A 144179-nucleotide genomic window follows, 5' to 3' on the forward strand; every position below is an offset into this window, starting at 1 on the left:
CTAATACCGACTATCATCTTAAACATTTCTATATATTCTACATTGCAATAAAAGAAATGGTGAAATACATAAGCATGCATATATTCGTGAATTGCTGAAGGAACATAAACATCCACATAATTCTGTGTTATCAGTCCAAACTGATTTTTTGGGGCATAAGCACACTATTAGAGCCAGATGGTCCGGATGGTGAGTGCAGAGCCGTGTATCTAGACTTTTTGGTGCCTTGTGCCAGACAGAACATTGGCGCGCCCCCCCCTTCCCCCTATTTTTAAATATGGCATAAGGTAGTGCATCTGAAAAAGGGCCATGGCCTCATGGGGAAGGGCCAGGGAAGATATAGGGGAGGGCAGAAGATGCTGGGGATAAAAGAAGAGGAAGCTACAAGTGAGAATGATAATAAACAGGAAAAATGACAGGCCCAAACAGCGCCCCCTGCCATGCGGTATTGAACTGGTCGCACTACCCTAGTTATGGCCCTGGGTGAGTGTCTCCTGTTAGCAGCAGCGGGGAGCGTTCCACTTGCCAGTGGAGTCACTGTCCAATAGATGCCGAAAGGCTGGTGCACGAAAGCCGTGTGAATCCACAGTTAGCAAAGGGAAAGGACGGAGGCCATCACTGGAGTGGGGTGGAGCAGACACATTCACTGCTATAGACTTAGAATAGTTCACCTTAAAGTTGGATAGGTAGCCAAACTTCTAGACCTCAATCATCAGGTTAGGGATCGAAACAACCGAGTTAGACATGACAGCCAACAGGTCATCCGCAAATAGTCCTAGTTTATATTGAGGCCAGTAATGTTTGGATTAAATCTAGTAGTACTTTCAAGGGCTTCCATATAGAATATAAAAATAAGGGGGGAGAAGGGGTAGCACTGCCAAGTACCATTGTTTATTATCAAATTTTTAGAGGGAATAGTGAGACAGAATTGCAGTCACCAGAGACTTATTTATATATAAAAAAAATAAAATAAAAACAACAATGCCAATAGTGGCTAAACCCATCTAAAGTCCTGGTTAGGGCACGCAAACCACATAATTTCCGCACATTTCTTCTCTCCTTCGCAGGATGGTGCGTGCAGAAATGCCGGGGCTGGCAGCTGTACGCGTCCGAATGAAACTTTTCAATTGCCTAGTCAGGCGCACAGTACTGGCAGCCGCCGGCACTAACAATTAAATTGATCTCCTAGTGTCTAACATCAAATTACATTTTAATAGAGCTAGAGATGGCTGCCAGTAGACCAGAGGTTTTCAATCTCCGTGCCTGGAGGCTAGAGCCGCCGGTCACGTTATAGACCGGACCGGGCAGCACTGCCGCTGTGCTCCTCTAGGAGGCTCAGATGGATCCGGGCCATGCCTAGACGCAGCGGCGTGACATCACAGGTCACACACACCGAAATGCCTGTGCCCGGGCGCCCCCAGTCACCCAGCCCTGCGAAGATCAGCAGAGGTGCTCTGACCGTGAAGGAGGAGCAGAGAAGAGGTTAGTAAAGAGGGTGGGGGAGACACAATAACGGACACTGTTGGGTACAAGTGTGTGTGTGTGGGGGGGGGAGAGTGCAGAATAACAGACGATGATGGGGGGGTAGAGCAGAACAGACACAAATGAGGAGGAGGGGGTGGGGGCGTGAACAAGAACACAGATGAGGAGAAGGAGCACAACAACACAGATGGGGAGAAGTGGGGACACAATAACAGATGAGGAAGGGTGGGTAGCACAATAACAGATGAAAAGAAGGGGGACACACAACAGGTGGGGAGGAGTGGGGACACTAACACAGAGGAGGAGGGGGGGCACAATCACACAGATGGGGAAAAGGGGGGGGGGCAGAACACAGACAGGGAAGCGAACCAGAGCAGGGACTGTACGGCTGCACCCAGGGACCCCTTCCCCTTCACATAGTGTAATTATTCTGAAAATATTGGGGGAGGTCGATCTTTCTTTGCCAGGGGTGCTCGGACCCCTAGAGGCAATGTATGTGTGTTTTACTTGTCTGGGGCCAATGTAGTGTGTGTTATTCCTGTGGAGGCCATTGTAGTGTGTTTTATTCCTGTGGAGGCCAATGTAGTGTGTTTTATTCCCGTGGAGGCCAGTGGGTGTGTTTTTTTATGTGGGAGCCAATGTGTATGTTTTTTCATAGGTTGCGCACGCCGTATCGCTGAATGGTGTACCATGGCCATTTTAAATTCTTGCTTAGTGTGCCTCGAGTTTAAAAAGGTTGAAAATCAATGCAGTAGACTATAACAAAAATAAATTGGGAACACAGCTTTTTCACATACTGAAACCAATGATCCAATTAGAACTTGTGGGTTCCTACATTTGTCTCTGTTGCCGTATTAACAGAGGTAAAGGTGCCCACACACTGGACTCCTCGCATAAGATGCAATGTCATCAACGATTTCTAATAAACTCCCCGGGCAACTCACCGGCACTCCTGGACAGACGATATCTTGCTAAACTGTGCAATGTGACTAACGACCTATGGTGCGTCCTTAATGATTTCCAGTGCATCGTTAAGGAGATTGCCAGATCTTACTTGCAATAGGTAAGATTGTAAGATACAACAAACGACCCACGGGATATTTTTAAACGATGTATCGTTCTGATGCATCGTTTTCGTGCAAATGGTACCTAAAATCATCCAGTGTATGGGCACCTTTAGAGATATCCGAATCAGAGTTATTGATCCCCATATAAAATGGAAAATACTCACTGATGATCAGAGACATATCAACTCTGGACGCAAACTCTTTTTGTTGTACATTGTCAGACGTCAGAGGCTAAGCGTAATACATTCTACATAGGGATCAAAGCTGCATACTACACATTTGATAAAGATGGACAGATGTGTAAATGGCTGAATACAAGCCAATAGGTTTGGGTAAGCAGGAACATGTCACATAGAAAGTGGCTGTAGGTTTCGGTTACTTGCCAATTTAAGACAATGTATCAAATTTAAATATTTAGGAACATTAGAAGTCAAAGATAGATAAGCTCTTGCCAAATATATATTTAATCAACTTCCATTTAGCACCTTTTCATAAAGGACATCACATAACCTCACTGTGGTGAATCATTCAATCTGTCCTGTCTCTTCAATAAATGCTGTATTGTACTGTAAAACATGCAGCAAAAATGTACAGATAGTGGTGCGATCCAGGAAAGGTTCAGGGGGAGAAGTTAATGACCTTACCATACAAAGCACAATAAAGAAAAACGAACTATGTTAAGAAATCAATGTCTTTATTTGAGCAGATTGCAATGTATTGGAATTGTTAATTTTATTCAGTTTACAGTGACCTGTAAAAGGTACCTATCAACTAGAAGACAGGCAAATGACTGCACGATTATGACATTGTAATCATAATCGTGCAGTTGTTTGTCAGTCTGTGATGAGCCTGCATTGAACAAACAGTCGTTCAGTGTAGGCACAATAAATCATCTGCAAACATGCTGAACCTGATGTTATCGTCAGGCTGACCAGCATATTTGCACAATGATATATGTCTAAACTACCTATTTTTTTAAACAATCTGCAAGCGATTATCGAACGATATCGATATTGTTCAATCGCTCATTTTAATCGTCTAGCAGATAGGCACCATAAGGCTGGTGTCCCTAGTGCTCGCTTTATTTTTACATTTCTTGTTTTGTTAAAGATAACTGATTTTCAAGCTAGATAAAGAAGCTGTTTGACACAAAGTGGGAGATTCTGTTTGAACCTCTAGAGATGCAAACAGTGAGATTTCCGTACAGTAATGGGCAAAAATCTGCACTAAATTAAAAGGAATCGGTATGAGATCCCGGCTGTTGAAATCCCGACGCCGGCATCTCGAAAGGGTTAACATACCGACACTTGTTGGTCTGTATGCTAACCCTTCCGCTCTCCCTACCCTAACCACCCGTTTGAACCCAATGTCCCCCTCCCTAACCCAAACCCTCCCCACTTAGTGCTTAACCCTAACCCTCCTCCTAGTACCTAAACCTGCAACCTAAACCTGACTCCCACTAACACCTTGATACTTAGCTTCGGTATCCCGGTGCCAGGCTTCTGTCCGGCATTGGAATTTCAGCGCTGGTAATAGGAGTGTCGGCATCCAGACCGCTGGGATGCCGAACACATGCCAAATTAATATTGTCTCATGTTTCCCATGGGGGTGCACAACACCTAGCCTTTTCAGCATTTATTTGCCAGATGGACAGTCCCAGCCTTGCCATTGGGTAACATCAAAGGATCTGCACACCTCTCATGCAGTGCAAGAGTCCACCATCAACCACTGAAAGAGTTGTATGCATGGGAAGATAGCAAAGAGGAAGTCAACACTCTCCAAGAAGAATGTTGCTGCCCATTTAAAGATTGCTAAAGAAGTGCAAGAAGACTACTTGAAGAATATTCTGTGGATGATTGAATCTGAAATAGAACTGTTGGCTTAAATTACAAACATTATGTTTGGAGAAGACAAAATAATGTGTTCCACAGTAAAAGCCTTATCCGAACATTGGTGAAAGCATCATGGTTTGGAGCCACAGACACATTAATAGAACTATGAATTCTGGATTGTGCCAACAAATGACAAGGTGAAATGAAGCTCAATTGAGATCGAGTCTTGCAGCAAGACAATACTAAACACATAAATCAGTTCTAAAAACAATTGTTGAAGTAGAAGAAGAAGTTGCGTTCTGGAATGTGAGAGATTAGACTTTAATCCAACAGAAATGTTGTGGCAGGATCTGAAGCAGGGTGTTCATGCAAGAAGTCTACCATCATACATCAGAAGAAACAGCTCTGTAAGTAGTAATGGGCTAATATGACTCCATGATAATTTGCGTGGCTGACCAACAATTACCATACATTTTTAATTTAGGTCATTGCTGCTCAAGGGAGTCTCACCAGCTACTGAAAGCATAGGTACACAACTATATAATAAACATTTCAGACAAAGAAACATAATGCTGGATAATATAGATCAATAAATAATTGAAAAAGTATGTATTTGTGTGTTATGTGATTTAGTGTGTTCTCTTCTTATCTAGTTTTATGACTTCAATGAGGATCTGTACACATTTAAGATCACATTTATGCAAAACTACAAAGTAGTCAGAAAATGTCTAGTACCACTGTTAATTTCCTTTATACACCAATGAGCAAAGCAGTTATTAAAATAATTGTTCCTTAACAAGCATATGCTTTTTTTTTTGTCTACCAATGGACCCAGGTTTATATTCTAAATTATAGAGCAAAGCAACTATTCCTAGTAAGATATAATATTTGCCTATGTTGGACAACACATTGTGGCAGCTACAAATTGGCAACCAACGAAAACATATTTGTCACCAATGAGTAAACCTTAAGAGATATGATTGCAGTGATCAGTACTCTTGGGAAAACAACTAGGGAATAAACTCCGATCTTCGTGGTTTTGACTGATCATTTTAAAACGGCAACAGGAATCAATGCTAAACCAGGCCAGGTTAGCATCAATTACAACTGCTATTTCAAAATGATCGGTCAAAGTCATGAAGAACGGCGGCTTTGAAAAAAGGATGTTTAGTAAATCTACTCCAAAGAGTCATGTGAAATTAAAAGGCACTTTGTTGGAAATACTACCACTAATTATAATACAATTATCATATCACACAGTACTACAAGGGAGTATAATGTGTGAATTGTGCAGAGCATTACCATAGTTAGTCACATTCTGCTATTGGTAATAAGTTGTACAGTGTACATATCAATGCTTCACACAGCACCGATTGTCGATACGTATTACATTACAAACAAAAATTTCCTTTAGGCAAAGTGCAAAACAAATACTAATGTAAATTAAAATTTATAATCACAATATTAATTGGTCATGTTTTATTTCAGGTAATCTCTGAATAACATTTTAACTGCCTCAAACAAAATTGAGAAATGCATGCTAAAACAGTACTTTTATGACATTTAGGTAGTGAATTTTAAAACAAACTTCATAGGAAATCTACAGCGATTCTATTTACACTATCTTCACATTTGCCAAGAAAGCTGAGGTATATAATTATTTTATTGCCAGGGTGTTGGTTAGAGGAGATCCTACAAAAGGAAAGCGATCCCTCTCTTCAATACAGTAAATACCTGTGTCCTTACCTTTCACTTCTGAGAATACTGCCTCCCCTAACACATGCAGACTATAGTGGCATGCGCTCAGACAGACTAGCTCTACAAATTCTAATGCCTGCAGCTGTGTTAATGGATCAAGGTGCTTAAATATGGTTATTTAAATAATGACTCAAGTAAACAGAACAAGCAAATCAATAAAAACATTCCTTAATGGTCTCTCACAGATCACTTTGTACTAGTGCTAAATTTACATTCAGAATAAACAGGCAATCAACATAATCTAAGCTTGCTAAGACACTGCCCAGAGAGATTCACACAAACAGAACATACACTGGGGACGCTAATGGAAAAGGACTAGCAGGAAAATGTACTGCTACTAATAGTAACTAGGTGTTTGCTTTCATTTTGTAAACTACACTGTATACTTTCACATATGATAGGGCAACAGTACATTATTCCTCTGCATTGGTTTTTCATAAAGAATCCCAACTGTATTTTCATCTATATAAAATGGGGACAGCAAATGGAACAACACGAAAAGGCCCATTCCTCTATCTTACTTCAAGTACGTTATAAACAGACCACGTACCCACTAAATAAAAAGGTTTAATCAATGTTCACATATATTCTTTGGTTTATAATAGAATATGTACCATGATATAGATCATAAATTATTCTATACGTTTTTGTTTTATATTTTCTTTAGGAATGTGAGAACAAAACACAAATATTTACTGAAAATTAAAGTAAATGGAACATTTCTTTCTTCCATGCAGATGTACTATAAATGTTACCTTGGTGAAGAAAGAATATAGGGGGAGATGTATTATTCGGCAGCTAACGGACGTTATTTGTGTGGACCCACTTCACCTCCGGATCATGGTGAAGTGTGTCCGGATAACAGCCGCATTTGTTTTTTGAATGCACCATCGGAAGCTGTCAAATCGATAGCTGCAGCTGTTGGAACGGTCATTGCCACTGACCATCCATACATTTGCCTGCACATTGCTCACTCTATGTGGAAGATAGGAGCGCCGATTATGACAGGGGCGCGTAGCATCCCTGTATTACTATATGCAAGGAAGTGGTAACTGCAGCACTCAACTTGCGCAGTTACCGTTTTCCCCCTTATCACCCCTTCATACATTTCCCCCCCTTGTACATTAATGAAAGCATGATACAGTATCAATAATAACTCTTTTGTGCAGAATTCCTTCAATATTTCAATCCTCATAGCTAAGTAGGCACTCTGAAATGTCTCAATTGAAAAGATAACTGGGAGACTCCAGCTTTATAACCAAAACAATATATTGATATAGTAAAACATACAAATTATTTGGGACAAATAAAAGTTCAACATACAAAACATTTGTTAAACTTGATAGTGCAAATCTTAAATGATTAGTTTCTTTGTGCTGTTAGTGTCCTCAGTACTATCGGAGTCCCGACCAGCTGTGGAGGTAGGAGGCCCAGCCAGCAGGCTGCGAAGCAGATTCTTCCTCACCTTAATTAGAAAAGACATAGGGAAAACATTAGGTAAGCATTTATACACTGTGCGACCCACAAGCTAATGATGAGACAAGAACTGGGGCTGCACATCCCCTAATGGCATGGATTAGTTTCATTGTTATTATGCCTCACATTATATGACCTACCCTGAGCAATGGCAAACAGCTTTCCTTTCTCTTCAGGACTAAGTTGCAGCATTGTGTCTATGACGGGAAGGAGACGTTGCCTCTCGCTGCCTGCCTTGAGGAAAATGAACTGAAGCAGAACGTTTTTCAGATATTCCAAATTTGCCACCGACTTTTCTCTTTCCTGATTCCTTTCAAGACGTCGAATTTCATTCTTGAGGAGCTAATAGAGAGGAGTTGATTAAAGAAAGGCACAGAATGTCTAGCACTGGTGTAATGAAATGTCTTCTTTCAATTGGTATTATACACAATGAGCCCTCCCGAGAACAGGGTTTTAAAATCTAGTAAATTGAATTCCTGTTCCCAATGTGTGCCAGAGTGACTCACGGTTATTTGTTCCATCAGCATGGCGTTGGTTGCCTCTGTGTCATGCAGGAGACCACTCAGATGATCAACGCGCTTTGATGTTGTATTGAGTTTCTCCACCAGTTCTTCTTCAGAAAGTTCTGGCTGCCACTGGGGAGGCTCTACAACTGGAATCAGAGGAGGCAATTCATTAAAAATATATAAATTTTAAATCAAATAAATAATACAAAATAAGTATACATACAGGCAGTCATATGAAAAGAAAAAGCACATCCTTCCATTTCAATGAAGAATCATTAGAGCCAAGTGTTTGGGCAGCAAAGACGGTGTAATGGTTAGCATTACTACCTCACAGCACTTAGGTCATGGGTTCGATTCCCACCACGTCCCTACCTGTGTGGAGTTTGTATATTCTCCCTGTGCTTGCGTGGGTTTCCTCCCACACTCCAAAAATATACTGGTTGGTTAATTGGCTCCCAACACAAATTAACCTGTGTGTATGTATGTGTGAGCATGTGATAGGGAATATAGAGTGTAAGCTCCACTGAGGCAGGGACTGATGTGATTGGTTAAATATTCTCTGTAAATGCGCTGCGGAATGTGTGCATGCTATATAAATAACTGGTAATACATAAATAAGGGCATTTCAGTATTTGATCACCAGGAACTTGTGCCACCTTTCAGTAAAAGCAGACACTCTGGCAGTTCACTCTTATGTTAGCACCATGCCAAGAAGAAAATACATTATGCCAAGGAAACAGCTGTTGATGCTCATTAGTCTGCAAAGTGTTATATATAGGGAGATAGATTATTTGCATATGATAAGATATATCGTAGCAACATTCCCCAACAGTTAGACAGTATGATGATCCAAGAAAATCACAATCACCTGTGTCATTACAGTATATGTTTAATGCGGCGTATCCACTACGCGTTTAAACAGAGCAATAACGACAGTTAACGTTCAATCGCTTTTTAATCGTCCGCAAATAGGGCAGTTTAATGTAAAAAGCCACCAGCAATGCGTGCGCCCGCTGGTCATTTTTGACATCTCTCATCGCCCGAACATGCTGGTCAACCTGACGACATCTTCAGGTTGCCCATGTTCGGTGATGATTGATGTGCCTACACTGAACGCTCAGTGTAGGCACATCACAGACTGTGAAACAACTGCACGATTACAATGTCACAATCGTTTCTATGTCTGCTAGTGGATGTGCCCCATAAGACTCTACCATCACAAGATGACTGAACACTGCTGAATATAATGTCTTAAAAACGGTAGAGGCGCGGAATTCCCTTCTCCAAAAAGTGCAGTATAGCTTAAGGTGCATACACGGAATCGGTATGATTTACCGTCGGACCCATGCCTGGCGGTTGGAATCCCGACAGCGGCATCCCGACAGAGGAGGAAATCCCGATCGTCCAGGGTAAGTATTGTCTAATCTAATTCTACCCCCTAACCATCCCTTATGGGAGCCTAACCCTAACCTTCCCCCCCAGTGCCTAACCCTAATCCCCCCTCTAAGTGCCTAAACCTAACCCCATTTCCCCGCTCCTAAACCTAAACCCGGGGGGGGGGGGGGGGTGCCTAACCCTACCCCCCCCCCGGGGGTGCCTAACCCTAACACCCCCTTCCACTAGCCTAACCCTAAGTCTCCCCGGGAGCCCTAAACCTAACCTTGTAATGCCATTATGGATATACAGCACCAGGAAAAAAATAAAATATTGGCAAACTCACACATTGGGATTTGCAGGGCATTTTTAATTGGGATCAATAAGGCCTAAAACGAACTGCAGCCTGTAGTCCAATAAAATAATCAACAATCCTGATTAATTTTTTTTCTTTGTCCAAACAATATTGGGACCGCTTGAAAGTTCGTTTGCATATGACCGTAATCTGCCAGTGTAGTCATCTATTGACCATATTAAACAAACTACAATTAAACAAACTTGATCACACACAGGTGGCCATCGGTCAGCTTGCCCAGGTCTGTGGCTTCAACTGGCTTTACCAAGTTTTGGGCAGCGACATGAAGAATGATGGGGGCATTTGAATGCATAATTATAGGTGGATCACCTTGAACAAGCAGGAGTTAAATATATACCAAATGCATGAAACCTATGCAAACACCATTCTAAACACCTCTGAACAAATAAGCTTTTCTCTAAGAGTGACAATCCAAAAAGAGTTATTACAAAAGGTTGCAATATATGTAGGAGTGTAACTAGATACAAGCTTAGCCCGTGTTAAGCATTCTAAGGCTGGGTACACATTAGATGATATATCGTTTCGAGGTTGATCAGAACGATATATTGGGCACTTTGTCTAATGTGTACCCGCGATTGCATACTCCCGCAGGTTCCACGACCAATCATGATATTGTATGTAGGACTGTACAGTGTAATGAAGGACGGAACGAGGTTTCGTTCCGTCATTCATTACATTGGGTAATGTGTAACGCAATCTTACATGGTCCGGGGCGAAGGGAAATTGCCCTGACCATCGGAATGATTGCTGGGTGGTCTAATGTGTACCCTGTCTGTTATTCTGTAAAATGCTCATCGGCATATCTGCACTAAATAGTATGAGTGTTACCAGACTAACTGCTCTATTGAGAAGTATGAAAGATGTCACATCATTTACTAGTTTCAAACCCATTAATAAAACACTGAACACCAGCATATCTCAGACATGTCCACAGCCATGTTTCCACAATATAACAAGCTACAAATATGCAGTTTTCAGATAATCTGTTTTCCATTTAATGGTCTTTCTAATAAAAATTCCAAAGAGAAATGAAATCTTTACCAGTTTTGGAATCAGGTGAACTGAGGAGCTGCTCTAGTGTAGCTATGTGGGTGCTGGCAGAAGACACAGATTCAGTATCCATGGTTTCCATTCCTTCCCCTTCCTCTCTGGCAGAGTACAAGTCCAGGATAGGAAGGTCAGCCGGTCTTCTCTCCCGTGAACCCTTAGGGGGCTGCAGGGTGCCTGAAGGGTCTGCAAAAAGATGAGATATATACAGTGCCTTGCAAAAGTATTCACCCCCTTGGCTTTTTACCTTTTTTCTTACATTACAACCGGTAATTTATTTATTTTTTTAATCTGAATTTTATGTGATGGATCTGCACAAAATAGTCTAATTTGGTGAAGTGAAATGAGAAAAATATATTTAAAAGGAGAATCTTTATAAACAAAACGCTGAAAATTGGTATGTGCATATGTAATCCCCCTTTGCTATGAAGCCCCTCAAAAATTCTGGTGCAACCAATTACCTTCAGAAGTCACATAATTAGTGAAATGAAGTCCACCTGTGTGAAATCTATGTGTCACATGATCTGTCAGTATAAACACACCTTTTCTGAAAGGCCCCAGAGGCTGCAACACCACTAAGCAAGAGGCATCACACCATGAAGACCTAGGAGCTGTCCAAACAAGTCAGGAAAAAAAAAAGTTGTTGAGAACTACAATTCTGGGTTGGGTTATAAAAAAATATATATCCAAATCTTTGATGATTCCCCGGAGCACCATCAAATCCATCATCATCAAATGGAAAGAACATGGGGCCTGATTCAGACCAGGACAGTATCTGCAGTCCGTTCGCAATTGCCGATGGTTGCTAATCGGCGCATGCATCGCAGTGGGCATGCGCGAAGTACACTGTGCGATCGCAGTTCCCTCGCTCGCCCAACAAAACCAGCCCAGCAGAGTGAGTGACAGGAGAGGCCATTTGTGGGTGGTGACAGGGGCAGTCCAGTAAAAACGGGGGTTGGAGATGCGAATGCAGGCGTGCCCGAGTGTTTCAATGCCGTTTTTAGAGGCGTGCATAATTAACAGGCAGCATCATAGTACACGTCACCAGCCATTTTTTCCCACAGATTTCCTCGCAATGCTTGCGGTAAAAAAAAAGAAGCTACCACAAGCACTGCGATCACATCAGATAATGGTCGATGTACCAATGTTTTCATAAACCAGGAGATGACATGGGGCAGTGGGCGTCTCTGCATACGCTAAGGGGAGTCCGCATACACAAAGTGAACGCTCGTACAGGTACGATGGGCGTGCTTATGCCTTGGCGAGCGATCGCTCCCCTCTGCTTCACTTTCAAATATTTGCATACGCATCATGCGAGCGTACGGTCATAGCGACTGGGTCTGAATCAGGCCCATGGTACCACAACAAACCTGCCAAGAGAGGGCCGCCCACCAAAACTCACAGCCCGAGCATGGAGGGCATTAATCAGAGAGGCAGCTGCAGAGTTCCACAGCAGAGACTGGTATATCTGTGCATGTGACCACAATAAGTCGTACAATCCATAGAGCTGGGCTTCATGGAAGAGTAGCCATAAAAAAAAGCCATTGCTTAGTGATAAAAATAAGAAGACATGATTTGAGTTTGCCAAAAGGCATGTGGGCGACTCCCCAAATGTATGGAGGAAGGTGCTCTGGTCAATTTAACTTTTCAGGCCACCAAGGAAAGTGCCATGTCTGGCGCAAACCCAACACATACCATCACCCCAAGAACACCATCCCCACAGTGAAACATGGTGGTGGCAGCATCATGCTGTGGGGATGTTTTTCAGCAGCAGGGACTGGGAAAGTGATTCGAGTCGAGGGAAAGATGGATGGCGCTAAATACAGGGATATTCTTTAGCAAAACCTGTTTCAGTCTGCCTGTGATTTGAGACTGGGACAGAGGTTCAGCTTCCAGCAGGACAATGACCCGAAGCATACTGCTACAGCAACACTCGAGTGGCTTAAGGGGAAACATTTATATGTGTTGGAATGGCCTAGTCAAAGCCCAGATCTCAATCCAATTGAGAATCTGTGGTCAGACTTGAAGATTGCTGTTCACAAGCGGAAACCATCCAACATGAAGGAGCTGGAGCAGTGTTGCCTTGAGGAATGGGCAAAAATCCCAGAGGCAAGATGTGGAAAGCTCATAGAGACTTATCCAAAGCGACTTGCAGCTGTAATTGCCGCAAAAGGTGGCTCGATAAAGTATTGACTTTAGGGGGGTGAATAGTTATGCACTCTGAAGTTTTCTGTTACGTTGTCCTAAATGTTGTTTGATTCACAATATAAAAAAACACAACTTCACAGTTGTAGGCATGTTCTGTGAATGAAATGATGCACACCTTCAAACAATCCATTTTAATTCCAGGTTGTGAGGCAACAAAACATGAAAAATGCAAAGGGGATGAATACTTTTGCAAGGCTCTGCATGCAGCTGTGCATAGCTAATCACTTAGAGAAGAGGCTCCCAAACATTACAGTCCACGTTTTAAGGATATCCATGCTTGAGCACAGGTGACTTAAGTACCTCAATGAAAATCATATAACCATTTGGACGCAAGCATGGGTATACTTAAAATGTGGACTGTAATGGCAGAGTTCGGGAACCTCTGACCTAGACAGTGACAGTGCACCAGGTCGGTCTGTGAACTCTAAAAGGAGGCTATCCAGACTGTAATGCTTTTGTAAACAGCCAATGCTGAGGAGAGGGGGGAAGGGAAAAAAAAAGTTTAAGGGCACAACTGATATGTTCGAAAGGGCAGGTATGATTTGCGGGGCATTTGGAGGCATGTGCTTTATTTGTGTTAGAGCTGTGCAAGTAAGACAAAAAAATGAAGGAAAGAAAAACTATTTAGGAACTTGTAGTGTTTGGAAGTGTGACATTATTGTATATAACAGTCTGTGTCTCTGATATTTGTTTTTTTCGGTAACGATAATAAAACCCAAGGGGTAAATTTACTAAAGTGAGTTCTTACAAGTGGAGATGTTGCTGCCCACAGCAACCAATCAGATTCTAATCATTATCTTCTAGAAGGTGCTAGTTAAATGTCAAGTAGAATCTAATTGGTTGCTACGGGCAACATCTCCAATTCTAAGAACTCTCACTTTAGTAAATTTACCCCTTGGGCTTTATTATGTAAAACATTTATTATTGTTACCGACAAAACCGAATATCAGAGACATAGACAGTTATATACAATAATGTCACACTTTCAAACACTACACGCTCCTAAATAGTTTTTCTTTTCTTCATTTTTTTGTCTTACTTGCACAGCTCTAACACAAATAATGCACATGCCTCCTAAAACATGTAGAACCTTAGTGCAGGCAATGTGAAAATATTTGCACTGAATGAGTAATATAGAATTTGATCCCTAATGAATGATTGGTCACATAAGGATTGATAAATACTCATGAATATTTAAAAATACAGCAAATGTAAACAAAAAGGTATAGGTTTGGGGGTCGGGAGTAGAGGGTGGGGTTAAATAGTATGTTCGTATTTTCTTTGTAAGTAGGATTTATTTTTTGAGCTTCCACAAATTTTTTTTTTTTAAATAGAAAGGGTTCAATTAAATATTTATTTGATGCTTACTTGTAACAGTGACTTCATTCTTCAGTTGGAAAAGTTGAGCTTCCACTTTGGACAGTTGCTGTTGCAAAGTCTCAACAGTCTTCCTGTGACCATCTTGCAAATGTCTCACTTGGTCTCTGAAACTGTTGCGCTGCACTTCATTTTGGGCACTCAACTGGCTGATCACCTGAGCATTCTCTGTCTTTAGGACCATGTTCTCTGACTGCACCATGCACAGCCTGAAAGTCAAAACATTTTAAAATACAAAGACTGTGTATAGAGTAAGATTACAGCAAACTCCTAATGTTCATTAGACAAACTGCTTTCCATCAGACCACAATACTTACATCTACCATCACAATATGTGTATTAGAATAGGAGGACACCTAAATAATAAAAATGAAATGCGTGCTTAAAAAGTTACTTGCTTTTTTTTTTTAAACCTTTTGTGTGTAATTACTGTATTAAATACCTTAATGTATAAAATACAACATATTGCTTTGTTAAAAAACAAAAACAACTATATAGATGAAAACTGATAGAGTATTAAAGTATTGGTTTTCACAAAGTTTGCTGCTTCAGAGTTTAAAGACCTTTTGTCAGATGTTACTATGGTATACTGAAGTAAAATTACGAGCATTTCATAAGTGTCAAAGGCTTTTATTGACAATTACATTAAGTTTATGCAAAGAGTCAATATTTGCATTGTTGACCCTTCTTTTTCAAGACCTCTGCAATTCCCCCTGGCATGCTGTCAATCAACTTCTGGGCCACATACTGACTGATGGCTGCCCATTCTTGCCTAATCAATGCTTGGAGTTTGTCAGAATTTGTGGGGTTTTGTTTGACCACCCGCCTCTTGAGGATTGACCACAGGTTCTCAATAGGATTAAGGTTTGAGGAGTTTCCTGGCCATGGACCCAAAATTTCGATGTTTTGTTTCCCTGAGCCACTTAGTTATCACTTTTGCCTTATGGCAAGGTGCTCCATCATGCTGGAAAAGGCATTGTTCGTCACCAAACTGTTCTTGGATGGTTGGGAGAAGTTGTTCTTGGAGGATGTTTTGGTACCATTCTTTATTCATGGCTGTGTTCTTAGGCAATATTGTAAGTGATCCCACTCCCTTGGCATGACACAGGACGAATACTTTTGGAGGATGGCCTGGTGTCAAGAAGGGCAGCAAAGAAGCCACTTCTCTCCAGGAAAAACCATCAGGGACAGACTGATATTCTGGAAAAGGAACAGGGATTGGACAGCTGAGGACTGGGGTAAAGTTATTTTCTCTGATGAATCCCCTTTCAGATTGTTTGGGGGTATTTGGAAAAACACTTGTCCGGAGAAGGAAAGGTACCATCAGTCGTGTCATGCCAACAGTAAAGCATCCAGAGACCATTCATGTGTAGGGTTACTTCTCAGCCAAGGGAGTGGGCTCACTCACAATTTTGTCTAAGAACACAGTCATGAATAAAGAACAGTTTGGTGCCGAACAATGCCTTTTCCAGCATGATTGAGCACCTTGCCATAAGGCAAAAGCAATAACTAAGTGGCTTGCGGAACAAAACATCTAAATTTTGGGTCCATGGCCAGGAAACTCCCCAGACCTTAATCCCATTGAGAACTTGTGGTTAATCCTCAAGAGGCAGGTGGATAAACAAAAACCCACAAATTCTGACAAACTCCAAGAATTGATTAGGGAAGAATGGGCGGCTGTAAGTCAGTATGTGGCCCAGAAGTTGATTGACAGCATGCCAAGGTGACTTGCAGAGGTCTTGAAAAAGAAGGGTCAACACTGCACATATTGACTCTTTGCATAAACTTAATGTAATTGTCAATAAAAGTCTTTGACACTTATGAAATGCTTGTAATTGTACTTCAGTGTACCATAGTAACATCTGACAAAAAGGTCTTTAAACACTGAAGCAGCAGACTTTGTGAAAACCCGATACTTGTGTCAATCTCAAAACTTTTGGCCATGGCTGTACTGAGATTTTCATGTCTGTCTACTATAGACCTAGAATTAACCAATAGACTGAACACTTCTCTTCATGCAAATTGATGTTTATCTTAATATAAAAATGAAGATCTCATACATGATCTATTTATTATATGGAAATTATTATCCATTATTTATATGGCACCTCAAGGGGTCCGCAGCACCTAACAAGGTACATAAAAAGAGCAAACACAACAAGAAAAATTTGCAAAAGGCTTACAAACATTGCAGAACAGACAGCATGTAATAAAACACTGCAGAATCCCTGCCCTGCAAATGAGGGTATACACTATATCCTAACATTCTGTAGCTCACTTACAGAACAGCAAGTTGCACTGCAAAAAGGTCTCCATCTCAACATGCCCAACTTGATTTGCTACAACACTGAATAGAAAACCTAGGAGCAAATAATCACCATGATCCCTGGCAGAATGCACAAAAGGAGCAATTCTGAGAACTCACAACAGTGAATAAATACAAGTAGGGAAAATTGCACAGTATAATAGCCACCCCCTTTTATTATTAGTAGAAGATATTATTTAAAGAGATTTGAAGATTTACTCACTTTTCTCTTATCTCAGCCTCTTTTGCAACAGTCTCCTGCAGCATCTTATTATGTCTCTCCAGCAGCATGTCATGTTCAGACTGCAAAGCCTGGAGCTCTGCCATGTTCATCTGCACACTGTGCTGAGTTTCTAGCAGTTTGGTTTTCACTTGATCCAACATGGTCTGTAGGTGCTCCCTGAAGTCAACACAAACAAGAATTGCTATAAGTACTGCAGTACATACAGCAGCAAAGGTGACTGTCAAAATAAAAGGTTTGTATGGAGTTACAGTTATCATACATTTAACTATGCAGTAGATTTGTTAGGACTTGTCAGTTACAGTAGAGATAAAGGAATTTCTTAGATTCCTTTGGGTGGACACTAGACACCAGCATTTTCTTCAAGAAGTTGGCACCCTAAATATTTCTAAATTGTGAACTGCTCCCTCTTCCAAATGCCTATCCTGCTAGACACACTGTTATTTTTCTAACCAAGCCCCCCGCAGGCAAATGGAGGCTGTGCCTTGGATTTATTATATAATGCCGTGGCTAAATTGTTAGCAGTTTATGTGGAAGGGGCATTCATCGTGACCGGTGACTTTAACGGTGTGGACCTAAAGGTTCCATATTCCATAAGAATATTGGGGTGCCGACCCGTGGTGGAAATATCCTGGACCAGGTTTACACAAAATTTAAACTTGGATACGAGACTATTGTTTGTGCACATATAGTGAAATCTGATCATGTGTCACTTTTTTTGGTCCCTATGTATGTTCCTATTGTAGGGCGTACTAGATGAGCTAGGAAAAGCTGATCTGGATCTGTTGACGCCTATGGTCATACGCTATATAAATTGCTGTGTGGAGAGTGTAACGATTAAAGAGAGTTTTAAGGTGTTTGCAATTGAAAAGCCGTGGCTAAACGGTGAAGTCCGCTCCCTTTTGAGGGCACGAGATAGGTATTTTAGGTCTGGGGATAAGGTCAAGTATTGTGCTGCTAGGGCAGATCTCCGTAGGGGCATTAAATGGGCTAATGTGGCTTATGCCGCTAAAATGGATGGAAAGATTAACAAGAGTGGTGACCCCAGGAGTTTGTGGAAATGCCTGCAGAGGCTCACTGATTATAAAGCTAAAACATTAGAGATCGGGAGTGCAGACAGTTCTTCAGCAGAGGATTTAAATGAGTTTTATTCTCGATTTGATGGGTGTAGTAACCTTGACGTTCCCGTATTGGATCTAAGGGTAGGGGAGTTGCCCTTGGTGCTGCACGAGCCGGCCGTCCGTCAATGTCTGCGTTCTGTAGACCCTAGGAATGCGGCGGGTCGGGATGGCATCTTGGGCAAAGTCCTGAGGGAATGTAGTGACCAGTTAGCTGGGAATTTTATGGTTATTTTTAATCTTTCCCTGTCTACTTGCTTTGTCCCTAAGTGGCTGAAACAAACTACAATTGTCCCGATTCCTAAAAATGGTCCCCCGAAATGTTTAAATGATTACCGCCCGATAGCCTTAACTTCACTTGTGATGAAAAGCTTTGAAAGGCTGGCGCTGAATCATGTAAAGTCTCATTTCGCAGTTGACCCGTGGCAGTTTGCTTTTAGGGCGAATCGATCAACGGAGGATGCAATCCTAACTGTTTTACATCAGGTGCAAGCCCACGTAGAAACTAGGGATACCTATGCAACAATTGAATGTGTAGATTTTAGCTCAGCATTTAACACTATTGTACTTAGTGCTTTGATTACCAAGTTGTTTGGCTTAGGCCTAAATGGGTTTACTTGTAGATGGTTGCTAAGTTTCTTATCTGACAGACCCCACGTGGTTAAGTTGGGGAAAACTAGCTCCAAGGAGTTGGTGTTGAATGTTGGAGTCCCGCAGGGATTTTGAGCCCTGCTCTGTATTCTTTGTTCACCCACGATTGTGTCCCCCAGACTCTGTCCGTTAAGATCGTGAAATTTGCGGACGATATCACTATCGTTGGTCTAATAACCAACGGGGATGAACTTGCTTATAGAGCTGAGGTGGATAATATGTTTGAGTGGAGCAGGGGAAACTGTCTCCTTCTAAATACGACGAAAACAAAAGAAATGATTATCGACTTTAGGAAGTGTGGTACTCCTATAAGCACCCCGGTGTGTCTAGGCAGTTTGACCATTGAGGTAGTACCCTCCCTTAAGTTGTTGGGGTTTTATGTCTCGAACACTTTGTCATGGTCCTTAAACTCAGCCTTCTTGGTTAAGAGGGCTTACCAACGTTTGTTTTTTCTGCGCCGCTTGCGATCTGCGTGTGTGAGTAGGGGAATCCTTTTAATTTTTTACCGTAGCATTGTGGAAAGTGTTTTGACTTATGGTATTGTTGCTTGGTACGGGAACTGTACTGCGGCTGAGCGGAGTCCGTTGAATAGGGTGGTTGGAACAGCTAGTATAATCATTGGAGTGGTGCTACAGAGTACATAAGAGATATATGAAAAAAGGCTCCGGAAGAAAACTAGTTCTATCTTAGCAGATTCCAGCCATCCTAATCACGTTATTTTAGAGAAATTGCCATCAAATAGGCGTTTTAGAGCGTTGCATACTCGCACAAAGCGCTTGCACAATAGTTTTTTTTCCTGCAGCCGTGCGTATGTTAAACGGTTAGCTTAAATAGTTTTATGGTGTTGTATTACAGTGTAATTTTGCTGCCTGTTCTATTATATGGTATGTGTTGTACTTTTTCGTTGGCATCACTCGTGCTGTCAATGACAAATAAAGAAGAATTTATTTACTGCTAAGGTTGCCATTTCTAATCCAGGCCTCCATGACTACAAGAAGTTGCTTTGCCTACTTCTCAATAGCCTTGACACAAGTGGAGTCTAAGATAGGCCCCAAGAAGGAACTATCTAATACGTATATGGACTTGAAATAGTTGTGACCTTTTGCAAACACACTACAGAAGTCCATGCCTCACCAATAAAGGTATCCAATTGTGAAGAGGAGAGAGGAAATCATCTGCTCTTTCTTCCACTTAAAACAGCATACTGTCAGGTTCCCATGACTATGGAATCCGCTCCATATTGTTTAGCAGAATCGGTCATAACCAGGGAACTGCTCAATGTCTGATTCTTGTGTTACCTCCACTTGATGAGAACACTCAGATCAGATTCGCACCAGGACTGGACAAAAGGTCAAACTCTGACTCTTCCATGATTGCTTGGAAGAGGTCTCTATAATCCTCTCAAAGGAAGAGGAACTTCACCCGACTTTGAGCCAATATGGCCAAGCATTGCATACAAATTGTTTCCTCTTTTGTTACTGCTATGGATCTGGTTGACCCCCTGGCTGCAAAAACAGAGATGTATGGCATCACTTGCTGAAGATTAAGCAGTAGCAACAGAGGTGGAGGGACGCATACTTTCATCTACAACCACGGGACATGTGGTGAGATGAATGAGCTCAGAAAAGACTGGGCTAAGGATTTATTTCAAGCTGATTCTAACAGATCAGCAGCAACCCATACAGGGATATACAATAGATTATAGTCCACCTCACAAGTTGTGCACAAAGTCTTCACATCAATCGTCCACTGGTGTAAAAACATCACAGATGGATGAAAAATCGCCAGTAGACCAGGAATAACTCCCATTTGTGTGCCAAAATTGAGAAAAAGGGAGGGGAAAGGGGGGGGGAATAAGATTAGATACATAAAAAGAAAGAAATGTGCATAAAAAGGAAGATAAGAAACAATGACTGTATTAAACATAAAAAGAACATTGAAATGCCATAGTGTCCTTTGGGCACTTTAAAATAACTGACCATCCAGCAGAGTGGAGAAGTAAGTGAGATGAGTCAACACTTTAGTAAATTTAAATTTCTCTCAATTTTATATTTAACCACTTAACTGACGAATTCTCTCTCCAAAAACCGCTCCGAAATTGTCGTTTTTTTTTTATGATTGAATTAGGTCAGGAACAGCTTTTTAAAACTTATCAAACACGATTTTCTAAAAGAAATTTTTTTTTTTTTAAGCGCTGTATACCATAAAAATGGGAATTTTTATGCTATATAGTACTGTTGGCCATCGATAGAAACATCGATTGTGACCACAGCTACCGATGTGAGGGAAGGACAGCGCTGACAGCGGTACCTTCCCTGCCCGGCGGCTGCTGCTAGCCGGAGTTGGAGGGAGAGAAGGACAGCGCTGTTAGCGCTGCCTTCCCTGCCCTGTCAGCAGCCCCGGGCTGCGGCTAGCCGGCAAGGAGGGAGAGAAGGACTTCTCCACCCTGTCTTCTCCACCCTGTCATCTCGGCCCACGGGGAGGGGCATAGTGTGCAGAGGGACCAGGAGGTCCCTTTGTGATTGGCGGCTGCTAGAAAATTATTTTCCAGGAGCCGCCCATAGAGCTTTTCTGACTGGTCGTATCTGATACGACCATGTCAGGGAAAGCCCAGTCTGGTATGGTCGTATCTGATACGACCATGCCAGGCAAGTGGTTAACAGTGTTTGGGTAAAAACAGTACAAAATAAAGTAACATTATGAAAGCAAGGATTCCTAACTTACATGTCTGAGAAAGTAATCAAACCCAATTTATAATGGGAATATATAAAAAAAAAAAAGATACCTTTCCTGTTTGAAGGCTTCTTGTTCAGCTTGAGATGCAGATTTATTCTTTTGTTGTTTTAACACATTATGGACACGGACTTTGTAGCTCTCAAATTCAGCAGTCACTGCAGCCTGTTCTGCCTATGACAAAAAATAATTAACCTGTTCATTTATTCCTTGAAACACTATAAGTCATGTTTTGTGAACTTTTTTTTTAATCATGCACAGATAGAATCTATGCTGCTGGGTCAGTAATTCTCCTACTGTATCCAAAAACAGAAATCCCCAAAACATAGCCTGTTGGGGAAGCTTGAGTGTTGAGGTTGAGAACCACTGCCCTAGCTGAAAGCTCCATTGCATCAACAGAGATTTATTCCCTATGTGTCTCTGTAACAGAAATAGAACAGGCAGTCAAAACATCTGTACTAGTAGTTAAAAAACCGTCAGATAACCTGCTATCCTGTTGTCTGTGCATGTTACGTGCAACGCATAGTAGGATATAACATTTTCTTCTGCCCATGACATAACTTTCAATGCTGTTTATGAAAGCAATCATTGTTGATTGTTGGAAAATATCTTGAGATGTTTGTGTCAAAAAGAATTTGAAAAGTGATGATCAGCATACCATATTGCCCTATATTCACACAATGGCCCTCATTCAGAGGCGCTAGCAAAATGCGAGTGGTCGCTCTGAATGTGGGCGGCCGCTTGGGTTTTGAAGTGCGGCCTCCTGGTCGCCAGCTAAGCTGTGGGTTACCACACACAGCTTTAGCGACCGACCAGATTGACGGTCGCGATGGTCAAGACCATCGCGACCATCGGGGCTTGCGACGAGACCCTAAGGCTGGATCTCGGCAACCGCAAGCCCCAGGGAGCTTCCTGCTCTGATCAAGCAGGAAGCTCCCCCACTGACACCGCTGCTGTCAGTGCGGCCGCCACAAAACGGCAGGCGTTCCTTAAGGAACGCCTCAGTTTGTGAAACCACCCCCCCCCAACCACACCTACAAAACGGGGGAAGCCATCGATCAACATCGACAGCCGCCCCTTTTGTAGTGAGCTCCGGAGCGAGCCTAAACATCGACCCGCTTGCGAGCAGGTCTGAATGAGGTCCAATGTTTGCATGCAGGCATCTTTCACTCTGTACCACATCTCTAAATACATGAGCGCAGAACGGGTCTGGTGCCTGCGCAGAATCCCAAACATCGGGAATCTGAGTTCAGCAGTGCGATGAATCAGGCCCAAAGCTCCTTAAAACATCTTTCCATTTTATTATTCGGAGGACACAGCCGGTTTCAATCTTCTACAGCAATAGTGGTCCTAGCAGAAAAGCTGTCTACAGAAATATCAATTTTAGGCACAACTACCACTCAGAAGCTTCTTCATGATGAAAAGCATACATTTTCCCCTATTTAAGCAAATCTAAAAGGCGTTGCCCAAAAAAGAGGATTTTGGGGCACTTACTGTTGAATACTCTCTGATTCATGCTGGGGGACAATGGACCATGGGGTCCACTTAACTAAACCTGTAGCTTTAACCCTAATCTCCTCCTCTCTACAACCCCATCCTGCCAGTACAACTTTAAAAGTGCCCGGTATGGAGAAGCAGTAACCCACTGAAACTGTTATAACAAGAACACAGAACCGCAGGGGCCAACCAGTCAAAACACACAACGCAACACGAATGAGCATGAGGGAGGGCACGCAGTGCCCCCAGCATGAATCGGATAAAAGGATTCAATGGTAAGTACCCAAAAATAATCTCCTCTCTTCTATGCTGGGAGACACTGTACCATGGGAAGTTCAAACCTGCCTCCAAGGGAGGAAACACTCAGGCTGCCTGATTGGAGAACTGTACCCCAAAACTGGGCGTTGCCGGAGGCAAAAACATGAAACCTGTAAAACCAAGCAAACGTGGGGATAGCGGACCAGATAGCTGCATGGCAGACCTGTTCAGCGGAGGCCCCAAAGCGTGCCACCCAAGAGGTTTGCCGCCGCTCGAATAGAATGTGCAGACACTTTGTCAGGTGCCGTCTCCCAGCATCAGAATAGGCCGGAGATATTACTGAGCGGATCCAACGTGCAATGGTGTACTTCGTAGTTGACCAGCCACGTTTATGAGCTTCATACAGAACGAGCAAGGAATCCACATGACGAACGGAAGAAGTACTGTCCAAGTAGAGTCGCAGGACCCAGACGACATCCAACAGAGCAAGATCGTCCCGGGACATCGTTGAAGGATGAAACACAGGAAAGACAATTTCCTTGTTCAGGTGGAAAGCCGAAAGCACTTTCGGTTGGAATGAAGGAACTGTTCAGAGAACCGCCCAATCGTCATGGAATTTGAGGAACAGCAGCTAGCAAGACAAGGACCCAACTCGAAAACCCGCCGAGCTGAGGCAACGGACATAAAAAAACAATATCCACGTGAAAAATTTAAAGGTCTACGGAATCCAAAGGCTTAAAGGGAGCCTCCTTAAGAGCTGAGAGGACTAAGTTGTGATCCCATGGAGCCACCGGCGGCTGAAACTGTGGTTGAACCCCCAAACCCCTTGCAAAAGGTCCGAACTTCTGAGAGAAGGGTCAGACGCGGTTGAAAATGGACAGAGTGGAAATTTTTATTTTCAAGGACCCACGCCGCAAATCAATCTCCAAACCTCCTCGAAGAAAGCCTAAAAACAGAGGAAGGTAAAACCTGCATGTGTGCACCTTGCGCCGTTCACAACACAAGATTTAGACCTTACAGACGCTGTTGTAGTTGTGTGACTAAATCGGTCTCTGGGCATGCAACATAGTACGTACAACGGAAAGTGAAAACCCTTAGCCTTCAAGAAACTGGCCTCAAAAGCTAGGCAGTTAAAGCCAAAATCGAAGAAGGTCCTCGTGCCGAAACGGACCGTGCAGAAGCAGATCTGGTCGCAGTGGAAGCAGCCAGCCGGGACCTACCACCAACTTGAGGTCAGCTGTGTACCACGACCTGCATGGCCACTTTGGAACCACTAGGATCACCGGTACCCATTGCTCTTTGATCTATCAGAGTAACCGAGTTAACATGGGAATTGGGGCATGTCAGATGAAAAGTCTAAGGAATGGTCATGGCATCTACTGCGAAGGCCAGTGAGCATCTGGACCTTGCACAAATTTGAGGAACCTTGCAGTTGTGATGGACCACCTTTAGAAAGCGTCACGTCCGAACTAATTGCTGGAAGACCTCCGGATGGAGAGACCACTCCCCTGCCTCCCAATTTTCCATGCCCCGAATGAACACAATCAAGAGTGCTGGAACAAAGATTTCTGCCCAAGGATAGAATGCAGGATGCCTCCCCATTGCCCTCACACTCTTGGTGCCGCCCTGATGATTCACTGTACGTCACCAGCTGTGGTGTTGTCCGACTGAATCTTCACCGGCCGGCTAGGACGGACTGGGCCCCCAACAGAGCCAGACAGATGGTGCGAAGCTCAAGCACATTGATCGATAGGGCAGCCTTCGATGGCGATTAAAGACCCTGAAGACAGACTCTAAGTCACCGCGCTTCAACCGATGAGACTGGCGTCCGTGGTCACATTAACCCAAGTCGGAGTTGACCAAGGATTGACCTAGGAGCAACTGGTGGGAAACCAGCCACCAACAGAGGGATTGCAGAGTGCTGTCTGACAGAACCAGAAGCTGAGATGAGAGGTCATCTATGCACCCCAACCAATTTCGGAGTATTTCCCACGAGTGGAAGCGGGCGTACTGGATGGTCTCGAAAGTGGAGACCATCGTACCCAACACTTCATGCACAGCCAAAAGAACAGGCTAGGTACCAACAGCCAGGGCCAAAGCCCAGGAGGGCCAGGGCTTTGGACTCTGGTAGGACGACTCGCTGGAGGGAAGTGTTGAAGATCACCCTCAGGAAAAGGAGGTGCTGGCAAGGTGTCAGGTGAGAGTTAAGGATCCAGCCGTGATTCTGAAGTACCTGCGACGTGCAGTCCAGGTGGACCTGCAACTGGGAAGCCGTATCTGCCTTCATGAGCAGATTGTCTAAATAAGGAGTGACCAAGATACCATCCCTGTACAGTTGGCTCACCATCGCCACCATGATCTTTGTGAAGACGTGTGGAGCTATGGCCAAGCCGAATGGCAGGTCCTGGAACGGATAGTGAGCAGAGCTGACCGTGAACAAGAGGCGATAGTGATGATCTGCCCAAATAGGAGAGTGTAAGTACGCATCCCTGATGTCGAGAGAGGCCAAAAATTTGTTGGCTTCAATGCCTTGATCACCGGATTGGATAGATTAGATCCGGAAATGGTCCACCCAAAGTCTGGTGTTCAAGGCCCATAGATTCAAATTCGGGCGATAGGTGCCGTTGGGTTTCCGAACAAGGAAGAGGTTGGAGTAGAATTGCCACCTCTGTTCAGACACTGGAAAATAATAACTCCTTCCGAAAGTAGAGAACAGATTGCCTGGTCCAAGGCCACCCTATTCTCCGCGTCCCGGGGATAGAGCAGTTGTGAAAAAAACATTTCACCGGTGGACCCCTGAGGCTGATTATAACACCTCGGGGAACAATGCCCCTCCTCACTTAGCCTTGGATCCCGAGCACCTGTAGCCAACAGCAAACCTGCCCCGAGGAGCCGAACCCCTCGGGGCGAAAAAACAGTCTCGGGCAGATTGACCTCTAGGAAACACTCCCCCCACAAAAAGAGGAGCAAAAGACATGAAAATGCGGTCTCCACTGCTTTTCCTCCCCGGTAGCCTGGGCAATAATGGTATCAAATTTGGTGCCAAACAGCACTCCCATGCCAAAGTGAAGAGATTCCAAGGAACGTTTGCATTCGGCATCTGCGTCCCAGAAGCGGAGCCAGAGTGCTCTCCAAGCCGTGACTTATGTAGCTGAAACACTGGAGGCTACCTGAGCTCTGTCCAAGACGGCCTCACACACATTCAGTCGCCCCGCAAAGCTGTTCTGCCAAGTCCATTAAAGCATCTCTGGACAAGTCAACCTGAAGTCCAGCCACGAGTTTGTCAGTCCATGTATCCATGGCCAGAGCCACCCACTCTGCGGCCAGCAAAGGGTGAATAATGACCCAGGACTTAAGGCAACCTTCCAATTTCTTATCCAGTGAATCCTTAAAGGACATGGAACCCTGAACCGGGAGAGCAGTGTGCTTAGCCAAACGCGCTAGTGCCACATCAACCTTGGCAGGTTGCTCCCAAATGGTGACATCGTCTGCTGGAAGAGGCTAAAGGAATGCAAACTTGTGGGGAACAGAGAACTTCTTATCTGGGGCCTTCCATGCCTCCTCGATGAGCTAAGAGAGATCCGAGGAAGCAGGGAAAGTAACAATTCTCTTGCGCCTACGCTTTAACGCTCCCACCGCTTGTGCCTCCAGATCCACCCCCACGGGGAGAACCTACGCCTCTAGTAAATCACCCTCCTTCTCCTCCTCTGAATCCAAAACGTCCAAAGGCCCCCTGGAAGAAGGAAGACACTTTTGTGCCTAACGCAGCTTTGACTCTCAAAGTACTGTTCCTTCTTAGCGGAAACTTTCTTGAATTTTGCGGCTGGGGGACCACACCGGCCACTGCTGGCAACACAGCCCCCTCTATAGCAGAGACAGTCGTGGCAGCCGCTGGAGTCTGTCCCTCCTGCTGCAGTGCCAGAAGCTGCACCAAGACGGAGAGCGACAACCCAAAGCCTGTGCCCAGGCCGGCTCAACCAGGAGAAGACGAAGTGCTTCCCCGATGCCTGTGCGCAACTAGGCCCCACCTGACAGTCTGTGCACACAGCCCTGGAGTCCAACTGTCTACATGGCAATTTCACATGACACTGGGCACATATAAAAACAGCGCCGTAGTAGCGCTTTGCATTGACGAGCTTCAGTTTGTCAGCCACCGCTGCCACGCTTTTCTGATTACAGCGGACGAGGCAGATAAAAGTAAACAGATCACTGGAGAACTGCACTCCAAATACTCTAAAAGGGCAAGGGCTCGCTCTGTCCCTGGGCCCAGGCGGTCTCTGTTGAGACCGGATTGCTGTGGGGGGGTGCCGTAGGTGAGCACACATCTCCACCTCCGTGGCCGTCACCGTCAAGCTGCACTCCCTTCAGCTGCTCAACTCTGTGCGCGGTTATAGGCAGCGCACAGGCAGTTTACTAGAAAGGAAACACGAATATTAGAAATAAATGAGAAAAAAAAAAAAATAATTCGACAGCTCGCCCCATTTTGTAGGTGGGTCGGGGGGGTTGCTGCACAAATGGAGGCATTCCCGAAGGCTTTGCTCGTCCTTGCACTGCAGGCCAAAATGTAGTTTTCCCAGCTGCAGTGCTCCACACTCCTCTTGAATATATATCCTATACATATTTACATGTTCATATAGATTTAGTAAAAACATATACACACTGCCACTATAAAGCCCTTTAGCGTTGTGGGTAGTGAAGCTTATATTTTCATGGTCCCCAGTAGCCTGCAAAGTACATTCACTCTTCGTGGGGGTTATCTTGCTAATTGCCGCAGTCCAAGGCTGCATCACCACTACACACGTCATTTAAATTTAAATGTCTTAGTCCCGGCGTGCTCCAACACCCCCCCCCCCCCTTCCTGCATCAAGCTGGGACCTGACCTGTGAAGAGCAGAGTGTCAGTAGAATACTCAAGCCCTGGCTCCTTGTGCTCCTGGTCACTCAATATTTCTTTACACAGTGTCGCAGCTACCAGATACCTTGGGTACAGTGCCAGGCAGCGATTAAAGTGGGTCGAATTGGGGTGGTACTGCATTCTGTCAGTTCTATTTGAAAACGGAACCAGTTCTGTCTCCTCCAGCCAATCCAACCCGGCCTGTCAGGGAGTTGCCGGGCGCCCGCTGAGATTTTGTTACCAGCGGGCACCCGGCTCCTTCTCTACAGCGGCAGCCGGAGTTCACTCCTGAGCTCCGGCTTCCACAGTGGGCACTATGGGAGAGACGTCATGAAGTCTCTCCCATAGTTCCGAGGAGCGGGCGGCCAGACGGACGGCAGCAGACGCAGGAGCGGGGCTCAAGCTAAGTATTGTTACTGGGTTTTTTTGTGTAAGGGGCACTACTACTGGGGGCATTACTACAGGGGACACTGTCAATCGGGGCACTACATAAGAGGCACTACATAAGGGGGACCACTACAGTGGGCATTGCATAAGGGGCACCAATATAGTGGGCACTGCAGAAGAAGCTCTACTACTGTGGGCATTGTGTATAAGGGGCACTAATGCGGGCATTGTGTATAAGGGGCACTAATAAGGGTATTGTGTATAAGGGGCACTGATGCGGGCATTGTGTATAAGGGGCACTCCTGTGTCATAACATGAATAAGGGACACTACTATGTGGTGTAATGTGAATCGAGGGCACTGCGTGGCGTAATTTGAAATGGAGATACTATTGTGTGACCACGCCCCTTTCTTTTGAGTCTAGGCCCTTTTTGCGGCTCGCGCCTACGCCGCACGCTGTCCCTTTAATAAGCGCAGAGGGGGTTAATTCCACCATGTCTCTAAGACAACTTTAAGCCCTGGTGCTTTGAATTCAAAAAGCCACTGGCCACTGAGGTGCATCATTGCATTACTGAACAATAAAATACATTGGTATCAACATTTCTATTGGACACTTTGCACCGATTAGTCCTTTCAAATTGTGTTGCCACATGGGAATTAACCACTCAGTGCTGCAAGAGCCATTTTTGCAATGTGCAGGAGGTCCCTGGTTACTCCATTCTTGGCATTTTTTTTATTTTTACATTATGCTTATAGCACATGTATTGCTTTTATATACAAGAGAGGTGACTAAATATTTTATCGAATAGAAATTATTTTCTTTGCAAATACTTTGGGTACAAATAACGCAAATAAGTTGCCAAGTGTTAAAAGGTTTAGAAAAGCAGACTGATGCCTCTGGTGACAGTTATAAGAGTCTCAGATTAATGGCATTATTCAACTGAAATGATTCTAACAGCCATTCTATGTAATGCTAGCTGAGGGGAATTTACCCAAATTTAACATATAAAATGCAGGAATTGGCCACTTAACAGAAGCCGAATCATTTGGATAGGGGTTTTATTTAGCTGCTTAGAGCACGATCAAGAGCTTTACATAAAGATGCACAATTTTTGTTTATGATCTGAAACAATAATGATCATCATGAAAAATTGCAACTAGTTTATGTCGTTGCAAAATGTATATCTTACGTCAAGATCTGTGGCATGCATACTATGGAATTCAATTAGCAGTGATGGACGTGAGGTGCTGTTATTCCGACCATTTCTCAAGCATCTTGCTGCAATAGCTGCCAATTAAATGTGGGAGATGCACAGGAAATTCTGCGACATTGTTGAACAGTAATTATCAGGATGAACGCATCTGACATGGTTGCTCAGCCCTAGGAACTGAATAGGACTGCAGACACAAAAGGAGCAGCTCCATGCCCTTACTGTACTGCACATCCTGCTAATCCTTTTATACTTGGGTCTTAAATCTGTAATATGTTGCAGAGTAATCTCTTGGTGGGCCACATTCCGTGGTACATTTATAAGCTACAGGGAGCACACTTCGTGGTAGTTGACCAGCCTTTTTTTTTTCCTTTTGTGCTTATAAAATGTCAGAAAAATGTTAGACATTAAGGCACCAAGAAGCTATTTTATCATAAATGTATGATATGTACAAAACAAAAGGGGATGTATCTACAGTATGAGGACAAAAAAAAAAAATTACAGACCTGTTCTGAAGATAGGAATAGGTACTCATAGAACATGGAACCTGCTTGAAATGCATTAGGATTGTGGAGTATACTAGGGAGATTACTACTGCCTTCTGGAGAGTCTTAAAAAGTTTTACTACTTTCTCTCGAATGCCACTCACTGAGTCATTGACTTGGATGTTACATAGGATTTCAGCATTTATTATGGGAGGGCACTCAGGTAAGCAATGCAGGTGCTAATGTGTGGCAGTAAATTACCCTTCCCTTTGTGGCACTTACTTCACCTGGTATTGTCAGCTCTGAGTTCTTTGCAGACAGGGAATCTGGATTAGCTGGAAACACTATCCCGCCAAATCACACCTCCCCATTTCCCCCTTTCTAAACACCCAACTTGATCCATAGTCATCTAGATGAAATAATGATGACTCTTGCTGACGTTGTGACATTCAGATGCTAGTTTAATTAGATGTTCCTAGATTTAGAGCAGTCTATTGAAATTAAATAGCATTTTATCAACTCCTAGAATGCTGGCAGGCAGGCAAAACATCACATGTGGGAGGGGAAAATATACTGATAGACCTATCTGTTGGGAATGAATAATATATTCATGTACATATTTGCTAATATCATTTCTTAATTGGACTTCTTGACACAAAACACTAACAATTTAACATAAAAATTACAAATGAATAGGTTTCCAAGAAAGTGTTCAACCCATCCTATCAACTTTCAGAAACATGTACCTAAACTCCAGGTTTATTGTATACTAAAAATTTCCACTGGGATATAGGATTCTAAATAAAAAAGAAAACACTGAACAACAGGCTTTAGTAAAATTAAGTGCTAAACCTTTTGAAAATGGGATTCTTGGAGCAAGGCAACATCAATTATCTTAGCCTTGGCAGCTATAGCAAAGACTTACAGCCAATATTCTGTGGTTCGGCATTCAGTCCATTGTTCTTTAAACATGTGAGCTGTGGTTTGGTTTGAGATGAGGAGACAGCTGAAACATGTTTAAAAGAGACATGGATGCACAATGACAGGCAATCATTTACTAGGAGTCAGACAATTGCAAAAAGAAAAAAGGGGGTAGTTTTGATTAGGAGCACAAATACAAATTATAAAATGATCACTTATTAATTCATATTAAAAAGACCTATTCCATATCACATTGGTTAAGTTAAATCCACAGCGAAATATATTGTTTAAAACATAGAAAATAGACATTATAAGAGCTCAAGAAAATTAATTGTGTTTTAAAAGAGAACAAGATGTCTGTTTTATTGTGTCTAATTATTTGTCAAATATATATAATTGACTGCCAGCAAATTACTTGCTCTGCTCAAGTCCTATATTATTATGTACCAATTGTTAAATATTCCCACAATAAAATGTATTTAATAGCGTAACATAAGATTTCAAACCAGTCAATATGACATCATTATAAAAATATGTATCTTAGGTCAGGCTAATATTCCATGAGCAGTGATACCCACATATGAGTTGGTGTCCCAAGTAATAATTGCCTCCTATTAGTTTATCACTGTGAAATTCATAAAAAGGCAATATTTCCAATATTCTAGGGTCTCTATTATGTTGTTGTTGTGGGTTGTCACATAGAGGCTTCACAAATGGCCGATAATGCCGTTATAAAGAAAAGCGCATAATGTCTCCCAGGTTGCTACTGTACATATCACCCGTTAATTACCTATAATAAATAGGATAATTCATCACAGGAACAGAAGTGACCTATATCTGGAGACTCAGAAGCTGGATTTATTAGCTCATTTTAATATTTATGCAAAAACATCTAGTACTTCAAGATAGAGTAACATACTAATACTTGGGAATGGTAGAGAAAATTGATCTAAATGTAACTCGGATATCCAAAATATTGTTATTCAAATCAGAGATACACATTGAACATAAGACTCCTTTCCATAAAGCTAATAGATAGTATTATTAGTCCACCTTAAAAACTATTAGCATGCGTAGATCCTCATGCAGCGATGTATTCAAAGTGTTAGCTGTAAATGTATTTTCAAATGTTAGCTTATTTAATGGTATGAGAAAAAAAAAAATAATATATATATATATATTTTTTTTTTATATTTATTAGTAAGCTCCTAGGAACAGGGTCCTGCTCCCTACTGTCTCACAGCCCTCTAATCAAGCACTTCAATGACAGCCTTCACCTTCCCAGCTGTACTGTGTATGGATAATTGTGTTGCTAATTGTTACTTGTGCTCTGTTTATATTTTGGTTACTGTATTGTAAAGTAATTTTAGTTGTGGCGCCCTATATATAAAATGTAATAATATTAAGTATAGTAAAAGACAATATAAAACATTTAACTTACAATCTTAAGTATAACCAAAATAATTAAATACATAAATATTATATATATATTTTTGCATCTGTTTTCACTGATGGGAAATGCAGCCTAAAATAACAGGCTACTCCATCTTCTCTAATCAAACTATGGGTTGAGCTACACTATTCAATTAATACTTCCAGTTCTAGAGCTTTCATGCTGGAATAATTAGCTGCTTCCAGAACAGAGTCCATTCATCCAGACTAGGGTCTCTAGGGGTGGTGCAATGTAATCTGATATACATAAACGCATGAAAATCTCCCATCCCTATGTACCAACATATTTCAGGTGATTCCTCTGCAACACACAATGTGATACTGCATGAGAAACTCAGTTAGTGGTTTCAGTAAACTCCTTTGCTGTGAAGTGGAACAGCCTACATCTAGATTGATCTGAAGCTGCCGATCTGGGCCTCACAGTTATGTTTACTGTTTGCACGTAAGCTTAGTTTAGTGAGACATAAAAGACTTGCAAAATGTGCAATTTCTAGGATTTCACACAGATCTATTTGCACAAGGATAGGCAACGTGCAAGTGTGCACTGCTAATGATGACGGCTGTGAAACCAAGCGTATGGGTACGTGCAGTACAGTTGCATGGAAGCATAACAATTAACATATGAAGAATATCTGCATTTAATTCTATGCTCGCGATGCAAGTATGCTTGCTTCCAAACCTACGTGCCAGTCTGCATTGGCTCCTTAATGTTCTCATCAAGATTGGTTTCACTGATGATCGATGGAGATTGCAGCTGCTTTAGGAAACAGAAGTTGTTCCCAGACACGACCCTCAAGGCACTCTAATAGTCAAGGTTTTAATAATATCCATGCTTAAGCACTGATTACGTAATTAATCATCTATGCACAAGCATAGTTATCCTTAAAACCAGGACTGGTAGGGTGCCTTGAGGAATGAATTTGGGCAACACTGGGTTACGAGAGATATGTGAAACCAAGATAGACAAAATAAAAACGTAGGACTTGGTAAAAGTCGTCAGCAGCATCTAAAGAACTAATGACAGGAGACTATAGAAAACAAAGCTGATTCAGCGAGTGGAGGCAAAATTTACCATTGTCACATCTCACAAGTGATTTTTCTAACATTGAGGGGGCCTCTACTTAGCAGCTTGATATCCAAGGCGCTGGGAAGCATCTACCATGTAATAGTATCCATTTCCCAGTTCGTATCACCTCAGAAATCTGAAGATGTTGAACTTACTGCCTAATTAAGTGTTGTTAAACACTGGTGTGAGAAAACCCTGAGAATGTGAACTCTGCCATGTACACAATCTGCAGCGCAGAAGAGATCTCATACCTTTGCAGCAGTGCACTCCTCCTGAAGAGCTAGCATCTTTTGCTGGTATGTGTTTCCTGCTCGTTGATGCTGTTCTGCCAAAGTTCTGAGCTGCTCTTGTACTTTGTGTTTCTCTGATGTCAGCTCCGCAACTTGAATCTAAGACAGTAAAGTATAAAGAAGGTAAAATATTTTACATATTTGTTTAAGAAACCACGTGAAAGATAGGTACTAAAGAGATGAAGCACACATATACACATAGTAAGTCGCTGCGGAACCCTTGTGGCGCCATATACATATAGGAAAATAATATAAATATATATATATATATATATATATATATATATATATATATAACATTTTCCCACTGATCTTTTCCTGGTGCACCATGCTCTATCTGCATTTGTCATCTCCCCATCTCCTTAATGCATGATGTTCAATGATTCAGCTGCCATCATACATAAAAAGCTTATATAACCTGTATGTCTTCCAATTAAATTATGAAAGTTGATCAGGTGCTGCCAATGAGAGGCCTGAGAATATATATATATTTTTTTATAAATAATTGAAATTTCCCAGGATGTCTAAAATGCAAGACAAAATCTCTAACAGTAATACAGTAGATTCCAACTTAAAACACAAAAAAGAAAAGTCATAATCATGTGTCTAATTTATACCTTATAAGCTTCCACGTGTTGCTGGTTTGCCTCCAGCTCCCCTTTCAATGAGGCCTGGAGAATTAAATGATCCGATTCCTAAGTAGAACAGAACATGTACATTAGTAAGGTGAACATGGAGAGCAGAGACGGAAGGCTACACAACTCGGTGCACTTACAGCTTGCTTGGAATCAGCCAGCTCCTTTTTGGTCTTAATCAGCAATTGCTTCATCTTTCTGCTGCGCTCCTCATGCTGTTCCACCGTTGTTTGTAGTAATGCTACACAAAGAAATATAGGACATTAGAGTAAAAGTTTAATATATGTGCGGAAATAGAGCACAAATAAGGAGATATGTGTACAAAGCATGCTGCTCTTATATAAGTGATCTTACAGCACATATGGCAAACCTGAATAAATTAATACAGTTGTAGTGGTCTGAGAAAAGTAATTTTTAACATACTGAAACTTGATATTAAAACTGGCTCCTCTTCCACTAACATTTATACAAGCAATGAGACTTTACGGTCACTTCTCTATGACTTCTTGGTTTATAACTGCACGTAATTGAGTAATATATTTCTATGTGATGGTCAGTGATTTGCTGTAATTTTGTTTGCTGTTTTTGTTTATTTAATGAAACTCAGTAAAAACTACTTGGTAAAAAATACATGGTATTTAACTCATATTATATACAAATTCTATCAGGGGCAAAAATAAACAAAATAAAACTCAGTGACATTTTTAGTTGTGTGTTCTCAGCATACACCCTCTTCCCCCTAACATGCAGTACATGTTATGTATGGCACTGACCATGCCGCCCATCATCCATTATAAGGACTTTACCAGAAAGTGAACCATGATCTGTGAGTAATATGATCATCAAGAACTTCCTCCTGCAGTGAGTGTATCAGGAATGCAGTGGCAAAATATGCTGGTATAATCAATGGGAAAAATGCTTGCATACACAGAGCACACATGGAATGAATATATGGCGTAACCAAATGGAGAACAAAATGCAGGACAAAACAACAACATAACGGTTCCAGAAATGTTACAAAAAAATAATGTTGTGACGAAAAAAAATTATTATAATTTGCAGATGTGCTTTTGATTCACTAGTTTATATACCCACTCATTTATATAAAGTCTACTCCATGATAGGTGTATAATTCAGGTCCGGCCTCAGAAGGCATTACAAGAAAATACAATACAGTTAAAATTGCATGAAATTAGCATATGTACTTTTTTGGAACATTTCATACAATTATCACTATATAATATTCAAAATATGTATTTTGCTAGCCTAAGAAACAAAAAATACCCATAAAAAGTCAAAAACGTTACAGCCCAGTTAAAAGTTAACTATAACAGCCCTTTAAGAACGTGATCAGATGAATAATATTTAACATGGTTCCCTTACATATTTCTTCTTGCATCATTTCCTGTTTCTGCTTCTGCACACGGATCTCCTGCTCCAAGTCCTCCAGCTGACTGTTCTTATGGGTAATACTTTTGTTGAGCTCTTTGACCAAGCGATCATAATCAGCAATTTCCATATCCATCAGCGTGCTCTTCTGAGCATCCTGAATTAAAAAGCCTTGTCAAGACAGAGCACAGACTTATATGCTGACTCAGGAAGTTTCTAATGCTTCCAATCGCGAAGTAAACAACATGTCTAAGCAGAAAAGTCCTACATACGCTGTGCATAATTAGAAAGTAAGCAGAATCAGCGCCTTCCACACCTGCAAACCTTGGCATGAAAGTACGCCGTCCAGCTAACAATGCCCCTTAGCATTCCTAGTTAGATATTTTACCTTCCTGACAAGCCCAAGCTCTTCTGTGGTTTTTTGAAGCTGTTTTTTTTCTTTTTGAAGTTGTGCTTGAAGTTCTTCAATCTGTTTTAGTGCATAGTTGTGATCCTAAGAGTAAAAAGATGCCAGTAAGGACAGCACAGCATGTAATAAACCTCAGGACTGCTTTATATTAATGATTTCCAATTTTTTTTATTGCACCCTCAATTTGTTTCCTGGCTGATCTGACTAAACTGTGAAACAATCACACTTCTATGTATTAGACTGTAGACAGAAGGGCAAGTGCACACATTTCATTTATGGCACAAACACTGTCCTAATTTCAACCATGTTAATTTCTGCGGATATCTCATTAGCTAGATATTGTTCAATAAACAGGAAACACATACATCTGCAATTCTACTTTCATCGATGCAGTTGACTCTGAAAATAGCATTGATTCCCATCTGTATTCAAGCATGCAATCCAGAAGCTTTCCGTGCCACTCTCAATCAGTCCCTAGGTCTTAAATATTGCTTTAATAATGATATTGTAAGCAAATTATTTTGTAGTACTAGACTTATTTTCTCAAGATCATACAATAAAGAACACATTCAAAGGTTTGTTGGTCTGCAGTTATTTTAAAATCCTACACAATTGTGTCCAAAGGCTCAAATATGTAGTAATAAGTAAATATTTGTATATTATACAATCCCATTAAGTAAATCTCAAGTTTGATCAAGTTATTTTAATAACTGGACCCATAAAATTTATCTGTACAGTACGTAATGAGGTTTACCTTGATTTTCTGCTCTTTTATTAACTTTTCAGCCTCTAAGTCTTTTTCTAATGCAACTTTAGCTCGCTGAAGTTCCAGTAACTGTGCTTCAATTAGCTTGTTATTGGTCTGCAACGTTTCCATGTGGGTTACCAGGTCTTCATTGGCAGAGTTAATTTTTTGTTGCTGAAATACAAAGCCCATTGCTAAATGACCAAAAATATATATATTTTTTTTAACACTCTACTAAAAAATAAAGTTTTTTTTGTTAATTATGTGTATCCAAATGTTGGGGGAAAATAAAGGTATATCTAACCAGAATGTCCTTTTTCTGAATGGAGGCTGCACGTTATACACATTCTCCCGTTTCTGAATCAGGACCATATGTATTAACTAGATGAATATCCAAGGCAGTAAAAAGATAGTGCTTACAAGATTTTTTGTGTGTGTATTATATGTAGTTTTATTTCATAGTTTTCATTTAGATAGATACAGTATAATGGGATAAATCTAAAAAGGAAAGGTTGGTTCTATACATAGTAAGATTTTAATGCCTTTGATATTAATTTAATTAACAAATGTGCTTTTTATGCTAATATTGGTTATTCTAGTCTTTCATAGTTCCTTACTATTACTATATTAGGCAATCATTTATAGGGTTTGGAAATGAACCATAAAATACATAAATATAAACATCATATGAATTCAATGAATAAAAAACTTATATACGCCTTTTACATAGGAATGGCAGCAAGTGACCATATAAAAAAAAAAAAAAAAAAAAAAAGGCTGGCGTGCTCTGACCAATCACATAGTGCTGTTCTCATAGCCTATCGCTGGCAGGTAATTGCCTCTTCAACAACCAGGGTTGCTAATAAAACGCTCCTATTGTTGGGGTGGCAATTCTGCATCATGAATCAGGAGAAGAGGGGGAAATCACTCAAAGTGTGATCTTCCATATTACTGCAGTAACTTTTGGGCATGTGGAGAAGAATTGATGGGCTTATAATGGGCATGTGGAGGTATCCGATCGGCACATAAAAGTGATTTGGGGAGGTCTGAGGACATGTAAAAGATCACGCAGGGGCGGTACAAGAGGCATGTAAAAAAATACATGCAGTGAGATCTGAGAGGAATTTAAAGGGCATATGAGGAATTCTGATGACATTCTTATATTTTTATTATTATATTTGTCTGACTTAATATTAGTTATGACAAATAGATATATACATATGCAAATACATGGGACCCTGAAACAGTTAAGTACAGATGTGTCCTTATACATCTTTGCTGCAGTCGTGCTAAAAGCCATTCTTAGCGCGGAATCAGTATGAATGACCGCCGGACTCCAGCCCGGCAGTTCATATCCCGACTGCCACAGCCCGGTGGTTTAAAATCCCGACAGCGAAGGTAAGTCTACTATCCCTACCCCTCTCCCCCCCTAACCCTAACCCTCCCTTAGGGGTGCCTAACCCTAAGCTCCCCCCGTTAGTGCCTAAACCTAACCCTCCCTTCCCCTAACCTAACCCTAAGTCCCCCGGGGGTCTCTAAACCTAACCCCCATATCCCCGGCTGTGTAAACTTTCCCCGGCTGAGGATGATCGGTCCGGCGTCCTATCGGGTTCTGGCGTCGGGATTAACAGACATCGGTATTTAAAAAAAAAAAAAAAAGACGACGCCCGACGCATCTGCAGAACTACAAATTTATAAAAATGAAGAGTCCTTTCTGAGATAATCAGACTCCTAGTTTTCTAACTGGGGCATGAACACTGCTGATATTGCCGAAAATTTTGTTGTACCCATCACATGATCCAGCTTGACTCTTTCATTGTAAGGCAACGCTATGTGCCTCATTAACGGTTTCCATACACCACTATGGTGGTGTGGTCATACTGAATGCTGATGGACTTTTTCTGAAAGAGTGGTTGAGACCAGACTGCTATCTGTCTGGGAGCCAATATGCACTTCACCAGTCTCTGTAAAGTCTATTTTGTCCTGGAAAAGAAACACATTCTGCTTTTGACTATTAAACAGCGGTGCAAGAAAACTCTGTCTTAAACAAGATAATTTCCATATAAGGGATGATTATCACACCCTTGGATCTCAAGAGAGGAAGCATAACCCCACCACACCCCTTGTTATGACCTGTGGTGAAGTTTCCAGACCAAAAGAAGCAGACTGAGCAAAGAGCAATATTTTATGTTTTACAGGATTCACCTCAAGAGTAGCAGCCTGCAGCTGTCGTGAAAGCTCTTCCATCTGATGGCCTGTAGATCTGACTCGCTCCTTCCCCACTTCCAGCAATTCCACTTGTTTGTCATACTCTAGCAAAAGATTCTGCAATAACAAACCCAGCAATTAACGGTAGCATATGCTATGGGGGTCCATTCACTAAAAATTGCTGGGATGTGAGGGAATAAATCAAACTATAGACTAGAAAGAAAACAAAAAGTTGACTCTCAGCTTAACCCTCTGCAGAGGATATCTTTATCCGGTGAGCGGACAAGTTCCAGGATGTACGAAAGCCGGATATGCCCTGGAGTAGCACCAACGGATTTGCTGAGATACTGAGCGGAGATCCTTTGTGGTGTCTGCATTTAGACCATTATTTGCACATGAGATAGAGTCACTCAGACCCTGCAAAATATGTATGTTTGTAGTCTATGGCTAGTGACATTCCTTAAGTGCTTCTTGTCTGGTGGGGGAAAGCGGATGACGTCGCTCACGGTGGCTTTATATGAGGAATGGAGTTTATTCTGATTGAGATGGGTACATTCTAGATCTTTCTGTTCAGTTGGGTGTTAATGATACAATTGCAGTTGGATGGCAGCCTGTCTTGACAAAGGTCTCAATGCGGACTGAAACATAATTGATCTTCATTTGTGACATGTTTGTATGAGTTAATAGATTTGTTTATTTATTGATATTTAAAACCTAGTGAGTGCATGGTTACTTAGTTGGAATTATATTGTGTACCTGATAGCTTTCTGCACCTTGAACAAGGTCCTTAGTGGAAGACATCAGCTGGTCCTTTTCTGCTCTTACCCGCTCCAATTCATCTCTCACAGAGTGCACCTTAACAGAAAACAGCAAAGACAATTGTGAGAGCAATTGCTACCTATTTTCTAAAGGAGGGTTGATTAAAAAGGCTTGTTTCTATATTTTTAAGCAAAAGCTATTAAGGCATATATAGAAACACCCTACTTTAATGCCTCTATACAACTTCCATATCCAGGCCAAACAAAAGCTTTTCTAGCAGTCTCATTTTAAAGTTATAATGGGGCTCCTTCTGAGTCACACTTCTGGTGTGACTGTTTTAGCATCTTTTGCAGTGGTTGTGTTTATACGCTAATGCTCGTATCAGCCCTGCCCCTGGTGTATAAGTGTACATCTGACTGTGCAAGGCCTGGGACACCCACTTTGAGAGTCTTCAGGTGGTGTAATACAGTTTGGTGGATCTTTAGATGCCACCATTGGTCGTGCCATCGAAACTTGCACAAGCCCTATGGTCTCTAAAAATTTTTTGCATGGGCATGGCCTCCAATGTGAGCGATTAAGTGGCTGTGTATGCAAGAACTTCAATGACACACCTGCAATGCTCCCATAAGATGGACCATCTCCATGCATCTGCATAGCCGCCTCCCAGTCAGCACCAAACATTTCCAATACATTTCTCTGTGTGATAGTTTCAAATATGGCAACTGCAACTCAGTATGAACTTACATTAGACATAGTTGTACAAATTGTCTTTACTGCTCATGTGTTTAAGTCCAACCGACTTAAACACATGAGCAGTAAAGATAATTTGCACAACTATGTCCGATATTGCGAGCAACTCACAATTAGGCCCAATTTGTTTTCACTAGCAACTATATATCAATGCAGAAAATATTCCTACAAACCAACATAAAGGTTTTACATTTACAAGAGCCCAACTCATTGCAAATCATTTGCAGTTTGTGCTCTAAATTTTATTTTGTTTTGCCTATAACAATTGCAGCTTTAAACCTAAAAGCTAAATTGCAGATATCTGGCAACTGCCTGTAACACGCAGGCTATTGCCTACACCTTTTGTCGGGGTTCCATAAATTAAGCAAATACAATTAGAACTGCCTATAAACTGAAATCTATGCAGAGGCAAACTGATGTAAATACACTGACAAAATAGGTTATATCGAAATCTGAGTACACCAAGAATGTGACCAGACTTCATGTATACGACCAGTTTATAAATCGTTAAACCATTATGATTTTCTTCCAGAATTATTATTATTTTATTTTTTTTATCGGATTAGACTCATTGGTTAGATTGCTTATGTTTTAGAATCATCCCCAGGGTTCACTTTATATGCAGATCCTGTAGAAATATATTCATATTTTTTTTGTAGTGTTATTTATTAATTTATGAACTTGTCACATTAAGGGGAAGATTTATGTAGCTGCGAGTTTTGAAGCTTTAATTGAATCTCTGCCTACAATATGTAATAGTGCTAATAATTGGGCTAGATGTGAGTAAAAATGTCCTTTGATGCTCAGAAGTTTTTTTTAAAGGATTCCTCTTAACCACTATGATTCACAGGGGCGAATCACAAGAGGGGAGGGACCGTGTGCAGCCTCCATGAGGGCTGTCCCTTCTCTCGCCATCAGATTCCTCAGATTCTAGCAATGAGTTTACTGCGCATGCACCATTTTTCCAGTGATTTCTGTAGTGCGCATGAACACCCTGCACCCATTATAGATATGCCCATGGATTTATGGGAAACGCTAGTCAGACATGCCGCCATAATAAGAGCATTTACCTCCTTTTTATTAGCATCCAGTTCTTTCTTTGCTTTAATAGCAACTCCTTTAATCTTGTTACATTTTTCCTCTTTTTCCTTACATTCTCTTTCTAGGTTTTCTATTGTGGAAAGAAAATAAAACTGTTAATTTATAAAATATGGCAAAAACTACTTCAGTATCCAGTGAAGATAAAAAAAAATAAAAAATTAATATATAGGGATGGGCACGCCCAAAATTACAAAGAGACACAAAATTCATGGCAACAATAAATAGGTAATCAAATGAAGGCCACAAACAAATGCAATGCATGTACAGTCCTACTACTAAAATTATAAAAAAATTTATTTTACATCCTATAGAGTAGGGGATGTAGTCGGCATCTCGGCGCACACAATGCCGGTGATCAGAATCCTGGCACGGGAAACACGGCGGTTGCGATCCCAACAGTGAGTATCAGGGTAAGGTTTAGGCACTAGGGGGAGGATTAGGGTAAGGCTGCAGGGAGCCTTAGGGATAGGATTCGGAAAAGGTGGGTTAGGATGCAGGAAAGGAGAGTTTGAATACTTACCTGCATGCGTCAGGATTTCCACCGTCAGGATTACGCTGCTGGGATTCTGACCACCGGCATTATCAGCATCAGAATCGTGTACCCAATCCATAGAACAGCCCAATTAAATAGACTCTTCTCTAAAATCAAATCTCTTCAGTAAGAAAAAAAATTGTGCAAAATTTTCCTTTTTACGCCAACCTCACTCTCTTTCAAAAACACCCCCAGTGAGGGGCTATTCTGGAAGACCCGAATAAAAAAAAATAAAAAACTACAAAAAAGTCAAATTGGGATATTGTGGTATAATAATTCCATGCATGGATCCAGTATAAAATAGGCACTTAAACGAAGCTATGTAACATTTAGATGGAAAATTTTAAGTAATAAATTACATTATACAAATACATTACTGTACCTATTTTCTTTTGAAGGTCTAATATAAGATTTTGCTGTTCAAGTTCCCAAGTTTTTGATTTTGAAAGAGACTCCTATAATGAAAAATAAGTACAATCTCAATAACAGCTTCGAGATACACAACCAGGTGTTAATCTGTGTAGATTTCTATAGCCTTTCACAGCGTAAAACCTATTAACATTCAGATTTTGCTACGTTCGTTAAACATCTAACCAAAAGCTCTAAATTATTGAGAACAAATTAAGTATTTAAATTAAGGGGATATGTAAAAGGATTTATATTTGGAGTTATTGCAGTGAGCTCTAACAGAAAAGCATAATTATAGGAAAAAATATTTTCCAAATGTGCTTGTTACTCAAGCTCTTTCTTGAGTTAATAATCAGGTAACAGGAATGTACTGTAGAAGGCTAGTTATAAAAACAATATTATAGTAGACTTAAAAAAAAAAATAAAAAAAAAAAATTAAAATACAAAGTTGGTACAATTTAAAATGGCAACTTACAACATTGAAAAATATATATGCACATTTTAAATACCATGACAAGACTTAGAGCAGGGATGGGGTGCCTGGAGCATTCTTAGGATGCTTCAGATGGTCACACCACTGCCCTTACAGCTCCCAGGAGCATCCTCAGGATGCCCCAGGCATTGCTGTAATCACCGGTGATTGTGGGCCCGCCTCCGTGTGACATCACACGAAGGGCATGGCCAGCATCAGGCCGGCAAATAATGTTATATATATTAAAATGGCCCTCGGTAGACAAAGGTTCCCAACCCATGATTTAAATAGATTGTTATGGGGGGGGGGGGGGGGGGGTGTAAAACTACTAACAATCTAATTGGATCATTTTCATGCAATGACAGCAAAGATATTACAATTTGTGCAGTTTTCCAACAACTCCCCTCCCCAATATAACAGCTACAGACATGGATAAAATTGTTAGTACCCTTCCGTTCAAAAAGAACCACCCACATTTTTAAATAAATAGAAAGTGGTAAAAGTAATTGGCATCCATTAGTTTATTCTATATTTCATAGAAATCAGACTTTGCATTTGTTTTTAATGGAATATTTTGTCAGACCAGGGCTCCACAATTTCTGATGGCAGCCCTGGTCACATCCTCAGATTGAGCAGCATGTAGGGCTGACTTGAGGATGAGACAGACGCCGCAGCGGGAGCGCGCATAGTGCGTACACACTGGACAATTTCAATGATTTGTCGTTACGATCCATCGGAATCGGGCAAATCGTTCAAAATATCGTCTAGTGTGTACCCAGCTTTAGAGGCAATTGCTGCAATCAAGCAATTTCTGTAGCTCTCAAAAAGACTTCTGCACCTGTCAAACAGACCAGGGCTCATAAAAAGCCACTTCAGAATAGTCCAATGTTTTGTTCTTATCCATGCTTCGATGCTTTTAGCTGTGTGCTTTGGGTCATTATCCTGTTGGAATACCCATGACCTGCAACTGAGAGCTTTCCAAGACTGGGCAGAACGTTTCGCTCCAGAATGCCTTGATCATCTTTACTCAAAGCACTCCCTGCTAGAAGCATGTTTAAGGCACGTTATCAGAAATGTAGCCATGCAAAAGTGCACGACATTGGCTCATCATTTTTGACAACTGTTGTGCCGCAGGTTAGAGCCAATCAGACTGCTTTTGGAACGATAATCTATGGGTGCTGCATACACAAATTTGGATGATTGGCTGGATTATTGCATAGAGTGTACTTAGCTTTAGGATCATGCACTGTTATTTTTTTCTCTTTAGCTAAACAACGCTTTTTGGCAAATAACATGAAAAAAGTAAAGCAAAAATGATTGTATTCTCTTTCACTGGCATTTTCAATGCTGAAAAAAACATGTAGTAATCAAGGACTTAATGATTTTGTATTTTTAATTATATAATAAATACATACACATTAACAGGAAAAAGTTTAAAGAATGTAATTGTGAATGGTATGGAAAAGCGTACTGAATATTACTGCCATCACATTTAAGATAAATGTGTACTTAAGGTTTAGTGACATTTTCATACAGTAATATTTAGCATAGCCACAATATTACCACTTCAAATTAAAAAAAAGTGATGGGGGCAGGCTATTAATTCTATAGTCCCGGCAAGAGTCCCTTGTTCCCACAAGAATGCCTCAAATCACAGTCAGTATGAAAGCAGATCACATCCTTGCAGCCTCAAGCTGTAGGTTCAATCGGAATGGGTATGAAATACCGGCGGTTGACAAGATACCGACTAGGGCTGGTAAGGACCCTAACCCTATCCCTCCTTTAGTGGTGCCTAACCCCAAGACTCCCGGGGTGGTGCCTAACCCCAAGTCATCCCCAGGGGTGCCTAAACCTAACCTCCCAGTGGCGCCCAACACTGACCCCCCTCCCCCTAGCCTAACCTGACCCTAAGTTCCTCCAGGAGTCGCTAAACCTACCGCATATTGCAACATACTGCAAAAAGCAACAGCCCATGGCTACAATGCCATTTACATCATACTTTTCCTATAGCCATGGACGCCTCAAACGTTCATTTAATTCATAATCTTGATGTTAAAATTTTAATGTACTCAAAAAGTGGTTAAGCTGCTAATATCTCACCTGGGCAGACTGAAGTTCTAGTGTTACAGCATCGATAGCTAAAGCCTTGTTTTCTGTCACAATTTGTAAACGTTCTTGTGCTTGCTTGTTAGATTCTATGTCATTTGTTTTCTCTACCTGTAATGCATTCAGTTCTGAAGTTACATTGTCAATATGAGAAAGTAAGTCCTCATTATCCAGTTTAGATTTTTCAAGTGTATATTTCATCTCTAGCAGATCGCTTTGCAGAGCTTCTTTGTCTCTAAGTGTTTCCTCCAGTTCTTCTTTCAAAAGCACCTTTTCCTTAGAGTAGTCATTCAAGAGAGCTCTCAGTTCTGAGCACTGTACCTCAAACTCTTCCTGTAGCCCCTCAAGCTGTACAGATGTCTCCTCTCTCTGTAACTGCGCATTTTGCTTTTCTTCCTTCAACTGGAGAACTGCTTTGTTAATATCTTGAAGCATAGTAATAAGCTCTTGGCCTGTGCACTCTACTGCCAATATGTCTAGGAGAACATAGAGCTGGATTTTTAATTCCTCAATATGGTGCTCTTTATTCTCAAGCAGTCTTGTTACCTCATCTTTCCCTTCTGCTACCAGTTGTAATTTCATTCTTAATTCACTTAGCTCCTCCTTAGAATCTAGACAACTATTGTGGTCTGACACAAGCCTATCAAAGTCTCTTGAAAGTAGATCTTTTTCTTCACTAAGTCTTGACACTTCATCATGCCATTTTCTTGAGTCAGTATGTAGATTTTGCTTGTCAAGAATTAGCATATCTACTTGTTGTTGGAGATTGTTCATGTCACTCAGGCTCTGGTCCCCACTGGTCACAGATTCTTTCAGTTTGTGTGTGAGATCCTCAACGGTTTGCTCCAGCTGCACAATAATCTTTGCGTGGCCTTCAGATTCTACTTGGAAGCTGAAGGCCTTTGTCTGCTCAGTCCTACATATTTCCTGTAATTTTTGGATTTCTTCATGTGAACGCTCTATGCTAGAGGAGATCTCAGCATTTTCCATGGCTGTGTCTGCTATTTTGACCTGGAGAACTTTTAAAAATGCATCTTTCTCGTGTAAAGAGATGATAACGTTTTCGTTTTTCTGCTGCAATTCGTTAATCTGAAGTTGAAGTTCTTCATACTCACTCTGTTTGGATAGTGTTAAGGAATCTTGTAGTTGTTGTGTCAGTACCTCAATGGTTTGCTTAAGCTGAACATTATGAACAGCCTGGCTGTCAGCTTGGTGCTGTAATGTCAAAGCCCTGGCTTGCTCTGTTTTGCACATTTCTTGCAGATCCTGGATCTCCTCATTAACATTAGAAGATCTCTCAGTAGAATTTTCATTCATTTTCAACTGCAGATCCTTAATCAGCTCATCCTTCTGATGCAAAGATACCATAAGTTCTTTGTTTTCCTGTTGTAACTGAATAATCTTAAGTTCTTCACATTCATTTTGTTTGGACGACAACAACTCCATTTCTCCTTGGAGTCGATTCACAGTTTCAAGGTGGTCATTCTTGTCCTTGTATGCAGTTCTCAATTTCTGCTGCAGCTCATGGACATCAGTGGCCTGTTGTTGCTTCATCATTTCAAATTCTCGGCTGATCTTGCCAGCAGACTCTCCGAGTTCAACCTGAAGGCTGGCAAAAGTTTCCCGCAAACCCTCATAACTACTCACAGCTTCCTCTCTTTCTTGTTGGGCCTTATCACACTGCTCTTTTAAAAGTTGTATTTCATGAACAAAAGACAATCTCTCATTTTCAAAGCGTGATACAATTGCTTGTTCCAGTTCAAACAGTTCTTTTTTCTGCTGATTTCTAATAGCTTGAATATCTTCATTGTTTTGTCTTGCCAGCTGTTCATAATCCATTTTTGAATACTGAAGCTCTGTCTTTAATTTTTCTATCAAACCATTATACTCCTCTATGGCAAGCTGAAGCTCATTTATCTTGAATTCTAATTCTTCTCGTTCATGGAAGTAGTCACTTTTTAGATGTTGAACCTCCTTTTCTAGACTGATCTTTAAATGATTTATATAGGTGAGTTCATCTCTTAAGAGGCTTTGCTGAGACTCCAACTCTGATACAAAACTTTTTAACTGTTGGACTCTGCCATCATCACTTTGCAGTGAGCTACTTTGAACATCTTGCACATTACAGGTTTCGGACAGCTTTTTTCTGAGAATTTCCATTTCTTGTTCATTCTTATTATTTTCATTCATTTCCTCTTGCCACCTCTGCTCTTTTTCCTCATACTGGTGGATTAGGACTTGCAATAATATTTTCTCTTGCTCCCACGCTTTCATGGAAGTATCAAGCTCATGCTTTAGACTCAATTCATCATCTTTGTGCACATTTTGTAATTTTAGAATTCTATCATGAAGATCTTGGATCTCACAATTATACTTCTCTGAAGCTGCCTGTGCTTCCCTAAACTTGGCTATTTCATGGTTTTTCTCTTCAGCAGCAGCTTCTAATACTTTCTGCAAACTTGATATCTTGTCCTCGTAATCTTGAGGGATAAGCTGGAGCTGTTCCTTCAGTCTTTTCATTTCTGCATCTTGGTTTTCTTGCAAGCCCAGTCTCTCAGTCAGCTCTTTCTGTTTCACAAGTGCATCTTGTAGTTCTCTCTTTAGAGTATCCACATCTTCTTTACTATTATTCCCAGTCTGCACCAGTTCATTCTTTAAAACTTCTATTTCTTTTAAGAAATTAGTATTTGAACGATGTAAATCTTCTTGCAATTCAGCAGCTTTCTTAGCAGCATCCTACAAAACACAATGGCAAACCGAGTGTGATAACGTGAACTGATTTTAATTTACATCAGGAGAAGTTGGGAAGAAAACAGGCTACTATATTCTTAAATGTACTACAGGGAAAATATGTCAGAATACTATATTCTTAAATGTACTGCAAATGTTGATCCAGAAAAAGATGAAACAAAACCCCAGCAAAGTAGCTGTTAGAATTTTAGGAAGTGCTAAATACCGTACGACAATAGCTCTTCAACCAACCAAGGCATCACAATTATTAGGCTCTCTTAACAATACATACACATTCTAAAGACCTTTTTTTTTTTTTTTTAATCTGACCTCTCCCCACAATAAGATCTGGCTTTGTAAAAGAATAGTACAACTGGAACACTAATTATTACATTCTTTAAAACCATACCATAGCTATACACACTGCACTACTTAATAGTGCCATTTTATACATAAGACGGTCATCTAACCCAGTTCTTAAGAGAAAGAGTCCTACCATGTATTAATGTTTAATAAATTAATAATCAGATATCTGTTTAACAATTAAAATGTGCTTCTATGTGTCCTGACTTACGTACAGCCTACTATATTAATTCATTTTTAAACGCAATACCAAATGAACTGCAACTCACTTTGGAGAAAAAAGGTATTAATACAGTAGTACAAGCCATTCAAAGTAACTACAATATGACACAATGTAATAAGGTTGACAGCCAAATTGTAGACAGTTAAAATGTTGAAAGCCATTATGTTGACATAGCTAAAATAATAACTAGTGGTGACCTGTAAACCATGAGCCTGTCGACATTGACAATATAGGTCACTGCACATACTGTAACCTGCAGTTAAAATATAGGCAGGTGTACATGCTTTGCTTGTCATTTATTAACACACTGTGTAGGGGGATTAGCGCTACTGTTTCTTCTCAATTATTTAGAGTTACTATGAAAGGCATTAGCGGATGCGGTAATTAATGTATGCGGCTACTGAACTACACATGCCAGCAATTCACTGCCACAATTTGAGCAAGCTCTAACAGCAGCACTACCAGGATGGGGCAATCAGTGTATGTTACTACACAAGCCAGCATTCACTGTACACTTTCATTTCCAATTGCATTACAATGGAGGGTAATAAAATCTGAGTTGATGAGTTCTAAATTTAGCTGTCAATAGTATGATGAACCCAACCCGCTATTTATGTAGATAAAGCAAGCAATGGTTACCTTAGCATCTTCTTTTGTTTTAGCATATTCTTTCTTCAGAGAGACCAACTGCTGTTGAGTTTCTGCCTTTTCTAGAAGGACAGCATCTAGTCTTTCAGTGAGCGCCTAAAAGAAGATAAACCGGTTGTGGCTTCTGTACAGCAACACAAAAGTGATATCATCATTGTGCACCTGAACCTCACTCAGCTTCATTTTCCAGGACTTACTAAGAGCAGCAGGTTTACCAAATTGCAGGCCAAAATGCCTAGTGTACTGTGTCCATAAAAGTGCCCATGACAAAATGATGAATCATACAGAAGCAGGTCACATCTGTATTAATCACCTAGCTATTGTTGGTGTGCTAATAACAACATGCATACTATAACTGTACAAGAAAAACAGTGAATTGAATAGCTTACAAGACAACAGAAACTGATGCCTTACCTGTACAACATTATCTGTATCCTCGCTAGTTTGTCTTGATTTCAAGGTTTCTATTTCTCTCTCTAAATCTGCAAAGTAGGTGAAATAAAGGAACTGAGTGCAATCAACACAGAATTATGGCAGCTGAAGAAATAAATGGTTTGGCCTCTGTAATTAAAGGCCCCCATACATCAGCAATCGATTGCAACAATTCTGCAATTTGCAATCGATGGAAAGATCTTTATACACAATCGACTGCAAATTGCAGAATTGCTGCAATCAATTGCTGATGTATGCGGGCCTTAACATACATGTAAATGTGCAAAGTTATATCATGTTCAGCAATGACCTACTTGAATGTAGCCATTTCTTATTAAAGTTGTGCTCACACACTCTATTTATAATTTTCTTATTTGTTTAAAGCTGGTTTTGCACCTGTTTAACACTAATGTAGGATGCCCTTCTACAGCGGTCTAAATTTTGCAAAACCTCCCTGTGTGGAAGATTTAGAAGGCTGCCAGGCCTCTCTGTACACATTTGCATATCATGATTTAAGCTTGCTATCGAAGATAGGATCACCTGATCCCTGAGCCCTTCAATAAAACAAATAAAGTTAGTTCATTAACAATTTTCTATTAAAAAATCAATTGCTTTCCAGGCTCAGGACACACGTTTAACAATGCTAGGGATGATGTGTATTTCCAGCAATCCATGTAGAACAGGGCTTGACAAATTTTTCTAAAACCTAGGAGCCAGGATGAAAGTGCAGGAGCCAGATCGCCCCCCAGGCAACCAACCCCCATGGCCACACCACTAACGGGGTACCCCAGGTAAACCACCCTCCCAAAGCCACATTATTGAGCAGCTAACCCGCCTCTCCAGGCAACCAACCCCAGAAAGACCACCCCTCCGCAGCCAAAAAATCCTGGGCAAGCAGTGGCCGAACTAGAAAGTGGTGGGCCCAGATGCAAGAATATGCTTTGGGCACCCCTATGCAGTTCCCCCAGTAGTGGTCCCCATATATAGTGCCCCAAGAAGTGGTCCCCCCTATGCATTGCCCCCAGTAGTAGTCCCCCCTATACAGTGCCCCCAATAGTAGTCCCCCTTATGCAGTGACCCCAGTAGTAGTCCCCACTATGCATTTTCCCTAGTAGCAGCCCCACCCTCTAAAGTGACCCAGTAGTGCCCCCCCCATACAGTGTCCCCAGTAGCGGCCACCCCCACCTATACAGTGCCCCCACAGTAGCGGCCACCCAAAATATGCAGTGCCCCCAGTAGCGGCCACGTCCCCTATGCAGTGCCCCTTAAGAAACAAAAGAAAACGCAACTTACCTGATGCACTCTCCTGCCGACGACCGCCGCTGTCTGCTCCTCCGGGCCGCTCTGCACTATGGGAGAGACGTCATGACGTCTCTCCCAACCTGCTGCAGGGTGAGCCGGAAGGCGGAGCTCATGGGTGAGCTCCAGCCGGCTCACTCCGTGGACGACGCAGCAGCCAATGAGAATCTGACAGACTCTCATCAGCTGCTATAACAAACATACAGCCGTCGCTGGCGGCTGTGTGTTTGTTACTCTGTAGTGTGGACCGCGCTCGAGCCCTGATGTAGAACATATTTGGTGCTTTTAGGTTACTTTCTTCATTAACCATATTATACAGGAACTTTAGAAGTAATTACTTTTTTGAGTATCATATCAAAGAGCAATTAAAGTACGTGTTAAATATTTCCTCAAGAAATTCCAAACAATAACAGTTTATAGAAAGACATAGCAGCTGTGACCATGTAACACAGGATGTTGCATATGTACCTGTACACTTTGATTTTACTTTCTGAATAAGCATCAACTGCTTTTTGGCAAATTTGATGAGATCTTCTTTAGGCAGGGAGTCCAGCTGTAAAACATCAATTCACAGGAAATTTAATTACCAAAAACAATGTTACTGGCAGCTGCAGAAAAACAACCTACTCCAGAGTGCTGAAGGCAAATTGAAAAGAAATATTGGATGAAATTAAGTGGAGCTTTCACAAGTCTAAAAAAATGTTTGGCCTACCCACGCTACGTTAGAGTCATTTCTTATTTAGTTTTCTATTGCGGTTCCCTCCCTATGTGTCGCAGAGAGATTTGTTCATTGTTGATGCATTTAACAAATGTAATCATTTTGATCACTGTAAATGTAGTTATACATAATAGCCTGTATATTGGCAACAGCAATGGTAGAATTACTAATATTTCAGGTAATGTCAGTATGCAAAACAGAAGTTCGTAATTAAGCTAATTACTAAGATGGGCGCTACTTTAGGGTGCTAATATCCAATAGTGATACGAGCAGCTGTTTAGAAAGAGAGGACATTCAATCCTCACACAAACATATAGAAACAAAATAGCAATTACAGCGCTCCCAAATAATTACTAAAATATAAATAAGATAGATGCCAATATTTAAACTCTAAAAGATCATAAAACCACAATTAAGTGATCACAATTAATTCGTAATTGTGATAGTAACATGCGAGTCCACACTAGTATTTATTTAGTTCCAAGTGGTAAAACATGAGAATGAGAAATGGCCCTTGAAATGAGTATCCGTAGTTAGGGCAGTCTGACGTGTTTCGCTGTGATTGCACACAGAGAAACGAGTCAGCGACTGGCATATCTACCCACGACCATCTTCAGCTCAGAGGGAGCCCTCCTTATCCTATGTCCATTGGTACATCTTTCCGTTTTCCATACCGGCTGACCGGACCCGTGTTCCAGGGAAAATCATATTGCGAGGCAATGCCACAATACTCTACATGAATCTGGTAACTATACCATACACGCTGGATATAATCAGTAATAAATTACCAGGAGACTGCTCTAACTACGTATACTCACTTCAAGGGCCATTTCTCATTCTCATGTTTTACCGCTTGGAACTGCATAACTACTAGTATGGACTAGGTTGTTACCATCGCAATTCTTAATGTGATGTTATAACATTTTATTTACACAAGTGTTTTATTAGGACTTCATTGTGATCACTTAATTGTGGTTTTATGACCTTTTAGAGATTAAATATTGGTACCTATCTTATTTATATTTTAGTCATTATTTGTAAGTGCTGTAATTGCTCTTTTGTTTCCACAGGTAATGTCAGTATGCCTACCCTATTATAATAGACCTATTTTGTGTATAAGATGACCTGTCATGTTGACACACAGCAAAGAACAATAATAAAACATGCAAAGGGACAAAACTGCAAGAGTGCTTATCCAGACGTTACATTAACAATTAAAGAGGAACTCCAAAACTAAAACTGGATCTACCGCAGTCTTAACGAACCTAGCATGCCACTTACTTCCCTCCTCCCAGTGGGCCCATTCAATAAACCACAAGTAAAATATTGATATTTTTTGGCAAAATGATCCTATAACATGATAGGATAGAGGACTCCTAATAAAACCCTGATTTTAAATTGTAGACAACATGCAACATTGGATTTCCAGCACATATGCAGCAAATTATCTCACACGCTGTGATTATGCTGCAATGCTTGGTAAATTACTGTGGCAAGTACAAATCAAAAAGTGCTTTCCAATAAACATTGCAGCTAAATGATTAACACAACACAGATGTAGCAATCTTTATATGCAAATATAACTCATAACAGGCTTCTCATTTAAATGTCAATTTAAGGAAAGCTACATCTATATATAGAAAATGAAGACTTGTAGTAGACAGAAGAATGCAGTACAACTACAATACAACCAAGTGAAAACAATGTGGTTACTCACAGATAACAAGACAGTTTCCATGAACTAGACAGCAGGTGTATACAGAAACACTACAAAGCCCAAAGCTTGGTTAAGCTTTTTGAAGAAATTTCCAAAACAAAAAATTATTTTTCTAATTAAAATATTTACCTTAGACTTGCCTGCTCCTGGAGTAGGAGGTGATGAAAGTCCATCCTGACCAGTATCCTAGGGAGAACCATTGTGCAATTTTATATAAGATTATAAAGACACAGTTTTATTTGTATTAAAAATTTTAAAAAATATAAATAAGGTTTCACATTCTGTGGTAATGAAACATGGTATTAAAACTCTAAACAAAAGCATACGATCCAGTTGGCCATAGAACACAAATTGGTATGGAAAAAAATAAACTTCCTGACAGTCTGTGGTGAATAACATCAATATTTTCCTGTAAACACAAGATACACTGCATACAATGATCACCTAAAACATTGGGGCAGATTCAATTTAGCGTGCTGGGAAAGATTCTTGGGCTATTCAATTGAGCGCGCTTGTTAGGGCAACTAAAGCATTTCTCCTCCTGAGGGTGTAAGGAGAAATCCTACTAAAGTGCCGGCCGCGAGGCTGATTTCCAGCTTAGCGTTGCGCCAACAGCCTCGCGGCCAGCACTTTAATCGGAGAATGTGACTAAACACCCAGGTTAAGATGCAAGAACCGGCATTAGCGATAACCGGATTGCTGATGGACTAAACTGCGAATAGATCCAGGACCAACTTCTGGGCACTATTCACCTCGGTCTTAATTGAATCGCCCACATTGACTCAACACAAACACTATACCCCCCCATCCAGAAATCCAATGAAAATTCTAATATTAAATAAATAAAAATACAAACTTACATTATATGGAAGAGAAAAATGAAATTACTGAAGAATGGGTGTAAAGTGAATGTAAAAGCTTTGCACAAAATGATTAAAATTAACTTCAGGCTTTGTGTATAAGTTGTATATGAAACATAAATTAAATTCATGCATGTACATAAACTTTGTTTGATCCACACAATTATTGAAAATATTGTATAAAATTACCTGCAGGCTGTGTGTATATAAAACAAATGCATTCTGTGTTTAGATTTGGGTCCCATTCCCAATATATTTCATTATGGTATGCAAATATTCCAAAATACAGAATATTCCAATATCCAAAATACCCCTGGGTCCCAAGCATTTTGGATATGGGAGACTCAAACTGTACAACAAACAAAAAAAGTATTCTTATGTATGGGCGATTACAGATGTTCTTAAGGGGTTATCACTGTAGTATATTTAATATAAAACATAACTTTTATTTCTCTATAATACATTTACAAGTGAAAGGCGAAATATAAAACAAAAATAAAATGTGAGGTACCAATATCAATAATGACACAAATTGCTGTGAATTACATTTTTAACAGTAGACTCCTATTATAGGTAATGTCTCTTTCAGCTAATAGATCTACTTGATTCTCACAATTTGTTTTGAATAAAATAATTGTTCTTTAAACAGATACTCTATTGGTGCATACACACGGTCAGATTTTTCTTCAGATCTGAACGATAACTACCGTATATACTCGAGTATAAGTCGACCCGAATATAAGCCAAGGTACCTACTTTTACCACAAAAAACTGGGAAAATTTATTGACTCGAGTATAAGCCTAGGGTGGGAAATGCAGCAGCTGGTAGTGCCCCCAGTAGTAATCCCCCCTGGTAGTGCTCCCAGTGGTAATCCCCCCTTTTAGTGCCCCCAGTAGTAATCCCCCCTGGTAGTACACCCAGTGGTAATCCCCCCCTTTAGTGCCCCAGTAGTAATCCTGTCCTGGTAGTGCCCCCAGTGGTAATCCCCCCCTTTTAGTGCCCCCAGTAGTAATCCCCCCTGGTAGTTCCCCCAGTGGTAATCCCCCCTTTTAGTGCCCCAGTAGTAATCCCCTCCTGGTAGTACACCCAGTGGTAATCCCCCCTTTTAGTGCCCCAGTAGTATTCCCCTCCTGGTAGTACACCCAGTGGTAATCCCCCCTTTTAGTGCCCCCTGTAGTAATGCCCCCAGTAGTCCCCCCCCCCAGTAGAGAGAGATGTAATAAAAATAAATAAATCAATCACTTACCTGAAACTCCCGCTCCTGGTCCCGCTGCTAACAGCTCCTCCGGCCGCTTTGCATGGGAGAGACATCATTACTCATGACGTCTCTCCCATTACCCACTGCGGGAGCCGGAAGATGGCTCCCGCAGTGGGAGCAGCAGCAGCCGATGAGAGTCTGACAGACTCTCATCGGCTGCTGATTACAACAACCACACAGCTGCTGGCTCCGGCGGCTGTGTGTTTGTGCTGTGTAGCGCTCCGTCCCGTCAGCGCTACACACTTCACTTGAGTATAAGCCGAGGGGATGCATTTTCAGCACAAAAAATGTGCTGAAAAACTTGGCTTATACTCGAGCATATACGGTATGTTAAAAAATTGTTCAATCGTTCATATCTGAAGGAAAATCTGACATATCTGACATGCCTGTACGATGAACGATGCGCGTTCCCGATGGTCAGATAACGATATCTGACATCTGATGTGTTTGCAGTCAGACTTGGACGATTCCATTCATTTTAATGCAGTCAAAAATCGTTCAAATCTTTGGTAAAATCGTTCATCTGACAAATCTGACCGTGTGTATGCTCCATATGATTTTGGAATCAAGGTAACAATATTATGATGGGTATTTAAAATGTGCCTGTATCACATTTATGAGTATTATTGGCAATAAATAATTACAGAATTGCCTTTATTTTCTGCTATGTATCAGTTAAATCAAGTGTTTTATTTATTTATGGGTACACGTGTACAACAATATTTTGACTTGAATCCCAATAAAATATTTTACTGCACGGCTTGACAAGTTTTCTAAAATCTAGGAGACAGATCACTGCCCCCCCCCCCCCCCAAAAAATAACAATAAAATTACAGGATTAAGGAGCACAGCTCTGTGTGTTATGCAGCTGTTACACACACTATACTAGTCCACAAAATGGCCACAGTTGAATGGATGTAGCAAACTGAAGTAAAATGGAGGCCACCCTCGCTCTGCACAGCACCCTGCACCACCCCCACAAATAACAGACTACATTTGTACATAAACAATGGTGCCAAAAAGTACTATCTGGTGACCTGGCCCCCCGGGATTTGTCAAGCCCTGTTTTACTGATATGATCACATATATCAGTTGCAGTGATTCGTTATCCAATCAATGGTAAGTGACGTAAAGTTAATATAGCACATTGTTCAATTGATCACAGTCTACATAAGTAATTTAGGGAGGCATTGTATGCTTATGTAGACTTCAATCAATTGTTGGCTGGTCTGAAAGATAATCTTTAGGTGTATGTCCAGCTTAACTTTTCTTCACTTACCACTCATTGCATAATGAAGCAATACAATTGATATATAATGGGATTGTTTCAGTAAACTATACTACTTGCAATCAAGCCAATATATAATTGTACACATATAAATAGAACACTTAGTATAACTGAAAACAAAGGAGAAACTATTTATTGGCAACAGTTACTCAAATGTGATAGACACATTTTAAACACACATAATAATGCTGCCTTTGTACCAAAATCATACAGTAACTAGTTATTACTTTATTATAAATACATTTGAGGGAATCAAGTGGATCTAGTAGCTGAAATAAATTAGCTATACTAGGAGACTACAGTTAAAATTTTAATTCACAGCAATTTGTGACATTATTGACATTAGTACCTCACGTTTTATTTTTGTGTTTACTTATTTTAAGCCGGCCTTACACGCTACAATTATCGGGGCGATCCGCCTGATATCGGCGAATCGCCCCGATAATTGTAGCATGTGGGGACGACCGAGGGTTAAATATTGCTCGGTCGGGCATGCCAGATTGTCCAGCATGTCCGTCTGATGCGATATTTACCGGTAAACTGACGGCCGCATCGGGCAGTGTATGCCCAGCCGCGGCCGACAGACAGACATTTCTTGTGTTCCTTCCTACAGAAGGAACAGGGAAATGTCTCCTCCCCCGGGGGCAGAGCGCGGATGTCGGGCTAATACACTGAGAGAGAAATCTCAGTGTATGCCGGCGACATCTGCGGCTGGCAGGCTGCCAGATGAAATGTCTGTCGGTCTGACAGATAACAGGATTTTGGTACTTACCGATAAATCCCTTTCTCCGATTCCACAGGGGACACTTGAGTTCAAGACAGTGGGGTATAGACGGTGGTAGAGTAGAGCCTGGCACTTTAATTTAGAAGTGTGACTGGCTCCTCCCCCTCTATGCCCCATCAGCCCCAGTTTAAGAACTGAGCCCGAGAGGAAACGGAGGACAATAGGAAGACAAGGAGGAGAAAGTCCACAGAACTGAATAAGACCGATGGAAAGAGAACAGAGGAACCCACTGCAGGGAACACATGCAGGGAACACATGCAGTCACACAACCTTATAAGGAACCAACCAAAACGGCAGGTACGCAGCGCTGGGTGGGCGTCCAGTGTCCCCTGTGGAATCGGAGAAAGGGATTTATCGGTAAGTACCAAAATCCTGTTTTCTCCTTCATCCACTAGGGGACACTGGGGTTCAAGACAGTGGGGACGTCCCAAAGCCAACCTCCCGGGTGGGAAGCGCGGAGAACTTGGCCAAACCTAAACAGGGACCGCCAAGAACCGTAGGCCCAAAGAAAAAGCAAGGGCTGAGGATCAAGTGTCAGAGCACAAAAGACAATCAAAATTCCATCACTGAACAGCCATAGAAATTCCACAACATACAGCATAGGTGGAAAGGTACAGAACGGCTAGCGAGGCAACGACCGCAGATGAGAAGCTACAGAACACTGTAATCTCAGCTGAAACAGACCAAACCGGACTGTTGGTAGCAGAGAGCTCCAACCAGAATCCATTTGGAGAAGGTCAATAACACGAGAAGAACTCGAGAAAATCCCAATGTAGAGTCGAAAACAGGAAGATGCCACAGTCGCAGACAGAATAGTCCCAGCACTGCCGGACATAAACAAATCATACAGATACGTATAAAGATATCGACACTGATGCAACAGCCACCAAGGGAGAGTGAGCTACCCATATTGTGAAGCATCCCATATAGCAAGGTTAGAGCACTAGGACAACCATGAAAGTACCCGACAGGAACCTGTCAGAGTAATGAAAGTATCAACAGATACTGAACAGGAAAGCCAACCAGTGTGTACCTACAGCACCTGGTATTCCCAGGTGGTCTCCCATCCAAGTACTAACCAGGCCCAACACAGCATAGCTTCCAATATGATGTGTGGAGTGGCTGTAGTTTTTGCGTCAGGCATGGAACATAGTGAATGTCACACTTCCACGTAATATGTGCATTAGCCCATAGATGCACCCTAGGCCAGACCAAAGTGATTCTAATAGAATAGTGTCACTGATTGCTATGTAGGAACTATGAACCTACACGCCCGTATAAGCTCGAAAAAGTGTAGAGCCAACAGATATGAACAGGTGCCATAAAGGAGTACATTGGCTGCTAGGACAGCAGCTAGGGTGCAGAAGAGAATAATGACTATGTAATGTTAGGTTGCATGGAATAGGAGCATCTTCCGAGACCTTACCTGTGAGCAACCAGAAGCCTTCTGGACGCTACATAGAATGTCACTGACCTTTTCCATCCCACAGCAACCTGCCTCAACTTTGAGAGTGGCTTTGTTGGGCAAGAACCCATGCTCAACAGCACTAACTGCAGTCTGGAGATGTTAGAAAATATTGTAGAAACTAGTAGAATGTTAGTGGAGACATGAAGGTCATCAACAGGACCACATTCTATACCTGAGCTTGTTCCATTAGGGATGTGTATCCATATAGAGATTATACATATACCCCAAAACCGGTCTACTAGTGTATCATTACAATAACACTTATAATGATGAAGTACTTATAAGCCAAGAGGCAGAATTAAGGTATTAACTAAAACCCTGTACCGGTCAAGGAACACATGGAAATATCACCTATTAGATTATGGATCCCTACCAGTGACCCCTGACATCATAGTAGTCACAACAAGAGTGATATGGAAAACAAACATTTTACTTTATGCCCATCATTTAATATAACCCAGGCCTGACCCTGCCTATATCAGCAGGAGGCCCCAGTCCTTCAGGCATAGGAGCAGCAACTCTGTTGTAATTTAACCACTTAAGCCCTGAGGATGGAATAGAACTTGGATTCTCCATTCTCCGATAGGAAACGTATCTAGAGGCCACTGTAGAGATTCTGATTTCTGAGATAGCTTGTGCCGTATGCGACAAGTCAATAATATGGAATACCACAGAACTGAATAAGACCGATGCATCAGTTTTTCCATGAAGGGGGTATATCGTCAGTCATAACCCCAGTTAGGGATTATAAAACAGACTTCCCAATGATTAGGAAATATTCATACAAGGAATGGGAAAAAATCAGCATATAATCTATATATATTATATATATACATATAATTATACATCATACCATATACGCACACACAGACACCTACATAGGTGCATGGGAAGTCAATCTCTTTGAAAAGAAGAGTTAGTACTAAGTTGACTTGGCAGACTCCTGCACCAGGAGATTAGCATGCTTATATAGTACTTAGACACTGCATTTTAGTGTCTTATAATATTGTGCACTAGTCCTGAAAGTACTTACCGGGCACTGCCAAGTGCGCCCCAAGTAATTAATAATATGTCCCAGGAAAAGGGGGGCTGTAGACATTGACTGACGTGAACAATTATATATTAGATATTGTCCAAGGTCGCAATGCGATAGCCCAAGACCTAATTGTTGTGAGGCAGAATGCCTCTAGAACAGCCTGAGCTGAACCTAGACACCTAGTGTCCCAGGAGCATCTATGTAAGTACATAGATAAACTAACAAGGCGGCCACAGGACATGAATAGGGTCCCTTATAGAAGTGACTCTAGTCTATAAAGCCACCTAAATTGGATAGTGTGTATATATATATATATATATATATATATATATATATATATATATACACACACATATATACATATATATATACACACACATATATTCAATATATATATATATATATATATATATATATATATATATATATATATATCCTTAGGGATAGTGTAAAGTGGAGTTATTATACGTAGCAAACTACCGCATCAGGAGAGTCCTTTCAATTTCAGCATCTTTCCTTATAAATATGCTAGGTATCAGACATAAAACCGATACGAACAGATCCTACCCTCGCCTTTAGGGTAAGAACAAGAAGCTATATATAAGCATATCTATATATACACATACACACATATATATATATACATACACATACATACATACCCATATACCAGATTAATAGGTGACGAGCATACTTTAAGTAGAATATGAGCTGACGCAAGGTCCTTGAGCCCAGGTACGAGGTCACTCCAGACTAGTATATGTTCTAAACCAGAGTTTAGTATAAAATACAAATATATATATAATTATACCACACACACACCGCTACGGCGTAGGGGGGCAAGAATTATTATTATTTTTTTTTTTTATTTTTTTTTAGCGTGCTGTCCCAGACTGGTTTCGATCCTGGGAAACTCCTGCCACTGGTGTACTCGCCTTATCAGGTGAGCCATTCAAGCTCTAGTTGAACCTACTTTGGAGGCTTTCCCCAATGTAGGACTAAGGCACGGGCCACCATGCCAGTCTGCGTTAGTTTATGCAAATAACAAACAAGTTAGGTATTTTTAACCCAACCCACTATGAGGCCAGCGAGACGATGTCTAATAAAAAAACAGGGCCTCAACCAGTCGCTGGTGAAAACCTCCCAGCTGATCAGTATTCAGAAGTGTATGAGGCAGCACTAACAAACCTTCACCCGGCACTGTGTGTACGCAGTGCTGCTGAGGACTCTTGTAATAGAGGAATGGCAGCGTCCCCACATGGGGAGCTTAGCTTCCAAGATCAGACGAGATCGGGCACCATGTGCCTAGTGCTGCCTTCTGTATAGTGGAGAGCAGGAGCTGTCATCTCTTACAATAGCTAACTGTAGCCGCCTGCGCTTATAAGGAGCCTGGATGCGCAAAGGCTGGTATCCATCCCCAAGACAGTGGGATGTGGTGGCCCCCACCTATCAGCACTATGCATTATGCCAGCAGAGTCACTGGCCAGATGCTGCTTTAGGTAGCCGACTGCTCCTAGGACGTCCGGAGTGACACTCACAACCAGGAGATCATGATGTGCCATGCACGGCACAAGAAACTGTTACATTTTTACTGTGCTGACCTCTTAGGAACAAAACTTTACAAAATGCGGAGCCGCACTGTAACTCCTCGCTACGGCCCTCTTAGTTATGGGAGCAGTGGGATGCCGCGGTCTTCTCATTAAGAGACCGATGAGAAGGACCACGCCCGGGGGTCGGCATATGTCTGCTAAGCCTATGCCCATCTTGTTGTTACAGCCACAACAGAGCGACTGGCAGCCTGCCTATAGAGACAGCGCTTAGTGCGGGTCTCGAACCCGGATCCCAGGCGGGCTATTTTACGGCACACTCCACTGTGCCGGTCTTATTGGCTGCCCGCCTTACAGACTCCAGAAAGCTTTTAAGCGCTAGCCTCTGCAAACCGGCGTGGTATGTGAGCTCTCTATTGGCTGACATCTCGTGGGCACAGCGCGGGCAGAAGAGGGGAGAAGCCGACTCAAAAGGCGCCGATATATATATATATATATACATACACATATACATAGGATGCGCCATTACTCTGGAATGGGCGGCAGTTTTAGCCACTATGGTCGCCGGTAAACTCCGCCCCCTTTTTTAACAGGGATCTTATTGCTCCAACTGGCGCTGCACCTACTGAGACAGCGCCAGTGTAGACCACTGGAGTAGCGGGTCGCAGCAGTCTCCCTCCCTGTGTTTCTTATAGAGGAGGGAGGAGCAGGCATATTAGTAACGCTGCGCATTACTCTGCTGTAGAGGGGCCCGCGCTCCATCCCCTCCTTAAACAGGAGGGGGGACCAACAGCCGAGAGCGCTGTAATGAACAGCCGCGCTCTGCAGCGGCTCTGAGCCTAAGCCAGCGCGGTGCTCTTAGACAGCACAAGCCGTCTGACTGTGGGGGGAGGGGCGGGAGACCTGGCTCAGCCGGTCTTCATTACTCTCCCGAGCGGGGATGAGTCAGTGCTTGCTGCGCGACTCTCTTACCAAAGAGGGAGCAGAAACCCCCTGTGTTAGGACTGACTGCCAGCTATGCTCTGGCAGTGTCCACTATAAATGGCGGGCTGCTGAGTGTGCTTAGCGGCTGTTGTACAGAGCCACCCTTACCACAGTGAGCCACTGCTGCAGTGCCTAGCACTGAGAGGGAGAGCCCGTACCAGTGGCGCCGCTGTGCAGGACGCGCCATTATTAGCTCCACCCCCGCTAGCTCCGGTGTTTTAACCGGGAATTATATCCCCAGGCCCGACGTGGGAAGTTGGGGGGGGGGGGGGATAGCGGGGGGAGGTTTTAGCAGCGCCGCTAAAAGTGACAGCTAGCGGCATGTCACTGAGCCCAGCTCTAACGTCCACTGCTCCTGCTAATCAGGAGCAGTGGTCATACTTACAACTGCTGCGGCCGGGATACTGGGCTGAGGGGGCGGCGAGGAACCCGGACACATGCCGGTGTCAGCAGTGGCGGGTCCTCGCAGGGTCCGATGACTCCCTCTTGCTGTGCCCCCTCCTCAGGGTCACCGGACACAGGCTGCAGTAGCCGTGTGGTGCCCTTCCCGGAGGCTCCCACGTAGCAGGCAGACTGCCACAGTAAGCAGCCTGCCTGTCCTCAATGCTTGTAAAAACTCTTAATTAAAATTATATGAAAAGGCTGGAGACAGCCTAATGTGCGACCGGCTCTCTCGGGCACATTCTAAAAACTGGGGCTGATGGGGCATAGAGGGGGAGGAGCCAGTCACACTTCTAAATTAAAGTGCCAGGCTCTACTCTACCACCGTCTATACCCCACTGTCTTGAACTCCAGTGTCCCCTAGTGGATGAAGGAGAAATTTTATCTGGCCGTGTATGCCCAGCTTTAGTATTTATGTTTATATCTCACCTTTTATTGTAAATTCATTAAAGAAGAAACAATAGTTAAGTTTTATATTAAATATACTACCAGTGATAACCCATTAAGAAAATCTGTGAGTGCAGATGTAAGAATACTTATTAGTTTGTTGTACTGGTTTATTTAGTATGAGCAGAAATTAAGTGTTGTTAACTATTGGCTAATTTTTGTCTCTCTGTAAAAGTTGCAGTGCTGAACAATTTTCTGATTTAACCGCTACTGGATTAGTACAGTTCAAATTTGTAAAAGGATATATTTGCGGTAACTCCACTAATAGGAAAAACTTAGAGAGTAGGAAATGACATAAAAGCATATTCCAGAAATGTGAATGCATTGTGGCATGGACCAATGAAGCTTATTTGAGCATGTTCCATGTATAACATTCTGTAACATTTGGGATGTGATGGAAACACCATTATTAGGGATTCTCACATGTTACATAGTGGTGCTTTATCAGTATATACTGATAATAAATAACCACAGTGCTTCTTAGCTTTTCCTGAGGTGGTATATGACTGCAAGAATCTATTATAGGGTCTTGGCCAAAGAACCATACCGAAAACATGTACTTATATTTAAAAATGAACCATCTCTTTGTTTACTTACAAAACCATTGGCATTACCCTCATTAAATTATTTTGTATGATCCTCACAGTGATTGGAAAGGAGGTGGCACTTGATCATACATGTGTGACATAGGGGCCAATCAATTAAAAAAAAATACAAAAAAGTGCTTTGCAAATTCTGTATCTGACTTTCTACGATTTGCGGCAGCAAATACAAATCTACCAGATCAATTTAGTATTGTTGTGATGCTGGGACAGCTGCTCCAAAAGCCTAACATATACACTATTTAGTAGTTGTAAAAGTTTACACAGCTGGGTATCTCTGGCAATGTTACTGGGCATGCGTGACTTCAAGTCAATCATGTGCTCTGCGATGGCTGGAGGAGGAAGAGGAGGAAGGATCACAATGGATTTCTCTTCACAATCCATGGCCAATTTAAATAGGAAGGGGTGGGGTACGACAAGCAGTCAAGCTTTCAATTTTAAGAGCTTGCTGAATAGTCATCCCCATATTAGCATATGAGGATGATGCATAGAACAACGAGATTGTGCAGTACATGGGAGATATATCCGTGATGGATTGGTTACGGGATGACGGCGCTCGGGATCCCAGTGGTCAGAATCCTGATGCGGGCATCCCGACAAGGTTAGGATACCAACACCTGTATCCTAACCCTATCCCACCCTCCCCACACCCTAAACCTATCTTCCCCCCTAGTGCCTAACCCTAAACCTCCCCCCTAGTGCCTAACCCTACTACATACCGTTGGGATGTCAGCGCCTGTATCCCAACAGCCGGGATTTCAACTACCTCCCATCCGTGATATCTCCTCTGCTGCGGCAATGGTGAATAGGTTTATTGCCTAAAACATGCAGAAACTATTGTTCCGCTCACCTTGATGAATAGGTACTATAATCACCCTACTACTTTCTTTTTTTTACCAACAACCCAAGGGGTTTCTAGATATACAACAATTTTGCAATACACTTTAAAGTATCATGCTTCATACAAATATATAAAATCAACATGACACAACTGTTTCACTAACCATAATAATGTTTAACTAAAAGTCAAAGCACTTTTTTTTTTCTCCACAATAAAAGAATGTCAACATGATTACAAAGCGTGGCTACAAACCCAGAGGGTATAAACAAAGAGATAATGGTGGTAGTAGCAGTAGAATAAGCCTCTGGCCTAACATTTATCATTGAATAACAATATAAACCTTCCTTACCAGAGCATTTAAAGGTTGCAAATTAGTGCCACGTCTTTCAAACCTCAAAAACTAAAGAGGGAATGGCTTGGATGGGATGTTTCACAGCGAAGCCTGCAACATACTTTACATAAATGCAGACCAAAAAAGGCAAACCACTAAGATCAGGAAACACCCACCAGGCCTAGGTAGAATAGGTGCAGGAGGAAATTAAACAGGGACAAATCAAAAGACGGAGTTGAGGATTTCCATAAATGTTGTGCAGGGAATAGGACTTCTCTTCTCTTTCCTATTCCTACCATGTCCCAGATTTTTTGTAAATAGCCGTAAGGAGAGCTTGGTATATAAAGCAAATGTAGATTTAAGACATCAGATCTATTAAACAAATCGCTATACATTTTGAGTAAATCAATTCAGTTATGTTACAATGGGCACGATTCAATTCAGCGCGATGTAAATAGCGCTGGGAGATAGCTCCCGGAGCTATTCAATTCATCGCGCTGTTAGGTCGGGGAAGGCTCGTTATTGCGCCTTAAACAGGGTGTTTAGGTGCGATAACGGGCATTCCCCGACCAAACTTCCCGGCACGAGGCTGTTTTCCCGGCGCTAAGGGCAGAAAACAGCCTCGCGCCAGGACTTTTGTCAGATTTCTTCTCTCATCCCCGGAGGGATGAGAGAAGAAATCATTAGTCGGACTTGTCAGCGCGGTGTATTGAATAGCTCCGGGAGCTAACTCCCGGAGCTATTTACATCACGCTGAATAGAATCGAGCCCAATGACTTATAAAACAATGATCCCTTAACCTGGGTACACACTACACATCAAGTGTACCCGGCCGACGGCAGATGCAACGGAACGACATATCATGCGGTCCCTACACACCACACGACCTTGTGAAGGATTAAATGATAGGTCGTTCCCCCGCTGCATTCAAATGAATGGAGTAGTCAATCAGATCTTCAGATTAAGCATGTACGGGAGATCTTAAGATGTGACGGACGACTTGAAATATTTGTCGTTCCGATCCATCAGAAATAGCCTGGTGCAATGGTTCCCAAACTTTTTTGAATCACGGCACCCCTGGGCCAAAAGTTTCTTATTGAGAAATTCAGGAAAAATTAAATGAAGTAAGTTATGCTTATATGTCACCCTTATGTTCAGTTATGTAGTGGCTGACGGGGCTGTGTCTCTTTTTGTCCACACTGACTAAAATCATTTTGTATTTAAAGTACTGTTTATTAAGCAGATCACGTTAGAATACAGGACTAAAATCATTATGATTTGGTACTGACCACAAACCCGAGGCACCCCTGCAAGTGCTCTGAGGCAACCAGTTTGGGAAACACTGGTCTAGTGTGAACCCAGCTTTACTCTCTACCGAACCGATCCATCATCTTCTTAAAAACAATCAGATGCTGACACATAAAACATTGTTCTGGGCGCTGTCTCAGAATAAGATGGGACTAAAGTCTCAGTGAGATGCAGATAGGAGCAATATAGTTTTTTTTCCCCATAATGCTATTTCACAGGAAAATTAACATACCAGTATCTTATACCCCTTTCACACAGAAAATCAAATTGCCGGGTCAAGCATTTGGAACTAGTAAATTGCAGATCAACACGGGTCTTTTTCTGCATGAAAGGGTCAACCCGAGTCGCAATTCCCAGGACTTCGACCCCGGATTTGGTCCAAATGTGAAGGGGGGCACAGGCTAGGACTGGCAAAAAAACCTATGCATCAAATTCCAGGTAATAGCCGTGTTATTGTATTTTTTTTGTGTTAAGGTGGTATTATTTAGATTCTGACAAAATTAACCCGTGTGCATATGTGTTAGAGGATTTAGACTATAAGCTGCAATGGGACAGGGTCTGATGTGAATGACAAATATTATTTACAAAGTGCGGCATAAAAATATCAGTGCTACACAAACACTAATAATAAATGTCTACATCACCTAGAGTGAGAGATTAAAACAAAAACAAACATACACTAATCCAGTCAGCAATGTACATAGAACAAAAATCATTACATATAATAAATCCCATGTAACCAGCATCCCTCACACGGAAAATGATAAAAATACTGTCCCCTGGCAGAAGCCTGTAGTACATTACTAGTCACATGCAGCACGTACTGTTACCCTTACACATGATGCATGAACATTACATGCCTGTGGACACATAAGCCCTTCATGCTATGCAGCTAGCTTCGGGAGACATCTCTGTTTTTATCTCCGCTGGGATCCTTACCTCCATGTAGGCAGTATGCAGTGTACACACAGTCTATCCGGATTCAGGAAACCCTCCACTTCCGGCTCCGTCACCTGCTACACGTCACATGCCGGCACGTTACACCGCCCCCAGTTTACGTCATCACGCTGACTTGTTTGCTATGCGCCTATCCAACAGTTACTGGTGGTTAGCGCCGCCGCAGGAAGATGATGATGGGAGAGTGATTTGTGTCACTGAGCTGTGTAGAGTCAGAGGGTGCAGTGTGAGGATATGGTCATGGTGGGATATTGCTTCGGACGTAATGTGACAGTTGTGGTGTCCAACGTTCCAGTCACCTGTCACTGCTTTTAGAGGCACCACCATGGAGGGATTGTTGCACATTTCATAGTGTGAGAAAATCATGACATGCAATTCTGGTGAAAAGCAAAACGTGCTATAAGTTTATAGGGTAACTTCATACAGACATTTCTTCTGGGTTGTTGGAGAATAGACTTCTGACATCACAACCATGTGACCTGACTGCTACCAGTGTTACTATCCACTTGGGAATAGAGGGGGAATATAATAGTGATGGGTAGTTCATGAATGATCAGTTTAAAATGAACTAGTTCACAGCTCTGGCAAAGATCAGTTCATCAGGAGCTAAAACAAATGGGAGGAGTTAGACACAGTGGGGGCGATTCAAATGTGTTTCAGGTTGTGATAATTAATGAGCGCCCAGTTTGCTATTCAATTGTTCTTGCTGCTCATCAATTATCGCCCTCTTCGCCGCCTATGAGATGAGGTTTAGCATTGTGTAAAACGGCTAAACCCGTCTAAAATTCTGGTTAGGGCGTGCTAACTGCAGTTAGCTCGCTGTAACCAGGGGGTTTCACACACATTTCTGCTCGCGCCCTCCTGAGTGCGTGCAGAAATGCCGGCGCTGGCGGCTATCGCGGCCTGACAGCTACAACTGAATTGCTATATCAGGCGTCTTAAAAAAAAAAAGCAGCTGGCAGAACATTTGAATTGCCTCCAGAGAGCACAGCAGCTCCATTAGGCATGAGTTAGTACTGCTAAATGACCACAGGTGGCACTGCTATGCTCAGACTTTGTGAGGGTTATGGAGCATACACACGGTCAGATTTGTCAGATGAACGATTAAACGATTTGAATGATTTTACCAAAGTTTTGAACGATTGAAAGATTTTTGACTGCATTAAAATGAATGGAATCGTCCAAGTCTGACTGCAAACACAGATGTCAGAAATCGTTATCTGACCATCGGGAACGCGCATCGTTGATCGTCCATCGTTCAGGTATGTCAGATATGTCAGATTTTCCTTCAGATATGAACGACTGAACGATTTTTAAATCGTTATCGTTCATATCTGAAGGAAAAATCTGACCGTGTGTATGCACCATTATGTGTGTGCAGCTCATTGCATTAGATTGTCATGACTCATTCTTCTGGCATCTAGTTCACTAGTTCGATTAGATTAGTGACTCATGTGGAGCTGAACGAAATAGATTGTCATGATGACTCATTGAGTCATTCTCCTGGCATATAGTAGGGATGGACATCGGAAGCCCACCATCATTTGATGGCAGTGCTTTCACCATTGAATGTTTCGATGCAATGGTAACTAGCCACCGCATCAAAAGAATTCAATGGTAAAAACTATTCATATGAATAGTAAAGGGGTGGGGTTGGGGGAGGGGCTCGGACACGCAACAAAAAAAACCCCAACTGAGCCAGGCAGGCAGGCAGTGCTGACTGAGAATGAGGAGGAGAATGAGAAACATTGTCACTGCCACGCTGCTGCTGTAGGCACCTAAGCAACAAAAAACTGAAGCCTAGAAACATGTATTAAATGTACTTAAAACACAAAGAAAACGAACCTCTTAGAGCACCAGCAGAGAAATCACTCTCCATCTCTGCAGGTGTAAACGTTGTTAGCTGTGTGCTTCTGTGAGTGACTGCTGCTGCAGGGCCAGGGCTGCACACTGATTGGCTCTCTGAGACAGTGAACGCCAATCAGAGCTATCGGCTTTGCCTGTTTGTTCTAGGGACCCGCGATCGTTAAGTAGTTAGGGGGTTGGAGCATGTTGCTGGATGTTCGATATCGAACATCCAGCACATGCAGGACGATCAGACAACAATATCTGATCGACCCGTGTGTACGGGACAATATAGTCATTATGAGTCAATACTGCTAAACTAACACAGGTGGCACTGCTGTGATCAGACATATGCATTGTATGGATCTGAAGTATGTTGTCAGGATTCATTCTCCTAGTATATTAATTCACAAGATACACTCCTAATCAGCTTAAGACACAGTGCTGAGTGCTGTATGCTATATACTGTAGTTCTGTTTACTCCACAAGACATAGGGGGAGATGTATCAAACCTTCAAGAGAGATAAAATGGAATCTATCAGCTAATGTCATTTTATAGACTGTGCTTTGCATAACTTCTTCTTTATCTCTCTAAGGGTTGATACATCTTCCTCCTATCTTTACTGTACTGATCTCAATTTTATAGGGGTGATGTATAAAACATTCTAGAGAGGACAAGTAGAGAACTTGCTCATAGCAACTAATCCACTTCTGCCTATCACATTATAGACTGTATGATAAATGATAGGCAGAAACTGATTGGTTGTTATGGGCAACTTCTTCACCTATCCTTTTTAGAATGTATTATATACCTCCCCCATGCTTTTACAGTGGCATACAATATTGTCTGTCTGTCACCAAATAGTTTAACTGCTGGACAGGAATTTGTGGCTAGTAGAGATTTAAAAACTAATACTGCATAATGAGCGCAGATAATTTATTGAAGAGCAAGAGAAGCCAGATATGGAATAATTTCAAACTTAGTGGAGAAGAGAAAAAAGCAAGATGTTCCTACTGCTTAAATTCAATAAGTATAACTTGTGGCTCTGTGAGTAATCTGTCACGCCATTTAAAATCAAAACATCCAACAATATCCACTACTAGGAGTGAGCCACAACAACCGATACCTATAGTGTCTCATCATACAACATTTGAAAGTGAAGTTCAAAACAATACCGTTGAACCATCACAAGGTACCAGTGCAACCGCAAATTTAATTGAATTTGCTACAGTTTGTTCCTCCACTAGAAAAACTATCCAAACCAAGCAACAAACTACCTTGCTGTAGGTGGCTATTTCAGCAGCAGTAGGCCACTGTCTGTTAAGCACTCAAAAGAGTTGGATGACGAATTGCTAACATTTATTATCAAGGGTTTCCACCCATTTAGCAATGTGGAGGTGGCAGAGTTCCAAAAGCTTGCCCATGCACTGATACAATCCTCCCATAAGGAAAACTATGTCCAGCAGTTTGCTTTTGCAGCTCTATAATAGCACTTCACAGGAAGTGCGCTTGACCTTGCAAGAAGCTGACGCAGTCTGCTTAACTACAGACTCGTGGACTTCTTTGAATAACCAAAGTTTTAATGTCACAGACCATTATATTAATTCGGAATGTGCGCTACGTTCGGTTCGGTTAGAATGCTGGAAATGCAGGAAAAACACCGGTCTGAAAATCTGTGTAGGCATTTAAAAGACTTGAATGGGGGCTCGAAATAGAGTGGTAGCTGTTGTCACAGACAATGCAGCTAACATTGTAGCTGGTGTCAGATTGTGCAACTGGTGACATTTACCATGTTTTGCACATGTGTGAACTTGGTAGTTCAGGCTGTAATTTCTGTTTTTTGCATTCATATAATTATAAACAAGATTAAAGGTATAGTTAAATTTTTCAAAAAAAGTTCCCATAGCCTTACAAAATTGCATGACACGCAGAAACAAATGGGACTGCCAGAGCTGAAACTCACCCAAGATGTCCCTACTAGATGGAACTCTACTTTGAACATGATATCCAGGATGAAGAATGCAGTAGTTGCGCCACCTTAGCAGTGCTACACACAGAACTGAACACCTTGACATCCCATGAATGGACAGTTGCTGAAAAAGCAATAGTAGTATTACAGATTTTTCAGGAAGTCACAGTAGAGGTTAGTTCTGAATAATCTGTGCCCAGATCAAAGTGTATCCTGTTTGTAAAAATAATGAACAAGAAAATGGAGTCATTGTTAAACAATCATGCAATTTCAACAGAAATGAAATCAATGGTGCTAACACTGAGGGACCAACTTGGTAGAAGATTCAAAGACCTGGAAGGTAACTAACTTAATAAACAGGCAACAGTTTTGGACCCAAGATTTAAAAGGTGCGGATTTTCAGATGAAGGTATATTTCACATGGCGTATGAAAATCTGAAGAGAAAAGTATGCGGGTGAGATTTCCAGAAGAAATACCAACAGCACCTGTGGAAGAAGCTCAAACCGCAAAATCCAGCTCATGCCTATGGGATGACTTTGATACAGAAGTCAGCAAAGTTATTGCCGTACAGAATCCAGTCACAGCAGGAATAATAAAGCTGGATAGATATATGCAATTACCCATATTATGGAGGACTGCAGATCCCCTACTTTGGTGGAATGAAAGAAAAGAAATCTATCCAAGACTTTTTCAACTTGCAAAGCGGCGATTGTGTATTATGGCCTCTTCAGTTCCCTGTGAGAATATTTTCGAAAGCAGGGCAAATACGTACAGAGAGAAGAAACAGACTCACAACATCTAAAGTGGGACAAATCCTGTTTTTAAACCATAATTTGAAAATGTAATTAAAGTTTTTCTCTATGCGAAAGTGTGTGTATGTATATATATATATATATATATACATACACACAGTCAGGTCCATAAATATTGGGACATTGACAGAATTTTCATATTTTGTCCTCTATTCACCACCACAATGGCTTTGAAATTAAACAAACAGGATGTTATTTAACTGCAGACTTTCAGATTTAATTTGAGGGTAATTACATCCAAATCAGGTGAACGATGTAGGAATTACAGCGGTTTCTATATGTGCCTCCCACTTTTTAAGGGGCCAAAAGTAATGGGACAAACTAAACAATCCTAAATCTAACTTTCACTTTTTAATACTTTGTTGCAAATCCTTTGCAGGCAATTACAGCCTGAAGTCTGGAACGCATAGACATCACCAGACGCTGGGTTTCATCCCTGGTGATGCTCTGCCAGGCCTCTACTGCAAATGTCTTCAGTTCCTGCTTGTTCTTGGGGCATTTACCCTTCAGTTTTGTCTTCATCAAGTGAAATGCATGCTCAATCGGATTCAGGTCAGGGGATTGACTTGGCCATTGCATAACATTCCACTTTTTAGCCTTAAAAAACTCTTTGGTTGCTTTTGCAGTATGCTTCGGGTCATTGTCCATCTGCACTGTGAAGCACTGTCCAATGAGTTCTGAAACATTTGACTGAATATGAGCATATAATATTGCCTGAAACACTTCAGAATTCATTCTGCTGCTTTTGTCAGCAGTCACATCATCAATAAATACAAGGAAACCAGTTCCACTGGCAACCATACATGCCCACGCCATGACACTACCACCACCATGCTTCACTGATGAGGTGGTATGTTTTGGATCATGAACAGTTCCTTCCCTTCTCTTCCCATCACTCTGGTACAAGTTGATCTTTGTCTCATCTGTCAATAGGATGTTGTTCCAGAACTGTAATGGCTTTTTTAGATGTTGTTTGGCAAACTCTAATCTGGTCTTCCTGTTTTTGTGGCTCACCAATGGTTTGCATCTTGTGGGGAACCCTCTATATTCACTCTTGTGAAGTCTTCTCTTGATTGTTGACTTTGACACATATACATCTACCTCCTGGAGAGTGTTCTTGATTTGGCCAACTGTTGTGAAGGGGCTTTTCTTCACCAGGGAAATAATTCTTCTGTCATCCACCACAGTTGTTTTCCGTGGTCTTCTGGGTCTTTTGGTATTGCTGAGCTCTCCGGTGCATTCTTTCTTTTTAAGAATGTTCCAAACAGTTGATTTGGCCACACCTAATGTTTTTGCTATCTCTCTGATGGGTTTGTTTTGATTTTTCAGCCTAATGGCTTGCTTCACTGATAGTGACAGCTCTTTGGATCTCATATTGAGAGTTGACAGCAACTGATTCCAAATGCAAATGTCACACCTAGAATCAACTCCAGACCTTTTACATGCTCAATTGATAATGAAATAACGAGGGAATAGCCCACACCTGTCCATGAAATAGCTTTTGAGTTGATAGTCCCATTACTTTTGGCCCCTTAAAAAGTGGGAGGCACATATTGAAACTGTTGTAATTCCTACACCGTTCACCCGATTTGGATGTAATTACCCTCAAATTAAATCTGAAAGTCTGCAGTTAAAGCACATCTTGTTTGTTTCATTTCAAAACCATTGTGGTGGTGAATAGAGGCCAAACTCTGAAAATTCTGTCAATGTCCCAATATTTATGGACCTGACTGTATATATAATGAAACATTGAATTATGCTGTTGCTATGAACTCGTGAGTAATACAATTTATTTGAGAAGACCCTGGTGAGTGCACTTTTTTTTTTTTCTTCAATATTGGACGTGTATATATTCACCCTATATATGATTTTTCTATGTTAGGATTATTGTTCCACTTTTCTATATTATACAATATGATACACCAGTAAAATATAATAGTGGTAAGAATTACAGATATTTGTATACATCTGGTATATTATTGAGGTGTAGATTGCTTCTGAAATCTGGACCTTTGTTACACAATATCTTATAACTGTTCAAATAAACTTTTTTTTTTTTTCAAACTGCTCCAATATTTTTTTAAATTCAATTTAAAATAATTAGAACAGTTATGAGTGTGTGTGTTCACCACACAGCCTATAGGTATAAACATAAAGAGTACAATATGCAGGGTCGAATTAGGAGCCACCTGAGCTTGTCGCTTAAAATAATCAAGGGGTCTATTCTGAGAAGGGGAGGAGGTGTGGCCAGTGCCATGTGAACATGAAAACCCCCTACACTATCAGCCCATTATCTCCATAAATAAATAAAAATTAAACAATTGTAAATTTTGAGAGGAAAACAGAGTTGTAATTGTAATACTTAGGATTTATGACAGACCGTGTACCATCTAAGCAGCTGGGCATCATTATGCATTGCTACAATGAATGAATTATGATAGGTCTATAATTGGAATGGGTTCATATCCTGACGCCGGCAGCCCGAAGGGAAAAGACCCCGGCAGGGCAGGTAAGTATTCTATCCCTACCCCTCCCCCCCAACCCTCCATTAGTGGTGCCTAATCTTAACCCTGCCTTACCGCCCCCTAAACCTAACCCGGGGTGTGCCTTACCCTCCCTCCTAGGGGTGCCTATCCCTAATCTCCCCCCAAAAAAACCTAACCCTTCCCCCCGCAGCTAACACTAAGGGCGCCCCAGACTTATATTAGTTTGGGTTGGGCTGGCGTCCTTAGCATTCCGGCATCGGGAATAAGGTAGGAGTCGGTATTCTTGCCGGGATTCCGATGTCGGTATTGAGACCATCCCCCTATTTTTATGTGGAGGCTGTAATCCCACCCACCCTTTTGTTAATCTACAGTAGCTCTGGTGTGCATTAACTGACATTAATGGGTACAATTAAAAAATGAGGCAAAGGTTTTTTCCTTATAATTACTGTATTTTAAAAGAATAAAAAAATTACACGTTACAATACTCTGAATTTGAGTCTCACTTGCATATTTTGGAAATAAAAATAACAATTAAATTAACTTTCAAGAGCTAAACATGTCACTACTACTAGTAGTTTGTTATATATTGCTTTTTAAAATCAGACATATTAAACATAGCTGATCATTTGAACAAGACTATAATTCACCTAATGAGCTAATAATTGAAATCCCTACTGTGTGTAATAGACTAGTTCTAAGTTTCCAATCACTTCTCTCAGCAGTGTTTCAGAGCCAGTGAAAAAATGACCTAAATGAACTACATGAACTGATCATTTGAACTATTCTTTTCAGTGAACTAGATCAATATTGACCTGATCACCAAAATAAACTAGATTTCCCACAACTAGAATATAAACCTGTGATGAGCAAAACGAGCCACCGTGTCCAAAGCGTGGCGAGCAAACACTTTTGGCCCCCAGTTCTGAACTTGCCCCTCCCCCTTTTGCAGTGGCTCATGTGGTTGTGATGTCAGAGGTCCTTTACAGCACCTCGTTCTAGACCTAACCATTTCTTCTGCCACTGTGTTATGGTGGGTACACATTTGCTGACCGCATGGTGTGACGGCTGATGGTGCAGATGAACGATATATCGAGCGACTGCAGCACACATTACACGATCCGATGACCGACCACCCGATGTGTCGTTCACCGGCACCATATACCTTGCTGGCATCAGCAGCTGGGTCTCTTGATGGAACGACCCCTATGTCTGCCAGTGGGGGCGCACATAGTGGGTACACCCTAGACGATATCCCCGATATGTCAGCCCGATCAGAGGGATCGGACAACTTATCATCTAGTCTGTACCCTGCTTTAGGTTACATGTATTCACATTAACTGTGTATTTGAAGATTATTGACACAGTTGTAAATAAACACTCTGGCACTTTATTAAATAGTCACAAAAGCCCAATCGTGTTTCTGTAGTTAGCAAGTGTTACAACATCATCTTAGGAATATTACAGCATAGAGGTATCAAATATTTTAGGGGAAGGGGGGGCATAGTGGTATCAACCTAGTAGCATCATAGTACAGCTGGATTACATACCACTTAGAGGTTCATAGGTATAAATCCTTCCTCTGTCACAGAACAAGCACAATTCAATTTCCCGACCTTGAATAGGCATTGAATTAACCAAATGTGAATTCCAGGAGGTTATACCATTCCTCACATGGGGCAGTCTGTCACATTGTGTATCATTCCCCCATCCCCCCTTAATAGGTGGTCCTTGACCACCAGAGGCAGAAACCCAGCACTCCAGTTCAACTAAGTATAAAAAAATCTGAACTAAGATTAAGTTGTCCAGGCCAGTGGCAGACTTTAACGGAAAAAAAGTCTGTAGGGTCACATTATTTCATGAGTCTTGGGTTCCCATGTTTCTTGGAATGTTACCACTCTAAGTGAGCATGATCTAAGACAACTGCAAAAGGCACTCCTGATAAGAAATACCAAAGTGTCTAATGCCTTACAGCCAAATATTCTTTCTCAATCATGGAGTAACAAACTTCTAAAGGAAAGAGTTTCTGACTTAAATAAAGAACTGAATGCTTTCAACACTGGGCTATTACAGAGCAATTGTTTGACATAATCAAAAGCTAGTATTCCACAAAGTCAGTTCACACGTATACGCAGGAATTGTACAAATATCGAGGACTATGAGTTACAGGGACAGAATTTAATAAATCAATTTAAAGAAAAACACTATGATGAATTACAAGTAGAAGAAGCTTATGAGAAAATAAAAAAAAGACCTAGAGAACAACTACTGACATATAAAGAATAAAATAAACAGGATGATAGGGAAAACAGTAAAATATATTTCATCACCAATTACACGAATTCAGCCACCAAAGTAAAAAAACATTTTGAAAAATCATTGGTCTATTCTACATCTGGACAACAAATTAACAACCATTTTACCTGACAAACCTGATGTAGTATATAGGAAAGCACCAGATCTGAAACAAAAACTGGTCAGGAATCATTTGAGGAACAACAGATCTGTTAAGCAGACTACAATAGATGGGAAGACCACTAGGACAGGATTTTACTATTGGTATTGTCAACCATGTAAAAACCAGGGCTATAGAAGCACTACTCTGATAGAGAGCATTATTAGTAAACAGACTCAAAAGGAATACAGAATACGCCACACACTGAGCTGTGACAGCAAAATCGTGATCTACATATTTGAACGTCCATGCCATTTATAGTATGTAGGATGCACCACTAGAAGTCTAAAAACAAGAATAGCAGAACACATTTGCAATATTAAGATTGGTTTCGATTTCGAACAGCATAGTGTGTCAGAATACTTTAAGAAAGAACATCATAACAACCCAAAGGGATTGAAGTTCTTAGCAATAGATCAGGTTATACCCAATTGGAGGGGAGGAGACCACAACGTCAGGTTAGACAAGATAGAAAGCAGATGGATTTTTAATTTACACACCCTTATCCCAGAAGGATTAAATATAGATCCATAGGTCCACGCTTAGCATATCTCGATTAGCGATTAAATAGCACTCCAATTCAAACCCCCTGTTCAACAGAAGTCACCTGTAACTACAGTCAGGTGCATAAATATTGGGACATTGACAGAATTTTTTCATATTTTGGCCTCTATTCACCACCACAATGGCTTTGGAATGAAACAAACAAGATGTGCTTTACCTGCAGACTTTCAGATTTAATTTGAGTGTAATTACATCCAAATCAGGTGAACGGTGTAGGAATTACAACAGTTTCTATATGTGCTTCCCACTTTTTAAGGGGCCAAAAGTAATGGGACAAACTAAACAATCCTAAATCTAACTTTCACTTTTTAATACTTTGTTGCAAATCCTTTGCAAGCAATTACAGCTTGAAGTCTGGAACGCATAGACATCACCAGACGCTGGGTTTCATCCCTGGTGATGCTCTGCCAGGCCTCTACTGCAAATGTCTTCAGTTCCTGATTGTTCTTGGGGCATTTTCCCTTCAGTTTTGTCTTCTTAAAGTGAAATGCATGCTCAATTGGATTCAGGTCAGGGGATTGACTTGGCCATTGCATAACATTCCACTTTTTAGCCTGAAAAAACTCTTTCTTTTGCAGTATGCTTCGGGTCATTGTCCATCTGCACTGTGAAGCGCCATCCAATGAGTTCTGAAGCATTTGACTGAATATGAGCATATAATATTGCCCGAAACACTTCAGAATTCATTCTGCTGCTTTTGTCAGCAGTCACAATCAATAAATATAAGGGAACCAGTTCCATTGGCAGCCATACATGCCCACGCCATGACACTACCACCACCATGCTTCACTGATGAGGTGGTATGTTTTGAATCATGAGCAGTTCCTTTCCTTCTCCATACTCTCCTCTTCCCATCATTCTGGTACAAGTTGGTCTTTGTCTCATCTGTTCATAGGATGCTGTTCCAGAACTATAATGGATTTTTAGATGTTGTTTGGCAAACTCTAATCTGGTCTTCCTGTTTTTGTGGCTCACCAATGGTTTACATCTTGTGGTGAACCCTCTATATTCACTCTTGTGAAGTCTTCTCTTGATTGTTGACTTTGACACATATACACCTACCTCCTGGAGAGTGTTCTTGATTTGGCCAACTGTTGTGAAGGGGTTTTTCTTCACCAGGGAAATAATTCTTCTGTCATCCACCACAGTTGTTTTCCGTGGTCTTCCAGGTCTTTTGGTGTTGCTGAGCTCTCCGGTGCATTTTTTCTTTTTAAGAATGTTCCATACAGTTGATTTGGCCACACCTAATGTTTTTGCTATCTCTCTGATGGGTTAGTTTTGATTTTTCAGCCTAATGATGGCTTGCTTCACTGATAGTGACAGCTCTTTGGATCTCGTATTGAGAGTCGACAGCAACTGATTCCAAATGCAAATGTCACACCTAGAATCAACTCCAGACCTTTTACATGCTTAATTGATAATGAAATAATGAGGGAATAGCCCACACCTGTCCATGAATAGCTTTTCAGTTGATAGTCCCATTACTTTTGGCCCCTTAAAAAGTTGGAGGCACATATAGAAACCGTTGTAATTCCTACACCGTTCACCTGATTTGGATGTATTTACCCTCAAATTAAATCTGAAAGTCTGCAGTTAAAGCACATCTTGTTTGTTTCATTTCAAAGCCATTGTGGTGGTGAATAGAGGCCAAAATATGAAAATTCTGTCAATGTCCCAATATTTATGCACCTTACTGTACATTGACTAACAATTGGACTCTGATTAGATTTAAATAAAAACCAATACATAGCTCCTTTAGAAGTGACATTATGATTACAATGTAATATATTGAATGAAAATAACAATGATCACTGAAAGTGGTTAATGATATAGATATTCACATCCCATCTTATTGAAAATATCCAGATCATCTACCAACAGATGAATGGCACCACACAGCCCAATACAAATAGCTCTAGACATATTTACTAGAATGAGGTAATCAGGCAAGATCAACTTGAATATCGTGGGCATACAGGAGAAATCAACATAGAAGGTATAACCAACAAAATGGCCATGCGCCACTGAGAGACATATTCCCACACACACTCTAAGTCCAATGATTAGAGCTAACCAAAAAGATGGCCGCCGCAGGACACCTTACATCATACAACTAGAAAAATCACCGCCAAAATGGCCGCCGAGGACGGGGGTCCATTTTACAACCACTTGCGATCTATGTGGACAGTTTATTGCAACCACTGTTGACTATGATTTGTAGCTATATTTGGGATACTTCTGATTTCTTTGAGCATTTGGGGACACTCAATGAAATTGAGGATGATACACTATTGGCCACCATGGATATTGGTTCACTTTATACCAGCATCCCCCACACAGAGGGCTTGGCTACTCTACATGATGTTTTTGTATGCCAATTTGTATATGACGGCATATGATAATATCAACATTTACCTGCAATTTGGTAAACAATTTTTTTCAGACGGTTCATAGATGAAATTTTTCTATTGTGGAAGGGGACTAGAGACACATTCCTGACTGTGGTGGATACTCTGAACAATCTAGAGCATCCGGTTAAATTTACATGCTGTGTCGATCCACATATGATCAATTTTTTGGATATCACTGTCATCAAAACTGGTGGAAAACTACAGACCACCTTATATTGAAAAGAAACGGATCGAAACACGATTCTTCATGCTCACAGCTTCCACCCTCCCGCAACTAAAAGAACAGTTTACCGAAGTCTCAATTCCTTCGCGTTTTACGCAATAATTCTGAGGCTTCGTCTGCTGAGACCCAATTGTCAGAGATGACACAGAGGTTCTACGAATGGGGATACTCCAAAAATGTTATCCATAGATGCCTGGAGGAAGCTAAGAAAAAGTTTACTACAACAGCGAGAACCTCACCGACTTCTAAGGGTATGGCAAAGAGGATAATTTTCCCTACTAGGTTCGACAACATGGCTAATGCTACTAGGAACACACTACAATGGAGGTGGCCGTTCTTTGGGTCTGATTCAGAGCTGGACGCTATTTGTGCTCGCTCATTCAGAAAAAGGGGCCGGATATTTAAATAGAGCGCTCGCTCTTTGCGGTCTGTTGATGCCTCTATGTCTGAACTAGCGAATGAAACATGCGCTCGCTATTTTTTATAAAACGCCCCCTGGCCGCTCGCAACCTACGTCATCTCTGCTATTTATTTATTTAATCGAGTACATCGAAAGGCGTATGAACTGCTTGCAGTGTTTGTGGTTGGATTTTCCTACCGCAATCATGCGAGCAGTTCAGGCTAAAAGACAACCAAGTGACGTGGTCAATGACGCTGCTTTGTTAATTATCCACACCCTTAAAATGCCCGTTTTGACCATTTGGCATGCCTGCGTTCGGTTCTCCACTCCCCGTTTTCAAGCACCTTCCCCTGTTACCACCCACAAACGCCTCATTCTGTCACTCAAATTAGCAGGCATTCGCTATTTTGTGAGCACACAATTTCCGTCAGCAATGAATGGTTTGCGCATGCGTATTACAACCCATACGCATGCGCAGTTGTGCGAACATTGCTCGGAGCGAACAAGCGTCCGCTTACGAGCGGCTCTGAATCAGGCCCTTTGTTCCTTGCGCAATACTGATACGGTATGCCATCACACACTGTGGTTAACTGCAGATTTAGCACTCTCACAGAGTAAGATCGCTGTCACAAAATGGTGTAGCTGCTTAATCACAAAATTGTGTGCTCATTGGAATACACACATGCAATCTATGCAACTGAGGTCTGAGCAGTTATGTGGCACACACATCCCACTCAGTGCCTACAGTCTTCCCATTCGGTCACCACAACAATCCCACTCGGTTCCAACAGCCTTCTCACATTCAGCTCCCTAATTCCTAAAACTATCATACTCTGTCTATGCATGTACACTTTCTTCCCCTATACGCCTTCATGCTGCTCTATCTTCCCCAATCCCTACTGCTGTGTGGTCTCCCAACTGTGCTAGTCTGTGTCCCCTCATCCACACCAATCTGTCTTTCCCCATCCGTGCCACCCTGTCTTCCTGCATCCATGCCACTCTGTTTCCTTCCAACTGCACCACTGCTTTCCCCCTAGCCATGCCGCTCTATCTTCCACTCATCTGTGCAACTCTTTCTTCCTCCATCTGCACCACTCTGTCCCCCCAGCCATACCACTGTCTTCCCCCACCTGTACTACTCTATCCCCCCCATCCGCACCAATCTGTCTTCCCCAATCCCTACTGTTGTGTGTTCTCCCATTGTGCTAGTCTGTATTCCCTTATCCGCACCAGTCTGTTTTTACCCATCTGAGCTGCTCTGTCTTCCCGCGTCCATGCCACTCTGTACCCCCATCCACATCGTTCTGTCCCCCCCATCCGCACCACTGTTTTCCACCCATCTACATCACTTTGGCTCCCCCATCTGTGCTGCTTAATCTTACCCCCTCCATGCTTTTCTGTCTACCCCGTCCACACTGCTCTGTCTCTTCCCCATCCACCCTACTCTTATACCATCTGCACAGCTCCATCTTCTGCTCAGACCTCAGTTACATAGACTGTATGTGTGTATTCCAATGAGCACATCATTCTGTGAATTAGCAGCTCCACCATTTTGTGAGTGACAGCAATCTCATTCTGTGAGAGTGCTTAATCTGCAGTTAATCACAGGGTGTGATGACATACCATATCTGTATTGTGCAAGGAACACATCCATTAAGGCATCAGTCTGATCGGAATTTCATTGCTTTTTTAAGCTTGAGTGGCAGAAATTCAGTAGGTTTTGTGAAATTTCATATCATGTCTAAGTAGCCTTAATGAGACATGTGAAACCGTAAGGTTTTTTGTTTATGGAATTTCATTGCTTTTTTATAATTTATTAACCATCAGGGACAGGAGCAGCAAACTGGGGCACCTGCAGGGGTGAAGGGCATCAAAATGGTGCACAAGTGCGAGTGGTGGATGGGACAGCACACAGGACGTGTTTTGGGGGTGCAGAGGGAGAGGCGGTTGCAGGGGCAGGCTACAAGCGTGCAAGTCAGTGGCAGCAGTGGGGTTGCGGAGCAGTGGCAGCAGCAGGGCATTGCACAGGGGCAGCAGTGGGGCTCACTGGCGCTGGTGGTCCCAGCCCTGAACTCCTTCTTAAGCTCCCTACACATGGAACGATGTGCTAACAATTTCTTTTGAACTCTCCCTGGCACTCCAGGAAATGATATGGTGCTTAAACAGCACATTTTAACATAAGAACTATCTTGCAAAATCTAAAGATAGCTAACTGCATGCACGGATCAGTGAGATCTGTGATGCAGGCATCTTTGTGAAAAAAAAAAATGAATCAGAGATGCATGCACGGATCAGTGCGATCCGTGTGGCATGCATCTAAAAAAATAATTAAATCAATAAGACACAAATGCATGGACGAATCAGTGAGATCCATCCATGCATCTGTGTTAAAAAAAATGAAAACAAGTCAAATTATATATTTTTTTAAATGGCATGTAGCCACCACCCTAAAGCACAACCAGCCCCGGGTTTTTCACAGCCAGTCCTGGTTGCGAGAATACAGGGGACAAACATCATAGGGGTCCCCTGTATTTAGCGCAACCAGCATCAGGCTTATGAGAGATAGTCCTGGTTGTGAAAATACAGTGGACAAAAGATGTAGGGGTTCCCTGTATTTAGCACAACCAGCACTGGGCTCAGAGAGCCGGTCCTGATTTTGGAAATTCAGGGGACAAAAAGAGTAGGGGTCCCCTGTATTTTCCATAAACAGCACTGAGCTCTTTCTAGCAGGGGGATAATGCTACAGCCAGATGAACCCTTTTACCAGGTCCCCTGGCCAAAGCATTAACCCTGACCACTAATCAGCCCAGGCTAGGGATCTCTGGGGAACCCCCAATAAAGGGCTCCACCTCTCCAGGGCACCCCAGGCCTGGGCTGATAGCCCGGGACTATCCCTGGCGGGGATGCAGTCAGGATACCAGTGGGCGCAATCCTGCCTGCCGATATCCCGACATAAGACTTTAAAGATAGGTGTCGAAATCCCAACTCCTATCATTAGCCACACTACGGAATCTCAACACCCGGCATACCGAACGAAGGTATGCCGTGTGTCTTAGCCTCTAGCCGCGGAGGGGAGGGTTAGGTTTAGGGACCCCTGAGGGAGACTTAGGGTTAGGCACCCACCGGTAGGGTTAGGGTAGGGGAACAGGGGGTTAGGCTTAGGCACCACTAGGGGGGGTTAGAGTTAGGCACCTTCCTGGGAGGGTTAAGTTTAGGGTGCGGGGAAGGGGGTTAGGTTTAGGCACTAATGGAGGGAGGTTAGGGTTAGGCACTAGTGGGGAAGGTTAGGGTTAGGCACCCCTAAGGGAGGGTTAGGGGGGGGAGCTGGGAAGCTTAGGGTAGGCTGCCACTGTCGGTGTTTGATCCGGCGGCTAGACAGCTGCTGGCATTGCATATCGATTCCATCCCTGGCACCCCTGGAGCGGTGGGTGCAGGGTTGATAATGTATAGTGGAAAGATGAAATAATATTGTCTTTTGCAGGAGAACTACAGGTCCCAGCAAGCCACCCCCACATGCTGGTACTTGGAGAACCACAAGTACCAGCATGCAGGGCATTAAGGGCCCACTAGTACCTATAGTACCCCCTGTAAAATAAATATTTAAATATAAACAAAACACCACATTTTGTATAATTTATTTTGCTTCACCTGGGGGAGCGGCAGCCTTTAAGCTCTTTTACATAGCTGCTGCCACCCCCAGGACTTCCACGGCATCTTTCCTTGGGCGGTCGCCGCCTACCCAAGGCTTCCGGTATCCAGCCCACTAGAAAGGCGGCCTTTAAGCTCTGTTTAATGGCTGCTGCAGTCCTTCCTGCATCTTCGCTTGATGGGCGCCAACCCACCAGGGCTTTTGGCGTCTTTGTCTGGTGGCCTCCAACCCTCCAGGGCTTCCAGTGTCTTTGCCTGGCAGGCGCCAACCTACCAGAACTTCTGGCATCTTGGTCTGGCAAGCGGCGGCCAATTAGCTCCTTCGCATGCCCGCCAACCCACCAGGGCTTCCGGCATCTTCACCTGGGGGGTAGCAGCCAATTAGCTTTTTTTTGTGGCTGCCACCTCCCCAGGGCTTCTGGTGTCTTCTTTACCTAGTCGGCGGCAGCCTTTGAGCTCTTTTGCATGGACGCTGCCCACTAGGACTTCGGCCGTCTTCTTTCTTTAGGAGCTCTTCCATGCTCCCTCCCTGCCATAGGACTGCCATGCTGCTGCCTCGCGCTGGCTTATATAAGCCAGTTGAGGGGGTGGGGCAATGACTTGAATTTAAAAAATGCAGCTGAGGTGCCATTTTTTAAATTGGCACCTCTGCCGAACTCTGTAGAATGGCTGTCAAGAACTGGATCCTCTCGGATCCAGGCCTGCCACCATGGCAGCTACCTCCGCCAGGTCTTGCTGCCGCTAGCGCCTGTACCGCCACCATTAACGCCCGCACTGCCGCCGTGTCCCGCTACCGCTTGCACCCTCACCGCCGCTGGGTCCCACCGCCGCTAAAGCCCACTACCTCCTTCAGGTCCAGCCGCCGCTAACGCACGCTACCTCTGCTGGGTTATGCCGCCACTAATGCCAGCCATGTTTGTGCACCCAGGTGAAGCCACTGTACACCCCCTGCAGGAGGCACCTACTGAGCAGGCGCAGCAAGTTGAGATTTCCTATCTCTATAATAGGGCATTTGTGGACTAATAGTTTAAAAACTGTAACTTTCTCAATTACCTGAACCCCAAATGCACCTACACTGGAACAAGAGCTACCTAATAAAACAAACCCTAAGTCCTAATACGTCCTCTGCCCTGAGTTATGTCTTCCCAAAAATCCCCCATAGACTAGAGCAGAAAAGTCCTAACTGAAAGTGGTAGAAAAAAATGACAGTTTAAACTTTACATTATTCCCAGTTACTTATTTTTAATTTTTTGCCCTATAATTTGGCATGCATCACCGAGCAACAGTTCTACTTGTCCATGTCAAAGTTCAGCTCAGTATGTTCATTAGCTTTTGAGGTTTAGCCCCTTAAACACCATGCCCCCCTCTCAGGAATTCTCTATGGGAAAATTCTGTTTATTCGATTCAGCCTTAATATAAGGGCATGGCTGTGCCCTTATATTACCCATCCATACCCATCCGATCATTTCACATGCAAATCATTATACACATAATTCCAGTTACATAGATGTGAGCTACACTGAGCCACTGCGCTGTAAAATTTAACAGCAAGCGAATACAGATTGTTAATCACCAGCGTCTGCAATCACACATATTTCATCCAGAGCCACAGAGCGCACAGAAACAACATGCTCTTATCCACACACCCCCATACCTACACTATAGGATCACATCAAACAGGATATGATGCCCCCCTCACTACAGCTCAATAACTTTCCTGAAAAAGATGGACCAGCCAAAATGCATTCAGAGGCAAAACATTAAACCTACCTATACCCCGCTATCAACACGACAAGCCAGCCCATTATCCAGCCTCCCCCTCTCCTAATCCAACTTTGCCTCTAATCACTTCTCTGCTAGCCCCTACGAACCAGCCTGGCATCTCCCCTACACCAACCACCTGGCCCGGAATTAAAGCCGGGGAACATCGCTCTGTATAACTGCTGCAGCCAACAGTGGTACAGCAGAGAGGGCGGTCTCCTCTTCAGTATACCACCACCAGAACAGCTGCACACAGAGGTGGTCGCTGCACAGAGCAGTCCGAAACTCCCCTGATCCAGCATCAGGCTGCCAGTCACATAAAGTAAGGGGGAATGCATCAGAAGTCCACAGTCAGCAATTGGGCCCACACTCTGCAGGGCTAGCTGCGTGTACTGACCACCTTCCCACTACCTCCCCAGTACCAGAGGAATTGGCACACATCAGCAGTGAGGTGTCAGTAATTGAGCTGTGGGACGCCTCCAATCCTATCCATCAGAGGATCCCTCCCTCATGAGGTGGATCCTACAGCTACCCATTAGCCTTCTGAAGGGGGACTTATAACAATGGCCGTGAGGACCAGGTATATATACGAAAGGTTCTCCCTGCAAGATTAACATACACTCCACTGACGCTTGCACTAACCTCATTTGCAATATTAGTCCCAAAGAGATCCTACTGCTGGACTCAATACACTGATACCCAGAGAGCACTGTGATTCATTCCTTAACCAATATACATAAAACTTATTCAAACTCACATTGTTGCAGTGTATTATTTCTCCACTACCTAAAAGCCACACCATATTGCCAGTCACATAGACAAACCAGATGCAGTGTTTTAACAATCTATCTATCTGTATCCTTATTAGGAGACTGGACATCTCCAATGTAAAGCAGTTTTCATCCCCATCGGCACACGACTCCTGAGCGCAGGACAATGCTCCCATTATTCTATAGACCTAGTTATATATCAGTGAAAGACTCAGGGCTAACGGCCCTGTAGAATGACATGCAGAATGTGATTGAATGCAGGGGACTGTTATTTCTATGCAGCACAGTGTACACACTAGCAGATTTACTGAGAGGAGGAAGCCAGGAGACATGCTGGCAAATTACAATCTACTCCTAATTTGGTTTATTTGGAAGTATATAACATTCATTTTAATACAAAGACATTAAGGGCCTGAGTCAGACACAAGTGGAAATGCATGCGAGCCTCGTGGATATCTGCATTCTGTGCCTGCGTCATAGAAAGATATAAGCAACTACGCATGGTGTCATACAGAGCCTGCTCACACAGATGGAGGTCACAAGAGCGAACCAATTAATCAATCTATACAATTTGTCAGCGAAATTGGTGTGTTTTGGCAGTAACATGGCAGTGTCTATGCAGACGCATGGAACTGTCATCTTCTGAGAATGTCATGGCAGTGTCATGGGCATGCAAGCTGACCTCCGTTCCCAATCATAGTGTGTAGACGGAGATGGGACATTATTTCAAACGGATCTTGAGCACCCAGCATAGGGTGGGTGCAAGTCTAGTTACTAATGATGACTTTTGCGGATGTAAAAACAGGAGGGTTGACTTTCAACATGTGGATGCACTGTATTTTTGGCATATGCAGGCGGATTCTTACATTACCATAAGGAAGTAAGCTTCTGTGGCCATACAGAAAAGCCATACAGAAAAGCAGCTGCATCCAACTTAGAATTAGGCCCTAAATCTTAATTTGTTTATGGGAATAGGCTTAACTAGGAATAGCCAGAAAGCAAATAACCATAGAGGGGCAAGCTTGTTTTAGCACATACTGCACTAACTGGAAAGAATCTTAAGTTTGCATTGAGCTTCAAAATAAACAAGTAGATAATGTTCAAGCAACCTTATAGCAACCTTATCACCCTTGAATTACCACCATATTACTGTATGTCTATCCACTCTATCTTCTTCTTTTGTATCTTCCCAAGGTTTATATCTGCAAGTATTGCTTCTCACACACATTGTAACCTATGTAGTGCATCCAGGATGGCTGCCTTGTAGGATGAACAATCTATGGGTCAAATGATGCTTGGGTATCCTGCCTTGCATTATTATATTTTATATCATACCCGTGTATCGATGTTGATTTGATGCATGATATCTCCATTTATCACCAATCCCACTGTAACTTATGTAGTGTACCCAAGATGGCTACCTTGTCTGGTCACTTTCGTGGTTAGGCAGAATAACTTGAGGTACAGATGTTCCTGCATGTAGTTTGTTGTTTCCTCTCACAGCCATTAGACTGCCTCTGATATCAGTCATACTGTCCCAACATCAGTTGTAAGTGGGGCTGGTGGAAACATGGTCAAACATTGAGGTGTATAGTGTGATCAGATTTCTGCATCTAAAGGGCACATCAGCAGCTGAAATTCATCGCCAACTTGTCGAGGTGTATAGTGATAATGTCATGTGAAGGAAACAAGCTTGGGTTGGTACACTGCCTTTGAAAACAGCAGGACAAATGCTCAAGATGAAGAGTGATCTGGTTGTCCAAGCACGTTCACCACAGATGACAATTTGTGTGGCATTGAAAGTCTGATTGAGGAGGACTGACACATTCAAGTTAGTGATAATTGCTGATGAACTGAACATCTCAGTGGTTCAGGTAAATTAGAAAGTTACAGCTTTTTAACAATTGACCAAAATATGCCCCTTTTTAAAGATAGGGAAGTTCAACTTGTTGCGCATGCTCAGTAGGTGGCCTGCAAGGGGTGTACAGTGGTTTCACTTGGGTGAACTAACATGGCTGCCTTTTAGCCCACATCCCATTTTTATTAGGTGTACAGTATATCTGTTAGATATATATATATATATATATATATATATATATATATTTTAAGGGCACAGTCATGCCCTTATATTAAGGCTGAATCGAAAAAAAAAATGTAATTCTCCCATAGAGAATTCTGGAGAGGGGGACATGGTGTTTAGGGGGCTATAACTCAAAAGCTATTGGAGGTACCCAGCTGAAACTTGCCATGGACGGGTAGAACTGTCGCTCGGTGCTGTATGCCAGGGCAAAAAAATAAAAGCTGAGGATTTGGGAACAATCTAAAGTTCCAACTTTTTGACACTCTCAGATAGGACCACTAATTCTGCAGTAGTCTATGGGGGATTTTTGGGAAGGCATAACTCGGGGTAGGGGGAGAATTTAGACTTGGGGTTTGTTTTATTAGGTAGCTATTGTTCAAGGGTAGAGGCTTTTGGAGTTCAGGTAATTGAGAAAGTTAGAGTTTTTAAACTAATACCATACAAATGCCCCATTATAGAGATAGGGAACTTCATCTTGCTGCTCAGCCATAGTAGGTGCCTCCAGCAGAAAGGTGTGCTCACTGTGGCTTCACATGGGTGCACAAACATAGCTGTCCTTTGCGGGTGGTAGCAGATGTGGGACCCGGGGAAGGAAGCTGGTGTTAGCTGCAGCCGGGACCCGGGGGAGGTAGCGGGCATAAGCGGAGGTGGTGCAGGCGTTAGCGGCCAGGGGAGCCCTTTCACTGGGTCCCCTGGCCAAAGCATTACCCCTGACCGCTAGTCAGCCCAGGCCGGGGATCCCTGGGGAGCTGGGGACCCCCCAATAAAGGGGTCCCCCTCTCCAGGGCAACCCAGGCCTAGGCTGATAGCTCGGCACCCCATGCCATTGGGGGTCGGGTTGATTATGTGGTGTGGTGCATTTGATAATAGTGAAAATATTACATGCACACACACACTATCTCACATACTCACCTAGTATCCCCGAAGCTATCATGTCCCCTTGTCCAGTAAGAATCTATAGGGTACCTGTAATAAAATATCCATACTCACAATCTCCTATGCATGGATTACGTCCTCTTCTGTCCATGTAGGCATCCCTGGGCTTGGCATACCAGCGAACTTAGGGCTTGATTCAGACCCGGACGCTATTTGCGTCCGCTCGCTGGCTAAAATGGGCCGGCTATTTAAATCATGTGCTCGCACTGTGTCGCATAAAGCCGCCCACTAAGTAATAGTGAGCGGCCGCACTATGCGCTCGCACCCGTATAAAGACGCCCCTTTGCCACTCGCAACACACGTCATCTCCGGCAGTTGTAGGATTAATCGGGAACATCGAGAGCCATCAGAGCTCCTCGTAGTGCTTGTGGTAGCCTCTTCCCACCACAACATTGCGAGCAGTTCTGGCTAAAATACAACCTAGTCACGTGTGTAATGATGCTACTTTGCTAATTATGCACACCCATTAAATGCCGTTCTGCCAGTCGGACACATCCACACCCTCATTTTCAACCACCCACAAATGGCACTATCTGTCACTCAAAATAGCGGCCCGACTGCGGGCGACGGGTGAGCACTTTCCCATCGCAATGACTGGTTCGCACACGCGCTTTGTGACTCATACGCATGCGCATATTGCGAAAAATCGCTCAATGCCAGCGAGCGCAGCATGGCGTCCGGCTCTGATTCAGGCCCTTAGTACTGTCCTCTAAGGGCAGTACTACCCAAGAAATGGCTCAGCCGTTGGATTTCACTATAGAAATCCCGGTGCTGAGTTTTCATTGGCTGAGAGAGGCGAGCCTTCTGGTGGACAGAAACAAATTGGTAACATAGAATGTCAGAGAACCTGTGTGAGGCTGATATAAAGTGTGTCAATTACCAGTTTCAGTCTCTCACTACCTGGGAAACAGGCAGCAGGCCTTTTGAGAGACACTGTGATTATTGGATGAAAGTACTGTGCTAATACTGTTTTGTGAGAGGGATCTCAGGTCCCTCCACTCAGAGAGGAAATTGTTTTGTTTAGTTAGAGCTGGACAGGCTGTGCTTTTCTATTATGTTTTATTTATCTTTATGCTGCAAATAAAACTTGCCACGGTAGTAGTCCTTAGTGGATCCAAATAGAGTCTACTTCTAGGGTGTCACGCTCCGGACACTTAAAACCTCCTTTTTACCTATCCGTTGCCTTTCCAGGCTAGCGCTGAGGTCCGCTCATGCTGTGCATCACTCCCAGATAGCACAGAGGTCCCCGCACGCTGCACATCCCTTCCAGCTGGTGCTGCGGTCTACTCCTGCCCCGTCTGCTCAGTGTCCTGTCACTGAGCATGGAAATGGCTCTCCACAGTCACTTTCTCACAGCATGTCTCCCCAGCATGTTGGTATACAAACTGCATGCCAGAGTTCCCTCCAGAACAACAGTATGGGCACAGCCATGTTGGACTCTGTCACCTGACTCTACTCCACCACTCCCAGACCAGCTGATTGCAGCATCCAATCCCTGGGGATTCTCCCGTCCATTATATGCAGTTCCTATATCTGGTAAACAAGTTTTCTATACCATCTTGCACACCAAGATGGTTTTACTACTGAGACTTGTTCTTACAGCCACCATCGGTTCCAGCCGATACCTCCAACCATCAGTCTCATCCGATGCTTCCAACATTGGTTTTACTACTGAGACTTGTTCTTACAGCCACCATCGGTTCCAGCCGATACCTCCAACCATCAGTCTCATCCGATGCTTCCAACATTGGACTCATATCAATTAAGTCCTTCAATTCATCAACATCGGTCCCAACCAATCAAGTTAATCAACATTGGACTCATACCAATTAAGTTCTTCAATTCATCAACATCGTTCCCAACCAGTGGCGGCTCCAGGGATGGGGCTGCAGCGCAGTCCAAAATTCAAATAGGTGAGCCACACCAACTGCCAGTGAGTCCCAGCCATCTATGTTGGGCAGCATTTGAAATGGCAGTTGATGTGTTCCCCTATTTCAATTTTGGACTGCGCTGCAGCCACACCTCTGGTACCGCCACTGGTACCAAATGATCAAGTTCATCAACATTGGACTCATATCAATTAATACTTCAATATCTGTGCCAACCAGTCAAGTTCATCAATTCATTAATATCTGACTCATATCAATTAAGTTCTTCAATCAAGTGAAACAATTCTTCAACATTGGATTCAAATCCATCAAGTTCTTCCATTCATCAACATTGGTCTAAAACTGATCCCGCTCTTCAGTGCAGCATTACAGTTCACTCCGGCCCTACTCAACAATCCAGCATCATCTGTCCCAACTCGATTCTGCTCATCTGCCTCTGATAGCCGCACTCTTCGGGGTCCTCCACCTGAAAAAGCTAATGCCGGATGTTAGATGTAGTCCCTCTGCAGCTGGATTGGACACTGCTCTGGTTCCCTCAGGTACCTCCACAATCACTGCCAGTTCTGTCTCCTGCTCTTAGTCATTGTTGTGTGCCTCTTCTGGCATGATCTAACTCTGCTTCCTTGTGCTGTTAGACTTTACTAGACCCTTCACCGGAAGCCAGCCAGATGACCATTACAGGACATACCCACATCAGCCATAAACCCCAAATACCACAATAAATAGTTACGATCAAACACAGTATATACATTATTGGAACAAACAATTAGGACATTCATTACCTAATTAGTAGAGATAAGCAGTTTGGTTTTGGCTCAGATCTTCTTGCCAAGTTCGGATGTCAGAACGAGGCAAAACGTCATTTTCACTGTCAATATATCATTTTTGTCCAAGAAAGATGATGTTTTATCTTGTTCTAAAATCCAAACTTGGCAGGAAGATCTGAGTCAAAATTCAACCACTCATATCTACTACTTAGAGATTACACATGTATTGAGATTCTCCACCTTCTAATCGGCCTGATAGATGTGGCAGTTTTATCCAGCCAGGTCACAAACAATTTTGTCATTTGTAAACCGCTGGACATCGCTGGGTGTTTGAGAATGACTGCCCAAACCTCTGAATAATAAATCCAGTAGTTTGAAGATCAAAACTTCCAGCAATATTTCAAACCCCTAGAAAAAGTGCCATTTAGTAAATTTAACCCTAAGACTTTATAAATTGAAATGGCTGATATTAAAGAATAGGAGATTACATTTTAATGTGGCATTTGCACCTTTGCACAGTGCAGAAGACAACGAGATGCACTTTAACATTGGTGAAGTAGCTCCAAAGTGTGGAGAGGTTGCATGCACCTTCAGTCGTGCTAGGTGTACCATAGAGATGCACTAGCACAACACTAAAGGGTATATTTACTAATGTGCAGGTTTTTAGAAGTGGAATTTTTGCCCATAGCAACCAATCAGACTCTACTTATCACTTTTCTAGCAGCCTAGAAGATAATAGCTAGAATCTGATTCTATGGGAAACTACTCCACTTCTAAAAACCTGCACTTTAGTAAATATACTCCTAAAACTGTGCAAATTGTACTGTCCGATTCATGACAATCACACTGTAATAAAAATGGTTAGGCCTACACATTTAACCAGTTATCACTAATGCTCTCCCCAGTGCTGTTTTTAAGCATAGGAAAGACTGTGTTGTCATCTCAGAGACTTAATGACTTGTCTATTCGTTTCATACATTATTGATTGAGAACGAAACTCCAAGTAGAATTAATGGATTTCGCTTAAAGCCTTTTTTCTCATACACACTGGAAAGGCTATGTACCCACAGTTCTTTGAGCAGTATCATAAAACATATTTAATGTTTCACATAACTGATTGCTAGAGAAAAGTGACAGCTGTCAATGTATCTTAGTAAGGTTGAACTAAGATGATGTAGTGATTCCATTTTCTTGTTTGATGCATATATATTGTAGGGAAATTGTTGCTTTACTTGTCTATTTTCCATCTGGGCTTCTAGTAATAAGTTAATTACATACCTCCAGAAGCAGATAATCAGATGGAAAATACCACATGGTTCTAAATCAACACATAACGTAAGAGACAAACAAGTTTATTTTATAATTGTATTACATCAAAGAAAGAGCATGTGCTGTAGAAAATAGTCTGAGAATTGTGAGAATGTTAATTTTTTTTAAAATCAGATGATTATTATAAGATTAACTCAAATATATATTTTAAAATGATTGAAAACTTGAATGCTTAATGGACATATTTTTCATATGTGATTTAATCATAGTTATACTATAAAATCATATTTATAATGCAGACATGTGTTAACCATCAAGAGTGACAGGCTTGCACAGTAGCTTATAATTAGTACAACTGAGGTGGTAGACTTGGGCAGGTTGGGGTGGATGGGTCAGTCGCCACAGGACCCCCATACACGGGAACACCCACTTAGTGCCAAGACTTGGTGTGCACCAGCCCTCTACCTTTTTGTACTCCGCACAAGGCTCCCTACACTTGAATGAACTTAGGCCCTGATTCAGAGCCGGATGCTCTGACAGAGCGCTCGCTCTGAATCAGGGCCATCCTTCCTGATTTTAGAGCGGCCTCCCAGCCACTCGCATAGCTGTGGGTGACCACCCACAGCTATAGCGAGTGGCCAAAAAGATGGTCGTGATGGCCAAGACCATCGCGACCTTAGGGCTTGCGACGAGACCCTTGTGGTAGGGTCTTGTCTGCATCAAGCCCTGGAGTGCTTTTGGCTCTATCAGAGCCAAAAGCACTCCCACTGACATCACTTGTGATGCCAGTGGGGCCGGCCCCAGACGGTAGGTGTTCCCATGGGAACGCCTCCGTCTGGCCAGCCACGACACCGGCACGCCCACCAAAGGGGGCATGCTGTCACTCACCATCGACAGCACTCCCCCTTTGTAGCGAGACCCAAAGTGACGGCTTGGCCGTCGCTATCCGGGTGTCGCACATGCGCACGACAGAGCCGGGTCTGTCGTGTGCATGCGCACTGGCCCAACATCGACCTGTTTGCGAGTGCTCAGCACTCGCGAGCGGGTCTGAATCAGGCCCTTAATCCCAAAAACAACATTTCCACTGCATTTCAGCCCTGCCACAAAAGGACCAGCTGACATCGTGTCAGCGATTCTCTCGTTAACACAGGTGAGAGAGTTGATGAGGACAAGGCTGGAGATCACTCTGTCATGCTGATTGAGTTAGAATTAGGGATGTGCAGGCTCGGATAAGTTCGAGTTTGCACGTTGAGTTCGGATTTTTCCCTCCAAAAAAACGGAACTCAGAAAGAGGCTAAACGTCATCTTACATGGATGAACATCATCATTCCTGGACAAAAGTCCAGGAATGATGATGTTCGTCCATGTAAGATGACATTTAGCCTCTTTCTGAGTTCCGTTTTTTTGGAGGGAAAAATCCGAACTCAACGTGCAAACTCGAACCTATCCGAGCCTGCACATCCCTAGTTAGAATAAAAGACTGGAAGCTTTAAAAGGAGGGTGGAGCTTGAAATCATTGTTCTTCCTCTGTTAACCATGGTTACCTGCAAGGAAATACGTGCCATCATCATTGCTTTGCACAAAAAGGGCTTCACAGGCAAGGATATTGCTGCTAGTAAGATTGCACCTAAATCAACCATTTATCAGATCATCATGAACTTCAAGGAGAGAGGTTCTATAGTTGTGAAGGCGGCTTCAGGGCACCCGGAACATCCAGCAAGTGCAAGGACTGTCTCCTAAAGTTGATTCAGCTGCGGGATTGGGGCACCACCAGTGCAGAGCTTGCTCAGGAATGGCAGCAGGCAGGTGTGAGTGCATCTTCATGCACAGTGAGGCGAAGACTTTTAGAGCAGCAAAGAAGCCACTTCTCTCCAGGAAAAACATCAGGGACAGACTGATATTCTGCAAAAACGTACAGGGATTTGACTGCTGAGAACAGGGGTAAAGTTATTTTCTCTGATGAATCCTCTTTCAGATTGTTTGGGGCATCTGGAAAAACGCTTGTTCAGAGAAGGAAAGGTGAGCACTACCATCAGTCCTGTGTCATGCCAACAGTAAAGCATCCTGAGACCATTCATGTGTGAGGTTGTTTCTCAGCCAAGGGAGTGGGCACACTCTCAATTTTGCCTAAGAACAGCCATGAATAAAGAATGATACCAAAACATCCTCCAAGAGCAACTTCTCCCAACCATCTAAGAACAGTTTGGTGATGAACAATGGCTTTTCCAGCATGATGGAGCACCTTGTAATAAGGCAAAAGTGTACACAAAGAAGAAATACATATGCACAACTCCAAATTAACTGATTATATATAAATAAATACATTTTGTAGTAAATACAATAGAGGTTTTGGGCATAATCTTGGCCAAGGTTATGGGCCTGCCCACCATATCCGGGTAACCTCTTGTCGGGCAGGTCACTAACATACTAAGGCTCAAATCCAGAGCGTAGGACACCCCCAAACTAGCCCAGCCAAACCACCCCCAGGACACCGCTCTAATAAGAAAAGTGAAGTGTTAAGAGCAGAGGATATGGTGGGCAGGCCCATAACCTTGGCCAAGATTATGCCAAAAACCTCTATTGTATTTACTGCAAAATGTATTTATTTATATGTAATCAGTTAATTTGGAGTTGTGCACCTGTATTTCTTCTTTGTGTATATATCAATGGTCTCCACAGGTAGCACCTACAATTATATATATATATATATATATATATATATATATATATATATATGTCCAGAATGTGCAGTCTGAGATCCATTTTCTTTGTAAACTAATTAGTGCATTGATTTGTACACCTGGGAAGCCTGAGCCACTTCCCACTCAGACTAGCACTTCTACTACATTGGTTACAGCATGGAGTCTGGCAATGTAATATGCACACCAGTCAGAGGCACAATAATAGGTAAGTCCTGCTAATATTTAGACTGTGTAGTGCAGCTTTGGTTCATTTTTGGGGTGTGGGTCCCCCTAGATTGCTTTGCTGATCCGCTTCAAGGCACCGCAGTATAACACATTTTCCTTTAACACATTTTAATACCTCACTGTCTGTTTCTTTTATATATATGTATTTCACTTTTTTATTTTTATGCTTTATATGCGGCCAGCGGCTGCTCTTAACACTTCACTTTTCTTATTAGAGCGGTGCCTTGGGGTTGTTTGGCTGGGCTAGTTTGGGGGTGTCCTGCGCTCTGGATTTGAGCCTTAGTACGTTAGGGACCTGCCCGACAAGAGGTTACCCGGATATGGTGGGCAGGCCCATAACCTTGGCCAAGATTATGCCAAAAACCTCTATTGTATTTACTGCAAAATGTATTTATTTATATGTAATCAGTTAATTTGGAGTTGTGCACCTGTATTTCTTCTTTGTGTATATATTAATGGTCTCCACAGGTAGCACAATTATATATATATATATATGTCCAGAATGTGCAGTCTGAGATCCATTTTCTTCATAAGGCAAAAGTGATAACTAAGTGGTTCGGGTAACAAAACATCAAAATTTTGGGTCCATGGCCAGGAAACTCCCCAGACCTTAATCCCATTGAGAACTTGTAGTAAATCCTCAAGTTGCGGGAGGACAAACAAAAACTAACAAATTCTGACAAACTCCAAGCATTGATTAGGCAAGAATGGGTGGCAAGTCAGTATGTGGCCCAGAATTTGATTGACAGCATGCCAGGGCAAATTGCAGAGGTTTTGAAAAAGAAGGGTCAATACTGCAATATTGACTCTTTGCCAGTGGCGTCACAAGGGGGGTGAGGGGGGTGCGGGCCGCACTGGGTGTCACCCTCCAAGGGGGTGACACCAAAGACCGCACACTCCCCCACCATTACACTTACCGCAGAACCTCAGAGATGGGGTGGTGCACACCAATAGCTAGCCACTTCATGGTCTCTGGAAGGGAATCCGCCCACTGCCCACCCATTTCCCACCTTCTTCCACGGCCGCCGTGAAGGCGCGCGGCTTGTGACGTCATGGCATCAACCTGCGCCTCTGCTGTTGGATGAGAGGAGCCAGCCTGCCTGCCGCTGCTGGAGGAGAAGAGCCCCCCGTCCCGCCCGCTGCTGCTAGAGGAGTGGAGCCCGCTGCTCGCCTGCCGCCGCTGCTGCAAGAGAGGAGCCGTCAAGGTAAGGGAAGCCAGAGTGCTGCTGGGGACAGAAGTGGGGGTGGCTGGCTGGGGACAGAAGAGGAAGTGGCTGGCTGGGGACAACAGTGGGCAGTGGGGGTGGCTGGCTGGGGACAGAAGAGGAAGTGGCTGGCTGGGGACAACAGTGGGCAGTGGGGGTGGCTGGCTGGGGACAGAAGAGGAAGTGACTTGCTGGGGACAACAGTGGGCAGTGGGTGTGGCTGGCTGGGGACAGAAGAGCGAGTGGCTGGCTGGGGACAACAGTGGGCAGTGGGGGACTCTGGCTGGGGACAGAAGTAGGGGTGCCTGGCTGTGGACAACAGTGCTCAGTGGGGGTCGCTGGCTGGGGACAGAAGAGGGGGTGGCTGGCTGGGGACAAGTGGGCAGTGGGGGTCTCTGGCTGGGGACAGAAGTGGGGGTGGCTGGCTGGGGACAACAGTGCGCAATGTGGGTCGCTGGCTGGGGACAGAAGTGGGGGTGGCTGGTTGGAGACAGAAGTGGGGGTGGCTGGCTGGGGACAACAGTGGGCAGTGGGGGTGGCTGGCTGGGGACAGAAGTGGGGGTGGCTGGCTGGGGACAACAGTGGGCAGTGGGGGTGGCTGGCTGGGGACAGAAGTGGGGCTGACTGGTTGGGGACAGAAGAGGGAGTGGCTGGCTGGGGACAGAAGTGGGGGTGGCTGGCTGGGGACAGAAGTGGGGCTGACTGGCTGGGGACAGAAGAGGAAATGGCTGGCTGGAGACAACAGTGGGCAGAGGGGGTGGCTGGCTGGGGACAGAAGTAGGGCTGACTGGCTGGGGACAGAAGAGGGAGTAGCTGGCTGGGGACAGAAGAGGGGCTGACTGGTTGGAGACAGAAGGGGGAGTGGCTGGCTGGGGACAGAAGTGGGGGTGGCTGGCTGGGGACAGAAGTGGGAATGACTGGCTGGGGACAGAAGAGGGGGTAGCTTTCTGGGGACAGAGATGGAGGGACAGGCTGTCTGGGATCACAAAAGGAGGTAGGCTGTCTGAAAACACAGAAAGGGGAACAGTCTGTCTGGAAACACAAAAGGGGGCAGGCTGCCTGAGGTCACAGAAGAGGCTAGCTGGCTGTGGACACAGAAGGGGGGGTAGCTATCTGGGTGTACAGAAGGGGGCCTGGCTGTCTGGAGGCACAGAAGGGGGGCTGGCGGTCTGGGGACACAGAAGAAGGGCTGGCTGGGGACAAAGAAAGGGGAGAAGGCTGGCTGGGGACACAGAAGGGGGGAGCAGGCTGGCTGGGGACATAAAAGGGGTGGCTGGTTGGCCCGGGACATGTGCTATTTTCTGTGGGGGACCAATGTTATTTATCTCTATGGGGAGCATTGTTATTTTTTCTATTGGGGAGCAAAGTGTTTTTTTCCCTGTGGGGGGGGAATGACTGATGGTGTACCATGGAAATTTTAACAGGTATTGCTGTCCCTAATCCTATGGTTATGTTAACGTCATTTATTCATAAGGTAGTCTTTTAACACGCCTCTTATTGTGAGACCACTTTTACTATATTAAGCTTTTTTGTGGGGGGGGGCATATTTTATAGATTTGCACTGGGAGCTCCAGCCCGTTGAAATGGCCCTGCTCTCCGGGCCAGCCTAATGTTCGGTCTGGACTGGTACTGTTGTGTTATGTGTCTATCATAGTGCCCACTGTATCTCGCCGATGCGGAGCTACAGGTCCCGTGAGATGATGTGTCATCACCTCGTGAGTCCCTCTCTCTCTCTGCTCATGCCCGCCGGCATTCTGGGTGGAGCACTGCAGTGTGAGTACTGGACTGCACGACTGGTAAGGGGGGAGAGAGTGTGGAGCTGCGCACCTTGGTTCTGATTTTTTTTTTTTGGTGGAGAGGGAGGGGGGGGGTGTCACCATGAGATATAGCACTGGGTGACACCAACCCTAGTGACACCTCTGCTCTTTGCATAAACTTAATGTAAAAAGCCTTTGACACTTATGAAATGCTTGTAATTTTACTTCAGTATACCATAGTAACATCTGACAAAAAGGTCTAAAAACACTGAAGCAGCAAATTTTGTGAAAACCAATACTTGTGTCATTCTCAAAACCTTTTGGCCATGGCTGTAGTATAAATAACTTCACTGTTCAACACCTTGTGAGATGTAACTTCTGCAATGTGAGTCATTGTTACTAGTATGTGGTCTGTACTGTATTGCAGTCATTTGGGATTCTGGACCTCATTCAGAGTCGGTCGTAGCGGCCGCACGGTTGTACGCATCTGATGTTTTTTCTTTCTGCGCCTGCGCACGGCTAGCTGTGCGCATGTGTGTACGAGCTCTACCGATGCAAAATACTGTCGGTCGTAGGGCTTCCGAAACGGAAGTGAATTGCTAAAGTTGATTGACAGGAAAGTCCGTTTGTGGGTGTATACGGGGGTGGTGGTCTGCAAACGGAGGCGTTCTTCAGCGTTTCCAGGCGTTTTAGGGGAGTGCATAAATTATTTGCTTCGTACCTACCATGAATTGTGGATGCATGACAACGTCACTCTACGAACAGGATGATCGTCCAGGCTAAGGTAGGCAAGAAGCGTCCGTAAGCCACAACAGTACAATCGTTAATCCGATGTTACTTGTGATGTTTCTAATTGGAACCACACAAACCAAGCAGCTAAGATTGGTGCATTGTAACTATTAACACTGCTAATTACCTTGTAACTGATTTCACTTGCGTGTGCATTAGGGAATTTGTAGCACAAATTATTATTTGTGCTTTTTAAACTTAAAAAAACACAATTCTAAAAATAAATTCATAAAAACAAAAAAAGAGCTTGAGACATTGGTGACAAGAAATATGGGGACTGGACAAGAGGTGAGGGAGGAGATATCCAGGGCTACTTTCGTCGTTTGGGCCGGCTCGGAGGAAGAGGTAAGCTACGGACAGCTGACTGGCGTGTTACACGCCGACTGGCCTGACCAGAGGAAGATGGGATTTCCTCAGACCTAGGCATAGGGCTCTCCATACTTGCGGGGGTGGCTGTTGGGCTGCCAGAGGTGGTGGTCCTGGGAGGAAGGGAGTCTCGCTCCATCATGGCAGGTGGGTTTGCCTGCTCCTGGGTATTGGCCCAACAATCTATGGCCCCAGCAATGGTCTCCAGGGCCACCCTCACCAGAGTGGTCTCCATCCTCAGAAGAACACATCTGTTCTCCTGAGTTTGGGAGACCAACCTGGTGAGGAGAGGCACTGCTCGGTCCGATGGTTGCCCTGGAGTAGACTCCACAGGGTCCCCAGATGGAGTACTTGGATCCTCCCCTGCAGAGTCTCCATCTGTGCTGGACCCAGACCTGACCTCAGGAGCAGGCACTACCTCCTCTGAGTCTAGAAAAAAAAGAAAAAAATCATTTGTATTTTTTGAAACAAAACAATGCATACACGTTTTAGCTTTATACTTTTTTGAGTCCTAAAAATATTTACATTTTTGCACATGTGGAGCGTTGAAGTCGGCCATGTCAGTGTCCATAGTGGACACGCCGACTATCTCCTCTTCCATCACACATCCCTGAGCCAACATCTCCAACCTCGTCAAGGTCAGGTCCTCAGGAATGGGACCACCACCTGTCCCCACAGCATGGTCCACCCTACTCCGTAGCTTCCTCTTCAACTGGTACTTGAAATCGGTCCACCTGACAATGTGATTTTGCATTTTTTAAGGGTTAGTTTTTTTTAAATAAGATCTCGCTTTTGACTTCAGTACACTCACAATATCATTTTCTTACCATTTTTTCACGACTTTCATGGTTCTGTGGGTTGTCCCCACAGCATTAAAAACCCTGGATATCTCCTCCCAAATCCTGTCTTTGGCTCCAGCCCCCATATTTCTTGGGGCATGGACAAGGTTCTCCATTGTCATGGTCACCAATGTCTCAAGCTCTATCCTTGAAAACGGAGGGTTTCTTGGCCTTGGCCTGCTTGGCCCCGCCTCCTCCTCCTCTAATGGTGGTATTGGATTCCCAGCACCTACAATATTTTTAAAGTTAGATAAAATAAAAAATGTTTTTTTTGGAAATATGAACTGTTCTTGTGTTTTTATCAAAATGTGTTTCACACTTACCTGCCTCAGTTGGCCTCTGCCCACCAAGCTCCTCGCTTGACATTTTCCAAACATGTGAGAGAGCATGAAGAATAGTGCTTGTGAAGACTTTTTTATAGATGTGATCGCATCCCTGGATTGGTTACCCGTGCATCCCTATTTGCATAAGTACAATGCACACCTTGCCTGCATTCCGTAATCACTGCGTGGGTTGGGCTAGATGTGAGTGCATCCCTGGATTGGTTACCCATGCATCCCTATTTGTCTAAGTACAATGCACACCTTGCCTACATGATTCAATAATTTTGTTTTTTTTTCCTTAATTAAGGCAAAGCCAAATGTTCCCTTACTTGTGGGTTATAGTTGGAGTGATTTGTGGTGCAGGAAGGGATTGCTAGTGTTTACATTGTGTGGAGTTGTTTGAGTGGTGCTTGTGTGTGTTGTTTGAGTGGTGCTTGTGTGTGTTGTTTGAGTTGTGCTTGTGTGTGTTGTTTGAGTGGTGCTTGTGTGTGTTTTTTTTATTTTAATTTTGGGTTGGGTGGTGTTTTTTTTTTTTTGTTGGGTTTTTTTTTGGGTGGTGGATTTTTATTTTTGTTTTTTTGGGTGGTGGTTATAATTTTAATTTTATTTTGTCCATACATTTCCCAAACCCGGTTACTTTGTGTATTTGGGTGGCCATGTTTTTGGAGGACCAAAAATTACAGCGTTATTTGAAGACTCCAGTAAGTGTGCCAGCCTACTGCAAGTTTTTTTTTTTTTTTTTGAAAAAAGGACATTATTCAAACAATTTTTGTCATGTTCTTTTTTTTTTTTTTTTAAGGTGTTTAACAGTCCAGTTTGTACTTGATTCAGGTAAGTGTCTATTTTTACAAACCTAAAAGTTTGTTTTATTTAATAATGAAGTGCTTTTTGCAGATTTTTTTACATTTCAAAATTAATTTATGGTTTTTATTGATAAAACAATAATTAAGTTTTCAAATTTTAATATTGGCCAATTTCAAAGTTAAGGATTGTTTTAACAATAATATTAGTAATAGTGGTGTTTTTAAAATATATTATTTTCTTATTCTTCCCTAAAAAATTACCCCGTGCACAAAATACACCTGTAGCGGTTCCCGAAGATGGCACTGCCCGACCCTGTAAGAATATGCACCATTATTACTAAGCTAAGTATTTTTTGAAAAATATTGAAAATTAATTCTCAAAAACACTTTTTTTTTTTTGAACTTTACAGAGCGATGTGGGCCAGCTATTAGTGGCCATGTTGCTCCCCACCAACCTTCCTCAGCCTCCTCCTGGGCGTAGGCATAGGAGGCGTGCAAGGGCCAAGATATATAGAACACGTGTCACCCTTTTTGGAATGCCAGATGATGTGGTTGTAACCACTTATCGCCTGCCTCCAAATATTATCCTAGACACTCTTTCAATAATAAAGAATGATCTAGAAAGTCAGATTCACATTCCTACAGCAATCACACCACTTACACAGTTGTTGGCGGTGTTACATTTCTGCGCCTCCGGGTCCTTCCAAACCACTGTGGGGCTGGTGGGTGGCCTCTCCCAGCCCTCATTTTCACGGATCCTGAGGCGAGTGCTAGATGCATTCTTCAATCATATAGCACATTTTATTAGTATGCCTTTGGATACAGAAGCCCTTGATGTGGTAAAGCAGAAGTTTTTTGAAATTGCAGGCTTTCCACACGTCATAGGGGTAGTGGATGGCACTCACATAGCACTTCAGCCCCCTGCATACAGGGAACAAATATATAGGAACCGTAAACATTTCAATTCGCTAAATGTAATGGTGCTATGTGATGCCTCCCTCCAGATCCTCTACCTGAATGCCAAATTTCCAGGCTGCAGCTAAGATGGGTACGTGATCCAGCATTCAGGGATTTGGCCCAAATTAAACACACTGCAAGCTGGTGACGTGTGGCTTCTTGGTAAGTATAAATCCAGGATGTAGCTATAGTAATAGTGTAAACATGTTTTCATGGTCAATTTATATATCTTTTGGTGTCCCATTTCCATCAGGTGACAGTGGATATCCTTGCACGCCCTGGCTGCTGACTCCTTATTTGACTCCCACACCAGGGCCACAAACTCAATATAATGCCGCGTTTACTGCCACCAAGCAGGTGGTGGAGCGCTGTATCGGCCTTTTAAAGGGCCGGTTCCGGTGTCTCCATCACACTGGTGGTGCACTCATGTACTCACCGGATATGGTTTCTCGCATTGTGGTCCTGTGTGGGATTTTACACAACATTGCAATAAGGAGTTGAGTACCCTTGCAGCCAGAGGATGCCTTGCCAGAGGCTGGCCCCCCGGAGGAAGGTGTTGTGATGCTGTCGGGGGGGGGGGGGCAGACGCGATTCTGTTGTTTCCAGATTTTTTAGGTAATAATTTTTACATTTATTTTGAATTTTACACTTAGAGCAAATGAATTTTAAGGTGTACCTAATTTTTTATTTATTTTTTCTTCCACAAAAATCACAACACTTTCTAAAACTGCAAAACTAATGGAACCTATTGGCAATACCCTGTACTGTTTTTGGACGACTAACAAAATTTGCCCAGATATACCACAACATGTTTAGTTAATTTGCCTTTTATTTTATTAATTTGTCTGTTAAAAAAGAAATATTATGTTTGTTTTTGCCTATTGTTGTTTTTATCTGACTAAGCAAGATATTTTAATTTTGAAAACCCTGAGGACATTTTTTATGTGTGATTCTGTGATGAAATGCTTTTTACGATTAAAAGCATGTTGGCAACATGTTTGTTATTTAATAAATGTTTTTCCCAAAAAAAAAAGGTTTGGTGTAAATGTTTTTGGAAAGCCATTTTGAGGTGGATAATGTAGGGCAACCCCCAAAAAACCCAAAACATTACTGCAAATGTTCTTAAGGTTTACATAAACATTTTTGAATTAGTTACACTTTGGAAAGGCACCCAGCTTTGTTCACAAACTATTTGAAATGCAGAATTACACAATTTAATTTTTTTTAAAAAAGAGGACAAATGTTTTTCAAACAAAAACTTTACTGGAATAAGCACAATTTTAAAATGTACAAAGAGGAAAATAGAAACTAAAATCGCTCAAGCCTCCCCACAATCCGCTGTGGGCAGCAGTAGGCCTCCAACAAATGTCCACTTGTTCGAGTGAGCTCCTCACGAATTTCCACCATGATGTTGGTTAGATCTGTGGACAGAAAAATTTATTTGTGGGTTAAAAACATCCAAAAAATTTCCAACATTTGAACATTAAACATTATTCAATGTCCCAAAAAGTGGGAAAACACAATGATGTTAGGGTGTGTTCGAAAGTTTCCACCAGACAACATTATTAATATGTAGAAAATTTTATGGTGTAAAAACAATTGGAAACCCTAAGTATGTGGCATAACCAAAAAACCCCTAGGATGTTTAAAAAACAACTGGGAGGTGTATTCTTAAGTCATGATGGCCATATCCTTAAAACACACTGCACGTATTCACTTCTAGAATGTTCTTGATAATCCAAAAATACAATGTGTTTGTTTGCTATGGCAAACATCACTTTTCCTAATGAAGTTACATCTTAGTACATTTTAAACACAGTGTACACAACATTAACAAGGTTTGTCTGGTTCCTATCACCTTCCCAAGTTCTGTGACATGTTTTATTTAAATCTAAAATACTAATCCAAATGTAATCAATTTTTATACCAAATAAAAAGCATTTTGGAAACCCCAAAAGGCATACATTTTTGGGCTCCCTCCCAAAAAAAAGGGCCCAGGCACAAAACATAAGCACAAAATATTGAATAACAGCATTACTGCGCAATGATTATGACACCCATACTGTAAAAAAGAAAACAAACACACAGCCCAAAAATGTAAAAGAAAACATGGATAACAACAACAATCCAAAAAAACCAAACAAACAAAAAATAAGATTAAAAAACACATACCATCAGAGCGCTGCAACAAAGCACCCGATGGAGATTGTGCTGGAGATACAGATGGGGAGTAAGTTGGAGTTGGGGGAATGGTGGGAGGGGAAATGGAGTGGCAAAAATCAAAGGGAGGGGAAATTTGGGTTGAGGACTCGGGCACGGGAGTGGAGATTTGGGATGAGTGGGCAGGGGAGGGAGGAATACTATGGGAGTTTTGGAAGAGGGAGGGTTACTGGGGGAGTATGGTGGTGGGGAGGGAGGGCTGGGTTGAGTGGATGGGGAAGGTGAGGGGGAGGGCTGCAGGTTGGGACCTGCATTGCGTCCAAATCTGCGGGCCCTTCTCTGTCTCCGCTGTGTTTCTAAAATTTAAAGATATTAAAAAAATCGAAGTTTAGTTTTCACTTTCGGCTACACAATACAAGTACACTTTACACATTCAGGACAATCTGGACAACATACAGGAGGGTTTGTTTACATTTAATAAAATAATTGGAAAAGGAACAGATATTTCTAAAAGTCCACTAATTATAACATTTATACAAACGCATACTTATGTCTGCGTAATCGTGCCCGCAAATTTCCCAAAAGGTCTGGCGACCGGCGGCGCAAATCCGACCACCACCTATCGAGTTGCGCTATATTGTGCCTAAATCCCGCACTGCGAAGGGCTCTCCTCACCTCCTCATAGGCCGCACGCTTTATGCGGTTGGAAATTGGAGGCTGGGTGTTCGTAATCCGCCTGTCCATAATATTGACCAAAATCATCAATTCCCGACGGGTAAAGGCCGCAGCTCTCATGATGGCAATGGCTGATTTTACAGAAATCATGAAATATACATGGGGTAAAATTATGATGATTGGCTAAAATATTTACTCAGTTTCCTTAAAAAAAACGCTATTGGCCAATCCTTTAATCATGTGACCAGAAAAATAAGGTCAGATTTGATTGGATAAAACACGCAGTGTGCAATTGCAAATGCAAATGCAAATGATCCTAACGCAAAATGCACATGCATTATTAAAGTAAACACAATTAGCAACAGTACATTCACAGATAATAAACATTACTTTGTTTTGGCAATTGTTTAAAAAAACGAGAATGGGGAAAACACAAACAAAAAAAACAATAAAGTTTATTGACACATAAAAAAATGATTAAAAAGAACAGCAAGAGTTAAACACTCTTAATTAGATAATTGACAACAAGCTAATAACAAGCTGATTGATAGTCCGTGTAAACATGACATGTGACCATCAATACAACACATACGGCCGCAACCATCACAACATAATTAGCATACAGCGACTGACAGCGCCTGACTACGGCTGTCTCGTTCGTTCGATCAGATAAGTCGGTAGCTAGAGGAGGTGCAGTGCTAACGAGTGGGCGTCACTTTGTTTACGATCGAACAGCCGTACGATCGGATTTTGCGGCCCTAGCCCGTACGACTGTGCGGCCGCTACGACCGACTCTGAATGAGGTCCTCTGTGTGTATTGTATGGTGGTCATTGGGGTGATGTGTATACTGTATGATGGTTACTTGGATGCTCTGTTTACTGCATACATTGGACACTGGGATGCTTAATAAGAACACCAGTTTATCATTATGACAATTTTGTTGGTAGAGGCCCCACAAGTTAGTTGCCCTGTAGCCCCCACAAACCTTAATCTGGCTTTGCACTTGGGCCCAGAGTTGCTTCATCCATTCTTAGTTAGAGCTGCCAGCTGAAAAAATTAGCAAAACATATTGTTTTGAAGAAAAATAAGTGGTTGCGCCATCTATGAGGTATGGGTGTGGTCTCACACTAAAAACAGGTTTAATGCACAACATGTTCCAGTCGCTGATATTGGATAGATCACAGGTGCTTTTCTTGGTAATAGAAAACACAGAGTACAAAATGAAAAATAAAAAACATTTAATACTTTGATTCAGATGAAAAACCTATAATAAACCAACTTGTGGACTCCCACAACCTCTCCTCCAGACCGTATCCCTTCCAGTGTACCAGGAACTAAAGCCGACCTCTCACCCACCTGGAGTCTAGAATCTCATCTACTTCATATACTTAATGACCCTGTATCAAGACTGGAGCTGGCTTTCTAGGAGTACGAACCTGAAACTGGTCGGAGAGCATGACTAAGGAGAAGCAGAAAACAGTGGAAAGTACTGTTAATCTTAAAGGAAGTTGGTAATTTCAAGCGGAATGCCACTGCGTTAATCAAAAAGGACCAATGTACCAGGGGCCTGGTTTCTGCAATGGCAGATGGAGTTTGATGTTTTTTGTGGACAACCAAACCAATTGGCCCACCTTGAAGTCACACGCCTTAGTCTTAGGTCAACAGAAACACAGGCATGATTAGATGCCCTTAGGAGTGCCTGATGAACTCCCTTCCAGATGGCCCGAAGTCTAACGATGGGAGGCAAGGATTTGGAAGCCTGTTGTAGTGGCTCAAAGGAATCAGTCCTCGGATGGATTCCGGTAATACAGAAGAATGGAGAGACTGATGTAGCAGAGTGGCAAGCATTGTTGTAAGCAAACTTGGCCAAAGGCAAATACTCCGCCCAGTTGTTCTGATACTTGGAGACATAACATCGGAGGTATTGCTCCAGTGATTGATTTAACCGGTCGGTCTGCTGTTGGATTGCGGGTAATAACCAGAAGATAGACTCACAGTGACCTTGAGAGATGCACAAAAAGATCTCCAAAATGCTGCCACAATTTGAGATTCACGAACTGACACAATGTCTTGTGGGGGGCCATGCAGTCGAAATATAAGCTGCAAAAATAACTTGGAGAGTGTCTTTGCTGAGGGTAATCCTGTCAGTGGAATAAAGTTGTCCATCTTACTGAAACGATCCTTGACTACCCAGATGGTATTACACTGGCCTGACCTAGGAAGGTCCACAATGAAGTCCATGGCAATGTGAGACCATGGTTTTTGAGGTAATGGCAGAAGCAGAAGATGTCTAGTAGGTGCTCTGCGGGGAACCTTGTTACTGTCACATATATCAAAACTCTGTACAAACTCCCATGTCTCCTGAGTCATTGATGGCCACCACACCAAACGAAACAAGAGTTCCAAGGTTTTGGCCACTCCAGGATGTCCTGATGCTCTGTTGGCATGGAACTGTGAGATAACTGTTGCCCGGAGATTCTGTGGAATACACAGATGCCCTGCCGGAGCCTCGGGCGGTGCTTGGTCCTGAAAAGAATGGATCCGGGCTGCGAGGTCTTGGATCAAACCAGCATGGATAATAGTGGATGGAATAATAGATTCCACTGGTGTCACTGCAGTTTGGACTGACTGAAAGCTGCGTGACAGAGCATCTGCCTTGACAGCACCCACTCCAATCTCAGAAGCATCTACCTCCACCACAAATGGCAATTCTGGGTCTGGGTGCCGAAGCACAGATGCTAATTTGAAGGCCGCCTTGATGTTGTGGAAGGCCTGAATAGCTGCTGGAGACCAATGGACAGTATCTGCACCTTTCTTTGTCAACTGCACAATGGGATAAACAATGGCAGCAAATGACCGGATAAATCTGCGGTAATAGTTGGCAAACCCAAGGAAGCGCTGAAAGGCCTCCAGATTGGTGGGTCGGGTCCACTCTAGCACCATCTTGATTTATTGGGGTCCATGGCAAACCCATTGGGATTGATGACATACCTCAGGAATGATACTTCAGTCTTTTCAAATCCACACTTCTCAAGTTTCTCCCATAACTTTTGCAGTACCTCGCAGACATGGGCGCAGTGTGTCTCAAGAGAAGGTGAACAGATCATGATGTCATCTAGGTAGACAACCACGAAACGACCCAGGAACTCTCTGAGGACATCATTGATATAGTCTTGGAAGACCGCAGGAATATTGGCCAGACCGAATGGTATTACAAAGTACTTTTAGTGTCCTGAGCGTGTGTTAAATGCCATCTTTCAATCATCTCAATCTTTGATCCGGATGAGATTATAAGCACAGCGCAGATCAATCTTGGAGAAGTTGATGGTGTCCCAGAGCTGATCAAACAGGACCAAAATAAGTGGCAAAGGGTAAGAATTCTTATTGGTGACCCTGTTGAGCACTCGATAATCAATGTAGGGACACAAAGTTCCATCCTTCTTGCCTACAAAGAAGAATCCCCCGCCCACTGGGGATTTGGAAGGACGGATGAGTCCCTTGGCAAGGTTCTCTTTGCTATATTCCTCCATGACCTCAGACTCTGGAATGGAGAGGGCATATAACCTTCCTTTGGGTACTTGGCTCCGGGAACTAGCTCAATGGCCCAGTCATATGGACGATGCAAAGGGAAAGTATCCGCTTTCTGCATAGAGACAACATCTACGTAGTCCTGGTAAAGGTAAAGTGGTAGTAATGGATTATAATCTGATGGTAGCACCCGTATGGGAAGCATAAGGCAATTCTTGGAGCATTTTGGACCCCACCGGAGAACCTCATTAGTCTCCCAATTGATGACAGGATTGTGAGTTTTCAGCCAAGCTAGTCCAAGTATGATAGGAGCCAGAGGACAGTGGATAAGGTAGAAAGACAGGTGCTCAGTATGCAGGCCCCTGATGGATAGAGGAGGTGTCTGCCTTTTCATTGACCGTTGAGCAAGGGTTGGCCATCTAGTCCACAGATGGAAATCAGAGACTCTAGTACCTCTGCAGGAATGCCAACAGACTGGACGTAGGCAAGGTCCAAGAAATTTCCTGCGGCTCCACTGTCCAGGAAGGCCGATGCCTTGACCTCCTTAACTCTGACTAATATTCACACTGAAATGAGGACGGAATTTGCCATTGACATAGCTGACAGGCCTATGTGGATCACTTAGGCTCTGTCGTTTCCTGACTTCTGAGGACAGGAACGTGCATGGTGCCCCTTGCCACCGCAGTAGCGACATAGGGGCTGATTCAGACACACTCGCTAGTGCTATGCGCTCGCAAGCAGGTCGATGGTGGCCCAGTGCGCATGCGCACGACGGAGCCGGCTCCATCGTGCGCATGTGCGAGACCTGGATAGTGACGGGCAAACCATCGCTCTGGGTTTCGTACCAAAGGGGGCGTGCTGTCGATGTTGAGTGACAACACGCCCCCTTTGGTGGGCGGGCTGGGGGCATGGCTGCCCAGATAGAGGCGTTCCCATGGGAACGCCTACCGTCTGGGGTCGGCCCCATTGACATCACAAGTGATGTCAGTGGGAGTGCTTTCGACTCTGGTAGAGCTGAAAGCACTCTAGGGCTTGCGGCAATGAGACCCTACCACAAGGGTCTCATCGCAAGCCTGATGGTCACGATGGTCTTGACCATTGCGACCATCTTCCTGGCCGCTCGCTATAGCTGTGGGTGGTCATCCACAGCTATGCGAGCGACCAGGAGGCCGCTCTGAAAAAAAAGGTGGACGGCCCTGATTCAGAGCGAGCGCTCTGTCAGAGCGTCCGGCTCTGAATCAGGCCCATAGACCCAGGGCCATCTATGTGTCTTCTCCTCAAGTGGCAAGTGGAAAACCCCTATCTGCATGGACTCCAGACCTTCTTCAGGCGATGTGAAGGCAAAAGTACAGGTAATTGGGGATGGACCAACCTTCTCCATACTTCATTCTCTGATACGCTGATCTACCCATATGGCCAACTGCATCAAGGCATCCAAGGAGCTTGGCGATGAATATTGCACCAGATGATCTTTTATCTGTTTGGTTAGGCCTAAACAGAACTGACTGCATATGCTGGGTCATACCAACTGCAATCGTTGGCCCAGCGCCGGAATTCTGTGCAGTATGCTTCGGCGGTACTCCTTCCTTGCAGGAAAGAACGTAACTGAGCCTCCGCTGTAGTAGCTCAATCCAGATCATTGTAGAGGACCCACAAAGCAGCAAGGAAGACATCCACTGACTGATGGGCTGGATGTTCTGCAGATAGACCGAATGCCCAGGTCTGCGGGTCACCTTAGAGCAATGAGATAACAATCCAGACTTTTTGGACCTCTGATCCGGAGGAGTGTGGTGTCATCCAAATGTATAGCTTGCAAGCCTCAAAAAAATTAAAGAACTGACTCTGATCTCCAGAGAATCGAACTTGGCAGATTCATCTTGGGTTCTTTACTAGCTAATGTTGCCAGTGGAGCAGTGCAGAGACTTTGATCATGAGAGGACACTTGGAGAGACAAGTCCTGAAATTTCTGATTCAGCGTCTGAAGATGAGTGGCTAGGACTTGGGCAGGATTCATCTTCCAGCTGAATATTTAATTTTGGGCCAGTGATAATGTTATGAAATTCCTGCACTATTACATAAGACCCCTAGTGTCCGTCTATGGAGGTTCTTCTGCCTATAACAGCCACCCACTGTTCCCTTAGTGTTAGATGCACACGCCGGTACCTAGACGGCCACCAGGTCTTATGCCTCCAAACAGTAGGGGCTTATGCAACAGACAGGAGATCACTAGGTACATTGGCTGGAATTGGGACAGATACTTAAAAGGGTCAGGGTAATAGAAGAATCAGAACCAGTATCCACAGGGTTAATAGCAGGACAGTTAGTCCAGTTAGCAAAAAGGTGATTTAGCAGATAGCAACAATAATCTGCACAGCAAGACTTGCAAATATAGTAGCAGTCCAGAATTCAACACAACATATATATATATATATATATATATATATATATATATATAGCATCCACAGGGTTAATAGCGGGACAGCTAATCCAGATAGCAAGAAGGTGATGTAGCAGACAGCAATAATAATCCACACAGCAAGTCTTGCAAATGTAGTAGCAGTACTTGTGCAAGGCAGATATTTGAATAAGCAGAAATACAACAGCAGAGATGATATTCACTGTGTAAGGTTCCACAAGAAAATAGTAACTGGGAACAGACACGGCTGGGCATATGCAGAGCAGGAGACCAGAACAACGATACACATGGAACAGACCAGGTAGCAAAACAAGGTATAAGCTATTACAGGCAGGGAATGCTGGGAGTGAATGCAATATAACAGGAAGAGGAACCAATGCAACCATCCTCCTAATTGCAATACAGCTGAACTGCATACACACTGAGGACCTCATTCAGAGTCGGTCGTTGCGGCCGCACGGTTGTACGCCACCGATGTTCGCTAAACTGCGCATGCGTAAAGTTCGCAATGCACGTGCGCAAACTAGCTGCTATGATCAGAAATTTCTCTCTCCTTGAACACAGCCAGGTCGGTAGTTTGAGTGACAGATTGAGGTGTTTGTGGGTGGTAACAGGGGAAAGTGCTTGAAAACGGGGGAGTGGAGATCCGAACGCAGGCGTGCCAAATTATGCGAACAGCGTTTTATGGGAGTGCATAATTAACAAAGTAGTGTCATGGCACACGTGACATGAGTGGTTTTTACACTGACATGATCGTAGAGCTTAAGAGAGGGTATGGTCAACCTTAAGCTCTATGACCAGTTCCGATAGTTCCCGATGGTCTCGATTAATCCTTATATGGCCGGAGATGACGTGTAATGCGTACGAGAAGGGGGCGTATTTTTTATCTTCCGGCCGCTTCCTCCCCTTGGTCGGGCAGCTAACGATCCGAACTTAGGGACGCAACATGCGAGTGCATCATTTGCATATCCGGCCTCTTTTCCCGTACGACCGTGCGGCCGCTACGACCGACTCTGAATGAGGTCCTGAGAGCTAGATTTCTAACTGGCTGTAGCTGAAAGCTTCCACAATACTGACCGCTTCCCTGCTGCCTAGCAACAGCCAGGACTAGAAACTACAAAGGCTATCAGAAATCCTGGTAGCGGATCGTAACAATTCTCCCTGACTAACTCAGGTTTTTATACCTTAGCTGGTCTTAATTGAGGTAAGGGTATGGTCCCTCCCTGGCTACAGGAGTTTAACCCTTTCCTCAGAATGTGGGAGAGAAGCACTCTGTCACAGGCCTGAACTACACACCTTAATTTGAAAACAAAAGTAGTGTCATGCAGAAAAAACATTTATAATGAAACTAATATTTTTTTAGCACATTTATCCAAAAATGTATGCCACCTACAACTTTTGAAAGAACCGCAGAGAGGGAAAGTTGGTCTAAAGGACAGTGGGCAGGCCTTTTGGCACCCTTCCTGTCATGGGATCCGCAAAATGCATATTTTGACTTGAGCCTTACTGATGCCAAGGACTATGACAAACTAAAAATTTAAATTTTAACTCATTTTGGTGTCACAAGTCTTTTTGAGCAAAATTAGTTAATCGCTGGGAATACCAAGTGCTTACAACCAGAGACTCTGACAGGGTCACAGATCATGGAAAATGGAAATTACGGAACAATTTGTATGGTCCCTGTCTGCATTTCTGCGCAAGTAGGTGAGCAACGGGGACCCTAAAACTGCAGACCAGCTTATGAAAATGGTAGAGAGGTATGTTGCAGCTGAGTATTGAGTGTGCTGCAACGGCTATCTCCAGTGAGTTCTGGTAAAACTTTTCCAGGGGAAAAGGGTGTTAAGTGGTGGAATGAACTTAAACATCCAGAGACTCTAGATGTTCCCACCTCATATAACACTTGCTAAAAGTATAATCAGATGTTTTAGATGTGGTGGCTTGTGCCATGTTGCTGCTAATTGTCCATTTACCTCTGTTCCTAGGCAATGTGATACTACTTATATAAATTGCAGGCTTAGCTAGCTTGCACTGCAGATCAACTGAGCCAGATAAATAAACAAGTTGAACAACTTGAAATAGATCACACGAGTGACCGAAACATGTACAGATGTGCCCAGCTAGTTTGTTGTTCAAGGCGCACCATTCAGGGCTCTGAGTTGCTACATGGAACCTTACGTGATGGCTGGACTTGTGTCGTACTGTGGTATTCTTCAACAAAGGATACTCTACGGCATGTAATACAGTGCTTAACTGCTGGGTGGCGAGTGCTCCACTGTTGTAATTTGTACTGAATACCATACTGTACTGTTAAATTGGATGGATATCACATTCACGCAGTGTATAGTATTTGCATGTTTGCACAACAAATATTTTTAATATCACATACATACAGTAAGCTCTTAGAAGGGGACGCAAATCAGTACACATACTGTACATAACTGCACAGTAGTGCAGTTGCCCTAGTTGTTATTACGGTATAACCAATACTGTAGATTAATGAGTTGCACGCTCAGCTTTCACTGAGATGGGATGAATTATTCTCTAATGGTGCTACTCCCAGCAGCCTCTTAGCCCATGAACCTTGACACCTTCTACTCAAGATAAGCCGTTATCCTCCTTTTTACACATTATTGTCTTTACATATATTTTATATTTTTTATCAACTGTATTTATTTCCTCAACCTCCTTATAATGTATTATTGAATATTATTTTTTGATTTATGGCCTTGTCTTTTATTGTCATAGAATAATTATTAATGTTTGCACTATATATATATATATATATACAGTCAGGTGCATAAATATTGGGACATTGACAGAATTTTGACAACAGTTTCTATATGTGCATTCCACTTTTTAAGGGGCCAAAGTAATGGGACTATCAACTCAAAAGCTATTTCATGGACAGGTGTGGGCTATTCCCTCGTTACGTCATTATCAATTAAGCAGGTAAAGGGTTTGGAGTTGATTCTAGGTGTGACATTTGCATTTGGAATCAGTTGCTGTCAACTCTCAATATGAGATCCAAAGAGCTGTCACTATCAGTGAAGCAAGCCATCATTAGGCTGAAAAATCAAAACAAACCCATCAGAGAGATAGCAAAAACATTAGGTGTGGCCAAATCAACTGTTTGGAACATTCTTAAAAAGAAAGAACGCACCAGAGATCTCAGCAACACCAAAAGACCCGGAAGACCATGGAAAACAACTGTGGTGGATGACAGAAGAATCATTTACCTGGTGAAGAAAAACCCCTTCAGAACAGTTGGCCAAATCAAGAACACTCTCCAGGAGGTAGGTGTATATGTGTCAAAGTCAACAATCAAGAGAAGACTTCACAAGAGTGAATATAGAGTGTTCACCACAAGATGTAAACCATTGGTGAGCCCCAAAAACAGGAAGATCAGATTAGAGTTTGCCAAACAATAACTAAAAATGCCATTACAGTTCTGGAACAACATCCTATGGACAGATGAGACAAAGATCAACTTGTACCAGAGTGATGGGAAGAGAAGAGTATGGAGAAGGATAGGAACTGCTCATGATCCAAAACATACCACCTCATCAGTGAAGCATGGTGGTGGTAGTGTTATGGAGTGGGCATGTATGGCTGCCAATGGAACTGGTTCCCTTGTATCTATTGATGTGACTGCTGACAAAAGCAGCAGAATGAATTCTGAAGTGTTTCGGGCAATATTATATGCTCATATTCAGTCAAATGCTTCAGAACTCATTGGACGGCGCTTCACAGTGCAGATGGACAATGACCCGAAGCATACTGCAAAAGCAACCAAAGAGTTTTTTAAGCCTAAAAAGTGGAATGTTATGCAATGGCCAAGTCAATCCTCTGACCTGAATCCGATTGAGCATGCATTTCACTTGATGAAGACAAAACTGAAGACATTTGCAGTAGAGGCCTGGCAGAGCATCACCAGGGATGACACCCAGCATCTGGTGATGTCTATGCGTTCCAGACTTCAGGCTGTAATTGTCTGCAAAGGATTTGCAACAAAGTATTAAAAAGTGAAAGTTAGATTTAGGATTGTTTAGTTTGTCCCATTACTTTTGGCCCCTTAAAAAGTGGGAGGCACATATAGAAACCGTTGTAATTCCTACACCATTCACCTGATTTGGCTGTAATTACCCTCAAATTAAATCTGAAAGTCTGTAGTTAAAGCACATCTTGTTTGTTTCATTTCAAAGCCATTGTGGTGATGAATAGAGGCCAAAATATGAAAATTCTGTCAATGTCCCAATATTTATGCACCTGACTGTATATATAATTTATTCCTGACCACCACCGTTATATTAATTAGTAGTACATTTAATTTAATTTTTTGATTCCGAAGCAAATTTATGAGGAAGGGGAGGAGGGGAGGCATTTACAAAAAATATTTAAATAATTCACATCAGTCCTTGCCCTAGAATAATCCTTGAGCCCTATGCCTGCTGCTGCTGGGAGTGGATTTTCATCCCAGAAGAGGACCAGGAAGAATACTAGTAGTAGTTTAAAACACAATTGACTGTTAAGCAATCCTTTGCAAGTGGTAGCAAGTATGACAGCAGTCACCAAATTGCACAGCGGATCACTGATGCCATAACATCTATACTGGTATTAGATGTGTATCCAGCATCCACCAATAATGCTGTTGGTTTTAGACCGTTAATTGAGGTCAAGTGTCCTGCTACCAAATCCCATCTAGATTCCACTTCACTAGAAAAGCAATTCCCAACCTGACAGCAGCCCCTTGATGAACAGCACAGCAATCCTTTATAGACAACAAAGCACCCCTGCGTAGTGTGGACTGACCACTTACAGAGTCACAAATATATGTGGATGATAAACTGTGGTCTGGCCAGCAGTGTCACCGAACAATAACAGCGCTGCTAAGTTGCTAATACACACACACACACAAGAATTTTTTTTCATGAAATGATAATTTTATTTAATTTTTATTTTTTTTAACACTGGCGAAGAGCACCCCTGGATGAGGTAGCAGCCCCTTGATGAACAACACAGCACCCCTTTATGGACAACAAAGCACCCCTGAATTGACAGAGCACCATGGACAACACTGCACCCCTTTATGTACTGCAGCGCTTGCCCCTTGATGGACAGGACAACACAGCAGCACCCCTTTATGAACTGCAGCCCCAGCCCCTTTATGGACAACTCAGCAGCACCCCTTTATGTACTGCAGCGCCAGCCCGACAACACTGCACCCTTGAACAACAACAGCACAAACCCCCAGCCCGACAATGCTGCACCCTTGAACAACAGCAGCACAGACCCCCAGCCCGACAACACTGCACTCTTGAACAACAGCAGCACAGACCCCCAGCCCGACAACACTGCACCCTTGAACAACAGCAGCACAGACCCCCAGTCCGACAACACCGCACCCTTGAACAACAGCAGCATAGACAGGACACATCTGTTCTGCACACTCTCTACAGCTGGAGTGAAAATGGCGCCGATCACTGAGACCTTTATAGAATCCAAAACCTGCGAGAATCCGACAGCAGGAGGTTGGCATTCGGATCCGAGTCGGGCGGGAAAACCCGAGCCGGACTCGGATCCGAGCTCAGATTGCAAAGTTTTGGTGGGTCCAGTTCTCTGAGAACTGGACCCACTCATCTCTAAAATAAACCCCTGGGTCGTTCCTCCTTGAGAGAGGAAATTGTATGATAGTAGGAGCTGGACAGTCTAGGATTTTATTTATGTTTTGTTTAATCTGTGCTCTCAAATAAACTAGATGTTACTGATTGGCTGCTACTTGCAAAGTGTGACCATTGACCCCAGAAAAAGGCACTTCTTAACCTGATCTTGTGACACAGTATAAAAGTTTCTCATGTTACCTTTCAGTGTTCATTTCTTCACCATGAAAGTGTGGCCCCTTGTTCTAGAAATCTTATTTTGTAAAAATACTGCCTTCCTAAACTGTATTAATACTTTTATCCTGTTTTAATTGACCACAATGTGTCCAAAAAAATCCACAATGCATTACAAGCTTCCTTGTCTGTTTCTTTTGCGTAAAACCTTTCCTATTGACTGAATACCACCCAGCCATGTAGTGCCTGGAAACACCTTGCGTATAGTTTCAGCTTTGACTGAAACCCATAAATTGCATTATACAGTGTAAGGTATTTACACTGTTCTTAAATAATAACAGATAGCATAGTAAATGTGGGATTCTGTGACCCTGCAGTATGTCTAGACAGTTTTATTCTAGTTTATGAGGCAGAAAACAAGACAGATACTAAGATTAAGTGCTTACATGTGTTTTTGTAGAACCTACGGAAACTGGTTATAAATGGCAGTATTGTACAAGAGCTCAGGAATAAATGCAGGGACAGATCCATAAATCATAATGAAAGCAGGCACAATATTGCTATGACATGAATTACATTTCATGTCCATCCAGTGTGAGTGTTTAAATTATCAAGACTTAAAAAATGACTTTACAAAGGCTGACAAAGTAGATTTTTTCCCTGCTCTTCCCGGTATTGTGATGTGTGCATGATTCATCCATCTTTAATCACCTGCCCATCAGGGTAGTACTATATGTGCACACAGTATTGCCTTCATTTGGAGACCTTTTCTTTGTATGTATTGTAGGTAAAGTCTATTGGTGCATTCATCCACTTTATTTTCATAGTAAAACTGAGGACAAATACAGGTGTTTTTTGTTAATTCACATTTTATATTATTTACTTTTATTCCATGTACTGTAGTGATCATTAGGGCAAAAGCTTTGGATATGTGTTAAGTTGCTTAAATGCACAAAGGTGGATATGTTTGCATAACAAGATAGCCATACTTGCGAAAGATCAGCAGTTTGCACATAGCAGTCAGTATTTTCACCTGTAACATAGACATCTCCATGATTAACATAATAGATTAATAAATATGGCTATACTAAACCGTATTTTGGTGGTAATAAAGAGGTAGAAGGTAAAACTGTGATGTGACAATAACAATTTTGCTCACTAGATTTTAAAATATTTTTATAGTACTATTCTGCACATTGATGTGATGTGTTGAAGAACATTGCGTAGGCATTGGCCAACACAATCAATAGGAGAGCTAAATTATGGGGCACATAAAACACTGAAGGAGCAACATCATGTTACTGATTTATGGTTTTTATATTTTCTGATGTCCTGATGTTTGGAAACAAGGTAGTCATGTTCTACGTACACCCTAACAGAAAGTTAATCAGCAACACAGAGGTGACATTGACTCATGATGTGATACACACCAAAGATTAAGGGCAAAAAGGGCCGGTGCTACCATTAGGCAGCAGGTTAGGGACAACGGCCACTGGAGGGCACCGCTGAGTCCACAAAAAAAAGGATACCTCTTTCAGTCCCAGACAGGTTGGTTCAGTGCATGTGGGTTTGGTTTTATTGAATGCTGACAGGGATAGCGTATGTGTGTGTAGGTTTAATGAGTGCTGGCAGGATGAGTGTGTGTGTATGTGTGTGTGTGTGGGGGGGGTAATGGGTACTGACATGTAGTGGAACACAGAGGTATGTCATAGATATATTGGGGCATGGCATATATTGTGGCATAATGTATAGGGGGCACAGCTTTATGGCATATAAAGAATTTGGGGCACATGTGTAGCATATGTACTAGGGGCATTGTTTGGCATAATTCATGGCTATGTGACAAACAATAACTTTGGTGCACAGCTGTATGGCATATGTATTGGGGGCACAAATGTGTGGCATATTATGTAGTGGGGGCAAAAGCGTGTGGCATATTATGTATTGGAAGCATTGATGTGTAGCATAATTCTGAATTGAGGAAACAGCTGTGTGGCATACTGTATAATGAATTGTGGAACATAACATATTATGAATTTGGGGCAGTGTTACGAGGCACAGTATGATTTTGGGGCTCTGCTGTGTGGCATATTATAAATTCTAAATTCATACAATGTATGGCATAGTATGAATTGTCGGGAGCAGGGGCGGTGGGTGAAATGTTACCTAGGGCGAGCAGACACCTTGCACTGGCCCTGAGGGCAAATATTGTAGCTACAGAAAAATAGAGACATTACCAGAAGCAAATACATTGAGGTAAATGCACACAATGAGATGTGATATATTGCAACCTTTAGTCAAATAGTAGTGTGTCTAACTACAGTGAATGAGTTATACTTCAGGAGCCCAGAGACATTTTTAGTAGCAAAAACATTGCTGCAAAGACACACAGTGGCAGGTGAAATATTGCAGCCATTAGTCAAACATTGCAGTGTACTTAACTACAGTGAGTGATTTATACTTTGGAAGTTCAGAGATATTTCAAGTAGCAATTCAGTTGCATCAAAGATGTAAAATACAAAGCAGTAGTGGGTCAGTGCTCAGTGAATTCTGAGAATAAAAGTAAGTTTCAGTAACTGGAACAATAGTACTACTTCTTTAGTTAGTAAAACATGGTACTATGCTAGTCTACATGTAGTACTAAATAAACTTGATGTTTCGGTCCTGTGTGTATAGGAAAAGTTTCCTATAAGTTATAGGGTATAATAGAAATAGGTTGATATCTGGCTCAGAGAACACTTAGTAAACCAACTACAGGATAGTTCTTGTAATTAAGATTCTTAAAGGCCCAGTTCCAATGCATGCTGAAAGTGCACCAATCAAAGAATGGCAACATATATGTTTGGGACCATTCGAAGATTTACTATTGTTTGAAGTATAATTAATTATTCAGTAAATATTATAATTAGCGTGTGAGTGACTGAATGAAAGTTACTGGCTGCGAGGTGGTGACTACTTTAGGATTGAAGGCAAAATAATAGTTTAGACTGGACAGGAGGGTAGGTAGATAATCATGGGGTAAGAGAAGAGAAACAGGTTAAATGTTACTAAACTCTACGTGATTAGTTGTGACTCCAAACTGGACCCTGGTAAACCTTTCTTTGTGGATGACTGAAGATAGCTCAGGTGGAGCTACCGCCATATAAGCTAATAGGGGTTTAGTATGTAATGTTGAAATTCACTTTGTTGACGCCATAATTTCAGCATTATCACAATGTTGACATTCAGGATTTTGACACTGCTAAAATGTCAATCTTTTCAATATGCTAATATTAAGATTGTGAACAGTCAGGATGTTGACTCACATATTTTGTCCTAACCCTATTTGCGCCATAACCAAAATTGCAGCAGAGCCCTAAACCTAATAGTAGCCTAACTCTGACCCTAAACCTAACCCTAATTTCATGTGTTGACTATCTGACCTTAACCACTCAATACATTATCCATTTCGCATGTGAAACATGGTGACACACCAACTGCATACAAGAGCTCATGACTATTTGTAGCCAACCATTCCTCAAGCTTTGCAAAAATACTGTCTCCATATTTCACTATTCTTGTCTCCATACTACTAGCCATCCCTTCTCCATTATTATTTATCATTCTATCCTTCTTCAGCATCATCATCCGTTTTGTAATAAAACAGATATTAAAACAAACGTAATTACAAAGCCTCTTTATAAATTTAGACAATGAAAAAAAAAACCTTTTTCTTGTGAAAACGTAGGAATAAGACTTATCTCCATTTCATTAATTGGCCCCTAAGTGATATTTTATGAACTGATTATTTTACACATTGTATGTATTTATGCTGACATTGCTGTACCCTTTATCTTTCATTGTATATCCCCTCCCCAACAATACAGCCTATATTAACATACTGTAAACTGGAAATATTTAAATAAACTTTGTTTAAAAAAAATCACCAGCAGAGAATTGGTTAACCCGGTTAGTAAATATGTAAGGGTTTTTAATGTTTTAATACAATTACAATATAAAGTATATTGCTAGATAATGACATTGTGCTTATGCTCCTCAATTAGCTAAAAAGCAAGACTAGAAATTATAAATAAATTTATGCTGTTCGTCACAAACACTTTTTAAATGGGTCCAATTCACCCTGGGTGATTGCATTCCCAATTATCAAATATTTTTTTGTTGTAAATACACAGCACTATTCGTTCTCTGTAACAACTGAAGACTGGTGTCATAGATGGACATTTATCTGTGTCATTCAACATATTTATGTTCAAATCAACTGCTTTCCCCAACTACCATGAGTTGTTACCTGTCATCTAACTTGTGGTGACCGAAAGATTCCTGTCCTCACCTCTCCTCGAGGTCACTTATCATTTTCATGTTTTTCTGTATGCAAATGACTGTTCTCAGCCATCTTCCCCTGAAATACTATTTATCTAGTATGTACTACAGTGCACAAATAGGATGTGCATTTATTTTACTATACTGCTGAAATAATTGCAATTTTTTTCAAAGGACATTCAAAAGCAAAGACTTAAAGCGGAGAAATAGAAATCTATGGATCAACATAATTGAAATGACAGAAACTGACAGTAAAAGAAAAAGTCAGCTGCTAAGGAAGCTTGGAACATACACAAGACACATGAAAAATGTATAGGACACATATATAGATAGATGGGTGTAGCATGACTGACACAACTGCCCTTTTTCATTTAAACATGAGCCCTTATCAAGTGGAATGACTACTGAAATTGAATGCAACTTATAATTCACATGGGAGAAAATTTATTTTTATTGTTAATTTGCCTCCATTTTTGTGTCATTTGGTTGTTTCTGTTATGAGGACTGTGGTTCAATTAAAATGTAGACAGATGTTGGGGATCATTGTTGTCTGTTACTCTAAGTTACCATATATGAAAGCATTATTATTACTAGAATTCACACTTCACTGATACATAATCCCAAACCTGGTTGTAGAAGTAACCGACTATTTGGGGACAAACGGGACTATTTTCTTAGAGTATTAGTTTGCCACCACCATGACTTGAATTCAATTGTTGAAACAAAACAGGAAAAACATTTAAATTTTTAGTCTTAATTGTGTAGCTTTGGGCACTATGTGCAAAAAGCACAGGACTATGCACATAAAAGCGTGTGCCACGGTAGGTGAATCTTCAGGCAGATCATATTTTTCTATTACCTCACACAGATTAATTTGTAAATAGTTTCACAAGCTGCACAAGGCTAAAACTATTATTCTAATCTGCTAGTCAGTGCTATCATTGCAGGAAAATTAACTAGAAGACTATCACCAAGAGTTATAACATTTTTCATACAGGAACCAATTTGAGTGTAGGACAAGATGGGATGAGTTTAAGTGTATGTCCAACTAGTGGGCTCAAATTACTACTTGAGGGTGGCCCTGGCTCAAGTGGAATACAGTCTAATCAGGGGTGTATCTATAATGGGTGCAGGGTGTGCGGTGCACAACATGCACCCATATTTTCCAATACTTATCTTTCCGAGGTACCACTTCAGGTGTCTCAGCCCTGCACAAAATTCCAGAACATTTTCCTGGAATTTTGTACATGCGCAGTGGGGAAATCGCTGGGAAAATGGCGGCCGCGCCATTTTCCCACCAACCTGCATGTGCGCAGTAGACTCTGTGCACAGACTAGTGGCCACAGTCTACTGATGCTGTGGTCACCGTTCAGCTGTAGTCAGTCTGCTGCCAGCTGCCGGGGAGAGAGGAGGGGGCCCCGGACGGGGAATGCACACGGGCCCCCTCCTCTCTTAAAATGCCCCTTAGTCTAATGGCTGACCTAACATGTCTGTGGACCTTTTTATTGTTATTAATTAATCCTGCAAATCAGTATTTCTGTTCCAGTTTATTCTGCTCCTGGCTATTGTTATGATTTCATCCAGCTAACCATTATTTATATTCCAGTTCATCCTGCTCTTTGCTATTGTCATGATTGAATCCTGCAAACCAGTTCTTTCAGTTCCCATTTTAAATGTTACTATTATTCAAGCTCACAGTTGTCTGAATCTTTCAGCATGGAGTTTTCATCATCCAGTTGTGTTTGGCCTGCTGTTCAGTGTACATTTCAAAGACTATCAGTGACGGTTTTACTTAGGGGCTGCAGGGCTGTAGCCCCCCCCAAGTAAAATTCTATCACCACCAGGGAGCCCCCAATGATTGCAGTGGCTTCCCATTGGAAGTACTACCTGATAATCAAATGCTGGACATGCAGTCTGGCAGACAGTGCTTCCAACTCCCTGCCTTTCTGCCAGCTCTAATATACTTCTAGGTGCTATAGGTACTATTCAAAACGTATCCTTTATTATTAATATATTAAAAATATGTTCAATGATGCATATGAGTGTATTAAAACAGCGAAGTAAAACAAACAAGATGTGTAAAGTAGGAAAAAGTCAACTGCTAAAAAAGCTGTGTGCCTTGTTTCCACAAACTACATATAGGGTCTCAGTCAGATAGGCCCTGATTGAGACTTTTATGCAAAGCCGATAAATTGTGTACAAGTCCGATGTTTAATGATCAGTACATGCGCAGGATCTGTACTGCGCATGTGCCTATCACTGACTGTGATAGCAGTCGCAGTCCCCCCTAAGCATCATCATGATTGACATGCTGCAGCCATATGAGGCAGTTCCGTAGAGCATTCTTGGAATTGGGGGTGTCTTGGCCCCGTTTTCCAGACGTGCCTTGGCCAGTGGCTGCGTTTTCTGAAGCAGATTCACTGGTGGCAGAGCAAGAACACCAGCCATTCTGCATTACCTGAGGGTTACTCAGATGGTCAATTTTTTTCACAGATGATATGATGGCTATATCTTTGGATACAGCTGCTGATAACAGAAGCATGTAGGAGCCATCTATTTACACAAGACACCTCTTGCAGCATTAGCATATTTTATCTGTGGCATCTGGGGAGATGTTGTTGCTTGTCTTCAGGCACCGCCAATGGCTTCTGCGTGCAATAAAGTTTATTGCACATAGCAATAAACAGTAAACTGTATTGCACCAACCGCCACGGTGCGAAGAGGAGCAGCCAAAAGACCCAGAAAAAGGTAAGTGTCTGTGGGCTGGAGCCAGTGGTATGCCAGACTGACTGGAGAGACACTGGAGGGACTGGAAAGATAGAGGGGGACTGGCTGGAGAGGCACTAGTGGTGCTGGATAGACAAAAGGGAGTGGACTAGAGAGACATGGGGGGTGAAGACAGAAGGGTGCTGGCCAGATAGACGCTGGGTAGGCTGGAAAGACAGAAAAAGGCTAACTGGAGAGATACTGGGAAGCTGGAGAGACAGAAGGAGGCTGAAGAGCTGGAGAGACACTAGGGTAATGGTGAGACAGAAGGAAACTTGAGCTAGAGAGACATGGGGGATGGAGAGCCAGGAGGCTTGCTGGAGCTAGAGAGTCACTGTGGCACTGGAGAGACAGAATGGGGCTGGCTGGAGCTAGAGAGACACTGAGGGAATGGAAAGCTAGAAGGGGGCAGGCTGGAGGTGGGGAGACACTGGTGGGTTGGAGTAACAGAAGGGGCCTGGCTGAAGCTAGAGAGACACTGAAGCGACTGGAGATACAGAAGGGGGCTGGCTGGAGATAGAGAGACAGGTGGACTGGAGTGAAAGAAGGGGTTTGGCTGGAGCTAGAGAGACACTGGGCAGCTGGAGATACAGAAGGGGGCTCACTGGAGTTAGAGAGACTGGGGGGCTGGAGAGAGAGAAAGGGCTGGCTGGATCTCAAGAGATACTGGAGGGCTGGAAAGACAGAAGGGCTGGCTGGAGTTGGAGAAACACACTGAGGGTTGTAGCAAGATGAAGCCACCAAGGGGCACTACCATTTATTTTTCCTCCGGACGCATGGCATGAACTTATGTCCCTGAAAGGAGGTCTATATTTTAAGCAAAAAAGTATTCATTTCAACTTGGGCTAATTGTGCAGGGATGAAGCATAATTATTAAATTTAAGTGCTATTGATTTAATTTAGTATGGACTGGTTTGGGGAAGCCTACAGTGTTGATTTATTGATCAACTTCACAAGAGAGAATAGTATCTATTTTCAAAGCAGTGCCCACCAGTCTAAAATCAGAATATGTCCACGTACCATCTAATGTTTCAATGTCGCAAGCAGGCATAACTAAGGGCCTTATTTGATAATTCCAACTACATAACAGTTATTTTGATTCCATTTATCATGATGAAAAAAATCACTCTGTCAGGACTGTGATTATTTCAGTACGTAAAGATAAACTACATTTGCCAAAGTTCCATTGTGGTCATTGGAGGAGCTATCCTGGTTGCTGGCATTCCCCACATACAGGGGATAGAGAGTTAAAATGATCATCTGTCTCAAAGGTGTTGTCAGGTTGTGCGATTTCTGATTGCTTATTATTTCAAACCTGATTCTATTTGGGTCACATGTTCTGAACTTCCTATGGATCACAGACCCATAGTATAAAGCCTGTTACTTAACTGTGTCTCAGTGTCTGTGCAATGTTACTTTCAGATCTTTCTTGGACTCCTGCCAGATCCCCCGCTGTGCCTGTGGTTTGCTGTGGACTTTGCTATATCTCTGCCCATGTTCCATTTAAACTTCTGATACTGGTTACCAGCCGCATTACAGAGCTCAGAATTGCCATTGCCTAAGTATTGTTATCCTGCTCCATTGTTGTGGTTGCATTCCCTGCTGGATTATTTACTCTGCCTGTTGTCTTCTACTTCCGTGAACATTGAACTCACCTCTACTACAGTTGTCAACTGCACCGTTACAGTTATTGTTGCTGGACCCTTCGCGCATTGCAGGGCTCAACCCCGCTCCGGATCCCCGTCACGCCGCAGGGCTCAATCCTGCTCCGGACCCTCACTACATCGCGGGGCTTAACACCGCTTTGGATCCTCATCATGCTGCAGGGCTCAACCCTGCTCTGGACCTTCACCGCATCGCACGGCTCAAACCTGTCCCGGATCTTCATTACATCACAGGGCTCAACCCTGCTCTGGATTTTTTCTACATCACAGGGCTCAACTATGTCACGGATCTTCACTGCATCACAGGGCTCAACCCTGCTTCACATCACAGGGCTCAACCCTGTCTCGGATTTTCACCACGTCTCAGGGCTCAACCCTGTTCCGGATCTTCACTACTTTACAGGGCTCAACCCTGTTCCGGATTTTCATCACACTACAGGGCTCAACCTTAGTAACGTCCTTTATACTATCCTGAGGTCTTAGCCTCATATTGGACTTGGGGTTCCCTACCACATTAGTGTCAGAGACTTTATTTACATATGGGGGTTTACTCCTATATTGACTACTGCATATCTGAACTTCTGTGTTGTTGAGACTTTATGTGAAACGTTGCTATATATTTTTCCTGTGAATAAATTCTATTTACTTTTATTCCGTGTTACTGAGATTCCATGAACAGGTCATTCCTAAAACCACCTCAGTTTATAGTGCCCAGTGGCCTGATTCCTTCCAGTAGTCTAAAGTGTCGGCAGCCGTGACACACTCATTATCAAGACAGATGTGCAATATTCAGCTGCCCCAGCAATACTGTTCAAGAGTAGTAACAGATAATGTACCACTTTGCTAGGCCAGGTTCTGTAGTTGTGAGCATACCGTACATGAGCTGGCTTGCTGGTACTCTATAAAACTAAAAGATAACTTTTTTATTACAATGTTAAATACAGTAAAGTTAAAAATTATATTTTATTTCTTTAAATTTTTTTTTAAAAACAGTAATGTTTCAAAATACTTTATTCAATTAACTAGCATTTGCACGCAGCTTCGCTCATGTGGATGTCTCTTATTGCTCAGTGGAACTAATTTTACAAAGACAGTAGTGGCATCTAATATTGTGATGTATATTTTATATTGTAGTCATTGATCATAAAATGTCTTTGTAAACTATATATGCAGTTTTTCCTTCATGGATAAACACAAAAAGATGCTTGTGGCTATTAACTCATGAGCAAGCCAGTTTAACCTACAGTAACACTGAAAGTTTGCAAGTAACATGAGCAGCGACTCTATTATATGTAGTATTTGTCTTGGTGCGCCATCTACTGGATTGACATGTATACTGCAACTTCATGAGTCAAGAAAAGCTGCCATATGTATTTATATATGCATATATAAATTATATTACTGTTTGTGTTGGGGGTGTACAATATATGTATATATTATAGATATACTGTACATATATATTCTCTTTAATCCAGGATCCATATTCATGTTTAAAATGTATGCAAGCTTGAGCCAAAGATGGCAGATCAAGATAATTTATCTGAGAATCAGTGTAGGGATTGGCCAGATGGAAATGACCATGAAGTGGTGGTCAGCTTAACAACTTATTGCAATATTTTGGAACCAACATTCCCTATATTCAAAGGAGTTGCAGTTTGAAAAGCAAGTGAATGCCGAGTTTGTTTGATAATTATATACATATATATATATATCTATATATATCTATATATATATCTATATATCTCTATATCCCTGGAAAGCCTGGCACTCCGCATAGTCAGTACACAAATAGGGTGCCTTCCCAAATCAAATCATGTATATCTCCAAAAGTCCTTAATGAAAGAACAACGTGGCACTCCAATTCATCAAAAGCAGAAAAATTTTGTATTCAAAACATTACAGTGGTAATGTGACCATCATCGATGTTTCAAAGTCATTTAGACTTTTTCTTCAGGATGTATCACTGTGCATAAATCAAACAAGACAAACAGTGCAAGTGTCTTACCTTAAATACATGTATGACTCTCACCACGCTGCGCCGTCCCCGGCAGTGAAAGCGGGAACGCCGCGTCACCGCAAACCGGAAGTGACGTGGGCGATGTCAGATATGGTTGCCCAGCAACACATGATGCCTCTGCAATCCCCACCAGGCAACGCAGCGCTGTCAGAAAACACAGAGTGATGTAAACAAAGTGAATAAGAAAAACCATGGTCATTAAAGCCATGGAACAAAGTGTAATAGGAACACTGCAAATGGTGATATAAATAAGATTTAAAATCAATCGGCGAGCTAACACGATACCAAGGCTAGGCATTCACATAATGTTAGTGTTAAATGCATCAAATTCTCAAAGGTATTGTATTACTATGCAATCCACGTATTATATTTATACCACATTTAAAACATACACATTATTACTAGACCAGTTAAAGCATACACATTGTTACTACACAAAGAGCAGATATCAAAGTAACACGGGTAACCATGACAACAGACAATACAAATCCAACTTACTCGGTCCCATATAGTATCAGACTAGATAGAGTATTACAAAAAATTTAAAGTATCAATGATGAGCACTCCTAAAATGACGCGCCACAGGTTGGTCATTCTCACGCCCTTCTAATGCCGCCCTAATGGCAGAGCTGTGGAGCGCCATTCTTTCTTGAAACATACGGATTGTTTGACCCACATAATAGAGGCCACAAAGGCACATAATAATATAGACTACATATTGAGTTTGGCACATTAAAATATGTTTTATATCATAATGACGGCCGTAAACGGATGTTTAAAGTAACTACCTGGTTCCAGGTACCTACAGGTAATGCATGCAGCACACCTGTAGCACCCAGGTTTCTTCACTTGGAAGAACGATGGGGCAGGTACCTGGAGGGGTGTAGTAATTTGAGATTTGACCAAAATGTCCCTAAGATTACGTCCCCGTTTATATCAGGGCATAATTTCTTTATTCTTGAAAAAAGGTAACTCGATCATCAGGGAGAATTGGCCAAAGTGCCCTAGAGGCACGAGGGAGAACCTGGCTGGCCATAGTGTACTCTGATACAAATGGAATCTTGTTAATTTTAGAACCCGTTTTATTATGACGTAAAGATCTGCACGGGGAATCCTCAGTACTTTTTCTTTAGCATCTCTGAGGATACTCTCAGGGTACCCTCATTCAGCAAATTGTGTGGACACCTTATCCAAGGCAGTAGCCACTGCCATTGTTTCCGAGGTAATCCTGGCAGATCTATACATTTGAGATTTTGGAAGTGCTCTCTTCAAGATGGTGGGTGGCAACTACTGTAGTGTAAAAGTGTGTTACAGCCTGTTTGTTTATGGTAGACCTCATTACAAATACGACCCTCACTTATTTTAACTTTTACATCTAGATAATTTCTGATGTACTATAAGAGAATGTAAATTTCACAGGATTATTTAAAGTATTGATTGTCTCAATGACCTCACTGAGTCTCTCCGCGCTACCTGTCCATAAAAGGAACAGGTCATCACTGTACCTGGTATACAGCAATATGTGCCTAGAAATACTGGAGTCCAAAAAGAAAAATCGACATTCTTGTTCAAATATAAAAACGTTTGTGTACAATGGGGCCACATTGGACCCCATCGCACATCCTGTACACTGCAGAAAAAAATTATTATTGTGCAGAAATTTTTTTTTTTGTAAAAGTAAACTCCAGCAATTCCAGGAACAGATCTATATCCAGGGCAACAAAATTATTCTCATTCAAAAAAGTTCACATAGAATCTAAACCCGAATCATGAGGAATGATCGTGTATAGATTCTTAACGTCTAAGGTGCACATGATAATACCAACAGATATGGTACCTAACTCTTTCAATTTCAACAAAAATTGGGTAGTGTCTTTTAGAAAAGTAGGTTGACTCATAACCAATGGCTGCAACAAAAAAATCAAAAAATTGTGAGACAGGTTGCAACAAAGATCCGCGGGCAGATATAATAGGTCTGCCCGGCGGATCTTTGGCATCCTTGTGCACCTTAGGGATGGTATACAACACCGGTACCAAGGGAAAATCTTTTTTTAAGGCATCAAATAACTTTTTATTAATTAGTTCCTTCTGTAAGGCAGTAGACAAAATCTGGTCAAGAGCTTTCTTATAATCAGTGGAAGGGTTGGAAGCAAGACATTTGTAAGTGCTGTCGTCAGCAAGTTGTCGGTCAATTTCCATAAGGTATTTGGTGGTGTCCATAATAACTATGGCCCCGCCTTTGTCGGCGGGGTGAATTACTATGTCTTCGCATTTAGCAAGATTCTGTAAAGCTCGTTTCTGTTCATGTGTAAGATTATGATAACGATTCTGAGATGCTTTATAGAACTTGGAGACAGATTCATCTAGTAGCCAGGAAAATGTTTTTAAAGAAGCATTAGATGATGCGGGGTCAAAGTTAGAATGTGAACGGAAAAAATCATCAAAAGGATCGGGTAATGCAGCTGGCTTGTTTTGAAAAAACTCTTTTATACGTAATGTGCGAACAAATTTATGTAGATCAACTTTCCATGGTAAATCCTGGTGTGGATTACTAGGAATGAAAGATAATCCTTTGTCTAAGACTAAGATTTCCGTATCACTAAACACCCGTGATGACAAATTAAAAATCAGTTCTTTCTCCGGTTTGCTGGTGGTTTTACAAACCTTTTGAGAAGGATAAATATTATGACAAAAACATAAAAGATAAGGATATTGAGATCAATTAAACAATGATTAATAGACTGTTGAAAGGACATGATATATTCTTTGAAATTTAACGCACTTTTTGAAAGTATCCTATCGGGAGACGGAGTGACCAAAGAGAATACGAATGAACCAATGAGAGCCACGGTAATGGTCTATAAACCAGGGAAAGGGAGAGATTCGGGTTCACTGCCTTGATAAAGCAGCCTGGCGAAACGTACCTCGGCATTCCCCGATAAGCTGCTGACCTCTATTATTGGAATACATTGTAATTTGTTTAAGCTGTACCAATGCCATTTAAAATCTTAACAAATAATGAGAGTGTGAATGGACACTCATTGGTGTCAACTATATAGTGCTATTGAGATTGTGAGAAAGACTCACGTTAAGCTACTATACTAATTGAAATGGGAGCCTAGCATGAACTGCGTTATGTGAAGAGTTTATAACCCACTATGAAACTTACAATTCATAATCCACCATGGAGCTCATAATTTTGAGAGCAAAATATACTTATAAGATCACACAGTACATTGAATACACCATACGGAGTCATTGTTAATATCTCACTCTCAATAATACAACAGTGACAAACAAACATTAAGTCATTGGGAAAACCATAAATAAAAGGTCTAGTTTAACACTCAGAATAAGTATTAATTCCATATCTTTAGCAGCATTGAAATTACACAATTTAAACCAAAAGCAGTGAAAGGGGAATTTTCTTTTAAAACACATATATTTTTTTCATTATCTTTTCACTTTTCTATTATATTTATAATCTATAATTTTATTAATATGTCACCTCCTTATAGAACACATTTCTTTAAAAAAAAAAGTATTTAATAAATTTTGAAAGATTTTAATTATTGATTAACAGAGATTTGATTAAAAATTGATCCATAAGTGCACCATAGTGTAAAAACTCTGCCTTTTTTCCTTTCTTGTTACATATGATATACCTAATTCAGAGTTAATGGTAGCACTTCAAGTAACAGATAACAATAATAAGTAAATAAAAAATCTCATTCAGTGATTTTTATGATATGAGAACTGGATCAAAAGAGATATATCTTTTTTAATAGAGAAAAAATATTATATATATCACATGCATACTGGTGCGGATTTATAAAATGTGTTTGACAAATTGTTAAAAACTGATACTATATCAGTCTTTCTGGAATCCAGCACAGTAAAAAATATATATAAAATAAAAATTTTTGTGTTCATAATTTATTTTTTCATAAGATCATAAGTGATATCCAACTCGAATATGGCCTCATTTAGTTTGTCAAAAACTCAAGAACAGACAAGACAAATGGAAGTTAGAAGCAAGTAATATTTTTGTAACACATTGGGAAGAGGAAATGATCCTATAAGTACCAAATGGAATAGTGATTTAATGGATTTAAAATATCTTCTGTTAAAACAGACCAAAGTATTTTGGAACAAAACGATGTTTGAAAATTATCTACATAATGATATGACCCCACGAGGTTTAAAACCAAAAATCTTCCTAGCCTTCGAACTGGAAAAAACCCTGAAAATAGAATGGGAAAATCAAGATTCTGAATGGATTACTAAAAGAGATAAATCCCTCAAAAAACAATCAACCTTTTCCCCTAATTTTCAAATATGTCCACAAGTCAGAATATATCTGGAACTGGTTTCCAAAGAATTGGATAAATTATATGAAAATACAAATTTGAATAAAAAATTTAATCTATCCAAATTGGAATACATGGCTCTAAAAGACATTGAGAAATGGGATGATGTAGAAATAAAATCTTCTGACAAGGGAGGACACATCATACTTTGGAAAAAAGAAGATTATGTAAAAGAAGTAGTCAGACAATTAGATGACACCACATGTTACAAAAGACTAATATTCAATCCTACTGCTAATTTTCTATGTGAATACAAAAAAATATTAGAAAACAATTTCTCCCAAGGAAATATCACCAAAAATGATAAAGATTACTTATGCGTGGATCATCCAAAAGTACCAACATTTTACATACTACCAAAGATCCACAAAACTTTACAACAACCTCCTGGCAGATCAATAGTGTCAGGGATAGGAGGACTGACAAAAAAAGTGAGTATCTCTGTGGATAAACATCTACGTCACTTTGTAGAAGAATTACCATCTTATACAAGAGATACCATCAATATTCTAAGAAAACTACAGAATATAACTGTAACATCTAACACCTGACTATGTACATGTGACGTTGAGTCACTGTACACTAGTATTAATCATGAACTAGGTATAAATGCAATGAAAATGTCCTAAATATGCAGGAGAGAGATGAATTCAATGACTGCATTATTCAACTTCTGAATTTCATTCTAACAAGGAATTTTTTTGCATTTAATGAAAGATTTTACCTACAAACCCAGGTACAGCGATGGGTACAACTTGTGCACCAACTTATGCCAACCTGTACCTCAGGTGGTGGGAAAAAGAATGTGTTTTCTCAATTAATAATGAAAGATATACTGAACATATAACATCTTGGTTCAGATATAACAACAATATTCTTATTATTTGGGAAGCTGGAAAGGATACATTAATGGAATTCATTGAGATACTTAATTGCAATAATAACAACCTGAAATTGACAAGTGATATAAGCCCAAAAATTAGTAACATTTTTGGATCTAAAAATTGAAATCACAGAGGAGAAGAACATCATCATGGACATACATAGAAAAAGTACTGCAACAAATAGTATCCTACATGCTAATAGCTCACACCTTCCAACAACCATCAAGGCAAGCCCTAAGGTAGAATTTTTGAGAACACATCTAAACTGTACAGAAGAGGAAACATTTGAAAAAAAGAGCAAAAGAACTCAGGGATAGATTACAATATCGAGGGTATAGCAACAAAATCATAAAGAGAGGTTATAATCATGAAGGAAAAAGAGAGAACAACTCATCTTTGCAAATGAAAAATAAAAAAAGAAAGAAAGAGAAAGTTCAAAAGTGAGATTTGTGAGTACCTTCTGTACAGAGTGGAAAGAGATACAGAGAACACTTCAAAAACATTGGAATGTTCTTACCTTGGATCAGGATCTGAAGAGAACTTTGGGAGGAAGAATCAACATCACTTGGCGAAAATCTGCAACTATAAAAAAGAAATTGGTACATAGTCATTTCATCAGACAAAAATTACAGTTACCAACAAAATTATAGGATGCTACAAATGTGGCAACTGCACAGCATACAGATATATTGATCAGAGGAAGAGAACTAAAGATAGATATGGTAGGGATTTTGATATTAGTGACTACATCAGTTGCAAAACTTTAGGTGTGATCTATTGTCTGTACTGTCCCTGTGGTCTAAATTACATAGGGATGACAAAAAGACAATTAAGACAAAGAATCCTTGAACATGCCAGGAGTATCAGAAATGCAGCAATTGATCAAGAAAAATTCAAACCAATTAAATGTGTAGCAAGACATTTTTTAAAAAAACATAATGGAAACCCTGATTACTTGAAAGCCTATGGCTTAGAAAAAATAAACCAAGGAATTAGAGGGGGTGACATAAATAAAGAACTTCAAAAAAGAGAATCAAGAATGATATTATTGATGAACAGTGTGGACCCCTTAGGTATGAATGACAACAATCAATATTGAGCTTTTCTTTAAAAATGCTCTATCCATTTGTCAAAAATATCAATTAAAATAATATCTTCTCCATTTAATAGCATCTTTATTAAACTATTAATAATGAGGACAAACAATCAGGAAAACAATTCCCATAGTGCACGCACTAAGTCAATGAAAATCCAAAAAAGCACGTATTGTGTGGCTGTACCACAACGCTAGGTAATACCTGCAGGAGTGATGGTACCATCCCATTTGAATGCAAGTTGGAATCCGGCAATAGCGGTAAGGCAAACCGCGTCCATGGATGGCTGGCTCTGGTGTTCAACCCAATCTGTGGGGAACTCACTGGTGGTGAGACTGTTGGTGAAGCCGCTCAAAGATAGTAAGAGTCGGAACAGCAGTCTCATCTTGAAAAAGATGTCAGGAGGACGTTGAAATGCGTATGTGCCTCTCACAAACCTTCCTACATCCGGTGAGTACCGAAATGGAAGCAGTTATTCACCTTGAAAAAGATGTCAAGAGGATGTCAAAACATGTAGGTGCCTCTCACAAACCTTCCTACATCCTGTGAGTACCAAATAGAAGCACTTCCACTTTACCTGGCAGACTGAAATGGAGATTGCTGTTCCAACTATTACTATCTTTGAGCGGCTTCACCAACAGCCTCACATATGCGTCTTCCATTCACCTGTGGATAAACTTCCACTCGAGACATTCCAGTCACCACCAGAATTCACCAGTCACACGAACTCTCCAGAGCAACTTCCTATCACCACCAGTGAGTTCCCCACAGATTGGGTTGAACACCGGAGCCAGCCATCCGTGGATGCGGTTTGCCTTACCACTATTGCCGGATTCCCACTTGCATTAAAACGGGATGCAACCATCACTCCTGCAGGTATTGCCTAGCATTGTGGAACATCCACACAATACGTGCTTTTTTGGAATTTCATTGACTTAGTGCACGCACCATCTCTAAATATACCTAATATGGAAATCTTTCCTAACTAAGGAACATTCTATTACTGCTAATAATTATTTCAGTGGTCCGGACTCCAGGATTATTTGATGATTGTAGTATCATTGCATGTTTATTTATTTTTTATTGTTGCAGTTTTTTTAATTTTAGCTGCTATTTTTATTTCTGTTATGTGTCCTCTTTATTATTAAATATTGCATTTATATTTATAACTGTTCTGAGTGATCTTCACTTTCCAAACCTCAGGTACTGCTGCTGTTTTTGTTGTTTAATTATTTGTGTTGTGGTGAGAGTGACTCTCTCATTCAGCTGCATTGAATCTGAAAGGGTTATTTTAACTCCTCAGCACCTGGGCCTTTTCTGTTTTATATAAACAATCCCCATAGGTACACACGATAAAGTAATGAATGTTCTTCTTGCAAATTATTAATTTATTGCTTTCCTTGTAATAATAAAAAAACACCATCAAAATCTTCTGGAAACTAGACAAAAGAATTAGGAAATATTTCCACCACACTTTTTTGGTAGATAATAGCATCATATTGATTAGCCAATAAATTTTAGTGTGGCACATATAGAAATTATTTTATAATAATAACACTTGAATAGATATATGATATGGATATATATAGTCAAAAAGTAAAAAAATAATATTACACAGTTAATAAGGATACCAATACACTTTATGTTAATTTAATATGAAAGGGAATCACTGATATTGAAAATAAGGCACACTGTAAACACATACAGTGCCTTGCAAAAGTATTCACCCCCTTGGCTTTTTACCTTTTTTGTTACATTACAACATGTAATTTAGATACTTTTTTAATCTGAATTTTACGTGATGGATCAGCACAAAATAGTCTAATTTGGTGACGTGAAATGAGAAAAATATATATAAAAAAGAATCGTTATAAATAAAATTCTGAAAATTGGCATGTGCATATGTAATCACCCCCTTTGCTATGAAGCCCCTCAAAAGTTCTTGTGCAACCAATTACCTTCAGAAGTCACATAATTAGTGAAATGAAGTCCACCTGTGTGAAATCTAAGTGTCCTAAGTGTCACATGATCGGTCAGTATAAACTAGGGGTGTGCACCGGCCACTTTTCGTGTTTTGGTTTTGGATCTGGATCTTTCTTCGTGTTTTGGATCTGGATTGGTTTTGCCAAAACCACCCTTCCGTGTTTTGGGTTCTGGGTTTTGTGTTTTGGATCTGTATTTTTTTGAAAAAAAGCATAAAAACAGCTAAAATCACAGAATTTGTAGGTTTTTCTGCTCCTATGCTATTATTAACCTCAATAACCTTAATTTCCACTCATTTCCAGTCTATTCTGAACACCTCACACCTCACAATAGTGTTTTTATGTCCAAAAGGTTGCACCGAGTTAGCTGGATGACTATGCTAAGCAACACGAGTGGGCGGCACAAACACGTGACCCATCTAGGCATGATACTGCAGTGGCAGACAGGATGGCAGTTTGAAAAACTAGGCCCCAAACTGTACATAATGCAAAGAAAAAAAGATGGAATTGTCCTTGGGCCCTCCCACCCACCCTTATATTGTATAAACAGGACATGCACACTTTAACAAACCAATCATTTCAGCTCCAGGGTCTGCCACACAACTGTGGCTGAAATGATTGGTTCGTTTGGGCCCCAACAAAACAAGCTGGCAATTAATCTGTCCCTGCACAAACTGGCTCTACGGAGGCAAGATGTCATCCTCATCCTCCTCATCCACCGATTCCTCACCCTCTTCAGTGTGTACATCCTCATCCTCACAAAGTATTAACTCGTCCCCACTTGAATCCACCACCACAGGTCCCTCTGTACGTTCTGGAGGCTGGTCTCCCTGGAAGAGCTGATAATTCATTTTGATGAACATCATCTTCTCCACATTCTGTGGAAGCAACCTCCTACGCCTTTCGCTGACAAGCTTCCCGGCTGCACTAAACACTCTTTCGGAGTACACACTGGAGGGGGGGCAACTCAGGTAAAATAGAGCCAGTTTGTACAGCGGCCTCCAAATTGCCTCTTTTTCCTGCCAGTACAGGTATGGACTGTCTGACATGCCTACGTGGATGCTGTCACCGATGTAATCCTCCACCATTCTGTCAATGGTGACAGTATCATATGCAGTGACAGTAGACATGTCAGAAATTGTTGCCAGGTCCTTCAGTCCGGACCAGATGTCCAAACTTGGTCCTGCCTGCCCTGCATCACCGCCAGCAGGTTGCTTAGGATACCTAAGTTTTTTCCTGGCAGCCCCAGTTGCGGGAGAAAATGAAGAAGGAGCTGTTGACGTGTCACGTTACGCTTCAGCTGACAGTGTGTTCACCAGCAGGTCTTTGCACCTCTGCAGGCTTGTGTCGGCCGGAAAGAGAGACACCACATAGGCTTTAAACCTAGGATCGAGCACGGTGGCCAAAATGTAGTGGTCTGATTTCAACAGATTGACCACCCTGGAATCCTGGCAAAGCGAATGAAGGGCTTCATCCACAAGTCCCACATGCTGAGCGGAATCGCTCCGTCTTAGCTCCTCCTTCACTTTCTCCAGCTGCTTCTGCAAAACCTGACTCAAGCTGGCAGTGTCTGAACTGACTTCACGTGTGGCAAGTTCGAAGGGCTGGAGAACCTTGCACAACACGGAAATCATTCTCCACTGCACTTGAGTCAGGTGCATACCCCCTCCTTTGCCTATGTCATAGGTGGATGTATAGGCTTGTATGGCCTTTTGCTGCTCCTCCATCCTCTGAAGCATATAGAGGGTTGAGTTCCACCGCGTCACAACCTCTTGCTTCAGGTGATGGCGGGGCAGGTTCAAGAGTGTTTGCTGGCACTCCAGTCTTCGGCACGCAGTCGCTGAATGGCGAAAGTGGGCAGAAATTTTTCGGGCCACCCAAAGCGTCTCCTGCACGCCCCTGTCACTTTTCAGAAAATTCTGCACCACCAAGTTTATTGTGTGAGCAAAACATGGGACGTGCTGGAATTTGCCCAGATGTAATGCCCGCACAATATTGGTGGCGTTGTCAGATATCACAAATCCCCAGGAGAGTCTAAGTGGGGTAAGCCACTGGGCGATGATTTCCCTCAGTTTCTCTAAGAGGTTGTCGGCGGTGTGCCTCTTACTGAAACCGGTGATACACAGCGTAGCCTGCCTTGGAACGAGCTGGCGTTTCTGAGATGCTGCTACTGGTGACGCTGCTGCTGTTGCTGCGTAAGGTGATACATCTACCCAGTGGGCTGTCACAGTCATATAGTCCTTAGTCTGCCCTGTTCCACTTGTCCACATGTCCGTGGTTAAGTGGACATTGTGTACAACGGCATTTTTCAGGACACTGAGGACACTTTTTCTGACGTTTCTGTACAGTCTCGGTATCGCCTGCCTAGTGAAGTGGAATCTAGACGGGATTTGGAACCGGGGACACACTACCTCCATCAATTGTCTAAATCCCACTGCACTAATGGCGGATACCGGATGCACATCTAACACCAACATAGCAGTCAAGGCCTCAGTTATACGTTTTGCTTCAGGATGACTGCTGTCGTACTTCATCCTCCTCGCTAAGGACTGTTGGAGGGTCAATTGTTTAGTAAAAGTAGTGGTGTTCCTACTTCCTCTCTGGGATGATGAATGACTCCCAGCAGCAGCAACAGCAGCAGCGGCAGCAGTAGGTGTAGCAATGCAGGATCCTCCAGAGGAATCCCGGATAGGAGAGTCAGTCATGCCAGTGACATGGCCTACAGGACTACTTCCGATCCTGACTAAGGAGGAAATTGACGAGGAGGGAGTTGACGGTGTGGTTTGCAGGCGCTTGGATACAACAGGACAACGGGATTTAGGTGTCCCTGGACTGCTTACGGTCTTAGCCAAAGTTTCTGAACTTGACAGTAACTTTTTATGAACGCGCTGCAGGTGCCGTATAAGGGAGGATGTTCCTAGGTGGTTGACGTCCCTACCCCTACTTATTTCACCTTTACATATGGTACATATGGCAAGACAGTTGTTGTCCGGATTTGGATAGAAATATTGCCAGACCAAAGAGGTGGAATGTTTGGTCTTCTGCCCAGGCATGACCGTGATGGGCTTTTTCATCCCACGGACAACAACTGTCTCCCCCGGAGCCTGATTTAAACAAACCACATCACCATCAGAATCCTCCTCGCCAACTTCCTCCTCAGCGCCAGCTACACCAGTATCCTCATCCTGTTGTACTTCAACAGTGACATCTTCAATTGGCATATCAGCAAGTGGACTGTGGGTGCTCCTTTCAGCACTTGCAGGGGGCGTGCAAATGGTGGAAAGAGCCACCTCTTCCCGTCCAGTGCTGGGAAGGTCAGGCATCGCAACCACCACCACACTTGGACTCTCCTTGGGGATTTGTGATATCTTCTTAGAAAGCACAGTTCTTCGCTGTGCTTTTGCCAGCTTAAATCTTTTGATTTTTTTAGTGGGAGGAGGGCTTCCATCGTCATGTGAAGCTGAACCACTAGTCATGAACATACTAGGGATCGACCTTAGCCGTTCCTTGCCACTCCGTGTCGTAAATGGCATATTGGCAAGTTTACGTTTCTCTTCAGCTGATTTAAATGTTTTTTTCAAGGTCATTTTCCTGAACTTTGTCATTTGGGATTGTATGTGCCCTCTATTATGACATTGGGCATCGGACTTGGCAGACGACGTTGATGGCAGGTTATCGTCTATGTCATGACTAGTGGCAGCAGCTTCAGCACTAGGAGGAAGTGGTTCTTGATCTTTCTCTATTTTATTTTTATCGGAGAAAGTTTGGTCCTCCATTTATGTTATATCGATTTGATATATACGTGCGGCTAAACACAGAAAATATTTTTTAATTTTTGCTGGAGAGTAGTGCACTTTGTGGGTTACACCAGCCTTTAAGAAATGAGCCAGCTGGCTCTTTACTTATGGGACACAGGCGGACGCTTGGCGCTGCTCCTTTGTTGATGCACGTGCGGCTACTGCGCACACAATTCACAAACACAGAAAATAATTTTTTTTTTGGTTTGGACTGGAGTGTACTTTGGGGGTTACAGCACCCTTTAACGGTCAAGCCAGCCGGCCCTTTACTTATGACACAGGCGCACGCTTGGCGCTGCTCCTTTGTTGATGCACGTGCGGCTACTGCGCACACAATTCACAAACAGAAAATAATTTTTTTTTTGGTTTGGACTGGAGTGTACTTTGGGGGTTACAGCACCCTTTAACGGTCAAGCCAGCCGGCCCTTTACTTATGGCACAGGCGCACGCTTGGCACTACTTTGTTGATGCACGTGCGGCTACTGCGCACACAATTCACAAACACAGAAAATATTTTTTTTTTTGGTTTGGACTGGAGTGTACTTTGGGGGTTACAGCACCCTTTAATGGTCAAGCCAGCCGGCCCTTTACTTATGACACAGGCGCACGCTTGGCACTACTTTGTTGATGCACGTGCGGCTACTGCGCACACAATTCACAAACACAGAAATTAATTTTTTTTTTGGTTTGGACTGGAGTGTACTTTGGGGGTTACAGCACCCTTTAACGGTCAAGCCAGCCGGCCCTTTACTTATGACACAGGCGCACGCTTGGCACTACTTTGTTGATGCACGTGCGGCTACTGCGCACACAATTCACAAACACAGAAAATAATTTTTTTTTTGGTTTGGACTGGAGTGTACTTTGGGGGTTACAGCACCCTTTAATGGTCAAGCCAGCCGGCCCTTTACTTATGACACAGGCGCACGCTTGGCACTACTTTGTTGATGCACGTGCGGCTACTGCGCACACAATTCACAAACACAGAAAATATTTTTTTTTTGGTTTGGACTGGAGTGTACTGTGGGGGTTACAGCACCCTTTAACAGTCAAGCCAGCCGGCCCTTTACTTATGACACAGGCGCACGCTTGGCACTACTTTGTTGATGCACGTGCGGCTACTGCGCACACAATTCACAAACACAGAAAATAATTTTTTTTTTGGTTTGGACTGGAGTGTACTTTGGGGGTTACAGCACCCTTTAATGGTCAAGCCAGCCGGCCCTTTACTTATGACACAGGCGCACGCTTGGCACTACTTTGTTGATGCACGTGCGGCTACTGCGCACACAATTCACAAACACAGAAAATTATTTTTTTTTTGGTTTGGACTGGAGTTTACTTTGGGGGTTACAGCACCCTTTAACGGTCAAGCCAGCCAGCCCTTTACTTATGACACAGGCGCACGCTTGGCACTACTTTGTTGATGCACGTGCGGCTACTGCGCACACAATTCACAAACACAGAAAATTATTTTTTTTTTGGTTTGGACTGGAGTGTACTTTGGGGGTTACAGCACCCTTTAACGGTCAAGCCAGCCGGCCCTTTACTTATGACACAGGCGCACGCTTGGCACTACTTTGTTGATGCACGTGCGGCTACTGCGCACACAATTCACAAACACAGAAAATAATTTTTTTTTTGGTTTGGACTGGAGTGTACTTTGGGGGTTACAGCACCCTTTAACGGTCAAGCCAGCCGGCCCTTTACTTATGACACAGGCGCACGCTTGGCACTACTTTGTTGATGCACGTGCGGCTACTGCGCACACAATTCACAAACACAAAAAATTATTTTTTTTTTGGTTTGGACTGGAGTGTACTTTGGGGGTTACAGCACCCTTTAATGGTCAAGCCAGCCGGCCCTTTACTTATGACACAGGTGCACGCTTGGCACTACTTTGTTGATGCACGTGCGGCTACTGCGCACACAATTCACAAACACAGAAAATAATATTTTTTTGGTTTGGACTGGAGTGTACTTTGGGGGTTACAGCACCCTTTAACGGTCAAGCCAGCCGGCCCTTTACTTATGACACAGGCGCACGCTTGGCACTACTTTGTTGATGCACGTGCGGCTACTGCGCACACAATTCACAAACACAGAAAATAATTTTTTTTGGGTTTGGACTGGAGTGTACTTTGGGGGTTACAGCACCCTTTAACAGTCAAGCCAGCCGGCCCTTTACTTATGACACAGGCGCACGCTTGGCACTACTTTGTTGATCCACGTGTGGCTACTGCGCACACAATTCACAAACACAGAAAATAATTTTTTTTTTGGTTTGGACTGGAGTGTACTTTGGGGGTTACAGCACCCTTTAATGGTCAAGCCAGCCGGCCCTTTACTTATGACACAGGCGCACGCTTGGCACTACTTTGTTGATGCACGTGCGGCTACTGCGCACACAATTCACAAACACAGAAAATTATTTATTTTTTGGTTTGGACAGGAGGGTACTTTGGGGGTTACAGCACCCTTTAACGGTCAAGCCAACCGGCCATTTACTTATGACACAGGCGCACGCTTGGCACTACTTTGTTGATGCACGTGCGGCTACTGCGCACACAATTCACAAACACAGAAAATAATTTTTTTTTTGGTTTGGACTGGAGTG

The 144179-nt window shown here is 42.3% G+C and overlaps 1 protein-coding gene across 1 annotated transcript; it reads right to left on the reverse strand.

Moving 5' to 3' along the window:
* Positions 1-5845: 5845 nt before the first annotated feature.
* GCC2 (GRIP and coiled-coil domain containing 2) lies at positions 5846-67877 on the reverse strand. The gene is made up of 23 exons (XM_088445978.1): positions 67790-67877; positions 53784-53840; positions 51688-51772; positions 49903-49970; positions 49480-49584; positions 45519-48260; positions 42921-42993; positions 41976-42076; positions 40153-40251; positions 39394-39513; positions 37198-37362; positions 36423-36527; positions 36029-36191; positions 34786-34886; positions 34628-34705; positions 33972-34109; positions 21604-21725; positions 17032-17208; positions 14495-14712; positions 10913-11104; positions 8122-8267; positions 7756-7957; positions 5846-7604 (listed from the first exon to the last, which is right to left on the reverse strand). Exons 1-23 carry the CDS (start codon positions 67793-67795, stop codon positions 7534-7536), a joined length of 5334 nt encoding a protein of 1777 aa, XP_088302104.1. The 5' UTR covers positions 67796-67877; the 3' UTR covers positions 5846-7533.
* Between the last annotated feature and the right edge of the window lie 76302 nt (positions 67878-144179).

Source organism: Taudactylus pleione, unplaced genomic scaffold (genome assembly GCF_031769625.1).
Source record: "Taudactylus pleione unplaced genomic scaffold, aTauple2 ptg000391l, whole genome shotgun sequence".
NCBI classification, from domain to species: domain Eukaryota; kingdom Metazoa; phylum Chordata; class Amphibia; order Anura; family Myobatrachidae; genus Taudactylus; species Taudactylus pleione.

Coding starts and splice junctions, on each gene's coding strand:
- GCC2 (XM_088445978.1), bottom strand. Junction 42,994..45,518: donor TAGAACTTCAGTCTGCCCAG/GTGAGATATTAG, acceptor TTTTCATTATAG/GAGTCTCTTTCAAAATCAAA. Junction 37,363..39,393: donor TGCAGGCTGCTACTCTTGAG/GTGAATCCTGTA, acceptor TTTGTATTTCAG/CAACAAAAAATTAACTCTGC.